General features: G+C 50.2%; 4 protein-coding genes, 1 long non-coding RNA gene and 1 other non-coding gene across 20 annotated transcripts in view; 4 read left to right on the forward strand and 2 right to left on the reverse strand.

The window, feature by feature from the left end:
* Positions 1–25,732: 25,732 nt before the first annotated feature.
* On the forward strand, positions 25,733–101,825 carry LRP8 (LDL receptor related protein 8). Of its 12 annotated transcripts, XM_047873852.1 has the most exons (21): positions 25,733–25,868; positions 26,642–26,761; positions 61,147–61,269; positions 68,944–69,072; positions 72,205–72,606; positions 73,541–73,663; positions 74,462–74,584; positions 76,600–76,638; positions 78,107–78,226; positions 78,315–78,440; positions 81,496–81,670; positions 83,952–84,179; positions 86,980–87,098; positions 87,353–87,492; positions 88,914–89,055; positions 90,547–90,699; positions 91,572–91,796; positions 93,668–93,736; positions 97,652–97,824; positions 98,881–99,057; positions 101,329–101,825. In XM_047873852.1, exons 1-21 carry the CDS (start codon positions 25,760–25,762, stop codon positions 101,365–101,367), a joined length of 3,054 nt encoding a protein of 1,017 aa, XP_047729808.1. In that variant the 5' UTR covers positions 25,733–25,759; the 3' UTR covers positions 101,368–101,825. The 12 variants fall into 12 exon arrangements, with proteins under 12 accessions (XP_047729808.1, XP_047729812.1, XP_047729809.1 ...); XM_047873856.1 differs by lacking the exon at positions 98,881–99,057; XM_047873853.1 differs by lacking the exon at positions 76,600–76,638.
* A 1,441-nt stretch (positions 101,826–103,266) lies between these two features.
* Positions 103,267–109,895, reverse strand: LOC125174090 (uncharacterized). Of its 2 annotated transcripts, none has more exons than XR_007155247.1 (3): positions 109,664–109,895; positions 105,704–105,832; positions 103,267–103,347 (listed from the first exon to the last, which is right to left on the reverse strand). It is a non-coding gene; the product is annotated as an uncharacterized LOC125174090 (long non-coding RNA). The 2 variants fall into 2 exon arrangements; XR_007155248.1 differs by lacking the exon at positions 109,664–109,895 and adding an exon at positions 108,886–109,139.
* On the forward strand, positions 105,011–118,938 carry MAGOH (mago homolog, exon junction complex subunit). 2 transcript variants are annotated; one of them, XM_047873869.1, is made up of 6 exons: positions 105,011–105,015; positions 110,500–110,511; positions 112,288–112,346; positions 112,729–112,839; positions 117,509–117,591; positions 118,704–118,938. In XM_047873869.1, the coding sequence occupies exons 3-6, from the start codon at positions 112,332–112,334 to the stop codon at positions 118,801–118,803; spliced, it is 309 nt and encodes a 102-aa protein (XP_047729825.1). In that variant the 5' UTR covers positions 105,011–105,015; positions 110,500–110,511; positions 112,288–112,331; the 3' UTR covers positions 118,804–118,938. The 2 variants fall into 2 exon arrangements, with proteins under 2 accessions (XP_047729825.1, XP_047729824.1); XM_047873868.1 differs by lacking the exons at positions 105,011–105,015; positions 110,500–110,511 and adding an exon at positions 109,990–110,150.
* TRNAK-CUU (transfer RNA lysine (anticodon CUU)) lies at positions 106,048–106,120 on the forward strand. The gene has a single exon. It is a non-coding gene; the product is annotated as a tRNA-Lys (tRNA).
* Positions 118,939–121,080: 2,142 nt separating the features above from the next.
* Positions 121,081–127,085, forward strand: CZIB (CXXC motif containing zinc binding protein). 2 transcript variants are annotated; one of them, XM_047873866.1, is made up of 8 exons: positions 121,081–121,231; positions 121,420–121,503; positions 122,623–122,679; positions 123,047–123,128; positions 123,336–123,367; positions 125,145–125,222; positions 125,896–125,961; positions 126,825–127,085. In XM_047873866.1, the coding sequence occupies exons 1-8, from the start codon at positions 121,226–121,228 to the stop codon at positions 126,900–126,902; spliced, it is 483 nt and encodes a 160-aa protein (XP_047729822.1). In that variant the 5' UTR covers positions 121,081–121,225; the 3' UTR covers positions 126,903–127,085. The 2 variants fall into 2 exon arrangements, with proteins under 2 accessions (XP_047729822.1, XP_047729823.1); XM_047873867.1 differs by having other exon boundaries at positions 121,190–121,231; positions 122,570–122,679.
* An 8,836-nt stretch (positions 127,086–135,921) lies between these two features.
* Positions 135,922–140,703, reverse strand: part of CPT2 (carnitine palmitoyltransferase 2) — a 17,400-nt gene continuing 12,618 nt past the window's right edge. The window contains exons 4-5 of the mRNA XM_047873865.1: positions 137,533–138,837; positions 135,922–136,558 (exon numbers count right to left, since the gene is read on the reverse strand). Of these exons, the coding sequence (XP_047729821.1) occupies positions 136,227–136,558; positions 137,533–138,837 (1,637 nt within the window). The 3' untranslated portion in view covers positions 135,922–136,226. The remainder of the gene's footprint in view (positions 136,559–137,532; positions 138,838–140,703) is intronic.

Consider the following 140,703-nt stretch of genomic DNA (forward strand, 5'->3'; position numbering starts at 1 on the left):
CTAACTCACAAACCATGAGATCATGACCCGAGCTGAAATCAAGAATCGGACGCTCAACCGACTGAGCCACTCAGGCGCCCCCATATTTTTAAAAAGTGGCAACACCAACTATTAGCAAGGATGGACTTGAAATAACAATCCTAAGATCAAGAGTCTCATGCTCTACCGACTGAGCCAGGCAGGCCCCCTTGAAATTCTTATATATTGTTGGTCAGAAAGCAAAATGGCACAGCAACTTTTGAAAAAAAGTCTGAAAGCTTATCATAAAACTAAATATATATCTACTCTCCAACTCAGCAATTCCATTGACGACAGATGAAAAAATATATTCATAAAAAACATTTCATAAGAATGTTCATAACAGCTCTAGTCACAGTAGTCCCAAACTAGAAATAGCCCCGGTGTCTATTGATAGGAGATTGGCTCAACAAACTGGAATATTCATATAATAGAACAGCACAGCAATAAAAAGGATCAAACTATTGATAGTCACAACAACTTGGATACATTTCAAGAACATTATGTTGAACGAAAGAAGGCTTACATAAATATGTGGATGCCACATAATTCCATTTATGTGACATTTTAGAACAAGCAAAACAGCTCCACAGCAAAAAAATGCGAAGTTGTGGCCTCTTGCACTGTGGGTGTGGAGACGAGGACGCAGCATGAGGGAACCTTCTGGGATGATGGAAATGTTCTGTCTTATTCTGAGTGGTAGTCACACATATATACAATTTCCAAAATATATTGAACTGAACACTTGAAATCTGTGTATTTTATTATATTTATATTATGCCACAAAAAAACCCTAAAAAGAATAGCTGGGAAGATGATAAAAAAGAATCCAGAATTAGACACAAACACATATGAAACTTTAATTTGCGAAAGATGTCATTGCAAATGAGTGGGTAAAAATGGATTATTTAATAAATGATATTGAAATAACTGGAAAAAAGCAGCTTGGAACCACATGTCACTATTTATGCCAACATTAATTTTGGATGGGTCAAAGATTTAAAGGTAAACAAAACTGTGAGAGTGCTGAAGCAAACATGGGTAATTCTTTCGTGATTCTGAGTTTGGGAGTTTCTCTAAATGATTCAAACCCAGAATCCTTGGGAGAAAATATGAGCGTGACCTCTAAAACTGAATATGTCTGATTGGAAAAAATTTTCCACAAATAAAATTAAAATAACCAAGCATTTATGTATACATGAGACCACGGGTCCATTTTTAATCAATAATCCAAAAGGAAAATGGGCACAGGACATGGGCTGATGGCTCAAGAATAAACATACAAGTGTCTTCTAACCATATGAAAAGATGTCCACGCTCAATTACAGCACAAGAGATGCCAATAAAAACCACATCAAGCTACCATTTGCCCCTGTTAGATGACAGAGACCAAAATTTTTCGCGAAGTCCCATGTCGGTAAGAGTGTAGGGCAGCAAGCTTTCTCATGCATTGTTGACCATAGTATAAATGGTTACAGTTCTTGGGAGGACAATCTGGAGATATCTATCAAATATAAAACTGCACATACCCTATGACCCAGCCATTCAACTTCCAGGAATTAATCCAACAGATACACTTCCACATGTCCAGAAAGACAAATGACAGAGATACAAGTGCAGCCTTGTTCGCAGTGGCAAATAATGGCCATCAAGAGGAGGCTGGTTAAATAAACGACCATGTCTGGATATAATGGAATTTCATGAAACTGCCTGAAGTGTACCAAAGTGGATTAATGTGGTGCCTCAGAACGTGGACTCTGCAGTCAGAATGCCCAGGTCCTAATCCCAGCTCTGCTGCTTATTGGCTGTGTGACCTCGGGCCAGTTACCTAACCAGTTACCTAGCCTGTCTGTGCCTCAGTTTTCATATCTCTAAAGTGGGATTAGTAGCAGTAATAATAATGCCACCTACCTCAAAAGGTTATGCTGAGGGTACATGAGTGAAACAAAACAAAACAAAACAGAACAACAACAACAAAAACGGGTCTTAAGGCAGGGCGCCTGGGTGGCGCAGTCGGTTAAGCGTCCGACTTCAGCCAGGTCACGATCTCGCGGTCCGTGAGTTCGAGCCCCGCGTCAGGCTCTGGGCTGATGGCTCGGAGCCTGGAGCCTGTTTCCGATTCTGTGTCTCCCCCTCTCTCTGCCCCTCCCCCGTTCATGCTCTGTCTCTCTCTGTCCCAAAAATAATAAATAAAAAAAATGTTGGGAAAAAAAAAAAAAAAAACGGGTCTTAAGGCATTTAGACCAGTGCCTGGCACATGGTAAGTATGTGTAGGCTGTAGTTATTACAAATATGAATCGATCTCCAAAACATGTTAAGTACAAAAAAACAAGATGCTACCCTTTGGCTCCAATGCATAATACAGAGCAAGCCTGGAGGCCAGGAGACCAGTGAGAAGGTGATTTTATTTTGGAAGAAAAGAAATTCTTAGAGCCCGGGGAGGGAGCAACAGCAACGGAGTCAGAGAGAAAAGCTTGTGCTTCAGTCTTTCATGATACAACCTGGCTTAGCGCACACTGTTGGCTGGGAACTAGGCACGCAGCCACTCCGCCTGACAACCCCAGCGGATGACAGTTATCGTCATCCTAATTTGCCAAATGAGGTTAAAGTAACTTGCCCGAGGTGTGAGGGGTGGGGCCTTTGAACCAGGCCTGTCTGACTCCAAGACCTATACTCTTTCAGCACAAAAGAGTCCTTTTCCCTAATAAATTAAATCCAGGGGAATCTAGGAAGGCTTCACAGAGGAGGTTACATTTGAACCGGGGCCTTGAAGAGTTTATCCCGGGCTCTGTCCTGCACAGTTCCAAGCACTGCCATTCACGAGGTAGTCCCTGTGACTGGCTCCCCCTGCAGTTGCGCCGTGCACGGGCAGCAGCTCTGAGTTCTTCACACAGAAATGGAGAAGGTCCTCCAATTAGATTTTGCTGTATAACAAATCACCTCCCAAATTCAGCAGTTGGTTTCAAATGATAAGCATTTACAATTTACACGTCAGCTGGCGGCTGCTTCTAATCCCAGACGGGCTTATTCCTCCACCTGAGACACCTGCTGAGCCAGGTGTAGAGGACCAAACCATTCCGGTTTGCTGATGTACCTGGAACTGTCCCAGGTACATCGCTGCAAGACCTGCCTGCCGTGAAACACCTCAAACTGAGACCTTCGGTCGTCCTGGATGACCAGAGCTGTCGGGTCCAGGCTGGCCGGGGCCAAGATGGCTGGCGCCTCTTTTCATGGTGTCTTTCAGTCCCCCGCAGGCTAGCCGAGGTTGTTCTCACGGCGGCAGTGACAGGGGTCCCGAATGAGCAGAAGCATGCAAGGCCCCTTAAGGCCCCTTAAAGCTCAGAACTGGCCCATCATCACTTCTACCACCTTCTATTCATCAAAGCAAGTCACAAGGCCAGGCCAGATTAATGGGGTAGAAAAACCACCTCCCCCACTTGATGGGATGAATTGTACAGTCATACTGCAAAGGACAGGGATGGGGGGCAAGGATGAAGAACTGGGGCCAATTTTGTAATCGGTCTGCCACAGAAGGAGAATCCCGACTCAGGTCAGCCCGGACGACCAGTAAATGCTTATTGTTTTAAAGCAACTACTGAATTTGGGAGCTGGCTTTTACACAGCAAAATCTAACTGATACACCTTCTCTATCTCATGGGGTATATTTGGGGAGTGGCAGGAAGTCGAGTGTGACTGCAGTATGGTAGGCTGTCAGAAGATGGGGAGAGAGATGAGAACGGCTGAGTCTGCATGCTTTCCCATCTCCTGGGCTGGCAGGATGAGGACAACAGGAGACAGACCATTATTCCTTTATACAGGTGAGAAAGGTTGGGACCCCGAGAGGGTAGACATCCACCCAAGGCCACACAGCCAGTTTGCCCAGGCAGAGATTGGAACCGGGGCTTTCCTTGCTGGGCCCAGGAAAGCCATGGGAGGAAGAGGGGCCTTGAAGATACTTTTGCAATCTCTTTACTTAAGACCAAAAGGCCATCGCTTATCCATAAAAGAAAGGGGAGGGGTGGCCTGCTGGATATGGGGGGGGGGGGTGTTGAAATCACCGGAACTCCCGTTGGCACCTACACTCCTGCAGAACTGCACTTATTTATTCTTTCAGTTTGAATGATTGTTTTCTTCCAAAATTCCCTGGGGCTCCCTCTATATCATTAGCAGCAAATGGATTTGCAGGTGTTTAATTAGGCTAGAAAATTATAGACAGCCAGAAACTCGACCAGGACTCCCCTGCCTCCTGGGGTGGGGGGGTGGGCAGGCCAGGAAATCAGGCCAGTGCCAGGGAAAGGGCCTCCCTGCTGATGTCCTGGCCAACCAGGCCCCTGTATATCCACTCAACTACCAACTGACCTTCGTGGCTTTGGACTAGTTGCTTCCATTTCTGGGCCTCGAGCTCCTGGTCTGTACGCAGCAGGGTGGACAAGGTGAGAAGGGGTGCGGTGGCATTTAAGACAGCAAGGAGACCGTGTAAACAAACTGGCAGGGGAGGACTGACCATGGCTATGCCAAGGACATTAGGTTATCCTAAATGATTGTGAAGAGCAGGCTCAGGCCTGTGGAGCAGGGAGGAGAGGGGAGGGGCTGGATCCTCTCTTAGAAAGGGCAGATGATCTTCTGGTTTGACCAGCAAGCCTACTGTGTGCCCGATAACCCCTAGTCTGCACTGACTCACTTCAGCTTCTCTGCACTCCTGGGGGGAACGTCTGCTACCCCGGTGGACAGAGAGGAGGGACTGTCCTATACTGCACAGCAGGTGTGAAGCGTGGGCAGTCTGACCCGGGCCTCCTGGCTCTCTCCACCAATCTGCTAAATGTTCGCAGCAGAATTCTCACCCGCAACTGCACAAATCTCCATCTGCCCCTGCAGATTCACTCTCTGCTCCACCTACTGCATCACTGAGGGTCCCTTGCCCTCTGGCTTTTGGTTGGTTCCACGGGTGGGAAACAGCAGCAGCAGCTGGGAGGGTGGGAGGTGAGAGAGGCTGGGGATTTGTTGCCTGGTACCCTTCCTGTTGGACCTGCTTGCTTTCTTCGGCAAAGCTGGCTAATCAAACTGGTTCCCTGCAAAGCCATTGTCCATCCATTGGTCTCTCCACATCACCAGAGCCCAGAATCTAACATTTTCCTTTAATCAGTTCTCTTTTCTGTAAAAATTTGCTTTAAAAGAATTGAATCTGGGTCTTTACAAGAAGATTTTTATTTTAGAACAGGTTTTGGTTTTGGGAAATATTGTGAAAGTAGTTCAGAGATCGACTCACTTCTTAAACGTTAAAGGGAAACTTTTCGTTATTCCTGCAAATGGAAAACCAGCAGGAGTTGCTTCCCGTAGACTTTAATCTTAAAAATGAATAGTGAAAACAATACAGTGTTATTAAATTTTAAAAATTGAAATAAAAACTTAACAGCCCAATAGAAGTACCAATAAATCTGATTGATTTATTAAAATGCGTTCTGTGCCGAATTGGCCGGGCTCTCTGTGAGTGTGTAGACAGAAGAGGAGGCAGGATGTGAAGCCCTTCACGGGACAAGGCCATGGCCAGGCATCAGGTGGTTTTCCACCGTGACCTGCATCAATGGCTTTGCCAAGAGTCCTCGGAGGAGGGGGTCAGCCGTAGCACAGCCAGCATTTATGGAGCACCGGCCTCCAGTGGGGCGTCGCTCTTAGGACTCGCATCGATTGGCTCATCAGAACCTCGAGACAATCTAACAAGGTACTGGGTATTATTATTACCTCACTCTTCAGATGGAGAGATTGCGGCAAGTTAAAGAGCTGGTTCAAGGCCACAGGCAGAAGCCACATTGAGGCAGTCAGGCTCCCAACCTTGCCCTTGCAAATGCTGTGCTCTGTTCCTGACAGCAGAGTAGGCAGGGGCAATTTTAAAGGGGGAAGGTCTCCTCGGTTTTATTTCCACCCCACCAACTTTGTACTCTGAAATTCCTCGATTACATAGAAAAGGTGAAAGCCTAGAAAATGAACACCCTACATCCTTCTCCAAGATTCAACAGTTGTTAACATTCTCTCTCTATGGATTTTTCCATTGTGAATGGAAATCAACAAAACCTTTCACCATATGTCCTTGGCAATAATACCAGGCTTGATGTGCTTGTTTTTTTTCCTAAATACATTAAAAAATAAATACATTGCTGTGAAAATAAGGAGACAGCTGCCCATGCGTCTCCTTTAAAGTCACCCCGTGCACTCCTCCAGGTATGACTGTCACATAGTGGGAAAATCAGGCCTTACAATAGGAGGGATCTCCATGGATCTCCATGGTTATTTTCAACAAGGATGCCACCCGAACCCACCACGGCTGGTGGTGACAGGGCTGGGGTCTGGGAGGGGAAGGCAGGAACATCCTGTCTGAACTGAGTTGGAAGTGTGGGCAGTGTAGACACGGCTTTGCATTGGCTGTTCCCTGGGCCCGGACACTCTTCCTGTGAGCGTGCCAATGCCCTCCCTCCCTTTAACTGGGTGTCTGCTCAGAGGTCTCTGTCAGAGAGGCCAGCTCCTGTGCCCCCACTCTGTTTCACCTGACGCACTTTTCAAAGCATTTCAAACCATGACACTGTTTTCTATACCAGTCTGTCAACTCCATAAGGGCCGGGACATGTGCCTCTTTACTCAGCGCTACACCCCCATGCCTGGCACAGAGCTGCCACTAGCACGTGTTAAATATTGACTGTTGGGGCGCCTGGGTGGCTCAGTCGGTTAAGCGTCCGACTTTGGCTTAGGTCACGATCTCGCAGTCGGTGGGTTCGAGCCCCACGTCGGGCTCTGTGCTGACCGCTCAGAGCCTGGAGCCTGCTTCGGATTCTGTGTCTCCCTCTCGCTCTGCTCCTACCCCAACTCATGCTCTGTTTCTCTCTGTCCCAAAAATAAACAAACATTAAAAAATATATATGTTAAATAAATGACTGTTGGGTGGACAGATGAATGAATGAACCAGTGGCTTGGAGTTCAGATTCAGACTCCAGGCCTGGTGCCAATGACCAGGGGTAATTCAGCCATTGTCTGCAGAACCTCTGTGATGGAGAGCTCCTGAGAGGTGACCACATGTGAAGGTTTCTTTCTAGATTGTTTCCATAGGTATGACTTTTTTAATATCCCTTTAAAAACTGAGACTTATGTTTATTTCAAATAATAATGAAATTCCCTGAGGAAATGGGAGGGAGTTTTTGCCTAGCACAGGATGCCTGCCAGGGACTGAGGGAGGGCAAGGACCCTCTGCTTTCTCCTGACCCCCATTATGCATATTTCTGAGCAATTGTCCCGTTTCCCAGCAGGCTCTGGTCCCGTGGGCTCTTCACTTGCCCCACAGTTTCTCTCCCTCCCCACACTTCCCTACGGGTGAGGCGATGGGAACGTCCTCCTCTTGGCTTGGAGGCCTTGTTGACAAAATCCTGAGCTGGCTGAAGCCGTGGAAAGTGCTCCAGCTGACATGCAGCAGTCTTGGGTTCTCTGCTATTCTGAGTCACTGCATAACCTTGGGCCTTGCCCTCCCTACCTGTAAAATGGGGGCAGTGAGCTTGGTCCGAGCCCAGGAATAAAAAAATATTCTAGGTCAGGTTTCCAAGCCCCAGGGGCTTTCTGCAAATAGCAGCTGAACTACCCCATCCCCAAAGACCTCAGGCACAACCCAGCAGCAAAGAAACACCACGGCCCGGTTTGCCTAAGCACAGACAGAATTATGGCAAAGGAACCAGGCAAGGGGCCCCCACGGCGGCCTGATTCTGAGCTGTCAGTGTGATGCGCAGAACAAATTAAGTTCATAAGTTAAGAGTGAGTTGTGGCGACTTTGCCACAAACCACTCTCCTTTGCCACCTTCGGCGGGCGCTAGCAGGGTTGCCCCTCCACCATGTCCGCTTGACTTCCCCACAGGCCATGCAGAGCCTGGGCACCAGGCTTTCGCTCAGGCTGTGTTCCGGCCTGACATGCTTTCCCTGGGTGGCTCAGCCCCAGTTCCTAATCCAGGAGAATGAGGTCTGGTGGGAGTCAAGGCATTCTTGGGGGTGAGGTACCTGAGCCAGTAGTTCGGGTTCAAGGCCCCGACTTGGGGTCAGAGCTGCCTCCTGGGATCCAATAGGTCAGGAGAATTAATCCCCAGACTCCACCAAGAATGTCTTCTATTGGGACTCTCATACCTGCATGGTAACCACCCATCCTTCAAGGTCAATATCAGGACACTTCTTCCAGGAAGCCCTGCTGGAATGGCCTGGATTCAGCTTCCTGATTCCAAGGCACAGGGGCTTCTCCTGAGGTAGAAAGGTCCTGAGCTGGGCCCCGCAAGATCTTCAATGGCCACCCTGTGTGAAATTCCAGCATCCTCCCTGCCTGAACACATCTAGTCCCCATCCTCCCCATTCCCTACTTTTGTTTTGGAGAGCAGTCCTTATTGCCATATGATGTACTTAATTTTTTTTTAACATTTATTCATTTTTGAGAGACAGAGAGAGAGACAGAGTGTGAGTGGGGGAGGGGAAAAGAGGGAGACATAGAATCTGAAGCAGGCTCCAGGATCTGAGCTATCAGCACAGAGCCCCCTACATGGGGCTTGAACTCACAGACCATGAGATCATGACCTGAGCTGAAGTCAGATGCTTAACTGACTGAGCCACCCAGATGCCCCCTATCTGATGCACTTTAAATTTGCTTATTTGTTAATTTTCTGGCTCTCTCACTAATGCAAGCTATTTCAGGGGAGGGTCCTTGTCTTTTTTGTTTGCTTTCATATCTCCGTGCCTAAGCAGCACCTCTGAGCAGTAGCCTCAGAGATTAGTTAAACAAAGAACGGATCACAGCAAATGCAAAGGCCTGGAGGTGTGAAAGGGTGGAGAAGTAAGAAGGTGCTACTGAATGTAAGATTCCAGGAGTGAGATCCTCAAGAGACCAGGTGGGGAGGAAGACCTAACCTGAGAAGGGTCGTGAATGCCAGACCAACAGTTAGAGGGTAGTGGGAGCCATGGCAGGGTGTTAGATGGGGGAACAACAGGTCCCATCCAGGTTTAGAAAGACCCTTCTGGCTGAGTGAGAGGAAGGACTAGGGAAGAGAAGAGTGGAAGTAAAGAGAAGAGTGAGGAGGCCGGGAAATAAGCCAGGTGAGGGAAGGTGGGCACCTAGCCTGGAGTGGGCAACATGGGGGGAGACACGTGGTAGAATCAGGAGAGTGAAGAGGAGGCCAGGACCAGGCTGGGGCCTGACCGGCTGTCTGGCGAATGGCCTGTCAGACTGCAGTCCTCCTGGCCAGCCCCCAGCCTGGTCTGCCTGGCAAGCCCCAACCCAAAGGGCTGTCCCACCAGGCACAGGGGGCTGGAGGTTCCAGCCTGGACTCCAGGGATCCACAGCACCTTCTGTTAATGGCAAGAAACTGGATCGGCACTGTTGACCTAGTGCCTGCCACGCTGAGAGTGGAAGAGGCAAATTAAACCAGCAGGTGAAGCTGAGCCGACGCAAAGTGCCTGGCTCCTGAAGGCTTTGGGTATGTGGCCCCATGGGAGAAGGAAACTATTCTGATTGAGCACCTACTATGTGCCAGGCATGGATGCTTTAGATGTGTTTGATCCTTACAAACAGCAAAGCAGGTGATATTATTCCCAATTTGTAGATGGGGAAACTGAGACCCAGAGGGGATAAGTAACTGAGGGCTATGCTTTCCACTCCACCATGCTACTTGCTGAAAGGAACCAGGCAGAAGATCCATGGAAAAGGTGTTTATGATCAGCTCAGCGATGGATGGGCTGCCTGGGAGGGGTGAGTGGCCTGTCCCAGATTGTGCAGTTAGAGGCAGAGTGAATGCTCGTCAGTGTCTCTGTAGAGGGGAGGGGAGGGGAGGGGAGGGGAGGGGAGGGGAGGGGAAGAGAGGGCAAGCTATCTCTGGGCTCCCTTCCAGCCAGGTATCTCACGGTGTAGGAAGGCCTGAGCCGAGGGGCAGCCTTGCCCCAGCCCCAGGCTCCCAAAGTACCCCTTCTCAGAAGCAGAGTCCCCTTCCTCAAGCTGGGCCTGAGGCTCTGCAAAGCCAAGAGACTGCCACATTTGCTCTGTCTCTATCACATAGCCCTGGAACCATCAACCCCACAATCCAGGCCCAGAGGGTAAATGGGACTGGCCCAAGTCACATTTATGTCCTTGAAGGATTGGACCAAACACATTATTTACTGGTGTCCAAGAATTTTGGCCACTGTCTAATCAGCTGGGCCCTCCCTGCCCTGGCTACGATGATGCCCCCAGCTTCTGGACACCCACCTGCTAGTCAGATCTTCTCAGGGGACCAGGAAGCTGGAATTCCTATGGCTCCCAGTGCTGTTCCCAGTCCTGCCCTTGCAAACACTGCACACACCAGCACAGGTGTCCAAGCCAGAAGTGGGAGAGGCCATAACGTGGATTGATTTTTTTAATTTTTAATGACATCACTTTTCTTAATGTGACTTGAGAGCCAGGCAGCCTGTCCTTCCCCACTGCTTGGGGCTCTACCTTTTGGGTCTTGGTGGCATCTTTCAGGCGGCCGATCACAACTGGAGGGCCAACGACCAAAGCCCACCAATTCTGCATGTTCTGGACCTGGTGAAGGGGATGCAGACTCAAGATTCCCAGCTCTGCCCCCACCTGTGGGACCTTGAGCAGGCTTTCTTACATCTCTGGGCCTCAATTTCCCAGAGGGTCCGAACATTCCGTGAGCAGGACACAGCCTGTATAGTAGTCTATGTTCCTGTTTGTTTTAATCAAATTCGTTGGCAACACTTAAAATATAAAAGATCAGGGAATTTCGCACAAAAATCTAGATTTTTCACTTTTTTTTGAAAAATCAGATCCAGCCTCTGTGGGTCCCCCCCTCTGCCAGGAAAACAATCCACTGGAGTGAGTCGCATTCTCCAGTCCCTACAGGCCACACCAGTCCTGGAAGCTGGTGGGTTCTCTACGCCTGAGTCAAGTTAGGGACCCCAGGCTCTTGTCTCATGGTTCCCAGAGTTCCTGGCCCAGGCCTGGTCATCGGATGCGTGGTGGGCTGATGAATGAATGAATGAAATGAACACCGAAAAAATGGTAATAATAATAATGCCTATTCCCTGTTCCTAGAGGGGCACAAGGGGGGTCCTGGTGTTTTGTAAATTTTGAGGTTCTGGGAGTCATAGTCACAACAAATACGTATGTAGCACTTATCAGGTCCCCAGCGCAAAGTAAGTTTCTTCTGTGATCTCATTTGTTCCTCATGTGGCCCTATGACGTGGGACCTCTTCTGCCCTGGGGTGGAGGGGTAAAAGGGAACAGTATACCACTTACAGGGCTGGTGGGAGGATTCACTTAATACAGGTAAAGTGCTTGGAAAGAGCCTGGCACACAGCAGGTGCTTCATAAGTGCTAGTCATCAACACACAAGTCAGGGACTCTTACTAACGACGAGCTCGTGTGGTGAAAAATGAACCCACTGAAGCTGGGAGACACTGAAACCCGCCCAAGGTCACAGTGCAAGTGTGAGAGGATTCTCGAGATGGGAAACACGTGACTTCCTGTAGCTGGGGCAACCGCCATGAAGGGGTTTCCGATGAGGGACTGAGTTTAGGAGAGGGTCTCTGGGAAGGGGCAGGGAGACCAGCAGGACAGAGGGCTGGGGCCACAGTTTGGGCTTTGGCACTTTGGGCTTCTTCCATTCCTTCCCCGGGTTTGCAGCTGGTGAGTGGAGGCTGCCACCTTGCAGCCTGTGCCCAACCCCTTTGCCCCACTACCCTATGAACATAGAGCACCATGCATGATCACATGCTGGATCCTAAACCCATACGGGCTATGGACACAGGCCCCGGGGATTCCTGTCCCAGACTGTTCTGACTGCCATTACTTCGCCCCAGGCACTGGCTGGGGGACACAGGCCATAACCACCAGGACAGAGAGTTAACAGGCTGAGAACAGTGCAGGAGAGATGCCACCCATCTCCCTGGAAACCGGAGGCTGGGCTGGCCCAGCTGATGCAGGAAGGAGGCATTTGCCTCCTGTTTTCCATCCTGGGGCCTCCCCCTCCACTCAGTTCCCTGAACCTGGCCTGTAACCCTACAGGGGGCCCCATGGGAGGCAAGATCACATCCTTTGCCTTCTCCTGTCCTGTATCCCGCCCCCTCCAGATCCTCTTAAGTGAAGACACTTTTATGACATTGTTCCAACATGTCCTTTCCAAGCTTGAGCCTCTGTTTGAACTATTCCCTCTGCCTGAAGCCTCCTCCTCTGGAAAGACTTTCTTTTCCCTGTGAGCAGAGTCTGTCCCACCTTCCTCTGGAATCCCATGGCCCTCACAGCCTCTGTCATGCTCCCATCACACGCCATCATGACTGTGTGTCTGTCTCAAAACTCTGGTCTATGTACCTAAGAGTTTTACACAAGCACATAATCCCCTCCTAACACACAGCAACGCCCTCAGAAACATGCAGCCACACAGAAACATACAACAGCTCTCTTCCATAGGGTACACCCAGGCACCTAAACCCCAACTACCAAAGGCACATGCATACATCTGTGACCCCCTAACCAAGGCACCCGTGCACATGCTTGCACTCAAGCAAGCAACAGGGTAACATCTGTGAATGTACATATCCTCCCGCACACCCACGTGTACGTGCTCACAGCACACGTCCAAGCACATGGGGACGCAGCTACCCCCACAGAACCTGCAGAAATAGCCTCTACACTCCCAAACACACACGCCAGTATACAATCATGCAGAAACACGCACCGCCACCCAGCGGTGGGATCACACACGGATGTGCTGATGTGCACACACACTGAAGTCATTCCCCAGGGTGGGCTGGCCGGCTCTGGCCCGAGGCTGGGAGGACATCTCCTCGGAGACAGGCTGGAGGCCACATAGCGGGGCCTGGGAAACCAGGCCGCCACCTCCGGCTGGAGCTCAGGCCTGGAGAGGAAGATAAATGATGTGTGTGTTGGGCTCCTGGGTGGAGGGTCCTGGGAGGGAGGGGTCCTCTTGGGCTGATTCCCGGCTCCCGTTTTCTTCTGGCCGCTGTGCTTTCAGACCACTTCGGGCCCAGCAAGCTGCTGCCCCCAGACCAGGCCCCAGCTGTTGCTTCAGGCACCGCGGCAATCTTGTCTTTAAATAGTAAGAACGAACGCTTAGCAGCATTTGCCGAACACAAGGCCAAACGGGGAGAACTCCACCCCAGGGGCCTCCAAGGCCTCTCCATGGTCCTGGCCCTGACAGCACTGACGTCTCAAGCCTCCTTGACATCTCTGACAGGTGGGATCGTCCTACTCACGTAAAGGTGTGGAAACGGAGGCTTAGAGAGGTGAAGGGACTTGCTCAAAGTGACACCACTGGTGCAGAAATGGGCCACCTTTCCTGAGGGAGCTCCAGGTCTCTGGGCCCCCAGGCCAGTGCTGGGTCCCCCGAGCCCTCACCTGCCATGCAGAGGCAGGGAGACCTCTGGGGGGGGGGGCGTCTTTCTTTGGATCTGGGTAGATTTTGCTAGGGAGCAGTGTGGCCTTTCTGGCTCTGGGAAGCCACCTCCTGGACATGCCAGGATAGGGGCTCTGGGCCTCAACACCTTAGGCGTCAGTGGAACAGCAGCGGCTCCTGCTACCTAGTCTCCCAGCCCCACTTCCGGGTCCTAACAGGCGGTGGCCCAGTTACCAGGTGGAGACAACATCCCTGGCAGGTTCAACCCCTGGCTCTTACAACCCCTGATCTGAAGGAGTCGAGTGTCTCAGGCTGTCCCAGGTGCTGCGAGATGACCGCTGGACCTGGCACGAGGGTTTAAGAGATGACAGCAGAAAAAGTTCAAAGGTAGGAAACCTCAACACCAGGCCGATTGCCTTTAATTCAGCCAAACAGCCAGAGCAGGTCCAAGCACATGGGGACGCTGGAGCATCCAAGCACATGGGGATTCCAGAGGAAGGTGGGACAGACTCTGCTCACAGAAGAAGCCTGGGCACTGGGCTCTCCCCCCAGGAGAGTGGGGACTCCCAGAGTGAGGCTGGACAAATAAATCCTGCCCCTCTCTGGGCCACAGCCTCTCCAGCTGCTGGACACAAGTGGAGACTGTCAGACTATGTTCCCCGTTGGGGAGGCGGCTTGGGTGGAGTGATGCCAGCTATGGGCCCCTGGGATTCCTCTTTGCCCTGCAACAGAAGCACGCGGTGTCACCACGGGCTCGCCAGACTTACTTCTTCCTCCTGGGTGCCCAGGAAGACTGCATTTCTTGCGGTCTTGCCCAAGGTGACAAAAGCCAGCAGCTGGGGTTTTTTGAAAAGGGTGTTGGCAGAGGTGATGTATGCTGCTCCCAGGCCCAGCTAGAAAACTGCTAGCGTGACACTCTTTGCTCTCTCCCTTACCTCCCACATGGCAGTGCAGTGAAGTCACATTATATATAGTGGCACTATAATGTGGAAGGAACCTGATTCCTGAGTTGTCACGTGGAAAAGAGATGCTCAGGAGAGCCACTGACCCACATTGTAGTTGTGTGAGCAAGAAATAAACTTTTATGGTGTTACCCCATTGAGATTTCGGGGTTTATTTGCTACCTTAGTAGAGCCCAGACTAGCATGACTAATATGTTCTTCGATAGATTTCAGATCTGGAGGTTTCACACAGATTTTTATTTATTTATTTATTTATTTATTTATTTATTTTAAGTAGGCTCTATGCCTAACGTGGGGCTCGAACTCACAACCCTGAAATCAAGGGTTGCATGCTCTACCGACTGAGCCATCCGGGTGCCCCCAGATTTTTTTTTAATGTTTATTTATTTTTGAGAGAGAGAGACAGACAGACAGACAGACAGAGCATGAGCAGGAGAGAGGCAGAGAGAGAGGGAGACACAGAATCCAAAACAGGCTCCAGGCTCTGAGCTGCCAGCACAGAGCCTGAAGCAGAGCACAAACCCATGAGTCATGAGATCATGACCTGAGCTGAAGTCAGACACTTAACCAACTGAGCCACCCAGGTGCTCCAGTGCCCCCAGATTTTTCTTGAAGAAAGAATTCTACGACTAAAAAACCACATCCAAGATGTCTTCTCTCAAGGTCTCCCAGCTCTGATGTTTTGGGATTCTATATTCAGACAGCTGTGGAGCAGCGAGAGCCAAAAGTCTTGAGCTTGGTCCTTCACTGTGTGGCCTTGGGCAGGCGACACACTTTTTAGAGCCTCGGTGTCCTCATCTGCGGAGGCAGTGATACTTCGCCAGCAGGGGTGCGGTGAGGATCCAAAAGGAACTGGAAACTGTAGGTGGGGGGATTGGGCTTCAGGGAATGCACTTTGCATCATTATACACATTCCACCCCCCACCCCCACTCCAGGCAAGGACAGGGAGAGACATTTAGGCTTTATTTCTAAGGGGGGGGGGTACCTTGGAGTCCTGAAATTTCATTCATCTACTCACTGAACAAGTCACTGCTCTAGTTGTAAAGGGTACAGCAGTGACACGCCAAAGTCCTTGCATCTGGGTATATATCCCGGTGCTGTGCTGAGTCCTGGCCCACAAGTCTCGTCTCTGCAGCCGACTGCCTCTGCTCCATGAACAGGGATGGCTCATGCCCATTGAGAGTTTACTATGTTCCAGCCCCTTTATGATTCCATTAAGCCTCCATGAGATAGATACGTTCTTCATTCTCATTTTACAGAGTAGGAGACCAGAGTCACAGTGAGACTGAGTCACTGCCCAAGGTTACACAGGTAGAACTTGGCAAGGCTGGGATGGGAACCCAGGGCTCACACGCAAGACCACTGAGCACTTCTGCAGAGCGTGTCACCTCGGCAGAGCGTGTCAGCATGGGTGTGCAGGTGGCCACAAGGGATGCAGGAGGGGAGCCTGGGCTGGAGTGGGCTTCCAAGACCTAGCAGAATAGTAAAATCTCTTTATTGCTTTGTCTCCTTCTGTGTCTCTGACTCTCTCCAGTTTTCTCCTTAACCTCATTTGATACGACTCTTCCTGACTTCATAGTTCTCGGAGCCTCACCGATTCTTTCAGTGCCTTCTCCCCACCCTCAGGATATGGACCAGGTCCCAGGCTCGGCATTCAAGGCCCCCAGAAGGTCTCCTTTGCAGGCTTGCTTCCTGCCCCTGTGCTGCCCTGTGCCCTGTGCTCCCCTTAGATTGACCTGTGTGAACTGCCTTTTCCAAGTCCAGCTGGCTCTTTTCCACCACTGCCCTCTACATGTTGTTGTCTCTGCTGAGACCACTCTTCCCCACTTGTCCCACCCAGCTCCCCACAGTTCCCTGGGTCCCTGGGTTGGGCTATGTTTGCACCCTTGCTGGGCCACACCCCAGACTATGTCACTACCATGGTGTGCTGGACTGACACAGTCTCCCTGTCCACCTGAACCTTGACAGCTCCTCAAGGGCAGGGCCAGGTTGGGTCCCCACCATTGCTCAGCATAGAGCCTGGCACAGAGGGGGTGTCATTGATCCTGGGTGGCCCTGTACTGTGAGTGAAATTTTAGGGACCTCTAGAGGACCATCCCATACTGAGTGACAGGTGGAGAAGAGGGCAGAGTGGGACCTGGGGTAGGATGGGGGGTGAGGACCAAGGCGTAGGGAGGTCAGAGTGGCCAGAGGGGTTCATCCGAGGTCCCAAGGACAGATACCCAGACTAGTTCAGAAGAATGCCCAGGCCAAACCACAGATACCCTATTACAATGCAGCCAGATCATGGCCCTGGCATTAAAATTACATATATTATGTAGTAGTAGATACATACAAAATGGATGTATGACACATGTTTATAAGAAATAAATAGGCTAATTATGTAATTTATTATCCAAGTCAGAACCTTTCTGAGAAAGCGGTTGTGATGAATAATTATGTTGGGACAACAGGTGTAAATCTGGGAATACCGGATGTCTGACCACCCTGGATATGAAGCATAATCATGAAAACCTTTGAACCCAATAAAACCATGAGAGCGTGACTAATACGTGGGCTTCGTCCTTACCCCATTCTCTTGCCTTCCCTACAGAAGAAATTGCTATCTAGAATTTTGTATGAATCGTTTCCGCAATAAAAAAAACCCCAAAACCAAAACACTTGTATTACATACCACATATGTATGAAAACCTAAACAACATAGTTTATTTTTGCTTGTGTTTGAACCTTAAAAGTGTTGGATCGTGTTGCATGGAGTCTTCTGTGACAAGCTTTTCTCACTCAGTGTTATGTTTCTAAGATTCCTTCACATAGTTGGCTGCGGTTAGATCTGATTCATTTCCACTGCTGTGTGGGATTTCATTATATGGAGATAGCACAATTTATCAATTCATTTTCCTGCTTCAAGACACCAGCTTGGTTTTGAAGTTTTTGCTACTGTATGTTTATTTTTGAGATAGAGAGAGAGAGAGAGAGCACTGAGAGAGGGAGGGGCAGAGAGAGAGGGGGGGAGACACAGAATCTGAAGCAGGATCCAGGCTCTGAGCTGTCAGCACAGAGCCTGACGCGGGGCTCGAACCCACAAACCATGAGATCATGACCTGAGCTGAAGTCAAACGCTTAACCCACTGAGCCACCCAGGTGCCCCTATTTTTTTTCTTTTTTTCTTTTTCTTTTTTTTTTTTAATTGAGTTGCTGTCTTCTCTTATTAACTTGTAAGAATTCATTATGGATTCTGAGTAGTAATGCTTTTTTGTTATGTGTGCTTCAATACATCCTCCCAATTTATAACCTGCCTTTTCAACAGTCAGAAAAAAATTAACTTGGAGGAAGCAGAGACTATGCATAGTGATAAACACTTTAACAAAAACAACAACAACAAACATTGTTAACATTAACATCCTCAAAAAAATAAAAGAAAAATACTGCATCCATAAAAAAAATAAAAGACAAGATACTATACAAAAGCAGTGGTCAGAGAACAAATAAGGAGCTCTTGGAAATGTGCTGAGAAAAAGGGAAAAAAAAGCAACTCTGTAGGTCATTGAAGAAATTTTCCAGAATGGAGAACAAAAAGAGGTGGGGGGGGGGGGAAATATATATATATATATATATATATATATATATATATATAAAGAATGTAGAAAAGTGCCTGGCTGGCTCAGTCGGTAAAGCCTACAACTCTTGGTCTCAGGGTTGTGAGTTCAAGCCCCACGTTGGGTGTGGAGATTACTTTAAAAATATAAATAAATAAAAATAAAAATAAAAGAATGTAGAAGACCAGTCCAGAGGGCCAATATTGAAATAATTAAAGAGAGTCAGAAAGAGAAGAAGAAACAACAACAAAAGAGAAAGTGGAGGTGAGGAAATCATTATAGAGGTAGTTCCAGAAAATTTTTTCCAGATTGAAGATGAATTTCCAGAACGAGATGACCTACTGCGTGCCCGGCACAATGAATGGAAATAGATTTTACCCCAAGACACACTGAGGACACAGGAGACTAAAAGCTTCCAGAGAGAAAGAGTAGGGCTCTGATAAAAGATGATGAAACAGAATGACATTGAACTTTTCGACAGAAACTAGAAGACACGGGAGCAAGCCTTCACAACTCAGAAGGAAAATTATTTCCAACTTAGAATTCAATACCTAGTTATGCTATTGAGTAAATGTGAGGCACTTTTAGAAATGCAAGGCCTCCAAAAATATACCTCAAATACCTCCTCCTAGAAAGCTGTGGGTAGGTGTTCCCCCCAATCCAGATGTGAGTATAAAAAGAGGAAGATGTGGGGGGCGCCTGGGTGGTTCAGTCGGTTGAGCGTCCGACTTCAGCTCAGGTCATGATCTCACGGTCTGTGGGTTGGAGCCCCGTGTCAGGCTCTGTGCTGACAGCTCAGAGCCTGGAACCTGCTTCCAATCCTGTGTCTCCCTCTGTCTTTGCCACTTCCCCACTCTCACTTTGTCTCACTCTGTCTCTCAAAAATAAATAAATGTAAAAAAGTTTAAAAAAAAAAAAGAGGAAGATGTGGGACGTGGGAAGCAAGGGATTTGACATAAGAGAAAAGTGCAGAGAAACCTCCAGGTGACCGTGAAGGGAAAGTCCAGGACGAGAGCTGAGCAGCTGGCCCTGCCGTCCACCCGTCCAGATAGAGTCGTCAGAGATCTGCAAGGACTTCCTCCACACGAGTCAGTGAGTCCTTAATATGGGTGATTGTGTTAAGAGGAGATTTACACAAATTGAGGGAGAGTTGGGGATAAATAAGGGATGAATACATAGAAAATTAAGCAAAGAATAAGACAATAAAAATAAAAAGAATCAATTATTAATTCCAGGAAAGACACAAAGTTGTGCAGGAAAAAAATTCATCATGGCACACTGGGAATAGCATTTATTTTGTTGTGATCACATAAAAATCCTCCCAAGATATGCCACCCAAAGCATAGGCAACCAAGGAAAAACAGACAAATTGGGCTATATTAAAAATAAGAGTTGTGTATCAAAGGACACAATCAACAGAGTGAATAAGCTACTCATGGGATGGGAGGAAACCTTTGCAAATCATGTATACAATAAGGGGCTAATATCCAGAATATATAAAGAATTCCTACAATTCAACAACAACAAGACCAAACAACTTGGTTTAAAAAATGGGCCAAGAACTCGAATGGACATTTTTCCTAAGAAAATGTATAAATAGCTAAGAAGCACATGAGATGATCCTCAACATCACTAATCATCAAGGAAATGCAAATCAAAACCACAGTGAGATACTACCTCGTACCCTTACAATGACTACTGTCAAAAAAGTAAGAGCAAAAGAAGAAAATAGCAAGTGTTGGTGAGGATGTTGAGATATTGGAGCCCTTGTGCCATGTTGGTGAAAATATAAAATGGTGCAGTCGCTGTGGAAAACAGTATGGAAGTGCTTCAGAAAATTAAAAACAGAATCATTATATGATCTAGCGACTCCATTCCTGGGTATATACCCAAAATAACTGAAAGCAGGATCTTGAAGAGATATTTGTACACCCAATGTTCATAGCAGAATTATTCACAATAGCCAAGAGATGGAAGCAACCCAAGTGGCAATGGGCTTATTTATTTATCAATGGATAAATACATAAACAAAATGTGAAATACACACACAATGGAATATTGCTCAGCTTTATAAAGGAAGGAAGTTCTATAGTACACTACAACATGGATGAACACTGAAGACACTGTGCCAAGTGAAACAAGCCAATCATAAAAGAGCAAATATGGGGGGGGTGCACCTGGCTGGCTCAGTTGGAAGAGCATGTGACTCTTCATCTTGAGGTTCAAGCCCCACACTGGGTGTAGGATTACTAAAAAAACTCCAGCTCTTCTGAGAGTACATAGCCAGGAGGCAAGAAACCAAGGCGGGGTTGGTCCTGCTCTGCCTGTGGTCTACTATGAAACCGTGAAACGCCTTCATCCTCTCAGTTGCTGGGTGTCTCCATCTGTGTCATGAAGGGGTCCTTGCAGCTAATAGCAATGATGTTCATGGTAACTGTAGATAATCGTTATGGAGGCTTACTCTGTACTCTTAACTCACAGAAACAACAACAATACCAACACTTATACAGGGTGTGCTATGTATCGAAAACTCTTCTGAGCACTTTATGTATACTAACTTCGTTCATCCTCACGAATTCTATGAGATGGCAATTCTATGAGTGTGGCAACCAGTCTCCAAGAGGCTCACAGTGATTTATGTCTTCTGGCTGGTATGCTCCTGTATGGTCCCTTCCCACATGGACGAGAGCTGACCTGGGTAACCAGTAGGATATTGCAGAAATGATGCAGTACGACTTCCACAGTTAGATCATAAAAAGACATTATGACTTTCTCCTTGCTTTCTCTGTCTCTCTTGAATGGGTAACTGTGGGAGAAGCTGGCCGCCATGTTGTAAGAGCACTCAAGCAGTCCTGTGGAGAAATCCATGTGGTGAAAAACTGAGTCATACTGTCAAAGCCAACAAGAACTTGCCAGCCATGTGAGTGAGACAACTCAGACCCTCCAGCCCCAGTTAAACCTTCAGAAGGCCACAGCACCACTAACATTGTGACCCAACTAAGCTGCTTCCAAATTCCCGGCCCATAGACACGGTGAGAAATAATAAATATTTATTGTTGCTTTAAGTTGCTAAGTTTTGGTGTATTTTGTTATGCAGTCATAGATAACTAATACTATTAGGTAACATTGTCATCCCCATTTTATAGATAAAAACACTGAGGCACAGGGAGCTCAAATAACTTGCCCTGGGTCACACAGTTAGCAGGTGATTTAAACCTTGGCAGTTTGGACCTATATAAGTACACGTAATGAATAAGAATACCTTTTTTACAGGAATGAAGATATTCTGTCTAGCCAGAGAGTAAGAGGAAAAAATGCAGAGAAAAGTGGCAAAGAGAAATTAGCAATTGGCTCACAGTACAGCGGGAAAGACTTGGGCTAGACTTCTGTAAACTGAAGGCCATGGACAGTGGGAGAGCTCTGCTGCCCTTACAACTCAGCTGTGATTCTCAGGTTGTTGGTTTGTTACCCTGGCTGGGTGGGTGACATAGCCTTGGGTACCTGGGCGTGGGAATCTGACCCCCCTGAGCAGCCCCACCAGGAGTTATTACCCTGCACTGTCACTGTCTGCCCCCAGACCAGAGATCCTCAAAGGCAGGGACTTAGTCTTGCTCATCTGTGCCTCACCTAGCACAAGTCCAGTCAAGGAAGTCTGGGGAGATATATGCAGAAAGCCTTTAGGCTCTGGCTGTGACCTTTCTGGATGAGGCTGGAAGGCTTCCCAGAGGAGGAGGCATTTGAGCTCAGGCTCAAAGGATGAAATAGAAGTCAGACAGTGCAAGAGTGTTCTAGGCAGAGGGTACAGACTGGCAAAAGCCTGAAGCTCCAGTTCTTGTGGGGCAAAGGTGAGGGAGTGGAGCTGCATCGGGTGAGCTGCTGGGCCCCAGCAGTTCTGGAGGCAGAACATGGAGGCTTGGGCAGGGCAGAGTGACATGCTGACAGCAGGTGGAATGACATTTGTTTCTTTCTCGTGGCAAACTCACTGCGCTTGGGGTTGGGTTTGAGGGTTTTCTTCAGACACCCAAAAGCAGACACGGCCTGTACGCTTCCTTGAGTCATCCCAGGATGGAGAGAGAGGGCAGGTGGGGACAAATCACCCAGGCAGCAAAAACTGTACCCCAGTGTCCATTTGGTGCCTGGTGTCTGTCAGGGGCTGGGCTTTCTCCAACTGCCCCTCCCCAGAATTAGCCAACTTACGTGCCCTGAAAACTTCCCAGTTCTGCCACCTGGGTTCAAATGTTGGCTCTGTCATCTACTAGCTGTGTGACCTCCCCATTCCTTAATGTGCTCATCTGCAAAGTGGGATAAACACACAACTTGCCTCAGGGGGGATATTATAAGGACTAAATGAGTTAAAGCATTTAAAGCACTTCGATGGTGCTTGCCCTCAGCAAGTGTACTGTAAGAATTAGCTGTTATCATTACTTGGTACGGTTTACCTGTTAACCTTCTCGAGTATTTAAGCATCATTTATCAAATGCTAGTTGTGCGGCAGGCCTTGTACTTATCCTCTGAAAATAAGGATGAGTATGACATAGTCCTCCTGGGGGTACAGAAAACTTCAGCAAGGCAGAAACAAATATTGGTCAAATGTGCCCCATGCCAGAGACCCAGAAGTTCAGGAGAGTTGCTTCCTGTCCTCAGGGAGGTCACAGGCTGACTAGGGAGAGAGGGAGGTGGCCCAAGTTGGCTGTGGACTGAGGGGAGCCTAGAAAACCTCTGATGTGGGCTGTTGGGAAACAAGGAGCTGCCCATCTTGGCCACTGGATCTGGGGGAGACCATATGAACAAAGATCTCCCTTGGGAGGGGAAGTCAGTGAATGCCTGGGCTCAATCTTTATTCTTTGAGTGTTGGGAAGTCACTGGGGGTTTTTGAAAAGGGAGTTGTGTTTGAATTATAGTAACATAAATAATGGTTAATATGTGCCAACTGTATACTTCATCCTGTGCATACATAATCTCATCTAATATAATCCTCACAACCCTGTGAGATGAGTTCTGTCATCATTCCCATTTTAGAGGAAGACACTGAGCTACAGAGGTTAAGTGAGTTGCCCACAGTCACATAGCTAGGAAGGGAATGAACAGATTTAAACCCAAGCAGTCTAACCCAGAGCCCATGCTCTTAACCTCTCTAACCTTGCTGCCTCTGAACTGCAATCCACACAATAATCTTAAAACTAGAATCTATCTTGGAAATTCCCCATCTCCCCCATTTCTCAGATGAGAAACTGAGGCTTAACAATGGGGACTGACTTTCTTAAGATCACAGAGTGGAAGAGGAGCCGCTGACTTGGAGAGGTCAGTCTGGGCTACACGAGGACTCCATCCTGGGCTCCATAGTCCCAGGCATCCTGTTGTCACAGCAGGCATCACCGTGCTTGGAATAACACCCAAACTCCTTGCTGTGACCTACAAAGCCCTCATGTGATCAGAGCCTTCCTGACTCCCTCTGACCTCACCTGATGCACCCACCTTCTCCTCATCAGCAGGTTCCAGCCCTGTCATGCTGTTCCTTTTGCCAGGAATGCCCTTCCACCTGGTCTTCATGTTGTTGGGCATTTAGTCCATTTGGGCTGCCATAACAAAATACCATAGACTGGGTGGCTTATAAACAACAGAAATTCAAGTCTCACAGGTCTGGAGGCTGAATGATCAAGATCAAGGCACCGAAAGATCAAGACACCAGCGGATTTGGTATCTGATGAGAGCCCACTCCCTAGTTCACAGATGACTGTTTTCTCAGTGTCCTCACATGGCAGAAGGGCCCAGAGATCCCTCTGAGGCTTCTTTTATAAGGGCACTCATTCTATTCACGTTCTAATTGTCTCCCAAAAGACCCACCTCCAAATACCCTTGCACTGGACACTAAGTTTCAACATATGAATTTTGGAAGGACACACACATTCAATCTAGAGCATCCTTCTTGCCATTCAGGGAAATGTCACCTCCTCAGAGATGCCTTCTCTGTTTACCTGTTATTTCCCATCACTCTCACATCACCGTGTTTTATTTTTTTTCATAGTAGTTATGATGATCTGAAATGATCTTTTTTGTTTTCTTGCCTTTGTGTTTTCCTCTCCCAAGGAAGATGTAAGCTGCAGGAGAACAAAGAGAGACCTCCTCTATTTCTACACTGTATCCCTGGGCCTCAGATAATGCCGGGCACAGAGTAGGTGCTCCATACGTTTTTGTGGAAAGTGTGCATGCATTTCATTGTGTGTTGATGGCCTGTCTCCCCACCAGTCAGGGACTTCACCAGGACTGGTACCATGTCTGATTCACTTTGTCGCCCCTAGGCCCAGGAAAGCGTTGGCACAGAGCAGGGCTGGGATACAGTTGTTAAATGACTGAATGAACAAAGGATAAAAGGGGTAATGGCAAGAGCACTTGCTGGGCTCTCTGGAGTCTGTGCCCCTCTCCTATGAGGTGGCCACAGTCATTGCCAAGGGGCTGCCCCCTGTGGGAAGGAATATGGCTCAGTAATAGGGCTGCTGATGAGACAGTGGCTTCCAGGCCTGGGACTAACAGCTCCTGAAGCTCCCTCTTCTGCCCCTCTGTCATGGAGGAGAAGGGGCAGGGGGAGATGGAAGGGGGGGATTTCTACTGGGCCTAGACATCTGCCAGTCTGTCTCTTTTAGTGGCCAATGCCCTCAAACCTTATTTTCCAAAGAAGGTTGTGTGGGCTCGGCCTCACTTACCAGCAGGCAGCTAAAATCTAGTTCCCAGTCTGTTCTCTGCACCCTGGCATGGGTGAGATGGGACTAGGACCCTCCAGAGACGGGAACTTCTCCTTCATACAGAGGGTGGACAGAGGCCCTGGGTGTGTGTCCCCTATAGGCAGGGATAACACATTCCTTTTGTGGAGCGCCACAGTCCCCTCCCTTGTCCATCATAGCAAAGAATTTGCTGTTGTCCCTGCAGGTCCCCCCGATTGCCCCTTTGCCTGGCGCCATGGAGAATGCTGAAAAGGATGAATGCATAAAGTCCGTGTGCCAGACTGAAGCCACCTGCCTCACATCCTCAGCCACGGTCACATGAGCATGTAATATGCACAGAGGCACATGGGCACATTAACCAGTTCCACACATGCATCATATCTGGGTGGGAGCGGATGAGGCGTGCTTAGGTCCAGTCCAGCTCCCCCAGCTTCTCCTGATCTCACACGTCTTGGTATGGAGACCCTGACCCACCACCACCACCTCTGTCCCATGTGCACACTGCACAGGCCTGTGCACCAGGGAACATCATCTCCCATCCAGCCCAGGTTCACTCTTTCTTACTCACCCCTCAGCCTCCTATCTATCAGTCTGTCACCTCCTCCAGGCAGCCAGTGCTGCTTTCCCTGGCCTGTCTGCTACCTCTGGGGCAGGGGCCTCGCCCGGCTCATTCCAGCGTCTGCGGCTCCCACTCGCCAGCGGGCCCTCAGCAGGGTCACCGCGAGCCAGCCGAGGGAGGAGTGGACCAAGGACAGGAGGGAGGAGGGAGAGGCGGCGGCGGCGGGAGGAGCGTGGGGCGGAGGCGGCCGCGGGAGGGGGCGCGCGCGCCGGCGGCGGCCGCCCAGGGCCGGGGCCGCGCGCCCAGCCTGAGCCCGCCCCGCCGCCGAGCGTCACGGAACCTGCTTGAAATGCAGCCGAGGAGCCGGGGCGGGCGGCAGCGGCGGCGGCGGCGGCGGGGGCAGCGGCAGCCCCGGCGCCGCGGCAAGGACTCGGCGGGCTGAGGCGCGGCGGCGGCAGCCGCACGGGGTGCGCGGGGCGCGGCGGCCGGAGCCCGGGGCCCGCCATGGGCCGCCCCGAGCGGGGCGCGCTCCGGCCGCTGGCGCTGCTGCTGTTGCTGCTGCTGCAGCTCCAGCATCTCGCGGCGGCGGCAGATCCACAGCGCGGCGGCGAAGGTGCGTGAGGCTGGTCCCTGGCCGGGCTCTGAGCCGCCGGAGCCGCCAACAAAGCGCGGCCCGGGGACCGGGATGCGGGTTGCGCGGGGGCCCCGAGCCCGGGCCTGGGTGGGTTAGGCTTTTCGGGACCCAGTTATCCTTCAATTTGCCCTCGACCCCTCCCCCGCGGCTCCCGGTGTTGTTGGCTCTGCCCTCTGGCACCTGCTCCTGGGGGATGGGCCCCGTGGGGGCCAGGCGGGCCGGGAACTTTGCAGGTTAGGGGTGGTCATTGATGATTTTGGGTGGGCTGCGTGAATCTCGCCAGTGGGGTTTATTTGACACGCACGCCTCGCGGTGGCGGTGAGAGCTGAGCCGGGAGACTTCCCCGCTTGACAATGCGTTTCCGGCGACCCCTGCGCGCCGCGGAGAAAGAGGGGCTGCGTGCGAGGGGGATGTGCCCGCAGCGCCCAGTGCTTGCGTCGCGGTGTGTTCGGGGGCTCCCTGTGGGCCATGTCTGCGTAGATCTCTGGCTATGGGCCGTGAGTGCGAGTGAGTGTTCTAAATGGGGGGTATAGTCAAATCGTGTGACACGGACAGTGTGCTTGGCCTCGTCGTGCCACGGAGTAGCCCACCATCCCGTTACCATTCCCCTCCTTCCGGATCGAGGGGGCCCGAGGCCTCCCGAGGTCGTTGGCTCCATCATCGCCCCCTCTCCTGCACCCCAGTAGACCCCTCCCCCCAGCCAGGACTGCGCTATCCGCCACCCTGCTCACGCCCCCATCTCCCCCGCGCAGGGCCGGTCAAAGAGTGCGAAGAAGACCAATTCCGGTGCCGGAATGAGCGCTGCATCCCCTCCGTGTGGAGGTGCGACGAGGACGACGACTGCTCGGACAACAGCGACGAGGACGACTGCCGTGAGTGGCCGGCGGGGGAGGAAGGCACCGGGGCGGGGGCGGGGGCGGGGGGCTCCTTGCTCAACGCACACGTGGCTGCAGCCGCCGCTGGGCCACCTGCGTGGATCTCACTGCCAGGAAGCTGCCCAGGCGCCGCCTTCCTTAGGATTGGGTGGCCCTTGGCGACCCAGCGTGAGCTGGGCGTCCAGCGTGTCCTAATGGGGTCGGGGGCGGAGCCCCAGTCGGTGTGGCCCAGGAGGATGGCGCGCCACGCCCGGGTTGCTGGGCCGGAACGGGACCGTCCCTGTACGCGTCTAGCTTCCTGCGATCGGGTCCTCCTGGACTCCTGCGTCGGCCCCACGGAACGCACCGGTGTTTCAAAGTTCCAGGCGATTCCGGGCTTCGCCAGGCTCCTTTCCTTGCTGGTTTTTTGTGAATGAATGGGCTCCCCGGGGCCCCTGATTGGCTAGGCGAGGACCACCCCATAGGCCCCCGTGGCCGGAGCGGCCAATCGTGGAGCCGGAGGGTGTGCAGTTTTCTGGCGCCCAGGGTGCAGGGGCCCTGCCCCGGCCCCGCCCCGGCCACACCTCCGCGTGCATCTCTTGGGTTGCTAGAGCTGGCAAGGCCCTGGCGCTGGCTCCCGCTTCTTTTCTGCCTAGTCACGGTGGAGAGTTTTTTGTGCCACCCTGGGCTCTACTGCCAGCCCGGCTCGGGCATGAGTCATGGGGCAGACTAGGAAGGAGGGGGCCGGGAGGAACGGTTTGCTTCCTGGAGAGGGCCCGAGGATTTCGAGGCTGCGCGTGAACCCTCCGTGGTGGCCGTGTGCACGTGGCGGGCCTTCTTTGCTGAGTGTGTTTGTACACTTGGGCGCTACAGCTTTGCAAGTTCTTTCCTGGGGTGTTTGTGGGACAGAAGTGAGTTCGCCGGCAGTTACCGTGAAGGAGTGTATTTCCAGGAACAGAAAAACAGGGCTCTTTAGAAACAGACGCAGGTGGTCATTATTCATCGTTACTGAATGCCTGCTCTGTGCCAGCACTGGGGCACTTTGGACAACAGGCCCACTCCTGCAGGCCAGGGAGGCCCATAGGCTCTGCAGGAGGGCAACAGGTGGACAGATCCACAGCACCACACAGTGGCAGGATGGGTAGAGGGACACCTGGACGGACACTGTGTGTTGAGTCCTTGAGGCTTTTGTGTTTGTTTGTTTGTTTGTTTGTTTGTTTGTTTGTTTTCCCGTGGATTTGCCAGTCAGCCTCTGGATTCATTCTTAGACCCAACCCAGAGTTGGTTCTGTGTTTTGGCCCTTCCCGTCCTGTCTCCATCTCCTCACCTGACCACTCGGACTAATCGTTCTTGCCCTGTATTTGAACACCAGTTCTCTTCGTGTAATTGGAAGTAAGGAGACTAACATGTGCTGACCATTCATTAGCTGTGTGCCCGCACCGTGGTAAGTGCTTATCTCGCATAAGCTCCTTTAATCTTCTGAACAGCCCTGTTTTACAGACTAAAGAAACTGAGGCACTGAGAGATTAAGTTGAGCTATTGAGCTGCTAAGTAAGAGCTTGAATTTAATTCTTAGCCCAGTCATAACCCTCACCATTTATTTCCCAGGGCTATTGACCCAATGAAAATGGTAGTGCTGGAGTAAAATATTGCAGTGAGTGTCCTCCCTGGGAGTTGTTCTGTGGTTCCCCTTAGAGCAGGAGTGCCAAGGATGAGGCAAGCAAAGGGAAACTGCGAGTCTGGGTTGGTTTTACCTTATCTCCCTGGCTCTGTACAACAACAGTCTTGTGCGGGTTTTTCTTGTCATCCCCGTTTGTAGAGATAGGGATGCTGTCTCAGAGAAGTTGAGTGATTTGCCCAAGGTCACACAGCTGAGAGTGACAGAACTTGGTCAGGATGTCCACGTGCCTCCTAGCTTAGGAGTACTGCCTGCTGCAGTGGGGAGTGTGGTGCAGAAGGACCCAAAAAGGTGACCCAGGAGCTGGAAAGCCATGCTCTGAATGTTGGGCCTGTTGTGAAAGTCTGGGGAAGATGGAGGAGTGAAGTAACGGGTGGCCGGGTGACCCTAGATGGGACCAGGAGAGCTCTCACAGCCAATCTGGGCTCCTGCTTTTCTTCTGAGGTGGATGGAATGGAGTTGCAGGTGAAGAGTTAGTGAACATAAAAGCAAATGAGGTTGAGGGCTTGGAGTAGGAAGGGTGGGGGCTCTGCTGTTAGTATCAAGTATCAGTCCTTCCTGGCTTAGTTTTTCTGAGCGTGTTTCCTCATATTGCCAAGTGGGGCAGCTGTTCCTGCATCATAGGTTATACGCGTGGAAAGTCTTCAGACGGGGTTGGTTGGCGGAAGGGAATGGATGAGTCTACACCTCCTTAGAAAGGGACTCCAGGAGCCATCAAGAGAAATCTTGAAGAGTGGGGACGGGGGCTTTGGGTGACTGTGTCGGGCTACGTGTTCAAAAATGGTCTTTCGTCATTCCTTGCTTCCTCATGTGGGGAGTTTCCCCCACTGTGGGCCGCCTGCCCAACCTGCATTTCCTTGAAGTACCCTCCCCTCAAGTCTGTTGGCTCCTCCCTGAGCAGTCTCTTTGCCTTATATCTGACCCCCTCTTTGTCACTCCAACCCTTCTATCCCGTGAGAGAGCCTGAGCCACCCTACCTCTGGACCTCTCTGGGCCTGCAAAATGGGTCTTGCCCTCTGTCAGTGAAGTCTGTGTGAGACAGAATGAGTGCAAGCTCCCAACAGGGCCAGGATGCAGCCCGCAACTACCAATACCCTATGGAGGCTGGAGGGAGGAAGCTTTTACATTGAGGAGGCCAAGGAAGACTTCCTGGAGGAGGAGACAGCTAAGCCAGGCCTTGAAAGATGGTAACTAATATCATTCGCTCTCAAGGCTTACCATTTAAAAATAGGTGGTGCGGTCCCCATGTTGTGGAGGAGGAAACAAGAGTTCAGAGAGGTGAAACGACTGCCCCGCCCCGGAAAGTCACACAGCTCCTCAGGGTTAGAGCAAGAACTCAGACCAAGGCCTTCTAAGTCCTGATCTTCATCCACAGTGGGTGGGACTTGGCACTTACCGGAGACACTGGTAGAGCCGGGAGGATGGGGAAGTGAAGCGCTCATGGGGCTTCAGCTCCTAGCTCAGAAGAGCTTCAAAGCGGAGGAAAAGGCTGGAAGCCTGAGGACTATGCTCAAGGAAGCCCAGAGGCGGCCCAGGCAGGCAAAGTGAGGTGGGATCCCCGACTGTGGACCTGGGTCACGTAGGCCAGTTGGCTCCTTGGCCTCAGTTTCCTGTTGCTCTTTAGTGTCTGGGGACAGAGACAGGGGTTCTGGTCTCTGGCCAGCCCTTTGCTCCCAGAGTAACAGCAGCAACAGTGAACACTTACCGCGCCCTTGCATTGGCCCAGGCGTTGTGCCGAGATTCCACACGCGTCACCTCATTATCCTCGGTTCTGTAAAATGGGGCAAGTCTCTGAAGTACCTGCATTAGCCCCATTTTACAAAGGAACAGAGCAGTTAAGTAACTGGCCCATGGGTATTTGATGTTTAAGTGAAATTGCTGAGGTGTGAATGCAGGCGGCCAGCTATGGCACCTGTGCTGCCCCAAGCACCAGCTGATGACCTCAGGCAGGACCTCCCAGATCTCCATTTCCTCCCTTGAGGTGACATCAAGCCTCCCCCCACCCCCTCCCTCATGCCCGCAGCTCTGTGCTCCTCCTTGGGGCCGGGCTGCGTGTACAGGTAGACTGGTTTCGTGCTCAAATTCTTCCACCTTGTTCATGCTTCTTCAGCTTGCCCTTGTACTCCCAGCCCCCATCAGCCCTCCATCCTAGGTTTAATAAAAAATGGCCGCAGTGAGGTCTCCCATGGCTGAGAGTTCATTAGCTGGGCAAGGCCAGGCTGCAGGAGCACTGAGGCTTGCTGGGAAGCAGCCTTGTAAATAATTAAAGCTCGGCCACAGCTCCCAGCTGGGGCTTGCAGCCAGCATCTGGCCTTCAGAGGGCTGCCTGGCCTTGGCCCCGGTCTCACACCCCAGACCCTAGGCCCCGCTTCATCCCCTTTTTGGATGGACTCATCAGAGAGACAGTATTACTCCCCTCTGAACTGCGACCTCCATGTGACCAGGCAACGCCACCATTCACAGCCTTCCTGAGGCTCCCACATACCCACAGGATAAAGTCAGCTTAGACCTCTCTGCATTTGGCTCTCTGTGACTGGCTCCTGTTGCCACTCCCCTCCAGCCTCTTCCTTTGAGCCCGAAACACTTGAGTTGTAGCTTCTCTCTCACTCTGGCCTTCCTGCTGCTTCTCACCTCCAGGCCTTTGTGCTTGTCATTTCCTCTGCCTGGGTCGCTGTTTCTGCTCCCTCACCTGGCTACCTTCTTATTGCCATCTTAGAAGATTCAGTGCGGGTGTCCCCTCCTCCAGGAAGCCCTCCCTGCTACCCTCTATTCCCAAGGCCAAGATACAGGAGTGAAGAGAGTGAGAAGGGACTTAGGGAGCTGTGTTGAAATCGTAACTCAGTGGGGCCCTAAATCAGACACACATAGTTTTCTATCCCAGCTGGGACCTTTGTTTGATAGGCCTTGGGGGAGAAGATAGTCTCTCCTTCCCAAAGATATTCTGAGGATTGTGTGCCAATGAGGCAATGTGCCTGATGAGCAGCAGGTGTTCAATGAATGGTATTAGGTGTGATGGTTCTCGGAGGCAGGAGCTTCGCTGAGTCTCTAGGAACCTGACTGCTGGGGTCTCTGCAGGTCACCCAAGAGCCCCCTGCTTCCCCTGCCTCCATTTGCTTAGCCAGATGTCGGAAGGTTCCTGCACTGGGGATTGCCTCAGCCAGTGGGCTTCCCGGTAATGGTGGATGTGGTGCCAAGGCCATTTAAATGGACCTGGATGTGGCAGAAAGGTACCCAAGGAGGGGTTGAGGGAAGAAATGAGCCAAACAGGCCTGATTGGTCTCAGTGGGTGAGTGGCCTGGGGCCCTGGGAGAGGCAGAGGATGGCTGCCCTCAGGCCCTGTGTTGGTCCCGAAGCTGGTTTCCGTCCTGTCTGGCCTGTATTCCTTTCCTCCTGGCTGTGCCTGCTAAAGGAAGGAAACCCTACAGCCCCCATAGCTCCGCCCAGCAGGCCCCAAGCTTCCCTGTCTTCTAGATCCAGGCTTGTGCCCCCAGGGCCAGCCCCTGTGAGCCTTGGGAGCGTTTGCTGAAGACTCTCCCTCAGGGTCTTTCCACAGGCCCTCCCTGGACAGAGTTGTGCTCTGTGAGCCCCTCTGCTTTCTCAAGACTGCAGCCCCCTCCCGCCCTCCACCCCCCAGGGGCAGTAGGCCTCAGGGTTGGTTGGCTCCATCCTCCCTAGTTGTCATTGGGCAGCTGGCTTGACAGTTTTTCCCACCCTGGGGAAATACCAGCAGCAGGTGAAGCCAGAGAGATGCCCCCTGGGGAGAGGATAGGGAGCAGGAGAGTATAGGACCAGATTGTACCCCCTCAAGCCATATAACCAAATGGAATCCAGCTCTCCTGGCTCCAGGGTTAGTAGTCAGAGCCCTGGGGCAGCTCTGACCCCAGGAAGCCAGACCTGGGGCCCCACTTCTAAGCAGCGCTGGTAACACCTGCCCCCCCCCCCCCTCCGAGCTCTTGCATATCCAGATCACTGAGTCTTTGAAGGCCTGGTGGAGAGGCCACCCCTGGCCAGGTTGCCTTCCCTGACCCCTTGTCCTCCAGCTCTCCTGTTCCTGAGCTCCTACAACATGTCCTTGTTCTTCCCTCAGTCTCAGATCCTCCTCTACATTGTCTGTTCTGCCACCCTCATGCTGGGCACTAGGGATTCTGAAAGAAGGAGTTCCCTAGAGGGAATTACACACAACAGACTTTGGCCACTTAACCCATGCCTGGCACCGCGTCGGGCAATTTGCATTCGTTAGCTTTGCTACTCACAACCCTGTGAGGGCTATTTTCTTATTATTCCCATTTTAAAGATGGTGAAACTGAGGCCCAAAGAGAAGTGACTTGGCAACGTCATGAGGCTGAAGTGGTCTGGAGCCTGGACGCTTCCTCAGACTCTTCCTCTCCCCAGGACTCTTCTGCTCTTGTGGGGGTGAGAGAGCCTGGGGCTCAGAGGATGTAGAGGAAGTGGGTTAGTAGCAGCGATGTCCCAGGCTGCAGGTTTCTAGCCTGGCAGGGACTCTTCTCTGGAGATGCCCATGGAGCATGAACATACGGTGCTCCTTGTGCAGCCTCCCACAGGTGTGACCCTCCACAGTTTCCAAGGCCTCTCTTGGCCATTGCCTGTGAGGTGGAGATTACTGTTCCACCTGTACGGATAGGGAAACTGAGGACCTGGCAAATTGCCACTGATACAGGTGCATTGCTCTATGAGTGGAAAGATGTTTCCTCCAGGAAAGTTCAAGAGCCCAAGTCATCAGGACCATCCATCGAGACATCAGAGTGTGGTCTTCATTTCTCTGAACCTCCCACGCAAGTCCCTGATCCTAGGTCTTTGCACATACTTCCCTGATGACCACCCATCCCTCAACACCTAGCTCATGGCCACCTCCGTGAAGCCTTCCCCAGCTTTTTAACCTCTTCTGTGTCTGGATGCTCATGGCTTTGTGCACCCTTGTCATAGCCCCTCATAGGAAGTCCAGGTTACTAGGGAGTGTCTGAGCAATTTGAGGTGACGCACAGGGTCTGGCACAGGGGAAGTGTTTGGAGGATGGCATGTGAATGAATGAACATGATCGAGGAAACGTCACCTACTTTTGAGGGTGAAAAGCTGATACTGATCAGATGGGGGGCCCTTGAGGACCAGGAAGGGAGCTGGGTCACTTGAAGCCCAGAGAGTGCCGGTGGCTTATTGACAGTCACACAGGGCCTGGCCTGCCTCCTTGCATGTGCGTGTGGGCTTCTTAGTGCCCACCCTGCAGACTTGGGTGCTTTTCTAGCCCTAGGCTTCAGAAACTGAAACCAAAGCCCTGGTGTCCAGAAATCGGCCCTAGATGTCATCAGGGACCCATTCTCAGAACCAGGGTGACCTCACTCCCTGGGCTGGACTTGAATCAAGACAGCCATGCTCCCCCCTCCCCCTGCCACCCCTGCCCTCTCTCTTCCCTGCTGGATCAGGGAACAAGGTGTTCTCAGGATGAGGGCTGGGCACAGGCTTCTGCACAAGAAGCGGCTAGGGGCTCCCACCCTGGGCCTTACCTGCCCCTGAATTGCTCATCTAAAATCATGTTAATTATAATAGGAGTTAATGAGTGTGCTTGCTGCTGAGGACTTTCTCATGCAAGACCTCCCACAGCCAGTACCGTAAAGGATCATCACTGCACTTCACAAAGGAAAGAGCTGAGGCTGCAGGAGATGAGGTCACTTGCTCCGGGCAGCCCGGCTGGTCAGTGGCAGGACTGGGCCACGCCTGTCCGGCTGCAGTCTATCACAAGTGAAAGGAAGCCATATGCGCTCACACATCCCAGTCACAACAGCGAGGGTGGCCCGGGGGGCCTTGCTTCCTTCCCATGCACCCCAGGCATCCCGCTTGCCAGCCCCTACCAGTGGGTATACTGGCTCCCTCCTGAGCGGCTCTGGCCCCCGGGTGCCCTCAAGCATGAGCTGGGCCCCTGAGCGGCAATTTTAATCCCCAGCCATGATTGTCTGGCGCCTCTCATAAGCTGCTGAATGTCACAGACCCCAGGAATAGCCCCTCAGCCCGAGTGGTTCAGGAAGGGGCCCTGACTGTGAGTTCTTCACCTGCTGCACCCGGTGTGACCTCTGTATCCCTGGCAGGGCCCAGCCCAGATGCCCACAAGCTAGCCGCTTTGGGGGTATAGAGCCCAGCACACATCAGGCACCTTAGGATGCCCTGTGGTGACTGGGAGAGTCCCCCAGGAGAGGCAGGGATGTGAGGCTCCCAGTTCCTGTGACCACTCATGCCCTCTACATGTAACCTGCCCCTTGGAACATGGCAGAACAGACAGCCCAAAGCCTCTCTGGGAACTACCAGTCTGGGTCTGTGGGAATGGTCATGTGGCCAACATCCTCCCCTGGTCACTGACCTTGAGGTGCCACAAGGAACTTTATCCCAGACACTCTGGAGACTATTTCTTTCTTTTTTAAAAAACTTTGTTTTTTAACGTTTATTCATTTTTGATTGACAGAGAGAGACCGAGCACAAACAGGGGAGGGGCAGAGAGAGGGAGAGACAGAATCTGAGGCAGGCTCCAGGCTCTGAGCTGTCAGCACACAGCCCAACGTGGGGCTCAAACTCACAAACCGTGAGATCACTATCCGAGCCAAAGTCAGACACTCAACCGACTGAGCCACCCAGGCGCCCCCCAACTCAGTTGATTTTATTTATCTTTCCAATGGAAATTACTTTGATTACATAAAAGTAATTTTCTACTTGTAATTTCAAGAAAAACACAAGCAATACAGAGAAGCGAAAAGAAGAAGGTGACGGTCAGCCTCGGCTATACCGTCACGTGAGCAGCATCTCCTCCTGGAGGATTTTCTCTGCTTGTGAGCGGGTGTGCATGAACACACGTATTTTTTTCTTTTAACAAAAATGAGGCTATGTTAATGCTAATTGTTTTCTCCCCACGTCAAGCATGACTTTCTTTGTCAATAACAGTAGAGTCATATCATTGTTTCCCAGGGCTAGTCAGTCATCCAATGCAGGAATCTTCCATAACTTAACTATACAGTCTCCTATTGATAGACGTGTGTTTAGTTGCTTCTGTTTTTTGTCCTGTTGTCCACAGCCATGGGATACGCATCCTTGTGCTGTATACCTTTGTGCATTCGTCCTTAAGATGAATTCTTAGGAAAGACATTGCCAAGCACATCCATTTCCGTCCTTACCATGGTGCTCTCTCGAGGTGACGCTTTCCCACCTCACTGCCACACCCCTGAATCCCCACAGCCCTTCCCGGCCAGGCAGGCGGCCCGCAGGACCTCCTTGAGCACAGGGCCCCCTGATCTCCGCCCCGTGGGTCAGACAAAGTAGCCAGATCTGGGCCACGCAAAGCAAAGCAAGGAGAAAGGACAACCATGTTCTGGCCTCAAGGACTCCCCACCCCCACCAAAGAAAACAAAAGGGAACAAAACCAGTCTTCATTCTTCTCCAGATATTTGTAGAATCCATTCCCACATCATTGTAATCGTTGTTCTGTATCGGCCTGTAACTTGCTGAGTAACCCTGGGCCAGTGTCTCTCCCTCTCTGAACTTATTTCCCCTTACCCATTGTTCCTTGCTCCACCTGCCTTGCAACCAGCAGTCTGAGCAGACTCCTCCTCCCTGGAGCTGGCTCAGGGCCCGTCCTGGCCTGGGGGTGGGGGACCTATGGCGTTCCAGCTCCTTACTGCCTGGGAAGAGTTAGTAGAAGCATTGCTGGCTTGGTGGGTGGATTCTGGGCAGGCAGACAGAGGGTAGTGGACTTCGTAGGATCTCCTTCGTAGGATCTCCTTCCAGAACTTAGCCCCGAGGCCCAGGTTCCTTTCCCTTCTACCCTTTCTCCTGTGCCCGTGATTGTGCTGGGTATAGTGGCGGAATGGACAAAAACAGACCCACGAGCCCCGTGACTAGCTGGGGTCCCTGGTGTGGGTCTTCTATTCGGAGCTTTAGATCCTCGGTCTGTGAAACAGGATAATAAGCCCACGTCTCAGAGGTGTGCGGGCTGATGTCCTGCTCAGAGCCTGGCCCTGAAATTGAGCATCCCTGTTCCCCTTCCCTAGCCTGTGATCCCTGCCAAGGGAACGGCCAAGCAGAGGGACTGTCAGCAGTTTCCCTCCTCGTCCAGCAAGGACACAAGAGGGGCAGCTCCTGGAATGGTAGCGGGAGAGATGTAGGTCAACTGGCCAGTTGGGAGAACTCAGCTGCCTGGAAGTGTAGCAGCTTCTCGGATTGGGAGGGTCTGGAAGAACCCGGCCACTGTGCTCCCATCTGCTTTGGGGGCCTCAGGGCGACTGCTTCCGGTATGGTCTGAGGGAGCTGGCCAAGCAGAGGGGCCCAGGAGAACTGGTTAACTAGCGAGCCTGGCATGGTTAGTTATCCAGAGAGGGCCTGAGTTCACCGACAAGGCCAGGTTAACATCAGAGAGTTGGCAGCTGATGAGAGGCAGGAAGGCCCCGTCAGGGCCAGGTTAAGCTGCTCGAGTGAATAGCTGGAGGCCAAGGGTGGGCTTTCCTGGTGGCCCGAATCCAGGGACATTCAGGCCAGCGCTTGTCCCTCCCTCCTTTACTTCCTGGACCCCGAACTGCCACCTGCTGCCCCTATCAGCCACAGAGCCCTCTCTCAGCCATGTGCACCAACACACATAAGTGTGCGTGCTCCAGGAGGGGGTGTGCACCGGGCGGGAGGTGACCCTTCTGGATATACGAAGCCTGCGGGGTCAGGGTGACGTTCTTCCTCCCACGCCCGCCAAGACAGCCGAGCCAAGCCAAGGCCAAAGTCCCCCACTGGGTGTTTGTGGCAGAGAATTATTTGTAGCTGGATAGGCGCCAGCAGTCTCTGTTCCCAGCCTGCCCCCTGCCACGCCACAGCAGCCTCTCCCCGCTAAGCCCCAGCCTGCAGCCCTCTGTCTGGCCCCCACCTACCCCCACCCTGAAGGCTGAGGTTGATATAAACTCTGACCCAGATGCCAGGCCCACCTCTGCCCCACCCCAGCTCCTACCTTGCCGAGTGACATTGGCAGGTCCCTGCCTCTCTTGGGGTCTCTGCTCATTAGGAGTAGGGCATCCCTCTCAGACCCAATTCTCTGGGTATCTTTTGCTTTCCCCTAAGAGCCAGGTTGTTCACAGGAGCTGGAGTCTGTCATGGCCAAGCCCACGGTGTGGGGGTCGCAAGGAGCTGCCCCTTTCTGAGGCCCCGGAGTTCCAGAGCAGGGGCTGTGACATCCAACCCCTCCCACAGGGGACGTGGCCTGAACCATAGAAAACATACTACAGCCACTTTGGAGTTTCTGTCTGTTTTCCTGCTGAGTGTGGCTGGACTGATTCTTTAATACCTGTGAGCTAGACAGAACAGACTTCATATCAGCTACATGGGTGATGGTCTCCTCTCCCCTTCCCCTTCCCTGCCTGCCACAGCCGCCTGCTTCTCAAGGGTGTGGGAACAAGCATGCCTCCTGACCCAGTGTCAGCCAGACCTGGGTTTCCCCTGTAGTTCTTCCACATCCTGGTTGGGGGCCCTGGTGCAAGCCCCTTGAACCTGAACCTCAGACTTCTGTACAGTGAGCAGTAAGTAGTCCCTGGCCTTTGCACAGCACCTGAAACCTCACTGGGTCCCACAGAGCCAGGAACTGGGCCGCACCACAGCACAGGGGTCTGCCAGCCTGTGTGGTTACAGTTCCTGTTCTCTTTGCCACCTCCTCTCCCAGACCCTCGGCCTCCCCCTCCCTGGCCTTTGGCCTTGCCCACGCTTGCGGATTCTGCCCTGGGAGCGGAGGGCTCCGTCAGTCAACTGAACCCTGTTGAGAGCCAGTCCCCCCAGGCTCTCAGTGCCACCACACTAGGAACCAGGGAGCCTCTCCTTGTCACTGACTTGCTGAGTGATCTGGGCAGGTCTCTGCCCTTCCCTGGGCCTCAGTCTCCCCATCTGTACTGGGAGAGAGTTAGGGTTGGATCTGGAGTTTGAGTTCCTGTGGGCAGCTTGTGAAATTCAGATTCCCTGGCGTGGCCCAGGCCTAACCAAGACCTCTGCGTGCTGTGCAACTAGGTGGGAGCCACGGATGTGAAGACTCCTCAGGCCCTCCTACCTCTGATGGCTCCTGCGTGCGTGCGTTGTGTCATCCGTGAGAGGCTCCACTGTGACACAGATAAGAGCAGGGCCTTGAGCCAGGCGGCCTGGGGGCGAGTCCGTACTTCACTTCTTCCTAGCTGGGGGACCCTGGGCAAGTTACTTCACCTCTGTGAGCCCTCGTCTCATCTGTAAAATGGAGCCATCGATCCCTACCCCACAGGGTGGTTGGAGGACTGTGTGAGTTAATTTAGGGAGAACACGAAGAGTGGTCAGTGCTCAGTTCAAGACTTGCTAGGTTTATGTTGACCTCCTGCTCTGAGCTCCCGTCTCCTGTCGGTCCTTCAGGAATCCCCTCCTGTGCCGGGTTGCTGCGCTGTCGTATGGAATGGGAGGAGCCAGGGAGCCCCCAAAAAGGCTCCTTTGTGTCCGCTTCTTCCCGGTGGCCCCAGGCCAGAACTTACTGTCCTAATTTAATTAGGAAGAGTCCTTCCAGGGACTTCATTAGGAAATGAGTCCAGAGCCTCAGAGACCTCTGGGAGGGGTGGGGCGCAGGAGGAGGCTGCGTTGTGTCTGACCCTGCCCAGCCCTTGGCCCTGTGCTCCAGATGTGCCCAGGAAGATAAGGGTGCTTGTTCTGTTAGCGGGGAGGGTGCAGACCCAAGACATGGAGCATGGGCAGCCAGGGCCTCCATTCTCTGTCCCCTGCCCACCTCCAGCTGCACCATCTCCGCTCCAGGTATGGGTAAAGGAGGTTGAGAGGTTTCTCTGGTTCTGTTCTGCCCACTGCTGGTACCCGCTGTCCCCAGCCTGGCACAGAGCAGGCCTTGGTGAATGTATGTTCGGTGAATGAATGAGTGAGCTGTGGCTCCTGGGGCTAGACCTGCAGCCTCATTTGGCCCAAGGAGCCTTCCCACCCCATGCCGGTGCAGGGATTCCCTCAGCAGCCCTGGAGGTTGGAGTGGGGCATGTCCAACTTCTGCCTGAATACCTCCGGGGACAGGGAGCACACTAATTGACCAGATAGCTTCTTCTGTTCCTGGATAGCTCTTCCTGTTAGAAAATCTATCTTCCTTTTCAATAAAACAAGCCCTGCCGCCTGTGATCAGCTCTATTTCTGAGGCCTCTGCTCCAAGAGACTGCCTCCCCCCTTCACCCCCCAAGCCTGCTCAGCGTCCCTTCCCAGCTGTGACAGCTGACATGTTATGAGACCTGAGGTAAGGCCCATTCCCCTCTTGGGCCACTGCTTCTTGGTGCCTGGCAGGCTGCACGCTCTTGGGCTCTGTAAGTGCTGGCCACCTCCTGTGACTGTGACCTGCTTCCCAGGGAAGTGGAGAGTGAAGACAGGTGTGCCATGCCTAGATGTAAAGTGCCGTCTCTACAGACATCTTGGTCTCCTAGTTAGCAGGGCAGCAGTTCCCAGACCCCACAGTGACCTGCAGCCCAGCCCATAAACACTCCGGGCTATGGTGGGCCTCTTCTGCCCCTGGAACTGGTTCACAGCGTGGACACCACTCCAGCCTCGGTTAGGAACCTAGGGGTCAGCACCACCCCTGTCCCCTCGCTGCTAAGGGTCGCTAAGTCCTTAGATTCCTCCCCTGCCCTGCCAGTCCAGGGCCTTTCCCCATCCCACTGCGCTATCCCTAGACCAGTACAGCAGTGACAACCTAAATCTGTTCTTCCCCTCCAAACTGTTCTCTGCTCAGCAGCCAAATGCTGTCAAGCATGCAGGGCTTTGTCCCATCCTTGCTCAGCATCCTACAGTGACGTCTACCACCCAGAGGATCAAGTCTGCTTGACTGACATTCAGGGCCCTTTAAGACATGCACTTGGCTTCTCTGCAGCCCCAGACCTCACCATCTACTTGCCCCCCAAATGCCATGACTCTGTGCTCCAGCAGTACCCAGAATGAGGAGCAATATCACAGAGCATCGTACTCTTATATATAGTTCCCTCTGCCTGGAAGGTTCTCTGCTTGTCCAACTGCTCTTTACCTCAAGAGTCACTGATTCCAGGGACATTTTCCCTCCAGCTCCAGGTGGGTCTGGGCCTCCTCTGGGCTGTCCATCCCTGTGTTTCTGTCTGTCCTTGCCACTCTGCACCGGGATGGTCTGATTAAGAGTCTGGTTGACACCAGACCACAGGCCTCAGGGGGATGGGGCAGCGGGACCTGGCCAGAGCCGGAGGAGGAGGAGAGAAGGGAAGAAGAAGGCATGGGGTGCTCTCTGGCTTTGCATATGCCCAGTGCCCCTGCCAGCTGTTTGTACCCCTCACGTTGTATGTGTGGGGCATCGGTGTTTCTGAGAGCCTGAGCTCCAGTGTTCACCAAAGGGGTGTTCTGTGCCAGTACCCTGCCAGGACCCGGGAGGATCTGTAGATGGAAAGCAGGCCCTGTCTTCTGAATGTTGGCTGCCTAACTCAATGTGTGACCTCAAGTAATCAGCTTCACTTCTCTGAACCTCAAGTTACTTTGGCTATGAAAGGGGCAGAGGGCCCAAGACACTTCCCCTTTCTCTCAGGCACATCTGTGCTGTGGCTGGGGTCAGATATGGCCCTGCAGGGCCCTGAGACTGTGGCTAGACCAGATCTTCCTTTCTGGAAGGAACAATTCCACAAACATTTGACCCCTGGGGACTTCATGGGGTAGGAGTGGGCATGGGTTTGCTCTCTTTTTAGGGGAAATACCCATGCCTGCATTTGCCCAGCAGTTGGAAGCTGCCAAGAGCTTACTCCCATCCAGGGTGATGGTTTGCTCACCAGCATCCTGGTTTTACAACTAAAAGCCCCAAGCTACCTGCACCCTGCGAACCCCCTCCAGGTCTGCAGCAGGGCGACCCCATTGCTTGTGGGTTCTGCTGCCAGTTGGGCGGGGCTCACTTGAGATCAAGGAAAAGGCTGAGTGTTCCCATGTTTGGGGAGGACTGGAGGAGAAAGCCCCCTTGGAAGGTCTGGAGGAGCTGGGGCATCATGGATGGGGTGCTGGTGTGAACAGGGCTGGGTGGCATGACCATTGTTCTGTTCCTGACTCTAACATAGCTTTGTGACTGCTCTCTCCGAGCCTGTCTCCCCAGCTCTTCCTCGCTTACTTCACAGTAGTATGGTGAGGATCGTTACCTTGATGACCCTGACTTGCCTTCCTGCTGTCATTTATATTCTTCAAGGCATTTTCCCATTTTTTTTTTTTTATGTCCCATCTGGCCTCGCTACTCCCAAGATGAGCATTCCCACATTAAATAAGAAGAAACTGGGGACACCAAACACTTGCACAAGGCTCTACAGTTTACAAAGCCCTTTCCACGTGTTGCCTCGGGGGCTCCTAGTGTCCCCTGGGAGGTGGGCCTGGCAGGATTTACTGCACCAGTTGTACAGTTGGAGACGCCAAGCCCACAACCCCACAGGATGAAGGGCTGAAAAGAAGTGAGTGGCCATGCTGTGTGGGGGTCACTGGCTGGACGGTCCTCTCCCCTCCCACTCCCACTTTGTCAATGTCTTCATCAATAGGAAAAGATGGAGACAGATGGAAGGGAAAGGAAGACACAGGGAGGAGGGGGAAAGAGGAAGGCCATGGGGTTCGGGGGTAGGGGGAGAGCGCTGGGGAGGCAGGGGGAGGGGGAGGGGTCCAAACAGAGCCGCTGCTTCCTCTTGTGGTTCTCACAGTCTGTCTGCACCAATTCCTGACAGATGGAGGGAAGGGGAGATCTAGTGCCAAGAGGCTGTCACCGCAGGCGGGCAGAGCTGGGGGAGAGGGTGCTTTGTGGCCAGGGTTTGTGTGGGGAGGGGGCAGCAGCTGGTGGTCTGGCTGCTGGCTCCTTGGAACCCGCTCCCCGGGAACCATGGTGGTAGGGGGGCGTGGATGCTGCTGGGCAGGAAAATGGGCAATGGGGTGAGCCTGTCACCTGCCTGGGACTGATCATGCCCTTGCTCCTGCCCAAGCAGAGTCAGCCACTCCTCCCTTCTCCATACCCTGTGCCGCAGGGCCCTCCCCCCAAGGACACCTCTTACCCACCCCTCACTGGGTGTCGGTCGGGCTGGGCGAGTGCTCTGGGGGCTGGGGCTGAGCTGTGGTCAATGTGGACCAGGGCAAGGAGAACATGGGCACCTGGATGCCTTTGGGATTCTGGGGCCATGGGGGGCTCAGAGCAGGTGGGGTCCAGCCTCACATCTGCAGGACCAGAGCTCAGCCCCTTTTTGAGCTGCCCAGGGGTCTCCCAAGGCTTCTTCATGGCAAAAGACCTTTTGGTTTTCCTCTAGGCTCTGACAGGGTGGGCAGGCCCGCTCCGGGGTCGGTTCGGCACCTTCAGCATCCCTTTTTGGAATGTGGGTTTCTCCAGGCAGCATTAGGTCTCATGCTCTCTTTTCTAGCACCGCCCCCCCCCCCGCCCCCGCCAGCCAGCCAATGCCCAACACAGGGCCCAGGACAGAGGCAGGGTCTAGTGAATGCTTGTTAAATGAATGGATGGATCCTCTGCTTGCATACCTCCTGGGATGGAAACCTCCTCACACAGCAATTCTTTCTATTTCCAGAAACAAAGTTCTTTCTGATTCTGTCCTGAGAGGCCTCACGGGTCCCAGTTCTGTTACAGGGGCCATACAGAGCCCCCTTGATGATCCTGCTGCCTTAGAGCAGTCTTGTAGACCAGAGACACCCCCAAGCCCACCTAGCTCCTCATTGGCACCTGACAGAGCTGGGTCTCCACTGCACTAATCTCTGGGTTATCAGTAATCACATCTATCATTTATTGACCTTTACTCAGTGCCAGGTGAGGATCATTGGATCCTCACATCAGCCCCGTAAGATAGGTCGTGTTTTATCCCCCGTCTTACAGAGGAGAGAAATGAGGCAGAAGACAGTGAGCGGCTTCCTCAAGGTCATGTGGCTGATGTGTGAGTCAGGAGGTGAGGGGTGGCTGGGTGGGCCAGGAAGACCTCCCGGAGCAGGGTGTTGTGGCAGAGTTTAGGGGTATGTGGGGCTTGGCAGGGCTGAGGAGGGGTCACACTCTGGAGGCAGATCTGCCCCTGGCCCAGCCTCCATCCCTGCCTTCCTCCCCATACTATTCACAATCAGATCCTTAACACTGAAACTTCAACTGGCCAGTACTTCAGGAGAGACGTGGGTTCCCGAGACCCAGAGCCCATCCCCACCTGGAGACCAGGCTGGAGCCTAAAGATCTTACCATGGCCCTTCCTGGTCAGTGACGTGGGATGCGTGTGGGGTCATGGCCAGCACCCTGGAAGGCAGGGTAGTGGATGGGAGCTGGGCTTCCTGCTGGTCCTTAAAGTTGGTTCTGGTCGAAGTGTCCTCCCCATTAATATTAATAATGGCAATCATTAATGATAAATTATGGCGTGTTCACCTTGTGCCAGACCGCAGCCAGGTGCCCTGGGGGAAAGCCAAGAGTAGACTGTGGTACCAATCCCGAGAGAGGGTGGGTACCTTCCACTGCATTTATCTCTTTCCAGAGCCTGTCACAGGTTGGGCACTCAGGGGGCAGCTTAATAAATCTTCGCGGTTGAGAAACAGGTACGTGGGCCCCTCTGGTGGGACACACTCCTCCCCTTTCTCCATCATTCATAGATTGATTCCACAAACATGGCTGCCGGGCCCTGTGCCGCCCCCCCCCCCCCCCCCCCCCCCCCGCATGGCCTCTGCGGCCTGCACTTGCCCCTCACCTTGGCTCTTTGGATCCTCAGTTGCTCTCCAGGGAGTGTAGTGGGTAGCTATGGTCCCCTCATTCCTGTTGACTATCTGTGTGACCTCGGGCAGATCACTGCCCCTCTCAGATTGCTGCCCAAAGCTGGCCTTGGGTTCTTCATTTGTACAGTGGGGTTATAGCAATCCTTTGCTCAAAGGACTGTGGGAAGATTAGATGAGATGATGAGCACGTTCGCTCTCACGCTCAGGATGGGATGGCGGGAATGAAGATCCCAGAACACCTCTGTTCTCTACGAGTGACCTCATGAATCCCCCGAGACCCCTGGCCCTCTGCTAACAGGGGTGGGGTGAGTCAGCATGTGAGTGGCAAATTTGAGCCCTGGCCGCTCAGACTCTGAGGCCCATGCCACTGCGCCAGGCAGGGACGAAGGACTTAGCCTGAAAGCTCCTTTGGAATTGGAATTGCAGAGGCTCCTGGCTTCCCGTGCTGATCTCCTGCGAGCCTCCAGCCCCCAGCTCCCAAATCCCTCCTAATCCTGGGAAAGAGGCAGCCCCCTTCCGCCCCCATCAGGTCCGTCAGCAGCTCCCAGAACCCTCCCTGGGCCTGTCACCTCCCACATGGGCCCAGATGTGGCAAGCGAGGGCCTGGGCTGCGAGGGTGGGGGATTTCCGACTAGGGTTGAGATCTGTCACAACATTAATGTTAATTAAGCCTCGTTAATTCAGTTCTCTGCTTACGCAGAGCTCCTGACAGCACATTATTCATAAGTGAAGTGGTAAATTTATTGCTGCGTTTTCCCAAACACTCAGCAGCAAAGAATGTGCCCCTGGGAAAGTCAGAGGAAAGGCCTGGGGACGCGCGCTGTATGGCTTCTGCCAGCCTGAACCACCTGGGCCTTGTAGCCCAGAAAAGCCAGGGCTCACTGGGAGAGGATGGACTCTGGGCCAATCAGAGAAGGCTACTGGAGATGTAGCGAGCACCCCGTCCCTGGAGGCATGTAAGCAGGAGGGCAGGGAACATTGCAAGTCCCTCTGGACCTGCCCATCATCTCTACCTCATCCATCTCACACCACAGACTGTGGTGGCTCTGTGTTTTGTTTCCTCCCATAGAGCCTTGAAGTCACACAGTAGGGCCCCTAAAGAGTGAATTCGGATCTGGATGTGAGCTCCAGAACTGCAGTGTAATTTGACAGCAGCCCAGTATCCTCCACAGGGACCAGCTCCCCGTCTGCTGAGGCCAGACAGCCCTGCCAGGAGGCCGTGAAGGGGTGTCTCCCTATCCTGGGTTGTGGGGCACTCTTGGAACCAGGATCAGGCCCACGTCTGGGCAGATGGCTCTTGAGCCCAACCCCCCTTTCTAGGCTAGGTTATCAACCCTCAAGGTAAGGGCATAGCCTCTCCTGAGTTTAGTGGGAGCCTCTCCCACTCCCTGGCCCCACAGTCCCTCCCCCTATGCCCTGCTTCCCTCCTTGGCTTTGCACTGTGCCCTGCCTGGGACATTGGAACAAACCCAGACTCCGCGTACCTAGAATTTTTTTAAATTAATTAGAGCATTAAATGGTAGCCCTGTGGGAGAATCCCACCATCTGGCTGTCACGAGAGAGGCAGGAAAATCTATGCATATTTGTCTGTACTGTGCGAATGTCATACTAAGCCACCTGCGCATGTGTGGGTATGTGGTCCATGTGCTGTGGAACGTGCACCGTGTGGCTTGTGCGTCCGAGTATATTTGGCATGCGGTGCACATCTGAGCATGCAAGTGGGCCGTGTGTGCCTCTGTGTGCATGTGTGTTCGCGTGCAAGAACACACGCTGTGGACGTGCACTGAGGGTCAGTGTGCCTGCCTGAACGCACTGCAGGCCTAGCTTTTGGGGGCATGGGTCAAGCTGAGCTGGGTACAGAGAGGGGGCAGCCTCTCGACCCCTCCTGGCTGAGGTGGTGATCACAGACAGGTACGCTGTGCACAGGTGGGAGGAGGGTAGGTTTGGCAAGTGCACAGCTGGCCTGCAGAGGGCAGGCAGGGAAGGATTCCTGTCTCATCTTTGACAGATGGGGAGACCCAGGCCTGCCCAAGCACAGAGCCAAAGTGTGGAAGGGCCAGGACTGGAGCTCAGGCTCTGGGGCTCCCTGGGCTGTGCTCTTTCTGCTCCACTGGCCAGTGTTTCTTGCCTTTGGCATCTCTTATGCTGTTAGATTTTCATGGTGGCTCGGAGATGTTCTTGAGAGAACACCGCCCCCATTTCTCAGGGTTGCTTGGGTTGGTGGGGAGACAAGGTCAGGACTTGCATTGCAGACCCTGTGTCCTTCTCATTTTGTGGAGGAGGCAGTTAGGCCACTGGGCCGGCCTAGGGTGGTGGTGTCAGGGCAGAACACTGGGCAGATAGATAGCTGTGTGACCTGGGCCCATCCCATCCATCTTTGAGCCTCACAGGGTATTTGTAAGAACTAAATGAGGAAGTGTATGCAAAGGGCTTTGTAAACCCCAAGGTACAGTGGACAGATGAGAGTTTGGCCCAGAAGTGGCCTTCACACTTGTCCCCCGGGTACCCTAAAGAGAAGGCCAGGAGGTGGGGTCCTGGACTTCATGGTAGAGCAGGGGACTCCCAGAGAATGAGGAGGATGTGCCTACAGGACACTCTGGCCTCCCAGCCTCACATGGGCTCGACCTTGGACAGGCTCATGATTCAGCCAGAGATGGGCAGCGGGAACACCTTCCAGCCCCCCTCCCCCATGCAGCTTTCCAAGGAACAGCCCTTCTACATATACATGGAAAAACCAAATTAGGAAGGACCAAGAGGCCCAGGACAAGAGGCCAGGCCTCCTGATGTCCTTTAATAACTGTAACAAGAACTTTTTGAGGGCCTACTATGGAGTGGGGGAGCAACTGAGAAAAGTTGGAAGTTCCACCAGCGAACACTTTCTAATCTCTATTTTCTGGAATATTAGAATATTCTGAAGATCTTCTAAGTGCCAGGCCCCAACTGATAGACATAGCTCACGTCCAACTACCCTGCAAGTCAGAATTCACCATCACACTTTTGCACGAGGAAAACATAGGCTCTGAGAGGTCAAGTTACCTGCCAGCTACTAAGGGGAGAAAGCCAGGATTTGAGCCCTGGTTCCTTAACCTGCTCCTGGTGGGAGGAGGGCCATAGTGGGCAACGGACCAGCATCTGCCAAACATCTGTGCTAGGAGAATATGTCTACATGAAGGAAAGGCAGACGTGAGTGGAAGTCACAGGGCAGGGGGGGATGCTCCCAGAGTAGGCTGTTTCGGAAGTGGCTCTCCTTTCACCTAAGCTGTGCTGGGATCTATCTTGTTCGAGTTACCATGCTGGCTCAGAATCTCAGGGTGAGGGGTTCTGAGAAGTGGCGAACGTGACCAAGGTCTGGGCCAGGGCACCACTGGGGCGTGAGGATCTGCTGGGCACCTGCCCCGCTCCCTCTTTGCCCTTGTCTCCTGTAGCCCCGTCTACCTCCTTCTGCCCAGATCTGGCTCAGAGGCCTCACAGCTGCCCTGCTGGACCACTGACTGGAGGCACTGAGCTGTGGCCCATGACTATTAACTCTGCCCATGCTGCCTGCCCCTCAGGCAGGAGGCTGGCCTCAGATATGTAGGTGGTCTCAGGGCCCTGAGCCCCAGCTCTGCAGGACCAGCACCCTGAGACATGGCCAACTCTGAGGGTCTTACCAAACTGCAGGGCTTGCCGGCAGCTGGCAGGACACCTGGTACAGTAGGCCCCCTGCTTAATTCTTTTGGCTTCCAGCAGCAGAGATCTAAGACTTTCCAGTTAGAATGGGGGGGTCATCAGAAGGTTGGCCCTCCCTTGGTCCCCCCCAGAACACAAGACCAAGGCAGTGTGCTGGACAAGGAGAGGCCCTGAGGGCCTTTGCACTGAGCTGTCCCTGGAGGGTGCCTGGGGACCCCCTCTGCCCTGAGCTCTTTGCCAAGCGGTCCAGTGGCAACGCGTGGGCCTGCCTTTCCTCCCCGACTCAGGCACGGCCGTCTCCCAGGAAACGGGGAATTTTCCCTCATTCCCATCATTAGGGTGCCAGGGCAAACAAACAGCCTAATCCAGATGAGCCCTGGGCCACAATCACATTCTCTTTTGGGGTTTTCTCTTTATTTCTAGCAATCTTGAGAAGACCGAAGTCATTGGTATTCCATGCAGGTTAATAGAACTGCTCCCTCCTCAGTATTATGCCTTAATTTCCTTTATCGCATAGCAAGCTGGAATTAATCGCCCCTCTCCTTCCTTTTTTCCCACCGAAACCTATTACCAGCCTGTCTGGTGGTTAAAGTCATTTTGTGGCAGTTCTTGGCTCCTTTCCACTTCCCTAGGAATCTTTCTGACCAGAGCCAAAGAACAAGGAGGGGTGAAAAACCCATTTGTACAAGGTGGGGATCTCCTGTTGAGAACTTATTTCCCTCTCTGTTCAAGAGGAAGGAACGTGTCCAGCCTCCAGCGGGCACCGCTGACTGAGTCCCCTGTTGCTGAGAGCATTCAAGAGGGCAGAATGGCCATATGTCAGCACTGGGAACAGAGGATTCCTGCACTGGTGGGGGGAAGGGGCAGGCTTTTGCCACTCCTGGAGCCTGGATTAGAACCTTCTAGGGTTCTGTTCTTTGTGAGTTTAAGATTTCTCTCTGTGATTTCAAAGTTGGACAGATTTTGTGCATCCACAGCTCTAACATTGGGCCATTTGGTTTTAAGTACTTTTAAACTGTGTGTTTTCAGATTCTAAGGTCATCTCCTTGAATTGAAGTTTCTATGCAGTGATTCTAAGGCTATTTTATGATTCTGTGAGCCTCTTAAACTGCATTCTGCTCCATGTCTGGGTCTTGTGCAAGAGTGTAATTGCTTTGCTGGGGCTGCCTTGGGAGGTTAGTGTAGGCCCCCTCTGATCTCAGTTTCCCCAATTATGAAAGGTAAGGGTTGGACCAGATGGCCTCCAGGACTTGACTTCCAGGTATGTTCTGCCTATAGTCCTTGTTGGCTCCTCTGAGCCTACCTACCCACCCCCATCTCCCACTGCCCCCTCTGTACTGGCCACCTCCCGGCACCTCAGGGGACCCAGAATGTTCTCCCCTTGTCTAATTGTCCTGAGCCCTCTCCCCTTCCAGCAGGAAAGCAACTGAGCTCTCCTCCAAACTGTCAGCAAGGAAAAGTGGTGTGGAGGTGATGGTAAGAAAACAATCATTAACAAGAGCTCCAGTGCCTTTGTGGGCTGTACTGTTCACCATAAGTTCAACATCTATAGTCTCCCATGATTTGTGCCTCCTAAGGGGGCTAGTTATTGATTGTTAGCCCCATTTTATAGGTGAGGGAACAAAGGCTCTGGAAGGTTAAGTAACTCACCTGTAGTCACACCGGCAGTTCCAGGACACCGAGTTGCTTGCTGTTAGTGTAGCTGCAGGCCGGCTGCCGGCTGGAGTTGAAGCAGATGTAAGCGGCCAAGGTGGTCAGTGTGATGAGGGAGCTCAGGGACCCAGGAGTCATCTGTCCCAGGAACCTGCTGCCGGGCAGGGTTGTGGCTTGCACTTTCCTACTTCCTGCTGGCCCCAACCCCAGGGATGTTGAAGGGCTTCAGAGAGTGGACCCCATTTCCTTCCAGATGCACCAAAAAGCCAAAAAAGAAACCGCCTTCTCCATCTGCTTTTAGAACCTACCTTTTACTTCTGGATGAAACAAGATTTCTCAGGGTGGGCTTCCCCAGCCCCCACTGCTGCCAGCCAAAATCACCTCTTCTTTGAGGTCCAGCTCTGGGCTTCCAGTTATCCCCTCTGCCCCACCAGCAACCCCACTTGCAGGAGAGGAGGTGCTGGTGAGAGCTGAGACTCCCAAGTTCAATGTCCTTGTTTTCAGCTGGGGCACTGAGACTCAGCAAGGGGAGATGGCTGTCTGAGGCTGCACAGCACCCTCACCACCCTCAATTTCTTTGTAGAGCATTAGGGATAAGATGACTGGGTTCTGATCCTTCTCAAGCCCTGTGACCTTGGGACAATCCATTGCCTCTCAAGGGTTTTACTTCCTCATCTCTCAAAGAGAGTGATGCCACCCTCCCCTACTGCCCACCCTCTAGAGCTGCTGTGAAGAGCCAGGCGCAGGAGCTGGGGGGTGGGAGGCAGGGATCTTGAACCTGCCGTCAACACCACATCCATTCAGGATCCCAGTTCTGCAGATTTCCTTTGGGCTCTGCTGAGTTTCCAGCCAGACGTCTCCTTGTCTCCTGAATAGCCCGCAGTTCCCCCTCTCAGAGCTCCTCTGTGGCCCCTACTTTCAAGGTCCTTCCCCTCCCCACATGGAGCACCTAGCCAGAACCTCGTACATCCCCTGCTGTCCTCGTCACGCAGCAGCACTCCTGCCACCTCTCCTGGAATCAGGTGCTGATTACACTAGGCTTGTAACACTCAGCCCTGCCCACATGCCTAGAGAGCCGTTCATCTGTCCCTTCCCCTCTTGACCTGGCGGGGTACCCAAGGCAGGCCCATGAATGACACACATGGAAAACCTGACTTCTTTCTTCTCCCATGTCTAGATGGGGAAACTGAGGCACAGGAAGTGTAAGGGATTTTTCCAAGGTCACTGCAGAGGTCCAGGGAAGCCTGGAGAGGTGTGCCCAGGACTCCAAGGCCCAGACCACTCAGAGGCTCCTCCCCACACCCCCAACCCAGGGCTGGGTTTGTGGGGCTCCCGCAGAGAAGCCCTGTGAAGGGTCTTCCTGTAGCTAAGGGCCCAGCTACCATGAGACATGAAGGGTCTGCATCTCCCTGAGACTGACTTCATGGTGGTACCTGAGCCATGTGTCATCGGCCGACCGAGCCGTTGGAATAACATACTGAGCTTACTTTGCTCCAGTCTGGTGGAGGGGAGGCCTCCCCAGAGCCCCAACCGGGAAATGAATGCTGTCCAGCAGGACTGCAGATCTTCAACTCGTCACTGACTGCCAAGGTGGGTGCAGCCTGGAAGGGCGTGCTCCGGGCACTGCCCAGATCTAGCCTGCCAAAAATATGGCAGCCAGATAAGCAGCCTGTGGGAATGGAGTTTGTGAATGCTTTCCCTTGGCACCCCAGGCTGGGCCTCCCCTCCTTTCTGCCTTATTGGAGGTGGAGGGCATTGTCAGACCCCATCAACCACAGATGCTTGAGCTAGTGTTGAGGAGTGGGGAGAGTTTGACGGGTGGAGACGGAAGAAGGACCTCCTGCCTGGTGGAGCTGCACGAGTAAAGGTAGCCAGAGGGAAGCCCACGGTTTTGCCCATGACCTTTGAGTGCATGTGGAAGCCCATGGGAGCCAGGGATGGGCCAGAGCAGCTAGCAGTGTAGCTTGAGGTGTCCGTGAGGACCCTACTGAGACACTTGGTCATCTCCTGGGGCAGATGGGAACCTGGCAGGACAAGGAAAGAAAGATGGCTTTCAGATTACAGAGAGGCCTTCAGCAGGACAATGGCTACTGGCTCTGGTTTTATTGCCCCCCACCTGGAGCCATAGGAGTGGCTTAGGGGGCCTGGGGACAGAGCCACAGTTCCCTCTATCTATCAGCCTTGTTCTGGGCCTTGTGGTGGATAACACCATACCTCTGAAGGAAAGCACGTAGATATCTTCTTATCCAATCCAGCCATGTCATGGAGGAAGAGAGAAGGCACTGAGTAGGCAAGGTCACATAATACAGCCAGGACCCCCCAGGCCAGAGACGGGAGATGTGCTGCCCATTTGTCACCAGGATGGCCCAGTGGGGGACCTCCTGGGCAGTGCTTCTCCTAGCAGCCTAATTGGCAAAAGCATTTGCATTTCCACTTAGCCAGGGCTGCTTCCCAGGGTGTTCAGCCACTGCCTGCTAGGCAGAGGGTGCTGCATCAACACTGCTGCAGGGGCAGGGCCCTGACTGCCTGAGGGGTGGGTGGAGGGACTGCCCCCCTCCCAGACAGGCAGGGGTCTCCACTCCATCATTCACTCCCTGACCACCAGCAAGCCCAACGCAGGCTGTTGCCTGAGGCAGTGCCTGCCCATTGTGTGTTCTCCGACCCCTCTGGCCTGGCTTCCTTGCCCCTGGCTGCAGAGTTCTGCCCTGGGGAGCCCTAGGTTTCCTACTTAAAATCAAAGTGGGTAGAGGTAGCGGAGCCCAGAGCAGTCTGTCAGGTGCTACCCAGCTTGTTGGGGGCCGAGCCTGGCTGGAGTGGGATCTAGAGCCTTTTCTTCAGCCGCAGAGGAAGAGGCAGAAGAACTGCTTCTCTTTCTAGCAGGGCGCTGGTGCCAGGAGAACAGGGCCCAGAAGGTGGGTGCCCTTGCAGGCTCCAAAGTCTGCCCAAGGGAGGCAGAGCTGTGCATCCCCAGCTCAGGTGGCCTGGCTGGGGTTAGACAGGAAAGTCCTCTGGTCAGAGGAGGCTGAGTCCCCACTGGCGCCAGCTCTCTGCTTCCCATCTGACTGGAGGGACAGTATGCCGCTGGGAGCCAGGCAGGACTCTGGCTGGTGGTCATAGAGGCTTTCCCAGCCACACCTCCTGCCCTCTGGAGGCTTCTGTTCTGAGGGTGCCATGAGTTTCCCTCCAGCTGTTTCCTTGGGCCCTAAAATCCCAGTGCCAGGTGGGTGGCCCAAATCCAGGGTGGGACCAGCCAGGGCTTGGGGCCTGAGCTGAGAGCCACCTTATCATCTAAGCAGCACCTCTCTTATAATGTTTGGTCCTTTTGCAGGCACCAGCCAAGGACCCCTGCAGATCCCCTTCCCCTCTCCCCCACCCCCATCTTCGGCCACCCCCTACAGCTGTCACTGGCTCAATACCTCCTGTGTCCACAAATCACTGTGACAGTTAGACCCCTTTGTCGTCTGTCCCTCGGAGACGCTCATCTTCCCCGTGGCGACAGGGAGTCCCACATACCCCAACTAGGGCTTGGACCTCCCTTGGTGACGGTGGGGCCGGGGTGGCCGGCAGCTTCTGAGAGCAGCTCTGATGTGCTGGGGCCCAGAGGAGGGACTCGGCTGTGGGAAGTCCCAGGTGATCCTTTTGGAGGGGCAGCAACACCTATGTCATAAAGTCACTGGCCCAGAATTTCAGCTGGAGGGTGTCCTTAAAGATTTGTTCACAAAGGAAACTGACATGCAGAGTGGGAAGAGGTCACATGGCCCATCAGAGGAGTGGGGCCATAGATATTCTCTGAGCACCCACTTGGCTCCAGACCCCATGTGGGGCGATCACTGAGATGAAGGAAATGATGGGGAAGCACTGGTGTGCATCCAGGTGAACACCTGGGCTAAGGATGTTGAGGCCAGAGCCCTGGACTGGGGAAGAAGGGGCTAGGGTTCCAGTCTGGCCAGGAAGTCTTGCTCTAGCCCCTCTCCCGATCTGGAGCTCCCTCTCCATCCTCACCTAGTGGATGGCATGCCCCTCCAAGGACCCCCCAGCTGAGGGTAGTATGGAGACCCTGTGTCTCCATTTTAAAACAAGGTAGTGTGGGCCAGCTCATGAGCAACGTCTGTGTCCTTGGCCACAGTCGACCGGGGGATACTCCACCGGTCCTGTGTTCCCCTCAGCCATCCCTCAGCTGCCCTTCCTGCTGGGGAATCACCTCCTCCAAGAAGACCTCTCTGTGGCTGCCTCTCATCCAGTCTCGCCTCCAACCTCCCAACCTTCTACACCTCATTTCCATACCTTGTATTTTGGTTTTGTCTTATGATCTGGACCAGTTAAGAAATGTGCAGCCTCTTCGTGTAGTGAGTCGGAAGAGGAGGAGAGAACCTGGAAAATCTTAAGGGAAACTGCCCAATTTAAAAGCAAAGATGCCCTCACCAGAGAGCGGTCCTCTGAGGCTCACTGTTCCATTCTTTCATTTTTTCCTTCAAACCCTTCACATGCCCGCCCCTCCCGCCCCCCCCCCCCCCCAGCACCTGCTGCTGCTTCATTTCCTCTTTCTCCCCAGGTGGGATGAGAGGGTTGGGGGGAGAACCGCACTCAGATGTCACCTGCTGATGGATGGTGGTGGCCCCAGGCCCTGGAGCCTGCTGGGCAGCACAAAGCTGGGAGCCAAGCCCCGCCCACCACGCTTCGTGGGTGTTGGGACACTGTGGGAACCATTTGCCTTTCCAGCATCGCCTAGAGCCTTGAGTCTGATTGTCAGCGTGTGGACGCTTGGATTGAGAGACACAGTGCCTTGCAAGGATGGAATTGGAGGCCATCCACAGCTTATGGACCTGCGTGACTCATGCTATAACTGTCCTGGAGTCCCGTCACGGGGCTGAGCATGAGCAGATCACAATGTGCTTAGAACCTTGGCTCCTTAGAGAGTTACAATCTTAAATCCATGGAAGCTGTTCTAAATGTTAGATTAGACTCATGGGATCTTTATTTTTTTTAAGATTTTAGTTTTAAGTAATCTCTGCACCCAACATGGGGCTCGAACTTAAGACCCCGTGATCAAGAATCATGCTGTACAGACTGAGACAGCCAGGCACCTAGACCCATGGAGTCTTTAAACAGAGGGTTCTTAGGAGCATCACACATCCGGGGAGGGGTTGGGGTTTGAACCCAGTGCTGCTGGGGATGGGCTGTGAGCCCAGGGGATGATGGGGAAACAGCCGATGGGGTCTCCCCTCACCCTCTTTCCAGTAAGTACTGCACCTCTATTTTTGTCTGTTTTATATGTTGGGGTTTCACTTGGTAAAAGGGTTCCTGTGCCTCAAAATAAAGTTTTCCAGGCCCTGTGCTGTGCTGCAGCTCCGTGCCAGGACTCGCCACAGCCCGAGAGGGTGGCTCTGGCCAGCGGGTGACTGGGCAGGCAGACGGGGGCCTCCCGGGAGGGGGTGCAGGTTGCTCTGGGCCACCGTCTCCTCCCCCTCTCACTCCTGCTGTGTTGTTGCTGCAGCCGGAGAACACTCCGGGTCTGTCGTCCCGTTGACTGGGGTGACAGTTTAATAGTAGCTTCCTGGGCTGTCATTTAAATCTGCCTGCCAGGTTAGTAGGCCAGGGGCGGGCTGGCACGCCCCCTGCCCCCACCCCGGATCTTCATTCTGCTGGCAGCGGTTGTCTTGGCAATGTGGGGCCTGGCGAGCTCTGCAGTAGTGTAACTGTGGGGGGAGCAGCCCTTTCATCTCCCCGACCCGGGTACAAGGGGCCCAGCTGCCTTAGGGCTGGGCTGCAGGGCCGGAGCCAAGCTATCCGGTGTTGGTCCAGGCCTGGGAGAGGAAATGGGGACAGATCAGTCCCGCTGTGCCGTGGGAGGGGAAGGGACTGACCCAAGTGCCTCAGCAATCGTGTTGAGCTGGAATCCACCTTGCCTATGGGTCTCTGCTCTGCCCTCAGAGAATATTCCCTGGGGCCCACAGCCTGTCTGCAGAAACCTGAGGGCCAGTATCCCTGACATCTCTCTCATCAACCTGTCCCATGTGGCCTGGTCCCAATCCCCCCTTTCCTGCTCTTCTCTGCACAGGTAGGTCCCCACTCTGAAGACTGGGGTCTTCCCGTAGCTTTGGCCAAGTGTCTGTGAATACCTTCTCCTTTTTTTCATGGCTTGGTGGAGCTGGCCCAGAGACAGAAGCCTGGGTACCAGCCTCTGCTGTGTGACCATAGGCCAGTCCTTCCCCTCCCGGGCCTCATCTTCTTATCTGCAGGATGAGGGGCTGGCACTGCAGCAGTATGCCCTCGGGTGTCGTTTATTGGCCCATTTGTTTCTTGGAAAATTAATAGACAATGGCACCTGCAAAGGATGTCCCTTGGCTAACCAGGTTTGGGAAGTGTGGGAGGAAACAAAGTCATTCTGATATCTGCAGGCCTTCTCAGGACCTTCAGTAAGCCAGTGGGCGTCCTGCATCTCCAAGGGGGAAAATAGCAAGTCTTCTCACAAACATCTGGGTGAATGGCTGCCCCTGCTCTCCCGCCCCTTTGCCTCTCTCTTCCTCTGCCAGAGGCCAGTCATCCATCTCGCACAGTCTCACCAAATCCTGAAGGAAGCCCAGGCAGTTTGGAGCCACGGGTTTTGTGGGCTGCGAAGCAGTAGGCCCCTGTGCTCAGCAGAGGCTGGGTGAGCTCAGAGAAAGTAAAGCCCCTGTGCTGGGCCTCTGAGGGGCAGCTTGGTGCTGGCATAGTAGAGCTCCCAGGTCCCTTGCCACTTGCCTCCTCTCCTGCCCCAGATTGCCATTCTGCTGGCTCCCCCACACCCCAGGCCGTTATCCCACCTCCTGGAATGCCCTTTGTCGCTCTCCTCGCTCCCGCGGTTTGGGTGGTTTGGCCGACTCCTCTTCCTTGAACATGGTCCCCTCCTTCGGGAAGTCTTTAATGCCTGGGCTGGGTCAGGTACCCCCCCCCCCCCCCCGGCTTCCTGGCCACAGAGTCAGAATACATCAGGGCTCAAGTGCAGCCTTCCCACAAACATGTGCTGTGACCTTGAGTAGCCACCTCTCTCTGGGCCTTGGTTTTCTGCCTTACAGAATGGGAGAGTTGTAGAGGGAGGGACCTTGGAGACCCTGGGCTCTGCCTGGACAGAGCACTGATTGCCAAGAGGAATCCACACCAAGCCGCTCCACCTGGCAGCCCTGACCGATCTTTGTTTTGAAGCCCCCTGTCTGCACTGGGGCTGCTGGATGAGCGTGGGTGGGGAACAGCAGTGGGAAGGATCTTATTGTCTCAGGGAAGGAGGCCTCCGGGGGTGGGGAAGCTGGGAGGCGCTGCGTGATCATAATAATTGCACAAGATCATAGACTCTGGGTGTTGAGCAGGACTTAAGATTCAGTCAGCACCACACCTCCATTTCCAAATGAGGAGGCAGGCCCCATGTGACTGATGGACCCGATGTCACACACACGCAGCAGCTGGGGCTGCTGACTTCCCACGCCTCAAACTTGCACCTTTACGCTTTTCAGTTATAATGCTCTGATAACATCCTCAGCCCATTTGCTTCCCACAGCCTTGTGTGTTTGGCGAAGCAAGGATATTAGCTACGAATGTGGGTGAAGAAAGTGAGGCTCAGAGAAGTTGTGTAACTTGCAAAAGGTGACACAGCCCAAGTAGCAGAGTAGAGTTTGTCTGACCATGGACTGTCTGATGCTTTCCTCTGCCTGTGTTCTTCTTATAAGTAGCAACGCCTCCCTCCTTTGTCCTGGATTTCCCATTCTCCCCAACTCTGCCCTGGGGTCAGCTCCTCCCCGCCACCCTCTGGAATCCCAAATCCTTTGTGGCGGCCCATCTGTTGCCATGGCACCAGATTATGATGTCGCAGACCCTGGATGACTATGTACAGCTCCTGGGTTGTGCAGTACAGGGGCTCACAGAGGTGGGCATTGTCCAAGGGGCAGACTGGCATGGAAGGAAATAAATCCCTGGAAACAGGGAGCCACAGCCTCAAGCCCAGCTGGGGAATCACCCTGGGAGTTGGAGCCAAGGCTAGGAATGGGGGTCTGGCATGGCTTGCTCTGACGGGCATGCCTTGGCAGGGCTGATGTAGCCTCTTGACGAAGGACTGTCAGGCTCATTACACTGAATGACCCAACACTGGGATGCTTGCTGGGATCCCCTGGGAGAGCCTTTTTTGCCTTTTGTTCTTGTAGCAGTGCTTCATGGGAAAGCCACCCTCCCCACCCCTCACTTGCCCAGAGAGGGAAGGAACTTGCCCAAGGTCACCCAGAGAGGAGGGGGCCATGCCAGCATTCAGTCTCAGCTCTTGTTCCAAATCTTTCCATGTGGTTACAGATGTGGCCCACTAGGGCATTTAGTCTGGTCCCCAACCTGAAAGTGGTCATGCTGCCTCAGTTTCCCCAGGGGGGTCCATTAGCAGAGACAGATTGTCGCAGGCCCACAGTTATTCTGGCATACACTTTTGGGCACATTCCAAGGGAATACTTCATCTGTGTGCCTGATCTGCCTCATTGCCTTGTCCTGTGGCCCCGGGGACCCGAGAGCTATTTATTTCACTGATCACACTGCATTTGCTCTTCTGGGGTCCTCTGAGCCTGAGGGCCTTAGAAAGAGCCTGTGGAAAGAGCTCAAGCTTTGGCTCATGGAATTAAAATCCCACTTCTGCCACCTACCACCCTCACCTCTTTGAGCCTCAGGTTCCTCTTCTGTAAAATGGGATTAACAGCACTACCAGGATAGATGCAAAGAATCACTGGGATGTTGGGTGAAAGGTGCCGGGCCAGAGCACCAGGGTGAAAAATGTCCAAACCAGTCAGGACAGTGAACAAATCTGTTCTCCAGGACATGCCAGGAGTCATCCATTCCTGAGGCTGCCACTTCCTTCCTGAGCCTGTTTGGTCTCAAGGCCGCCCTTCAGGACTATGATGGTGTTTTGGCTGCCCTGGTCTCCTTGCCAGGTGCCTTCAGGGCTTGGCACACCGTGGGAGGCCAAGCTCGCTCCCAGGCTCCCAGCAAGGAGGGAGGAAAGGGTCTTTGGATAGTGTCTGGCTGGTCCAGGCCAGCGACAGAGCCCCTGTATCACCTTCTCCATCAAGCTGACCTTGCTCTTTTGGGTTCTGCCCGTTCTTCACCCGCACTGAGTTTCTGGGGGGCAGGTTGGGCTGATTTCTCTTCTGTGTGCTCAGTGCAGAGCCTGGCGCAGAGGCAGGCTCACTGAATGCCAAGCCAAAGCTGCCATGGGATTTTTCCCACCTAGTTTGAGGCTTTTCTTCCAAATCTGATGCTGCTGAGTGTTTTGTTTGGGGAGCCATGGTAAGGTAGAGGGGTATCTGACTGAAGTGAAATTGTGGCCCTGCTCCCACTCAGATGTGACCTTGGGCATGTACTTAACACTTCTGTGTCAAGATTTCCTCAGCACAGAGACTGGCACACAGAATGCACTTGGAGAAGGTTTGAACAGGATGAGGGAGACATTGGTATATACATTTCTTCTCTTCTGTGGACGCTGAGCTTCTTGTGGAAGGGATGTTCTGGTGTTCATGTTACAAAATACCCCACGTGCTGTGGTTTGTAATTGTACTTATTTCAGGCCGTGGCGTTGGTATCTATTACCCACAATAGCTCCTCGGTGCGGGGCTCAGGGAGGGCTGCTTGGGGATCCAGACTGGGAGGCAGGAGAGGTGGTTCTTTCTTTTTTCTTTTTTTCTTTTTTTTTTTTTTAATTTTTTTATTTTTTTAATGTTTATTATTTATTTTTGAGAGAGAGAGAGAGAGAGAGAGAGAGAGCAGGCAAGGGGCAGAGAGAGAGGGAGACACAGAATCGGAAGCAGGCTCCAGGCTCCGAGCTGTCAGCACAGAGCCCGACACGGGGCTCGAACCCACGAGCTGTGAGATCATGACCTGAGCCAAAGTCAGATGCTCAACCGACTGAGCCACCCAGGAGCCCCATCTTTTTTCGTTTTTTAAATTTTTAAAAATGTTTATTTATTTGAGGGGGGAGAGAGAGAGCGCACACACACGCACAAGCAGGGGAGGGGCAGAGAGAGAGAGAGAGCGAAAGAATCTGAAGCAGGCTCCAGGCTCTGAGCTGTCAGTGCAGAATCCAATGTGGGGCTTGAACTCATGAACCATGAGATCGTGACCTGAGCCAAACTTGGACACTTATCCGACTGAGCCACCCAGGTGCCCCAGGAGAGGTGGTTCTGATCCCTGCCTTGTTATGTTTCCCTGGGCCAGCCCCTTTCCCTCTCTGGGCCTCAGACCCCACTCCTCCGCCCAATCTGTAGGTAGACTGATTCCTCTAGTTTCTGCTAGCCCTGCACAGACAGAGGTATTCTTCTAAAGAAAGGGTGAAAAAAAAAATTCATCTCAGAATGCAGATGTACTGCAAGGATTCCACTGAAAGGCAGAAATACAGTGGATTCAAGAGACCCAGGGTCTGTCCCCAAATCCCTGCCAGGCTGTTCAGGCCAGGCGAAGCAGTTGCATGGCCCCAGAGGCAGCCAGAGGGCCCGTGGGAGGATTTACATAATTCAACGCTGGTCACTGGGAAGAAGCGTCCCTGGGAGCAGGTGAGTCCCGGCCCTGGAGGTGTGGGAGCCATGTTCCCATACAGTTCATTGTCCACACTGAGATCAACCCTGAGTTGGGTCCTGTGCTGAATATGACAGCATCCCTACCCTGGAGGAACATCAGGCCAGTAGAGGGACAGGGAGGAAGGCAAACCATGTTCCTGCCTTCTTATCCCAGTTTTGTTACCAGCTGTGAGATCTCAGCCTGCTACATAAGTTCCCTGCGAGGGCACGGAACACCTGTTTCCTTAGCTTGTTCGAACTAAGGCTGAAACCATAAAAACAGCAGTAGTTGCTGCTTACTGCACCTTCTGTGCCAGGGTCTCTTTCCATATGCTTCACACATTGTAGCTTGTCACTCCTCCTCAGAGCCTTTTTGTTTTCTTCTTCCCATTAAGAAAAAAACAGAGGCTCAGAGGTTAAGTAACACCCCTAAGGTCGTACAGATAGAGAGAGGCAGAGCTGGGATTCAGACCCCCATGTGGAGCCTCCCTTCCAGAGTGTCTAAGTGCCTCTTACTCTTAGGAGACTGATTTGGGTCTCTTACCCAGTAGATGCTCTTTTCATCACTCCAAACAGAACATACCTCATTAATCTTGTCTCAGAGTAATCATTTGCTTTTAGGATTCATTAGCAACAGCTCCCTGGTGCTTCCAGAGGGGCCTGGTTGGGGGGAGCAGGACAGGCCAGTAAAGGGACTGAGAAATGGCTAAAGGGGTGACTGTAACTGCCATCGGTGATGGGGGAAAACTTCCTGGAGGTGGTGGCAGTGGAACTGGACTTTGGGGGAAGAGGAATATGACAGGGGAACAGGCAGTCCCTTGGTGGATGGGTCCTGTCACCCTTGTTGGACCTGAACTCCTGAACTTGCAGGCAGGGCCAGGCGTCACCTGCCTCCACCTGGTGCTCAGCAGACGCCTGGGGAATGACTAAGCGTTTCTCTCCTGTCCTCTCTTGGTAGGCGAGGCACTCCGTGGCCTGGTGGGGTGGTGGGAGGTCATGGGGTCCTGTTTTCAGACAGAGCACATCCTGGGCACCCCAGTGCCACTTGACTGTATCCTGAAAAAACCTGTGCCCACCAGGCCCCTCACGCTCTTTTCCTTGCCCCGCAGCCAAGAAGACCTGTGCGGATAGCGACTTCACCTGTGGCAATGGCCACTGCATCCCGGAGAGGTGGAAGTGTGATGGCGAGGAGGAGTGTCCCGACGGCTCCGATGAGGCAGAGACCACGTGCAGTGAGTCCTGGCCCTAGGGCTGAGGGAGGGGGCTGCATGTGGGGAGGGTTGGGGGTGGGGAGGGGGGGCGGGGCTCGGCTTCCTCATCAGAGCTTCCTTGCTGGGAGGTTGGGAGGTTCAAGTGAGGCAATCTGTCAGACACAACTCCACACCGACCTTCTGCCACACCCTTGGGGGGCCCCTGGCAAAGAGCCAGGTGTATCCAGTGCTAGTTTCTGGTAACTTCCTCACAGGCCTCTTGCAGGTTGAGCCCTGCTCCTGGAGCATCAGGAGCTAGAAACAGCCCTTCTGCCCAGAAGCACCCAGAGCATATCCTCTGGGGCTCTCTGCCACACACACCCACACACACACACACACACACACACACACACACACACACACAATTTTTCTGGAGGGCTCTGATCATAATTCTAGCAGTACTGGTAACAGCAGGAGCCTATTACATGTTTACTGTGTGCTAGGCGCTTAGTGTGCATTAATTCATCTTCTCCTCGCAGCAGCCTTTGCAAAAGAGGACACTGAGGCTCAGAGAGGTTGAGAGACTTGTGCAAGACTACCCAGCCAGGACTTTGAGGCCCCTTTTCTTTCTTCTGCCCTGAGCTGGCTGAACCCAGGAGCCCTGGCCTCCATGGCAGGCTGGGTGGCAGCAGGGGCAACCAGGGGTGAGGCAGAGGGCCAGAGCCGAGCGCCAGGCCCGCCTCCCACACTCAGGGCTTTGTCTCTCCGTGATTTCTTCTCCAGGCCCTAATCCTCAAAGCAAACTCACACCCGGCAGGTCATTCCGTGACATTTGTTAAATTAAAAAGGAGATGAGAAGGGGGCGGGGAAGGACCCAGGGGTCCCGAGGCAGAGCCTCAGCAGAGTAAAACTGAGACAAAAGGTTGGGAGGGGGGAGCACGTGGAGGGCTGGTGAACACCCAAGTCACACTCCTCAGGGGTCACCTCTGCCCCAGATGCAGAGGTGGGGACAGTGGAGGCCTGCGTCCTGTCCCTGTCTAGGGCTGTGGCTGGTGATAACTGAGTTTCCTCGTCTCTTAGCAACAGAGCTAGCGGTCTCCTCGTGAGAGAGAGAGAGAGAAAGGGAGAGAGAAAGGGAGAGCAAGAGCAACCCTGGCCCAAGATAGGAGGCTCCCTCGTTCCCTTGCGCGGCTGCCTCTGCCTACCCTGGCCAGGCCATCCGCCCTATCCTTTTCGTACTCCCCACGCGGCCAACCTGTCCTGGAGCTTGTCCTGAGCTTCCTCCTGAGCTGCAGAAGGAACAAAGCCTAGCCACGCCCACTGTGACTCTCATCTTCAGCGCAGTCTCGGATCCCCGTTTAGAGAGAAGGAAACTGAGGCCAGGATGGGTTTGGCCACTTGCCGGAGGCTGCCTGGCTAACAAGGGGCAGAGTTGCATATGGCTGGGAGTGTGTGTGTGGGGAAGGGGCTGTGGCCACAGGGGGCTTTGCAGGGGGACTGTAGTCAGCCAGTCGGGCCATCCCAACCCACTCCAGCAGTCACCATGGACGAAGGAGGCAGCAGGGGGATGGGGGGAGCTTCATCACCATTATTATTGGGGTCTGTCCTGCTGCCTGAGAGCTAGGCTCCCCCTTCTCCCTGTGTCTCTGCCTCCTTGTATGAGTGTCCATTTTCATCTTCCCTTACCCTATCTCTGGAGCCCTCTCCACCCTGCTCTCTTGGACCACCTCCCCCCTCTGCCTGCCTCTCTCCTCATCCTCCCTCTCACCCTCCCTCTCCTCCCTGCCCTGCCCCACGTTTCCCTCTGGCTTTCTCCCTCTAGCAGTTGTTGCCTTCCTATCTATCCCTTGGCAGGGGCTCTCCAGCCTCCCCCCTCCTGCCTCCCAGGTCTACTTTGTGCCCATAGTTGAATAACTAGAGGCCCAGAGAAGTTGGGGGCTTTGCTTCCAGGACGCACAGGTTGCTTGTGGCTGGTCGGCCTTCTGTGATAGAAGACGAGTGGGCTCGTCCGGCTCTCAGGCTTGACGGAGTGCCCGTGGGAGCAGGACTCAAGGCTGCACCCTGGGAGTTGGGAGGCCCAGCTCTCCTCTGGACTCTCCCAGTGAATTTGCTGTGAGATCCTGCACACTTTCCCATCCCTCTTCGGGCCTCAATTTCTAACGTCTCATAATTCCAAAGACCGTGATCTAAGATTCCTGGACTCCTAGCACCTTCCTTGTCCCAGCCGGGGCACAAGGCCCAGGATCCCACTTCTTGTGCCAAGTTACATTGGTCAGGGGCAGGCAAGGCCTGTGGGTAAGGAGGGCTGCCTGGAGGAGGTGGGCCAGAGTGGGACTTCAAGGGACAGGCAGAATTGGGGGCAGCAGGACCTGGTAGCAGGCTTGCTCACCGCCTCCCCACCAAATGGGGAACTTGGTAGCTGACCCACTGCTCATTTAACTGGTGTTGCCATAGCAACCTCCACAGCCTACCAGGTTTGCCTCTATAGCCTACCAGGTTCCTAAGGACTATGCCAGCTCAAAGAAGGATTCCAGGCAATAGTAAAGTATAGTGGGTTTGGTTGTGTGATATATTTGGGTCCAGGTCCTGTGAGACCTCAGGCAGGTTGTCCAGTCTCCCTACGGCTCAGTTTACTCATCTGTAAAATGGAGTGATGGCACCTGCCTTATGGGGTTACACGGATGAAATGAAAAAAATGTGGCAAAGTATCAGTGCTGGAGTAAACGGCAATGCTACTTTTATTACTGCATCTTGATCCCAGTCTCTCTCTCCCACATACACCAGTTTCACATTTTAGAATAAGTAGGAGGTTTGCATAGAGAGGGAAAGGCATTTGGGAGCAGGTCCCCATGTTCTTGTGTTCCCCCACTATGTCATCTGCCCTTAGCTGGCTGGGATTTCTCCTGGCTCTCCTTCCTTCTGGTTCTGGGTTTTGTGTCTATCAGATACGGCCAAGAGTCACAGTAGGAAAGCCTGGGACATTTGCCTAATGAAAGTAGCATTTTAGCTCTAATTATAGCTCACTTGATTGGAGACAGCTTCTCACCCACCTCCAGGCACATGATGGGAGGGGTACAGGGTAGGGGTGGGGAGGTTGGTCCAAGGTGAGTGAGTTGCAACTTTGGGTACTGATTACTGAAAATGGGATTTTGTTCATCGTCTTAGAACCTTTCCACTGGAAGGGGGACCTTACTGATGAACCAAGTATACTTTCCTACCATAGATCAGTAAGTGGAGGCCTGGAGGTTTTTGGAGATCACCTAGCAAGTTAGAGGCTGACCAGCTAGAAGGACTTCACCTGAGCCCATGGGAAGGACCATGGGTGTGACCTCTCCTGCATGACGGGATGGCCCCATGCTTTGCTTCCTGCCAGCAGCAGGACACTGGTAGCCCCCACCCCCTTAGTCCCTGGCCCTCCTAAAGCTGCCCATCCCCATCTGGAGGTCGTCTGCCCCTAAGCCTCACATGAACTGACACCACAGACGTCTCACTCACTAAGCGGCCATCAAACACCTTCCTTCTTTTATTTCGACAGACATTTCTCTTTTTATTAATTTGTGAAGTCATAAATTAAAATGGATTGGATTTCTGGGGCAGGATTCTCTGGGAATTGATAATGCCTACAGCCACTCCAGCATGCAATTTCACGCCCTTGCCGGCTTTGGAGGATTCCTGGTATCTGAGAGATGGGGGGGTTCTTCCTCCTGCCTCTCAGAACCTCTGGGACGCTTGACAGCAAGCCAAGGTATTCCTCGGGGCATCTTTCTCAGAGAGAGGCGTTTGGGTAGAGCACGTCATCGTGGTGAGCCATGTGGACTCTGATGATGTGCACCCCCAGGAACGAGACCGGGGCCCTCCCAGCACCATGCGTTTGCCTTTCATTAAACAGGGGCAACTGGTTTCTGAGTTTGTTCCAGGCTCTGAGTGTAGAGATTCCCATGTTTCCTCATTTAAACCATCTACCAACTCTAGGGGATTATGTTACCCTATTTTCAGGTCGAACCTTGGTACAGAGAGGTTAAGTGACTTGCTGACCTGCTTCATGTTAATAGATGGTTTTGGACCTAGGTGTGCACGACTCCAAAACACATTCATGCTCCTTGTCCTGCACTGTGCTGCCTGGGGCGGGGTGGGGGGGAACTCTGGCTTCAGTTATCCCGAAAGTGGACAATAGGTGGCCATGTTGCGGTCCCCACCTGAGGAAAGGCCCAGGGAGCCTCCTTCCTCTGGTGATCCCTCTCCAGCCGAGAGGTGCTGGTGGGGACCAATGGGGCCTGCTTTTCTCACGGGCAGTGGTTAAGTGCAGTAAGTTAAGCAGTGTGTCTGGAGGTAAGAGACCTGGCTTCAAAGTCCATCTCTGCCTCTCTCCACAAGACTCTGAGCCAACGACGTACCCTCTCCGGGCTCTGCTCTCCTCATCTGTAAAATGGAGGTGGTAAGAACACTCGCCTCATAAGGGGATATTGTGCGCCAGCCCGGACCAGCCTCCCGGGGCTAGGCAGTGAGGAGGCCTGACCCAGGAGCCTGGAAAGCGAGGTTCGCCTGCTAGCTTCGGGGAAGAGCTGCATTACAACAGAGACGGTGAGGTTCAAGGAGAGAGAGGTGGTTGGAATACCTGATATTCAGTAGCCTAGGCAGGTCCCTCCCCTCGCTGGGTCTCTGACTGCTGTCACTATAGTGGGTGTTCCTCGATGTGACCTCTTGGGTCCTAGCATTCCAGGACGGTGTCTTGGCTCTTTGAGGGTACGAGGGCTGGTGTCAGGCACTGCTGAATCTTCCGGAGCCTATAATTAGAGCTGTCTATTTAAGGACACAGCAAATGTCTTATTAATTATAAAGAAAGGAAGCAGACGGATTGTTTAATCATTGTCCTTGCTGAAAGGTTATGCAATTAACTATATAAATATTCATTAAAAGTTCAAACGGCTGCCTGCTGCACTGGGGTATGCAGAACCAGGCCCCGAGAGGTAGGGAGGACGGTCAAGGGCCATTTCAGTCACCTGGGCTTTTGGGTGTAGAGTTTGGGGCCGGTTCAGTCTACCTCTCCATCCACGGGGGCGTGCAGGCTTTGATGGAAAGGGCAGGCTTCAGTCAGAAGCCTCTCTGCCTCTGCCTCTCACCTGCTGTGCATCTTTGTGCCAGTTCTTTGGTCTCTCTGAGCCCGTTTCCTCATCTGCAGAATGGAGTGCTTACCTGAAGGCCTGCTGCCCTGCTCTACCCCAGGGGTGCTGCTATGAAGATCTTTGTGAATGGCGCCCTTGGAGCTGGCACCTCTATCCTGCAGGGTCTGCTCATCTGGGAGGGTGAGGGTGAAATGAGAAAATGAAGTAGCCTGGCACACCGTGGGTGCTCAGTAAATACGGCTTCCTTCCAGCTCCCCGTGAAGTTCTGTTTCCTGAGGCCTGGCTCAGGGGTAAACGGTCACCTCGTGCCTCTGTCTCATTGCTCTCTCGGGAGCTTGCACGCATACAGAATGCTTCTATCGCTTTTATAGGAGTGAATTTAAAACGGATAACATATCCTATATCTTTTAGACTTGCAGAATGTTAACCCAGTGTTTCTCAAATGGGGTGCGTGGGAATCACCAGGGGTTGAAGAGCGTTACTGAAACGCAGATTCCTGGGCTCTGCCCTCAAAGTCTGGATTCAGCCTAAGTTGAGCCAGGCCCAGGAACCTGCTTTTCCCACAGCCCCACACCCCACCCTACAGTCAGGAATCTGGGAAACACTGGTCGGCTTCAGCTCCCTCTTGTGCGTACTGGGGTCCTACAGTGCAGGGGTGATAGAGGTGCTCTGGAAGCGCCCCACCTCCCAGCTGCCAGACCTCCTTCACCACCCTACACCCTGCCCCAAGGCAGCCTTTGCAGAATGTCTTTTTTTTTTTTTTTTAATGTTTATTTATTTCTGAGAGAGACAGAGACAGAGACAGAGAAGGAGTGGCGGAGGGGCAGAGAGAGAGGGAGACACAGAATCCAAAGCAGGCTCCAGGCTCTGAGCTGTCAGAGCCCGACACGGGAACGCATGGACCGTGAGATCATGACTTGAGCCGAAGTTGGGCGCTTAACTGACTGAGCCAGCCAGGCGCCCCGCAAGGCAGTCTTTGTAGAAGATCTGAGTGTCAGCGCTCTCTAGGGCTCTATGCAACAGTTATTTGGGAAGTGGAATTTCCATAAAATGAATCCTGTGAATCCTATGTTCCCAGCAGGGTGCCTCGTATTTCATGACATCTATTCCTATGGATAACTCTGGGGTCCAAGGTACTCCTGTCCCTTGGTATAGTAGTGTCTGGGGGCCCTTCCTCAAACAGCTGCCCCCTCTCCCATCTTATCTGCCCTTTCTCCATCTCTGTGCCATTTCCTCCCTGCTAGGGAAGCAGAGAAAGGGGGCCTGGTCGGGGATGAGAGAGCGAAGTTGAAGGGGGAGGCAAGAGTGACCTCTGCCTGCAGGTGCAGTGGACTGTGCCAAGTGCCCGGCATCGGACACAGCTGACTTTGAGTCCCCGCTCAGTTCTTACCAGCTGTGTGACTAGCACCCAGGGCTTACCACCATGTCTGATACACAGCAGTACCCAATAGATACTCGCTGAGTGAAGAGACAAGTGCTCCTCTGTTCATTTGGAGGAGAGTGCGTAATCATAAGTGAGCACTGGGCCGAGCGTGCTTCTAAGTGCCTTACAGACATTAACTTGGGAGTCATAACAATCCTATGGGCCAGGGAATAGTATCGTCCCCAATCTATCGGCACTGAGGTGAGGACTGTTGACCAAGGTCACATAGCCAGTGAGTGACTGAATCCATGCCCAGCAAGCCAGGTTCCGGAGCCCATGCACTCGACCTCCGAGCTGGAGGCCTCGACATAATCCTCGCCCTGCTGGGTTTTTGTGAAGATGAAATGAGTGCCTAGCTTGGTGCCTGGCACATCCTAGAGACGACTGAGTTTACACCCTGGAAGGTAGTAGGGAGCCAGCCACGGAGGTCCGAAATGCATCTACCACAGCTGGGTCTGTCACGTGGCTCATCCTGGGACGCTCAGGATGAGCGCCGTCCCCAGCCCTGATCAGGGTTCTCATTCTTTCTTCCAAATTGAGAATCAACCCTGGGGCTTCAGGCCCCTGATTGAGTCAGCCTCTGATTGCGGCTGCAGTAATTATAGCTGTGTGGTCCCGCTGGGCCCTGCCGCACAGCACTGCTCGCAACAGCGGGCTCGGCACCACTGCTGGGGGAGCAGCCAGGAGGGGGTGGGCTGCACCGAGGGAGCTCTTGGGGCTTTGGTGAGCCCTCCAAATCCACAGGTTCAGATCGCCGAGTCACTGATCTGGAAGCCAAACCGAGGCTAAATTGGAGTATATTTCACCCCAGGGCACACAGAGGGGAGATGACAGAGAAGCGTGCAGCTTTGCGTTGCTGGAGCTGAAAGGGGAGGTTTGGAGGGAGGGAGGTGGGGCTGGTGAGGCAGTCAGGGAGGCTTGAGTGCCAGGGGCCAGGGGCCTGCGAAAGGGCGTTAGACAGGGAGTGGTGGGATCGGATGTAGGATTCGGAGGGTCTCAGGGGCAGACAGTGGCTGCTTCTCAGATGAAGAAACCGGGACCTTGGGCCGGAGGGCCCTGATGGATTCCCAGGGGCTCAGGCCAGGTGGCCGGAGTCGGGCAGTAGGACTGGTTGGCGCCATGCCCTGTGTCCCCCTTTCCTAAGCCATGCCCTTGTGTCTGTCTCCACAGCCAAACAGGTGTGTCCCGCAGAGAAGCTGAGCTGTGGACCTGCCAGCCACAAGTGCGTGCCCGCCTCGTGGCGCTGCGACGGGGAGAAGGACTGTGAGAGCGGAGCGGACGAGGCTGGCTGTGCCACCTGTGAGTTGGGTTAGGTCGCGGGGTCTACAAGGGGGTCAGGCAGCACTGGGGAGCAGCAGCCACTTCTGGGAGGGGCCTTCTCTCCGGGGCTCGGTGGGTGGAGAGCAAAGGGTAACGATCAGGACACTAGTAATGGCCAGGCGCTCTGGAGAGACATTTCCTGCTTTCATCCTCACAACCACCTCACGAGCAGCCATGATCATTCCCATTTTACGGGTGAGGAAACTGAGGCTCAGACAAGTGAGGAAAAAGCACCCGAGGCTGAGTGATGGAACTGAGATTCAAATCCAGCTCTCGATAGCCAAGCCCAGGAGTACTTCTACCATATCTGACATCTGCTCATCCATTCCATCCGTCTCCACCAACCTCCGAGCGAGGGCAGGGGGCCAGAGCCGGGACGTGGCAAGTAATGGTGGCCGCCTGGGCCAGGGCACTGGTGGTGCCGGGGGGAGGGGCAGACTCCTGAAGTGTGAAGGACGTCTGATGCTGAAATCTCAGACTGGTGAGCTTGAATGTCACAGGGCAGGGAAGACATCCCCAGCAGCCTCGGCAGGGACAGATGGAAGTGGTCATTGGGGTAGTTCCACATCACTGAGCTTCAAACACAGGATTATCTCCTTCCCAGGGAGCAGGCCAGCAGGTCCTGGGCCAGTGGGGCTATGCTTGTTCCCATTCGATGGACACCTCCTGTGTGCCAGGCCTGGAGCCAGGCTCTGAAAGGATGATGAGGTGAATCCTACACGCTCCTCCCTCCGGGAGCTCATGATTAATAGGGGAGACAGACTGGCTGTCGATAACGAGGCTGCAAGGCTGGGCTGAGATAGGGGTGGTTTGCAGTATTATGGGGGCTTTTGCCAGGCACTTACCCACCACTGCCTCCTACCCCACTTCCTCCACCAGCCTCTATATTTACATCCTCTCCATCCTCCCTAGCCCAGAGGAAATGCCAGCTCTCTGGAGCCTTTTGAGTCACAGCATTCTAGATTCCAAGTCTGGAGTTCTGAGGTGTCTGAAGCAGGAAGCATCTGGGTATGGGGGGGAGATCCTGGCTGGGGCCAGCAGTTTCAAAGCCCTGGTGATGGCATTGGCCTGTTTCTTCAGCTGTGATGATTTTGCGGAGCTTCGCTGGCCAATGAAAATCCACTTCCCTCTTTACCCACCCATAATCAGATGTTTCCCCAGCTCTAAGGGCCATCAGCCCCTATTGCACAGGGTGGGAGTATCTCTAACTAGGGCACATCTTGGGAGGGAGATGGGGAGGTGAGGGGAGGGGTTAGAAGGTCTCACTGAGTGTCTCTGCTATAGCTCCCAACCACCTGGGCAGAGGAAGAATTCTTCTCTCCTCCCTCAGAGCTGCTTCCATTTGTGAGTGCTGGGAGTGGGGTCTCTGGATGCAGATCTGAGAATATGGCTCTCGATATTGCCGTCAGCTTTGAACCTCAGAGAGAACTCAGTATAAAGAAGCACATCTTCCCAGAACGCTAAACTTAGTGAGTCCTTCCCCCCAGACATGTGCAAGCTGGGTCTGGCAGGAAAGAAGGGAGCTAATCTAGGCATCTGAGTAATCTTGAGGGGCAGACACCACAAGGTAATGTGTGCTTTTCCCACCAGTGCCCCAACATCCCAAAAGCCCAGAAGGGGGGAAAAAAGCAACTGTCAGAAACTTGATAGAGCCGTCAGCAACACATGAGGAGCTGCCTACATTGTGAAACTGAAGACATCATTCTATTTTATGTCCAGTAACAATGAAAAATGACGTTTTTCTATCAGAAAAATTAAAACAGACTCTTGGCGCCCCCATGTGGAGAGATCTGGTGCTGCTGCCACCGCCACATTACCCAAGGCCATAGCCACTGCATTCATGTCCCACCTGGGTACCCACGCTTTTTCATGGCCTCTGTGTAAGGAATGAAGTAGGCAAAGGTGAAGAGGTCGCTGCTCGGAAAACAGCTTACACTCCAGGAAAAGAGGAGAAAACCAGAAAGCTGAGAGGGGTCAGAGTAGGAGAGAAGAGCCCCAAACCTGAGTTCTGGTTCTGTGCGACCCTGGGCAAGTTGCTCCTCTCTGGGCCTCAGTTTCCCCATCGGTAAACAAGTGGTTGGGCTGGTGGTCTCCAAGGCCCTCCCAGGTTCTGAACCGAGCAGTTCACCAGAGAGAGGAAGCCCAGGGCCCCAGGCAGGGCCAGTGACCTATGCCCTTAACTACTGCACATCCCTTAGTTACCCCTCACACCTGGGCTGGTCCAGCATCCATCCGCTCCACACCGTGCACTGCCCGGAGCTCTGTGCCAGGCCCTCAGGACGAAGCTGGGTCAGTCTCAGAACCTGTCCATGCGGTTGTCACAAGGGAGACAGAGAAGGTCATCAGGCCCAGACACTTGAGCATGCTGTGAAGGGCACCCGAAAGGAAAGCAGAGGTGGAGGGAGGCTTCCCAAGTAGGAGAGCCAAAGTGTGTTGTGAAAGAGGTGGAATTGGGGCCCCTGAACGATGAGAACTCCTCATTGTGAAATTGAGACGGTGGTGGGCAAGAGGTGAGCACCCAGCAGATGGAACAGCTTGGGCAAAGACCTGGAGGTGAGCAGGTGGGCAGATAGTCTAGTATGGCTGAAGCCACGGTGTGTGCAGGAGTGAGGTGTTGGGGTAGAGCAGTGGTTCCGTGCCAGTGACCTTGGATGCCAGGCCAGGGGACTTAACTGGGATAGTGCGGGCCAGGGAGGGGGGTGGGGGGGAAGGGGCCTGGAGCTGTGCTGTTAGGAGACAGCTCCAGACCTCGTTACCTGGGAAAGGTCAGTGTCACGTTAGGTATTTCCTAGGAATATCACAAGGCCCTTCAAGACAGGCAGTGCCCTGCCTCGGAAGCGCTCCTAGCCCCACCGCCGTGCTGGAGGCGGGACGGGAATTCTCGCTCCCAGTGAGGCTACGGAGGCTCAAGGGAGGGCAACCGTGGGCAAGCGTGTTGCCCAAGACCCCCCTGCATGGCCCCGGATTGGAAGCCCCCTGTGCAGTCCCTGACGGCACATCCACCGTCGGGCCCCGCAGAGCGCATGCGGCCAGTGGGCGAGGGTCAGGGCCCCTGCAGCGGGGCCGGAGGGGCCGGGGCGCCGGGCCGACCCGGCTCTCTGTCCCGCGCAGTGTGCGCCCCGCACGAGTTCCAGTGCAGCAACCGCTCTTGCCTGGCCGCCGTGTTCGTGTGTGACGGCGACGACGACTGCGGCGACGGCAGCGACGAGCGCGGCTGCGCCGACCCGGCCTGCGGGCCCCGCGAGTTCCGCTGCGGGGGCGGTGGCGGCGGCGGCGGCGGTGGCGGCGCCTGCATCCCCGAGCGCTGGGTCTGCGACCGTCAGTTCGACTGCGAGGACCGCTCGGACGAGGCGGCCGAGCTGTGCGGCCGTGCGGGCCCCGGGGCCACCGCCGCGCCCGCCTCCTGCGCCGCGGCCGCCCAGTTCGCCTGCCGCAGCGGCGAGTGCGTGCACCTGGGCTGGCGCTGCGACGGCGACCGCGACTGCAAGGACAAGTCGGACGAGGCCGACTGCCGTAAGCCCCCGCTCCCCGTCCTGCGCGGCCCCTGAGCGGCCCTGCCGCCCCCTTCCGGCCGGCCAGAGGTGCGGGCTTCCGGGGCGCCTGCCCCGCCCGCCCGGGTTACCTGGGTTACGGTGGGGCGTGGGCTTGGGGAAGGTGGAGTCTTGTTTGAGGTCCCCAAGGCTCTAAAGCTGCGCGGCTCAGGTCTAACCCCACAGGTCAAGGGTCTTCTCTGGTCTTGCCCTCCCTGTCATGCCTCCCACCCCTGCCCTTCCCTGCCCGCTGGCTCCAATGCCCGAGACCTCGAAACACTCAGGAGCTCCCCCAACCCTCCTTACCTGCTGGGCTTGCTTATCCTTCAAGGCCTCAATCCTCCCAGCTGGGCTGGGTCTCTCCCCCTGGGCTACCCTGAACCACCCTATCCTACAGCGTGGCCGACTCTGTGATGTTCTCTGTGCATTCCTCAGCCCCCCCCACCACCACTCCCCCCCACCCCCGGCACCCTTGAGCTCCTAGAGGATGGAGAGCCTCTCAGTAGCCTCTGGGTTCCCCACATAGTGCCCCGCATGCAGTGGGCACTCAGGAAGGGTTTGCTGAAGGGATGAAGTCATTAACCAATGAACTCCAACACTCAAAAAAAGGCCACGTGTTGGCTGTAGGTGGGTGGCCCTGGGGAGAGGCAGTGGATGGGAAAACAGGAGACCTGAGTTTTAGACTGGCTCTGCCAGCCAGAGTGCTGTGTGATCCTGGGTGAGGCCTTCCCCCTCTCTGAGCTTCAGTCTCCCCATCTGTATACTGGAAGTGCCTTGGCCAGGTGTCCTGTCAGGACTCCCAAGCTCAGCCACCGGTTCTGTTCTTGCCAGGGGTGGATGGGTGCTGGGGCTGGGGGAGGAGAGCTTTTCCAACACCATGTTGGCCCTGACGCTCCTTCCTTGCCCTCTCCTGGCAGCACTGGGGACCTGCCGTGGGGATGAGTTCCAGTGTGGGGATGGGACTTGTGTCCCTACAATCAAGCGCTGCAACCAGGAACAGGACTGTCTGGATGGGAGTGACGAAGCTGGCTGCTTGCAGGGTGCGTGGAGTTGGGGGCAAAGGGGAACATCCTCCTCGAAGAAGAGGCCTGAGCATTCCCAGGCTCCAGAGAGAGCAGAGTTTGGAGAGATCTCCCCTCGGTCCCTGAGCTGTGTCTTCCCTCGGAGCATCCCTTGCCCCCTAAATTACCCAGATTTACTCCCTGGAGGCCTACTGGCCCCAGAACCAGATTTTGGCAGATTTTGGACTTGGCAAAACGCTGAAAGAGGCCTAGGGGGATGTGAAAAGACACTGCAGGAAGTCCAGCCCCCACCATTTGTCCACACCCGAGCCTCCAAGTGGCTTCCTTCCCAGAGTGAGAAGAAGCTCAGTCCCCTGCTGGGAGCCTCCTTAATTCTCAGATGACTCTCTGGGACCCTGACCCTGGGTCATCTGGGGAAATGGATAAAGGGTTGGGCAGTGAGGCAGCCTCCCCGATGCAGGGTCTCTAGGGCACAGGTCTCCTTCAGATGGTCAGTCTAGCCCCCAGGATCTCCACAGGGCTCCCATTTTTCCCTCTCAGGGCCCCAGTACTGCCAGATCAGGTGCAGACACCGCCACCTTCTGGCCCTGCCCAGCTAGATGATGCTTGGGCGTCCTGATTATCCCTGGGGTCCTGTACTTCTATGAACAGAGCTCCCACCAGCCCTGTATTTAACTGTCTGTCCTGGGCCCTGTAGAGACCAGGAGGACTGGGGCTGGAGCTCTGCTCACCTCCCAGGGACCTGGCCCAGCCCAGCCCAGCCCTCCCTGCCCAAGGTCTCACAGGTCCTGTCCACTCTCTTGTCCGGCCCGACAGAGTCAACATGTGAGGGTCCCCGCAGATTTCAGTGTAAGAGTGGCGAGTGCGTGGACGGCGGGAAAGTGTGTGATGCTCAAAGGGACTGCCGGGACTGGTCGGATGAGCCTCTGAAAGAGTGTGGTACAGTACCTGTCTACTTCTGGATGCTGGACTAACCCCCCACCCCCACCCCCTCCTGGCATCCCGGTGGAGGCCCGTGCCTGCCATACTGCACACGTTCTGTTCTCACCCTCTCTCTGGACTCGTGGGCTGTCCTGTGGCCTCAGACGGGGCTCTTTGCCTTTGGGGCCTCGTTCTGCATCTCTACAAATCGAACTGCCTATTCTTTCCAATCCGGATGCTCAATTACGCTTCCTCTCACAAACTCGGACTCTCCTCCTCACTCCTTCCGCGTTCAGACCTCTGAGTATGTGCTCACTCTGAAACTTTCTTCCTCAGTAATTCTGCCCTCCTGACTTAGCCAGGGCCCTGGCCTCTGAGGCCTCCTAGCCAGCCCCCTGCAGAGGGAGAGGTAGGGGACAGCAGGCAGGTGGCCAACTGAAGTGGATCCCAGGGCCACCTGGCTCAGGCCAGGCCTGGGGTGAGGATAAGGCAGACCAATCAGCAGAAGGTGGCACCAACCTGACCCCGAGGAGGAGCTCAGACAATCTGGGAGACAAGACTTAACAGGCTGGGCATAAGTGAGGGGCAGAATGAGGCAACGGTCCTAATAACTACAGCTGTCAGGGTGTGTTCCAGGCTAAAAAGAACAGGAGGGTCTGGGCTGTAGGTGAAGTGAACATCCCACTGAACATGCTGGAAACCCAGTGTGGGCTCCAGGAGGGTTTATTGCCAAGGTCAGGGGTTTGAACAGAGAGTTCCTGGGGGGACAGAGCCTAGATCGGACCCTCCCTTCCTGGCAGACTCATTTCTACCCAGCATCTCCCATCCTGGGCACTCAGGGGGGTTTCATTCTCTAGAACTCCCCAGGAGTGGCATATTTCCACCCCTTTTTGAGATTTAAAACTTGATTTTGAATGGAAGAGTGGTTGGGTGAAGGTCACTCAGGCTCCACCTAAGCTTGCAGGACAGATTCTCCTCTCGGGCCCTCCTGCCCCCACCCCTCCGCCAAGGGCCCTGCCAGGTAAAGTTCCAGAAAAAGAAGCCTAGGGAAAAGAGGATAGAGAAGTGGGAGCAACGGAGCCTAACCCCCCACCCCGCCCAGATTGGGAGTTCACCAGGGACACTAACCTACTAAATCTCTTCTTTCTGGTCTTTTGCATGACATACCTGAGAGAAGTGTGTACGCATGTATTTGTGTCTCTGTGCTGGTGAGAGGCCAGTATCTGTGTCCGTGGCTCCTCCTCTGAGTGAGGCAAGGGAACCGCATCTCGTGTCTCTGCGTGTCCCCGCATCTGTGTGAATGTGTCTGTGGAGTCCATGGGCCTGTCGGTGCCTTTGCACGTGAGCTGGTGCGTGTGAGCATGCAGGTAGGCGCACGTGCTGGGGAAGGTGACACTGCCCCTTCCTTCCCTGCTGGGCCTCAGATGCCACTCAGGCCTCTGGACCACCACCCCTCCTCCCCTGCAGGCCCCCAGCAGAATCAATCGCCTCCAGGCTAGATAGAATTGGGAAGGCCCAGACATGCCCTTCAGCCTCCACCTCGGCTCTGGCTTTTCCAGAGCAGGGGCCAGAGTCCGGACCCACGACCCGTTCTCTTGCCCCCAGGCACCTCGGCCCTGGAGGACTCTGTGCTTTCCTCTTTCATAGAAGCCTGAGCCACTTTGAGCTTTCCCTTTTCTGGGCCATCCGACAACATGCCAGTCTGGCAAGTGCTCTGTAAATACAGCTGTTGAGTTGCTGCTACCTGGAGCTTCCTAGAGAGGGAGAGGGGGGCAGCAAGTGGGGGCATGGATGAGGCAGTGGGTGAGTGGTGAGCAGATGGATGGACAGCACTGGGGGGATAATACGGTATGGGAGAGGGCAGGGAAGGTTTGGAGTGACAGAAGATTCCCGGGGGTGGATCCCCACACAGACCACCCCAAAGCTGCCATGGTACCGCCCACCCCACTGGGCTGGGCCTTCCCAGGGCTGGGCCTGGCTGAGTCACCCCAAGATCCTCCAGTCATGGGGTTGCTGTCATCTTGTTCTTTCAGTTCCACCAACGTCCCCGGGAAACAGGAGGAGGCCCAGGGGTAAAGGGGTCCCTATTCCCTAAGCATGGCTCAGGCTGGAGCAGGGGCACCCACAGCTGTGCATGGCCTGGGGTGGGCAGCTCAGACCAGCCATGTGCATGGCCATGGCGGGCTCAGCTCTGCTTGGCTTGGCTGGAGCGGCAGTGCACGAGCCTGGTGGGTAGAAGGGTGGCATGGCACCTTCCCTTGGCTTGCAGAATTCACCTTCTGGGATTCCAAAGCTCAGAAGATGCTATGAGAACATGGTGAGCCTTGGTCCTGGCCTCCTTGACGTCCCCTAGGATTCTGCCAGAGGGGATGAGGGGGTGGAGGACGAGGAGACCAGGTAACCTCCTGGCATCCCTTCACCCTTTGTAGCAGTTGGTATTCCTGGGACCAGGCCTGTGGCTAAGTGTAGGAAGAGGGACGGGTGCTGAGAGGAGAGCAGGTGGAAATAATCTATTGTATTTCATGGTGGGAGAGAACTGACCAAGCAGCAGCTCTATGTAGAAAAAGCCTGGGGTCTTAGATAACCACAAGCTCAGTAGGGGCAGCCTTTGTTGTTCAGACTCCCTCTGGACGGCAGACTACAGGGCCCTGTCCAGGGAGGGACATGGACAGAGGGAATGTGTCCAGAGGAAGGCGCTTGAATGGCAGGGCACCAGAAATTAGCACTTAAAATTTTTTTTTAATCTTTATTGAGAGAGAGACACACACACAAAGTGAGAGTGGGGAGGAACAGAGAGACAGGGAGACACAGAATCCAAAGCAGGCTCCAGGCTCTGAGCTGTCAGCACAGAGCCCAACATGGGGCTTGAACTCACAAACCGTGAGTTCATGACCTGAGCTTAAGTCAGACACTTAACCGACTGAGCCACCAGGCACCCCCACAAATTAGCACTTTAAAGGAGATTCTGAAGGAGCCGTCAGACTCTGGCCAATCCCACCCAGTAAAGCTGGAGTGGAAGCAGAAGCTTCAGGAAGGCCAGTCCAGTGAGGAGGAGCTTTATAATGGCCTGTTCCAGGTGGAACCAGCTACCTGGGAGGAAAGTGGGCTCCATGAGGCTGGAGATATTTAAGCAAGGGCATTTCAGAAGGGGTTCTTGGGGTATCTTGAGAGTTGGATGTGGTCCATGTACGATGAGGTCACAAGGAAGAAGAAACGTGTTTGTGAAAGGAAAGAACTCAGGCAGCCAAACTGCCTCTGGTAGACAGAGCTCTGGTCTGGGAGGCAAAGGACCTGCGTTCTGCTTCCACTTTGTCCCTGTCTTTGTGTCTGGCCTTGACCAAGGACCTGCCCCCTCTCTGAGCCTCCTCTTCCCTAGTCACCCGGTTCATGAGACTGAGGCTCAGTGAGGTTGGAGAGCATCCTGGTTCTGTGGGAGTCCCGCTGCCCTGAGTCTCTGCTTCAGCTCTAGGCCCTACCCCTCTCCTGCCCCCGCCCTAGCCTGGGCTCCTGGACCCTCAGGAGCCTGTGTCCCTTCCCCAGGGCTGAACGAGTGTCTGCACAACAATGGCGGCTGCTCCCACATCTGCACTGACCTTAAGATTGGCTTTGAATGCACGTGCCCAGCAGGCTACCAGCTCCTGGACCAGAAGACCTGTGGCGGTGAGACCCTCCTGTCACCCACCCCCCTCCCCCTCACCGAGCGGAGGCAGATCCTCCTGCCAGTTCTGACCTGGGCTCCTCCCCACAGACATCGACGAGTGTAAGGATCCAGACGCCTGCAGCCAGATCTGTGTCAATTACAAAGGCTACTTTAAGTGCGAGTGCCACCCGGGTTACGAGATGGACACGCTGACCAAGAACTGCAAGGCCGTCGGTATGGGCACCCTAAGGTGGGGGACAAGGGGGCAGCTCTGCGAGGATACAGAAAGCAGCGTGCTTGCACATATGTGAGGAGCAGATGGGTACACATGTGCATATACACACACAGAAAGCAGGTGACACACAGTGCTCAGACTGTAAGTATACGTCATCCACACAACGCATTCCACACTAACACCCACACAGACCCCGCACAGAGCCACCCAGTGTAGCCCACAGAGACTGCACATGCACCACTCACGACGTATAGACCCAAGCTGGACCATGCAGACTACACACACAACACGGGTAGTCCACACAAAGAGCATGACCTGGGCAGAGCCACCCGTGGGTCAGCTCAGCCAGCTGAATCCATCCTATTCCATTCTTTATAGTGAACACCTAACATTCTTGTAGGCATCGGGGATTTGGCAGGAAGCAAAACAGACACAGATCCCTGTCTGCCCTCATGGGACTTACATCCTAGTGAGTGAGACAGACAAGAAATCTGATAAGTAAATACAGTGCATGACAGATGGGGCTACCAGTGAAAGAGAAATATGAAGTGGGGAAGGGGGGAGGGAGGCCCAGGAGGGCAGTGGGTTACAGTTTCAGGTGTAGTGGTCAGGGACGCCCTCTGCTTCATGAGGAGGTGACATTTGAGTCAAGACCTGGAGCAGGTGAAGGAAGGAGCCATGCATGTATCTGCAGGAACTGCATTTCAGGCCGAAGGAACAGAAAGTGCAAAGGCCCTAATTCAGGAGCACGCCTGGTGTGTTCAGATAACAGCATGGAAGCCAGTGCAGGTAGAGCAGAGAGCATAGGGGATAAATTTGGAGAGGTGACTCGGGGCACATCACAAAGGCCTTCTAGACCGTTGTAAGGGCTGACTCTTGATTTCAGTCCAAGTCTGGGGGAAGCTTTTGAGGGGTTTGAGTCGAGGAGGGACACGGTGTGCCTTACACTTTCACAGGCTTCCTCTGGCTGCTGTGCTAGGAGGACACTGTAGGGGGCAAGGGAAGAAGCAGGGAAACCATGTAAGTGGGTTTTGCCATAGCCCAGAAGAGAGGTGAGCGTGGCTTGGACCAGGATGTTGCAGTGCAAATAACGAGAAGCAGACAGACTGGACATACTTTGAAGGTCCGGGTTTCTTTGGAACGACAGGACTTACCAATCGAATGTGGGACGTGAGAGAAAAAAAGAGTCAAAGATGACGCTGAGGTTTTTGGCCAAACAACTGGGAAAACAGGACTGCTATTTACAGAGCTGGGAAAGACGGTGAGAGAAGCAGGTTTGGGGGAATATTAGACGGATTTCAGCATGTTAAGGGTAAGAAAACTGCTTAGACATCTAAGCAGAGGTTGTGAGGAGACAGTTGGACACAGGAGTCTGGAGTTCAGATGCACTAATACGATGCACGGTGTAGAGACTGTAACAGCACAGCAGCCACGGTAATGGACCTGTAGCCAGCAAACCCAAAAACATACCACCCCAACTGCACAGTATGCAACACGCACATCACATCACACGTAACGTGCGGCCTGTTCTCACCCCACGTGGGATGCACGTAACCCACACCCTGAAATGTGTACGTGCAGTGGCAATGCCACCCAACTGCCGCGTAATCACGGACCCCCGCAAATAAACATCTCAAGTGCAGTCACACAAAACTCAGATCATCAGCACACTCGATTCCTGTCATGGACGCAGCTCTCAGTAAAAATCGCCTCAAGATACCCCGTAAGCCCGCTCCTGCCTTCCGCAGCATAGTGCCCCTGCTCTCGTTTTGGGATGAGGAAAATCGCACAGTCAATGGCAGGGCCTTGAGGTTGGCTTTCCTTGTTTCTCCTTCCTGTACCTGGAGTCCTGTTTTTCTGCGCTCTCTTTCAGTACCGCACCCTCCCTCTCACTCCCACCCTGCTCCATCCACACATGGGTCACAGGCCCAGGCCCCACGTGGCTCCGTGCCAGTCCTGCCCTGCCCCCAGGGAACACATCAGCTTGGCACAGATGCACAGTGACAGGGACCAGGTGGCCTGCAGAAGTGTCAGCTGAAACACAGGGAGAAGGCCCAGGCAACTCCAGGGACACGTGTTGCCGCTCAGACAGTGCTGGTACCTGAGAGTGGCCGGATACATCTAAAAACAGGCTGGAGAAGTGGCAGCCAGAGTTAGGTGCTAGTCCTAACAGGCCTGTGGCACAGCGGTCCTCACACTGAGTAGCCAGTAATGTCTGGGTTACTAGCGAGCTTCCTAAAATATAATCCTAAATCTAAAAATGGGTTTTGTGTGTGCACGGGCTGTCATGTGTTGTCTCCGTTGCACGTATATGATCTGTGCCATAACACGCATCCCACCCCTGCTACTGGCTCAGAATAAAGTACAAACTCTATACCCAGCTCACGGGACTCTTCGAAATCTGGCCCCGGCAACCGCTGAAGCACAATCTCTTGCCACGTCCCCACACACACTGTGCCTAAACTGAAGATTCACGATGACCTCCCCGAGTCTCACCTCTTCCAACTCTCCCCCTAGTTCTGACGTCTGTCCTCACACTGTAGCCTCAGTCTTCTTTCTAGAACACTTAATGCTCATGTTGCCCCTTGAACTATTGCAGTGGGGCCCTTCACAGGGGAGTTGGGGAGCGGCGCGTGCTAGGTAGAGGGGACCACTTTAGCAAAGGCCCGAGGTGGCCAAACTCTGCCATGGCTCGGTAATGACGGCTGGTCTGGTGGCTGGAATCGAGGTGTGTTAGGGGGTGATTGATGAGGCTGGAAGGGTTGCTCGGGGTCGCACCACAGGAGGCCTTCAGTGTGAGCCTAACGAAGTGGGCAGTCATAGAAGATTTGGGGGGAGTTTGTGTCTAATAAAGAGAAGGAAAATCCTTCTGTTATACATGGTACTTTGTACCTATGCTCTTCATACCTATATTTTATCTGCTCCTCTGAGCTGTGAGGTAGGAATTGCACCCCTTGCCCCATTTTATAGGAAAAGTAGGCCTCCCCCAAGCCATCGAGTGGCAGTTCCCTGCCTTTTGCACTGACCGTTTCTCTCAACCTTCCTGCACGGCAGCCGGCAGAAGCCCGTCCCTGATCTTCACTAACCGGCATGAAGTGCGGAGGATCGATCTGGTGAAGCGGGACTACTCACGCCTCATCCCCATGCTCAAGAATGTCGTGGCGCTGGATGTGGAAGTTGCCACCAATCGCATCTACTGGTGTGACCTCTCCTACCGCAAGATCTACAGGTGAGCAGTGCCAGGCCTGGGCAGGAGTGGGGGCCTGAGAGAGGGAGAGGAATGGTAGCCTCTGTGCCCCGCCCACCCCCACCTTGAGTATCCCTCGGGACGGACTGGGACTTGGGAAAGGACATGCGATCACCATGGATACGGAGCTGCCAGACCTTCTTCTTCTCCTGGGCTGGCCTGGGCTGGCCTGGGCTGGCCTGGGCTGAGAGCTCTGTTGGGAGAGCAGCTCAGAGCCCCAGGCACCTGGGCCTGACTGACCTCTGGTGGCCTGGTGGGGCAGAGCAAGACACAGGAAGTGTTCCACTGGGGCAGAAGGGAAGACTTTCTGACTTTGGTGAGGACTTTTTTTTATTTTAATGTTTATTTATTTTTGAGAGAGAGAGACAGAGTGCAAGCAGGGAAGTGCAAAGAGGGGGGGCGGACACAGAATTTGAAGCAGGGTCCAGGCTCTGAGCTGTCAGCACAGAGCTCGACATGGGGCTCGAGCTCACAGACTGCAAGATCATGACCTGAGCTGAAGTAGGACCCTTAACTGACTGAGCCACCCAGGCGCCCCTGGTGAGGACTTTTAAAAGCAACTCGTGTATCTGTGTGTTGGATTCTGGGGATGACTGAGGTTGACTCAGTCAAAGATGACTTCAACCTGGTCCTGCCTGGAGGATCATACCCATAACATTGTGACGTCTATTGTGGTGATCTTTAGAGAAAAGTACAGAGGGGGGCCTCTTACCCAATAGGGGGCATCAGGGAACCCTTCCTGGCTGGCACTACCCCCAGTCTGATGCCATAGTCAGTGGACTTTGGCTCTCTAGAAGTCCTCACACAACATGAGGAGGTCCTCTCATAGGTCTTTCTCAAATACCACAAGCCTGCCTCCCTGCATGCCTGGGCTCCCCTTTAGACGTCATGTCCTTTGTTTGTCCTGAGATCCACATGGCAGAACTGCTGATGACCAGGCACGGGGTAGACTGTTAAAAGAACGATTGGATGGATGGATGGATGGATGGAGGCAGATCTATCAATTCCTACTCACGGACCATTTGGTGCCTACCACACCCCCAACATACAGACACATACTCAGCTCACACACACAGAAGCAGCTAGAGCCTTGCCTGCCCAACAGTTATGCCTGGAAGAGGCAGGATTTGATGACAGACTACCTATTCTGGGGGTTTCCAGTTTCTGGCTTGGAAGGTTTTGTGGGCAGTGATGCCCTTCTCTGAGATCTTAGCAGTAGAGGAGGATGGGGTCGGGGGGGGGGGGTTGCCCATTCAGGCTGGCTGAGGGGAGGGGAATGGGGTGGGCAGTTTTGGACATGAGTTCCAGGTGTCCATGGGACATCTGAGAGGAGCCAGCTGGCTTTATAGTCTGGAGCTTAAGAGAGTTGTCACAATGAGAGAGCCAGAGTTCTGGGTGGCAGTGGGCACTATGGAACTAATTAACTAGAGAGAGGACATGGGGGAGAAGAGAGCCCTGGGAAGAACAGCATTTGGGAGACAGAGAGTTCTGTTAGTGTTGCCTCTTGAGTGTCTACTGTGTTCTCAGCCCCTGTTCTCCATTCTCACTGGCACAGCCTTTCTGCACACTCTTCATGTCTCACCCGGATGCTGTAATGGCCTCCTAGCCAGTCTCCCTGCCTTCACTCCCTCCCTTTCCAGTGCATCAGTGCCACAGTGATCTAACATGCCTCTCTGGCCATGTCCTCTGACCTTTTCAATTACTCCCTCCAGAATAAAATCCTCACTGCTTAGCACGGCCTGCAGAGCCTGTCAGGTTGTGGCCCCTGCCTACATGTACTTCCAGTCTGTATCCCACATACTCAGCTCTACCCCCACCGAATACCTCACTATTCCAGAACACATACCTTTGGGCACTTGAACATGCTATTCCTTCTGCTTTCTGTTCCTTGCGCTCCTAGCGAACTAGTCTTTCAGGACTCAACTACAGAGCCTTCTGCAGCCCTCCAGGATAATGGAGTCTCCATTTCTCTGCTGCTCTAGTCTCTGATGCTTTCCGTAGTCACATTGCACTGTAATTACCTGTCTGTAAATTCCCGTCCCCCACTAACCTGAGCTCCTCCAGCCCAGAGGCTGTGGCTGACTCAAGCCTGTATGCTTGCCTTGGTGGCCCAGGAAATGTGTTGAATAGGAAGTAGCCAAGTTCCTCTCAAATCCACTGCCATGGCCTAGAGGGAATTGAGAGAGGGAGAGGGCACCCAGGCAGCTCCAGATGGACCCGTGGCTGGAACACCTGCCCCACGGCCAGCTCTGGTTGCTCCTAGCGCCTACATGGACAAGGCCAGCGACCTGGCAGAGCAGGAGGTCCTCATTGACAAGCAGCTGCACTCTCCAGAGGGCCTGGCGGTGGACTGGGTCCACAAGCACATCTACTGGACTGACTCGGGCAACAAGACCATCTCAGTGGCCACAATTGATGGAAGCCGCCGATGTACTCTCTTCAGCCGTGACCTCAGTGAACCCCGGGCCATCGCGGTCGACCCCCTGAGAGGGTGAGTGTCCCCACCCAGACTTCCCATTCCCCCACCAGTGGCACTGAGTCCTGGTGTGTCTGTCACAAGAGCTTTCTTGAAGACTTTGGACGGCCCTGAGCCGCTCAGACAGCCCAAGGGAAGAAAGCCCATGTGGGTCCCTCAGACTATTAACCCCTGACCAGGGGTTCCTTGGGCATCGGTCCCAGGTTTCTCCTGAACTCCACTGCTTGCCCATCATATCATAGAATCAGAGCATGTCAGAGCAGAATCAGGCTCCAGAGATTGCCTAGTAGAAGCTCCTGGGGCAGGAAGTCTTTCCTCAGGCTGCTGCATGCCACAGGTGGGCATCTGGTGGCTGCTCCCTTGCTCCCAGGAACAGGGTTTCCCACTGGGGCTGTTTCATTTCAAGACAGCTCTGCCCACTGGAGTGTTTCGGATCTTTTCTCACATTCCCAAATCTGCCTAACTTTGACTTTCTGCATTGGCCTCTGGAGTTACATCAAACATGTCTACTCCCTGCCCTGCATGACAGCCAGCAAGACAGGAGGACCAAGATCACTGGGTCTGCTCTGCTCCAGGCTGCCCACCCCTGTGCCCAGAGTGCCCTGGGTCCCTCACCACCCAGACTGCCCTGATCTGGCCACACCTCCCTTTTGGGGGTAGAGATTCTGAGCAGAGCAGGCCCCCTCCCTCCCTTCCTCAGTGGGGATGTCCTGAGAAGGCATGATTTTCGGCAGCTGTGTCATATTAAGTTTACAAGGATCACTAGCTTCTTCCAATTACTGGTTCCTTAATTGTTAAACAGGGATAAGAAAATCCTCTTCTTCCAGTGAGGACAGCTGGGGGCCAGGGTGGCCACTTGAGAGAATGTGTGAGGCCCCGGGCAGTGACTTGACAGCCGCCATTTAATGAACACGCATAGGTGGACCCCACACAGGACCAGGCACCCTACAGATGCTCAGCTGTCTCATGTAGCCCCCACTTCAGCCCTGCTCCCTCTATGCTTCCCCCCGACATAGTTATGCCCAGCTCATCTCTGGCCCATTATGGATCTGTCAGGGTCCCAGCAGGAAACCCACCGCATACTCAAATTAAGATCATTTGAGGAGGGCTTAACAAGGGAATTATTTTACAGAGGCATGGATGAGATCTAATGCACTGTCCCTAACAGTGCACTGAGGGGCAGGAGCAGGGAGGAGTACTTGGTCCAGGGAGGAAAGAGGGTCACCTTCAGAGCAGTAGCCAGCTGGAGGCAACTTTGTAGAGAGGAGTCCAGAGCAAATATCCTGATCTCAGTGTCTCCCTCCCTGTGCTCAAATATTTTGCCGAATGCACCTGGAAGCCAGGAGGCTAGGGAGCCAGGCCCGCTGATGTGGTTCGCACATGGGTCAGTTTTTTGGTGTACAGAGCAGAACGGGGATGAGTGAAGAGCGAATCCAAAGTGGCTGACAGAAAATATCCAGAGCAACCACTCGGCCCCCCGAGCCCAGAGTCGGCCTTGTCAACACCTGGTTTCAGCAAAGGCAGTTTTGGGGAGAATTAAGCACACAGGCTCTTGAGTTCCACTTGAGTTTGTATTTAAATGTGAAGGCTGACTCCACTGCTCATGAGCAGTGTGATCCGAGGTAAGTCAGCCCCTTCTGAGCCACAATTTACTCATCTATAAAATGGAACTAATAATGAAAACATTACTTTATTCAGCAAATATTAAATAAGAGCTTGTTCTGTATCACGCATGAGCCACCTGCCGGGTACACAATGAGGCACAAGACAGACGAGCCTGCCCTCGGTGGAGCTTATAGACTAGTGGGGAAAATAGACAGTGAAATACACCAAACTACTCAAGTGTGTACATAAATAAACTGATTGGGTAAGTGCTAGGAAGGAAAGATCCTGTGCTTTGAGAGATAATAACAGGGTAAGCCTACTCACAGAGGAAGGTTTTGTACTGAAGAGATGTGTAACTGAGAAGTAACCAGGGGAAGAGCGGAGGAGGCCCGAGGCTCTGTGATGGCCTGTCTGACAAAGAAACTTAGTTCCTGCCCTGGAGGAACTAAGGAGCCCCGTGGGGAGGTGTGGGGTTTGGAAAGGTGGGGATGATGGCAGAAGAGACAATCAAAGAGGTAGGCAGGGGCCTGATGATGCAGAGCTCTGTCAGCTGTGGTAAGGATTTGGGGTTTTATTTTAAGGGCAATAGGAGAAGCCGCCGTAAAGTTTAAAAACAGGAGAGTGACAACTTGTTTCCATTTTTGAAGGCTCATTTGCCTGCTCTGTGGGGACTGGATTAGAGGGGCAGTGATGACTGCATTTGTAAGTATGTGAGGTGAAACCACTCAGCTCAGTGCCTGCCACACAAGTAGGTACTCCATAAACGGCACAGAGTAGGTACTCAATAAATGTTCAAGAAAGAAGAGAGAGAAACCCTGGACAGAGTTCTAGCTGTGTGACCCTGGGTAAGCTGTCCACTTTCTCCTCTGCACACCGGGGAAGTAAGAGAGGGTTGACAAGGGCCTTTTTTGCTTTGGCCTCTTGGACTCTGGTTAGAGCTGCCAGAAGTGGGAGAAAGGGGCTCACAGGGGTGCCACGGAGGCCGGATGAGCTCTCTGTGAACACAGGCTTCCCCAGGCTCCCAGATGAGGGGAAGCTAACGCATCTGCTACCTGTTAGATTTGATGATGGTTCCAGTGGGTTTCAGAGCCCTTCCCAGTTCCCATCACGTGCAATCTTCAACATTCAGTGGGTCATTGAGTGCCGTGACATAGACAGCCCTAACCCTGTCCCCTGACAACAAGCACAATTGAGTTCTTCTTTCTTTTAGGTTCATGTATTGGTCTGACTGGGGGTACCAGGCCAAGATCGAGAAGTCTGGGCTCAATGGTGTAGACCGGCAAACGCTGGTGTCAGACAACATTGAATGGCCCAATGGAATCACCCTGGGTGAGCCCTGCCTTCCCTGGATTGGGGGCCTGTCCTACTACCTGATCCTGACCACCGTCTGGAGCTCCATGGGTTTTGTTTCTGTACCCGCTAATAGTGCCAGTGCCTGTATTTCCTGACCGTTGCCCCAGGCTGGCCTCAGTCTGAGGCCAGGCCCAGAAATATGGGTAGGGAAGAGGGCACAGAGGAGCAGAGATCCTGGTTGGGGTCCCAAACTCAAGATCCCATCCTCTGTCCCCTTTCTCCTCCCCAAGATTTGCTGAACCAGCGCTTATACTGGGTAGACTCCAAGCTGCACCAACTCTCCAGCATTGACCTCAGCGGAGGCAACAGAAAGATGCTGATTTCCTCCCCTGACTTCCTGAGCCACCCTTTTGGGATAGCTGTGTTTGAGGTGAGCCCCGTGACAGGAGATGTGGCCCTATCAGGAAACTGAAGCCTAGAAAAGCCTTATTCAAACCGATCAGCTCTCTGAGACTTATCTAAATGGAGACAAAGGGATAGGGAAGCCAAATGTGTACACAATGTGTGAGCTCCCTGCAGACAAAGGCCTCTCAGGCTCTTGTCCTGTGTTCCCTTCCCAAGACCTCTTTCAGAGCCCTTCTCATGGGTAAGTTGCTAGACCATGTGTGTTTCCTCTCTGTACCCTCAGCACCTGGCACTGTAACCCCCATTTACAGAAGTACCCAATAAAGGGAGAGAGGGAAGAAGGAATATACATTTCCATAACACCTACTGTTAGAAATAGCCTGAGAGGTGCTGTTCAGTTCAGCACACTTTCACTGACCTTTGCTGGGCCCTGGGGTCACAAAAGTGAGTCGGACACCATTTCAGCCCTCGCAAAGCTCCCTAGAGGGTGAAGAGTCAAGACCCTCCTGAATCTGTGTTCTGACCCTAACAACCTTTCTCCTCGGGGAACGAGGAAGCCAGAACCAACCAAGGTCTCACACACCTATTTCTTCCCCTAAACTAATTCTGCCACCAAGGGGAGGGAAAGCAAGGGGACACTGGTCTATGGTGGGCATTGGCAATATCTGCTTGGAGTGACCTCACTCAGCACTGCTCTGAAATTGTGGGCAAAGCCCCACCTTCAAGTCCAGCCCCTGCTTCGAAAGACAGGTGTGTTCAGACATGTATGTGCTTGTGTATATATGTGGCATGTACACGTATGGTGTATGTGCATACGTATACGTGAATGCATCCACTTAAAATTGTGCCTTTCTCTATGTGCTCATGCTTGTGAATATGTAAATATGTATACCAATACTTAGTTAAGTGTTTATGTAGGTACAAGCGTGCCTTTGTGTGTGTAGATGAACATAGGGGTATGTGTCCAGATCTGTGCATGAGGCTGCATGGTTATACCTATAAATATGGATTTGCCTACAGATGCACCTGTAGTCTTATATGAACTAAGCACTGGATGTGTATGTGTGTATAACCAGAAGCCGTAGGACAGCCTTGCAGGGAATAAGTCCTCAGCAGCTCATACATCCCCTCCAATCTTGGTCCCAGGCCCCAGTAATGGTAACAGCTATAAAGACCCAACTTTCGGTTTCTTCTGGACTCCAGGAAGCAGACCTAGCTCAGCATTAATGAGCAGTCTCCAGGCCAAGGCCCAGAATCAACAAATAGCCCTCTGTGACAGAAGGGAACCAGAGTATATGCCACAGACTAGAGGCTGAGTGTCCCCCTGCGAATCTGTGGGCAGGAGAGCTCAGGGGAGATGGCAGGGCAGTTCTTGTGACTGTGGTTTGGGGCCAGGCCCTCAGACTTACGCTCTAGCCTCCCATCCTCTGCATCTGTACCCTACAGGACAAGGTGTTCTGGACAGACCTGGAGAATGAGGCCATTTTCAGTGCAAATCGGCTCAATGGCCTGGAAATCTCCATCCTAGCTGAGAACCTCAATAACCCACATGACATTGTCATCTTCCATGAGCTGAAGCAGCCAAGAGGTGAGCCTTCCCTGGTCCCAGGTCCCCTGCCCTTGTCCTCTCCCTCCCCTAGGTAGGCTGCATTCACGTTCGTGTAATGTAATGTCTCAGCACACCCAGAAGGTATAGCAACAGTCCCTCTCATTGGTAGAGTGCTTCGCTGTCACATATTTTCTCTCATTTCCTTCAGCTCTTGGTGAAATAAGGCCGGGCATAAAAAATATATAAAGCCCTATTTTTGCCTACAAAGAACAGGTATTACTTTTCCCATTTAACAACGGAGGAAACTGGCTCAGAGAGGCAAAATAATTTTAGCGCGTGGCACAACTGAAACCCAAACTCAGGTCTATCTGATTTCAAGAGCTCCTTCTGCCATGAAGGGAAACATTGCTTCTCATTTATTATGTGTACCCATTTTGCAGTAGTGTGAGCTAATGTATCCTAGGGCGATAGCAGTCCAGCTTGTTGGTTGGGAATAGAAGCCAGGAATCCTGCTACTAGGTTGTCCTGTCCTCTATCACTAGGATATAGTACTAAGTCTAACTGTAACTGAGGTGTGGGTGCCAGGTGACAGTGGGAAGGCACAGTGGGGAAAGGAGATAAGCTTGGTGCCTGATTCTAGACCTAGAAATTTAAGTAAGAAATAGACATGGGACGCCTGGGTGGTTCAGTCGGGTTAAGCATCCGATTTTGGCTTCAGACCATGCATGATCTCACGGTTTGTGAGGTCAAGCCCTGAATCGGGCTCTGTGCTGACAGCTCAGAGCCTGGAGCCTGCTTCAGATTCTGTGCCCCTCTCTCTCTCTCTCTCTCTCTCTCTCTCTCTCTGTCTGTCTCTCTCTGCCCCTCCCCCGCTTGTACACACACTCTCCCTCAAAAATAAATAAATAAAACATTTAAAAAGAAAAAAAGAAATAGACGTGGCATGTGGCAGAGGGGGGAAACAGGCTTTGGAAGTTGACAGACTTCAGTTTATTTATTTAAAAAAAATTTTTTTTAATGTTTATTCATTTTTGAGAGAGAGACAGAGGGCATGAGTGGGTGAGGGACAGAGAGAGAGAGAGAGAGAGGGAGACACAGAATCCGAAGCAGGCTCCAGGCTCTGAGCTGTCAGCACAGCCCTACACGGGGCTCAAACCCACAAACCGTGAGATCAGGACCTAAGCCAAAGTCGGACGCTCAACCGACTGAGGCACCCAGGCACCCTGATAGACCTCAGTTTAAATCCTATCTCTAAAATCCCTAGAGTTATAACTTAGACGATTTTTTTCTCTTTGAAACTTGGTGTCTTTCATCTGTCAGTCTGGGGCATACACCCACCTCTCTGAGTTGTCGTCAGGATTGAATGATAGTGTGGGGGTAAAACACCAGACACACTGCTGGAAGGTGCCCAGTAAAAGGAGAGAAAGCTTTTTGATCAAGCCGAGTGGGAAGGGGCTCATCCTCAGGAGAAGGGAGGAACTGGCATGCCTTACCTTTGCTCCAACTCTGTCTCTGTCTCTGTGCCATTAGCTGCAGATGCCTGTGAGCTGAGTGCCCAGCCCAATGGAGGCTGTGAGTACCTGTGCCTTCCTGCTCCTCAGATCTCCAGCCCCTCTCCCAAGTACACGTGTGCCTGTCCTGACACAATGTGGCTGGGCCCAGACATGAAGAGGTGCTACCGAGGTAAGCAGACCTACCAGGAGGGCTGGCCCCTGGCAATGCGAGACCCCCTCCTGCTAACACCCTCCATGGGCTTCTGGGATGACATATGCTCCTGGTTTTCCTCTGTCTTTTCTGGCTACTTATTGTCTCTTCTTTACCTTCCTTGTATGCTGGTTTTCCCCAGGGTCCGTCTGAGGCTTTCTCCTCTTACTTCCAAGAAAAATGCACGTATACATACGACATTTTAAATTCAGTTTCAGGGGGTTTCTGGAACTCCTTAAAGACCTGAAATTAAGAACCCTTGACCCCTATGGCTTCAGTTACTGTTTATATGCAGGTGACTCTGAGCTTGCCTCTTCCTCACCTAGAACTTAACACAAGAAGAAGCCCTTTTGTGATACAATTGAGACTAATAGTCATGACTTTGGCCATACAAGTTTATATTCAACGTTCAGTCTTGATACAGGGCCAAGGCCTTTTGTTTGAACATAAATCTGCTGCATCATTTGGGATTTCCATGTTCCACTTTCTTTAAAGTGGAGTGAGAATTTCGACCTAGCAGGGTAATAATATGTATGTAAAATCCTTGTAGATTTGTGTGATTTCCCCTACTCCCAATCTTTTACAGTGGTCTTCCCACACCTAATTCTATAGTCTTGCTTTAATGACTTGTCTTCATCAAATCAGTGTGCAGTGTAAACCCAAAGTGCTTGGGATTCAGCTAAAGAAAAGGTCATAGTCCATTCAGGAGGTTTAGGGAAGGCTTCCCAGAAGTGGCATTTGAGCTGAGCCATGAGGATGAGTTCATAAGTATAATTCGTAGAGGCAAAAAGTTAGACATAAGGCAACAAAAACTCTCTGTCCAAGTGACCTCCACGGTGTTTCCCCTCCAGCACCTCAATCTACCTCAACTACGATGTTAGCTCCTACCACAACGAGGACACTAGCAGACACCGCAAGAGCCCCTGGGACCACCGTCCACAGCCTCACCTCCCAGAACCACAGCACAGAGACACCAAGCCTGGCAGCTGTGGTCCCCAGCTCAGTTAGTGTCCCCAGGGCTCCAAGCATCAGCCCGTCTACCCCAAGCCCTGCGACCAGCAACCACTCCCAGCACTGTAAGTAAATGAGTTCTGTGTTCTTTCATGATGGGGGGATATGTGGGAAGACGAGATCATATCAGAACAGAATATTGGACCTCGCTGAGGAAGCAGGTGGAGGTGCCCACCTACCATTTAAAAGTCTTAGGTGCCACTAACTTGTAGAGGGTCTTGCAAGAAGCCACTTCCTATCTCTGAGCCTCAGTTTCCTCACCTACAAAGTGGGAAGAATAATTACCCTTACCCTACGTGCTTCACAAGACCACTAGGACAGACAAAGAAGGCGGTGTAAACAGAAGTGCTCACGTACACAGTCTCTTCTGTCACTGGGTGTGTGTTTCATGTGTTACTGACGTGTATGAGGGGGTGTCCCCCACATTTGGAAACCTCAGAAGCTCTGGTCTCGGTTCGTAGCCCTCTCGGCAGGTGCCCCAGATAGTAATATCCATAACTGTGGTCTGCTTGTGCCTCTTTCCAAACCCTGGCATGAAAATAAGTAAGTTTAGCACTTATTAAATCATTGGGAGCAGTAATTGTCACTGCTAGAAACGTTCTGTCTCATTGGCCAGCAAATACCTTTTTAATTGAGTCACCTGCCAGGGGGAGTTCATTTAAGATAAACCATCTTTTAAATTCTCATCCCACACGTGGCCCGGAAGCCAGGCGGCTCGGCAGCACCTTTCTCATCGGACCCATTTTGCCGGCAGAAGCTGGGTTTCCAGAGCAGAGCACTCATCTTGAAGTTTGGAGAGGCACGTGGCACCTGGGTGAATTCCAGTTCCTGTCACCTGGGGCACAGCCTCCGAGCAGAGAGTCTCCCCACTGGCTTCACGCCGCTCTGGGCTTTGCTGTGGCCGTCGGGCGCTTGCTCATGTGCAGCAAGCGGGTGGCGGCCCTTCCAAGCAATGCTACCCCCTCTTTTCTCCCCGTAACACTTAGGTTGCCTTAGAGTAACTTGGAGAAACGGGCGCGCCGTGAGGGTGGCATCCGGGCCATTGCCGGGACAATCGTCTGCCCTCTTGGAGCGAGTGTAGCTGGTGAAGGCCCTCTTCACACCTCAGAGGGCCGTCAGTGGATCCGAGAAAACATGAAGACAGTTTTAAGAGTGGAAAAGATGGCACAGCATACTTTAAAAATACAGTACATTTTCTGAGCCCTTTTCAGTTTAGAACGTGCTTTTATATACCTTATTTAGGCCTCGAAACACCCCCCACCCAACCCCCCACCCACTTTGAACCAGGCAAGGCTGTGCCAGGCATTGTGCTAAGTAAGGATTCTACATGAATTCTCTCACTTAATCTTCGCAGGATCCAGAGGAGGTAGGTAACTTGCCCACACAAGTAGGTAACCTGCCCAAACCCAGGAGTCTGTGCTGTTGATTCCACTATGTTATGTCGCATCCCAATTTAATTCCTTATTGAAAATAAGCTGGCAATGCAGATGGACAAACAGACCACCGAAACAACAGAGACCAAGGAACAGATACCGGCTGGCAAAGGCAGTTGCCCCAGTCGGTCAGCAACATGGAGACCTAAGTGCTCACTCTGCCAGGCACACCCCCCAGCTTCCTACACTGTGATACTGTGGAAAGGGTAAGAGACTTGGGGCACAAGTCCTGGGTTTGGGTCCCAGCTCTGCTGGACAGTCACTCTCTCTTGAGTCCCTAGAACCCCAGTAAGACTCTGTTTCCCCATGTGTGAAAGGGAGATAACCTCTGTCCTGCTCACCTCAAGGGAGTTTTGATAGGATCTGGAAAGACGACACTGTTCGGCATTAGCCAGGATCATCACTTTGGAATGAGGGCAGGAAGCAGTTGGGCAATTCTTACAGCATGAGGCCAGCAAGGACTTGGGTGACAGAGCATCGTTCTGCACATTTGTGTTTTGCAGATGGGAATGAAGGTGGCAAGATGGGCTCAACAGTCACGGCTGCTGTCATTGGGATCATCGTGCCCATGGGTGAGTGTGGCCCCGAGTTACTGTGGAAAAGAGAGAACCGGTGCTCTGGGTCTGGGGAAAAGCACTAGAAAGGCCAAGCACTTAGCACACGGACCTGTCTCATTGACTTTTTCTGTCCCAGCAGCCTTCCCACCCACTTCCCAGTCCTATAATTTGGTTTCTTAGCTTGGCACACAAGGCCCCTCAGGACCTGACCCCAGGCAGCCCCCAGTGCACCCCTGCTCCCCACTATTCACACTCTGCATGCCAGCCATGTGAAGGCAGACTGTAGGCTCCATGGGGACAGGGCTGGAGCTTCTCTTGCTCGCCACTCTCCCCAGCTGCTCGCAGTGGCTGGCACGTGGTAGGAAATAAAGTATCTGTTGAATGAATGAGGAGAGCTGCTTGCCATTCCTTTAGTAGATCATGCTATTTTGCTTTCTTTATGTTTGGTTTTCAACAAACATTTATCAAGCAGCTGCGAGGTACCAGCCTCTGTGAGGTGGAAGGAAGGTGATTAAAAATGACTAAAACATGGTTCTTGTTCTCCAAAAGTTTAGTCTTGTCGGAGAGATACACATAACAGATAATTTTGATTATGTCAGGGGAAGTCCTAAAACAAAGCCATATGTGGTCCAGTGGAAGTGCTGAAGAAGTGCTTAACTTGGAATCGGTAGGGAAGGTTTCCTAGTGGAAATGATAATGCGAGCTGAGTCAGCCAAATGAAGAAGAATCCAGAGCAACCTGAGCAGTGATAACAGCATGAAGTAAAACCAGCACCGGGAAATAGCATGGGGAGGGGAGAGAGTGGGTTTGGAGCTAGAAGTTCGATATGGCCACAGTATAACATTTAAACCTCACGGAGAACCACGGAGGCCGATTTATTCTCTCGCCTCCCGCTGTTCACATAGCATCCTGAATATGCCGTGTCTTATATCAGTCTCATCTCTTGGCGGGATCTTTGAATTGCAACTGTCCATTCGCAAGTTGATCTCCCTGGCTTGCCCACAAGCACCTCAGGGACAGGGGCTTTGCCCATTTATCCTGGGAGTCCTCAGTATGGTAGTGAGCTAGTAAGTGAATGTTTTAAAAACTTCTGCTCCGGGCAAGGGACTGTGCCAAGTGCCAAGGACCCAGGGAAGAAAAAGATAAAAAAGACTTTAAGAGCTTTCGGTCTTTAGTCAGACTTAGTCATAAAAAGTGATACAAGAGAGGTGTTAACACGTATCACAATGTGCTGTAATAGAAGCGCGATGCCCGGCAGAGGAGAGGGGATGGTACTTCTGGAGAAGATGCCATTTGAATTGGCCTTGAAAGTCTTCAACACTAAAGATGATGGAGAGACTACTTCAGGCCGATTTGGAGTAGAGTGAGTGGAAAATACTCTGAAGGTTGCTTCGTGAAAGAGAAATCGAGCCCTTTCCTGACATATTCTGTTCTATAGAAGGGCTTGTATATGCGCCTTCCCTGATACAATACACTCTGATATGATTAATGTTTTTAATTTCTGCTCATCGGAGAGGTTAAAGATGAATATTCTTTCCCTGATATTTCCCTATGAGGTAGAGTATCTTTTCATAAGCTTAATGGCCATTTATATTTCATCCTTAATGAATTGCTTATTCACAGTCTTGTTTTTCTGTTGGTTCTGGTTCTTATTCTTACTTATTTGTAGAAATATTTATACATGATGGGGCACCTGGGTGGCGCAGTCGGTTAAGCGTCCGACTTCAGCCAGGTCACGATCTCGCGGTCCGTGGGTTCGAGCCCCGCGTCGGGCTCTGGGCTGATGGCTCAGAGCCTGGAGCCTGCTTCCGATCCTGTGTCTCCCTCTCTCTCTGCCCCTCCCCTGTTCATGCTCTCTCTCTCTCTCTGTCCCAAAAATAAATAAAAGTTGAAAAAAAAAATTAAAAAAAAAGAAATATTTATACATGATGAATATTAAACCTTTGTAATATATGTGACAAATATTTTCTCCCGTACTGCCTGTTGATTTATAAATGTGTTCGTGGTATCTTTTGCCATGCATAAACTTAAAAATTTTAAGTATCAGATCTGTTCATCGTTTGTGTTATGCCTTCCGGGTTTTGTGTTTTACATAGGAAGGTCTGCCTCACTATAAGTTATTAAAATATCTCCCTATACATTCTTCTGCTAAACATGGTTTTATATTTAGATAGCAATCCATTTGGAATTTATTATAGAGTATGGTGTGAGGTAGAGACTGAACTATTTTTTTTTCTATAGGCCTGTTTAGTTTTCCCAAGACCCTCATTGAATAATTCATCCTTCTGACTTGAACTGTCATCTTTATATTAAACTACATGGCTCTCTAGACTTTGATCTGCTGCTAGCCTCTTTATTCTCGGTTCCTACGTACCAGAAGAGCAATTCCGTGCTGTGCTTTAGCTTCTAATAGGGCATCATTATTCTTGCAATATTTTCTTAGCTGTTTTTTCCAACTTCTCTTCTAGATGAACTTTAGAATCATCTTTATAAAAACTATGGTGGAATCGTATGCTTTGGATATATAAATTGATATGGGGAGAATTCATGTTTTTACAATATTGAAGCTTCCCATCCAGGAACTTAACACATCTCCCTATTTATTTGAGTCTTTTGTGTCCTTTTATAAAATTTTGTAGATCATATAGGAGTTGCACATTTCCTGCTAGGTTATTCCAGGTATTTTATGGTTTTTGTTGGGCTGCTGTGAATGTGTTCTGTTCTTCTTCCATTCCATTTTCGAATTGGTTATTGCTAATTAATAAGAAAGCTATTGACTTTTTGTTAATTTTTTAAAAAGCTTTATTCATTTTGAGAGAGAGAGAGAGAGCATGAGCGAGGGAGAGGTAGAGAGAGAGAGAAAATCTCAAGCCCAGGATTTGATCCCATGAGACATGAGACCATGACCTGAGCCAAAACAAGGAGCTGGATGTTTAACTGACTGAGTCACCCCAGCACCCCTTATATGAACTGTTGATGAGCTAAAGTTATTTATAATAGTTTTTCATATGCTTTTCTAAGATTTTCTAAGCATACAAAACTGATAAGTTTGGTATTCCCCCTTTCCCCTGTGTGTACCCTTCAATTCTTTATCTGTTCTTACTGCATAGATAGGTCTCTGGAATAATAAATACTAGCAATGGTAACAGGTATCCTTGCCTTGTTCCTATCTTTAATGGGTCTTGATTATTACAGTCTAACTGAAGTAAAACCCCCCTCTCTAGCGTCCTGGATGCTGCCATCAGCCTCCACTTGAATGCTCATGGTGATTGTCTACTCTCTTATGAAGCTGCTTGCGCCCGTTTTGCCCAGCTCTGTTTGAGAACTTCCTCCTTTACTCATTAATATATTCATCGATTCCAACTCAGAGCTTGTGTTTTCCCGCTGTGTCCCCCTCTAGAGATGCTTCTCTTCTTGCAGAGTCCCAGCTTTGGGAAGAAACACCCCACCCCCACCATTCACCCTCCATTGGAGGAGAGAATGGTTTTCTCAGAGAAATCCAAGGAAGCAGCAGTATTAGGACAATGGTGTGGTGAAGAAATTCACTCATTCACTCAGTACATGTTGCTGAGCAAGGCACCAGGCATAGAGAGATAAAGAAGACACAGTCCCTGCCCACAAAGAGCGCAATCTAGTTGGGGGTACAGATATATAAAGTATAGTACCGTAGGCTCGGAACACACATGAGAGAGCAACTGACTCTTCCTTGAGAAGTTGAGAAGACTTCACATTTGAGCTGGATCTCAAGGGATGAGTAGTTAATAAAGGAAGAGATAGGAGAAGGGCTTCCAAGCAGCAGAAGAAGAACACAGCACAACAGCCTGAGCAACAAGGGGCAGGAAAGTTAGAGAGGTGGCGAGAAGTGTACTGACGTCTGAGCAGTGGGCTAGAGCCTGCTGGAAGTTCAGTGTAATGTGTCCCTTCCTCCAGCGGTAATAGCCCTGCTGTGCATGAGTGGCTACCTGATCTGGAGAAACTGGAAGCGGAAGAACACCAAAAGCATGAATTTTGACAACCCAGTGTACAGGAAAACAACAGAAGAAGAAGAAGAAGATGAGCTCCACATAGGGAGGACTGCTCAGATCGGCCATGTCTATCCTGCAGTAAGTATCCCTTGCTGGAAGAATTCCTTCCTTCCTTACATCCTTCCCTCTCTTCCCCCCTTCCTCACCCCTCCTGCCTCCCCTTCCTTCCCTTCCTTCCCTTCCCTCCCTCCTTCCTCCCTTCCTTCCTTCCTTCCTTCCTTCCTTCCTTCCTTCCAACTTTATCAAGAACCTACCATGTGCCAGGCACTCCTCTAGGCCCTGGGGACACAGAAATACTGGGACAGGTGTTTGGGGTAGAAGTGTATAAGGGCCACCTTGTAGCTAGAGGCTCTTCCTTACGGTAAAGAAGCCAAATGTCTTTCTTTCTGCTGAGTACATTTTCAGAACCTTTGGCCTGGAAGGGTAACTGTGGCCGTGCAATTCAAACGTATTTGTTTCAACAAACACTGTATGCTGGCCGTGAGCCAAGCACCACACTGGATGTGACGTGTTCACAAGTAAGAAAGGAACGTACTCTCTTCCAAGTTGCTGGTGGGGGGTGAGAGAGAGTCACTTATTATTGTACGGCTGTGTGTGTCATGCCACGGTGGAGCTCAGGAGTCTCTCTTCCAGGAAGCTTTCCCTGGTTTCTTTGTTCTCCCACAGCCTCTGTCCATCACAGCACCTGTCACACTGTAGTCAACTTGTCTTTTTGCACATTGGTCTCCCCACTAGACCGGGAACTCCTTGAGGGCCGGATTGTCTGATTAATCTGTTTCCCTGGTGCCTAGCACAGAATTAGGTGGCTCCCAGTACATATTTGCTGAACAAATGCTATGGAAACACCAACAGGGGAGCTGTTCATTCGGTTTGGGAGATCAGGCAGGGGAATGCCTCACAGAGGCTGTGACAGATGAACTGTGTCCTTGAAAGGTTAATAGCTATTATCCAGCGAGAGGAGGAGAAAAATGGCATTCCAGAAAGAAGCATGTGCAAAGGCTGAGGGGTACAATAGGGCATGGCTTGTTGGGGGAGCAAGGACCGCAAAGTGTCTGGAGCAGATGTCATGGTTGTATAGCAGAGTCAGGGGGCTGAGTGTGACCTCATAGGTCATCCAGTCCATCCCCCTGTCAGGCGATCAGCAGCTTTGATCACCCACTGTGGGCAGAGCCCTGTCTTGGGGAGACCAGAGAACTGGAAGACCCAGCCCCTGCCCTCAAGGAGCTTTTTGTCTTGCCGGGGGAACCAAGGTCACAGCTGCACCAACTCCCGAAGAACCCTCTTTCCGAGCTGCCTGTCGTCAAGTGCAAGGTAGGGCAGTGCCACTTTGAGTCTGAGGGGCTGGTGAGTGAGGGCGTGAGCTTAGGCAGGTGCAGCCAATCCCAGGCGGCTTTCCGGTCCTGGAAGGCTGCAAATTGTAAGCTGGGTGTCGGGGCAGAGGAAAGATGAGCTCATTGCTGACCAAGGAAAGGGTGTGTGGAAGAAATAATCAAGTATGGGGCAGGGCAGTGTGCATTGTACATTGTTCATGAAGGGAGACATGGGAAATGAAGTTGAGCAAGTGAGGAGGGTCAGCAGATGGCCTTGAGCCTTCCCCTTGGCCAATCATACAAACAGGTGTTTGACCAAGTTTATAGACTTGGGCGGGGGTGGGGGACACAGTGGACGAAGTGTTGAGCTTAGCCTGAGGAGGTGGCTCCCAGTGTCACTGCTCTGTAGCCTTGTGGTCTCAGTCACTTCTCTCTGCTCACTTCTATTTGTAAAATTGGAATGATAACCCCCATTCTGTCTGCCTCCTAAATTCATAGTGTTCGGGTGAGACAGCTCACGTGAGAGAGCTTTGTGAGTTAGAAAGCACTCTACACTCGTAAAGTAGATGTGTAGAACAAATAACCACTCTGGAGGAGCCATTCCTGATGCCTCGAGGGCCTGAGGAATAAGCTCTTGCCAGTTGCAGAGAAATAGGAGATATTTAGTGAGACCTCCTGTGTGTCAGACACTACTCTGTGTTTTACATACACTTCCTTGTATTGTCTTCACAGTAACTTTATAAAGTTGATATGACTAGCTGCATTTTGCAGATGGGGAAACTGAGAGTCAGAGAATCTGAATAACTGGCCTAGGGTCACAACTAAGAAGCAGAAGGACCAGGATAAAAACTCCAGTCTGTATGTACACAAAAGTCTGTGCTCTTTCCACTTACATCATGGGCCGATGGCCTGGAATCTTGTTCAGTATCCTCAACATCCCGTTCTCCCCCCTGTCCTTGTCTTACTCCACCATCACTTCTGGGACCTACCTTTGGCCTAGAGATCTGTCTTGGAGAGAGTGGGAGGATAACAGGACCAGAAGAGAGCCTCAAGTGTCAGTGCTAGTAGAGCAAGGCCATGGTATTCTTGCAAAGCCCAAAGATGATCTGAAAGGCAGGGGGGTCACTTTTGATTGTAGGCTGTCCAGAGATGGGAAATGCTAGTCTGGTTCTATTTTATTCTGCTGGTCAGGTTGGTCTAGAATACTCTAGACCTCATGTGTGTTACTGTATTAAGCACTCTATAGACGTTACCTCATCTGCTTTCTCAACGACTCTATGTGGTAGGTCCTGTTATTCCCATCTGACAGATGAGAAAACCAAGGCTCTGAGGGGTGAAGTGGTTAGCCCAAATTCACTTAGCTATGAGAAAGATAGCAAAACACTGGGGTCTGCCCAAGGAGTGTATCCAGGAAATGGAAGAGTGGCAAGCAGGATTACATCAGGCCCAGTTGGGGAAAGCTTGATGTGTAACCCAGAGGAGAAAACACTCAGAAGGAAAGGAAGAGAACTCAAACACTATCCGCATATTTCAAGGGTTGTCTGTATAGAACCCTCTGGGTCTAAGAGAATCAGGGAACATTAGAATATTTAAAGAAACAGATTTCATGTCAGTATAGGAAAAAAGTTAAGTCCACTGTCCACTGTTCCAATGGAATAGACCACCTCAGGGGCTAATGGGTTCAGCCCAGTACAGTCAGCCATTTGTGGCAGGGTAAGTCTAGCTAGACTAGTCTAGCTAAGTCTAGTCTATCTAATGACTAGAAAGTAAGGTTGAGGGAAAGAGGGATTGAATGTAACCAACTTGTATCACATTCTGATTCTGTATAATCAGGAGGGGTGCGACAGATTGCCTTCCTAATTGTGACTCACAAGCTAGAGACAAGTGGCTAATGGCCTGGGATTAAACATTTGCCAAAGCTAAGCCACTGAAGTTGAACAAATCTAAAATCCTATAAGGAAGGACCGAGGAAGTTGAGATCTCTGCAGGGATCCTTTACAAAGAGGCAAAAGCTACAACTCTGGATTCACACAGATCTGAGTTCAAATTTTAGTTCACCCATGTGCTATGTGATCCAGGACAAATGTTGTTAAAGCTCATCGAGTCTCAGTTTCCTCATCTATAAAATAAATATGACAAGCCTGTCTCTTGGGGTAGTATGAAGATTATGTGAGCTAATGCCTATAAAGTAATAGAATGTCTGGTGCTTTGTGGGCACTCAATAAATAGCTCCTGTGGGTCTAATGGTGATTTCTTTGCTCTGTCTCCCCAGCGAGTGGCATTAAGCCTTGAAGATGATGGACTGCCCTGAGGATGGGACCACTCCCTTCGTGCCTCATGGAATTCGGTCCCATGCACTACACTCTCTGGATGGTGTATGCCTGGATGAAAGGGTTTTCTGTATATGGGTCTGTGTGAGTGAGTGTGTGTATGTGTAATTTTTTTTTTAATTTATGTTGCAGAAAGGTAACCACAAAGTTATGATGAACTGCAAACATCCAAAGGATGTGAGAGTTTTTATATGTATAATGTTTTATACACTTTTTAACTGGTTGCACTACCCATGAGGAGTTCATGGAATGGCTACTGCTGAGTGACTAACATGATGTACATAACCAAATGGGGCTGACGGTCCAGTAGCTTACTCATTTTAAAACTATATTTACAGAGGGTATTTGGTTTGGGGGGAATTTTTTAGGTTTTGGAGTTTGGGGTTTGATTTTTTTTTTTTTTTTTTGGCATATAAAATGATTATGCTTTGTGGCTATCCATCAACATAAGTAAAAAAAAAAAAGAAGAAGAAGAAAAAAATACTTCAACTCCCTCCCCCATTTAGATTATTTATTAACATATTTCAAAAAGAAGATTAGTTCTATAAATAATTTAGAGACACGAGAGTATTTATTTTTGGTATGATTGGCCCACCATACAGACTCTGTGTGCATTTACGTTTATATGTGTATGTGTGTGAGAGAGAGAAATCTGTAGAGAAGAGGCGCACCTGTGGCTGTTGTTCAAGTACATAAAGATAAGTATATTGTAAAACAGTCCACAGAGGGGTATCTGTGGTTTTCAGAGAAGCCTTTGGAAATTTGGCTCAAAAAACAGATGCCATGGTTTGGGCAAACATGTGGTGGGAGAAGCACATCTTTTCCACCTCTGGCAATTTCTAGGACCCCAGTCAGTCATGAAAGGCCTTGCAGTTCACCTGTGGCTGCCGTGACTCCCACTTGGGCTTTCTCTTCTGTGACTGAGGCCAGTGCACAGGCTTTGGACGGCACCAGGAGGTCTCATGAGCTCACATGAGAACACGCCTGAACCTCGGCTACTCCTTGTTGTAAAGCTCAGCGTTTCAAGTAACTGCATTTTCCTTCAGGATGCTTGGGTTGACTTCATTGTGTTTCCTCTGAAGCACTCCTAGGATGCCATCCTTACTTGTAGAGAGCTAAGTGAAGACATTTCTAGAACAGCCCAAGTTTACTGTAGAGACTGGCTCAGGCACCGAGATATGCTCAACCTCTGAGATATGCTGTGAGCAAGGATAAGGACAGTGGAATAGGTTTTGTTACATCTCTATTTTTCCCTTCCTTTACTCTCTACCATTTCCTTTAGGTGGGGAATACAACATAGGTTTGCTACCATCATGTGTTCATATCGATGAAAGTGGCCAGACTTGAAGTCCTCCTGAGGGAGACATGGCATACACAACATTATAGTATATTGGATGTATATGTTCAAACAGGGATTTGGTTTACTGCTTTGTAAATAAAAGGAAAAACTCTGGGTATATGTATAGATTTTTGTTTTCATCATGGACACTTTTCTTTGTTTTTCCTGGGCCTTGGGAGAGGCGGGAGAAATGCTCTTTTCTCTTTGCGGGGTCTACCATTGAAAACATAATCCTATAGTCCCAGAGGAATTCTGTCCCCACTGGCTCTCTTATCCAAGGTCTGATCTTTTCTTAACTCTGCTGTTCTGCCACGTCATTCCCACCAGACAGCCAGGGACAAGACACGTAAGCAAATTCTGACACCACCCACCCTCAGCTGCCCCCAACTCAGTGAAGTTTGGATGTCTTACCAGCGTGATACCCTTCAAATTTCCAGGCAGGCACTCTGGAGTTCTAGAACCCTGTTCCTAGGACCTTTCTCCACGTCACTCACGGTCTCCTAACTTCTGACAAAAACAGCTGTGTTCTGGAGCGTCGGCACCATGCTCTGCATAAACAAGCAATTTCCTCATGATAAGCATGTGTTGATAGTCCTGAAATATTCATTGAGAGGCACTGGACCTAGAATGACCAATACCAAATAGGATTTTAAAAACAGGTGGCCAACTCCTATGGAGCTTAATTAGTCACTACTACTCTTTCAAGAATGAAAAGTAAAATTATTTTTGACTGAATAAAAATGACAAGAAATATTGAGACTTACACGAAACAAGCAACTTGTTCAATAGCCTGCCTCCAAAGAAACAATTTCCTGGGGAAATGATGCGTAGTTTCAGTCAGAGCCTGGTCTTCACACACACACACACACAAAATGAGAAAAGTCAGGATGGTTCAGCCTGAGACTTCAAAATGATGGCGAAACACAACTTTCTCAGAGACATCCATGTTTCCTGAATATGTTACAAGTGCAGTTTGAAAGAGACGCCCGTGGGAGCAACCTACAGAAGACAAGTTGCAGAATCCTCACGTGTCGGATGGTAGTCAATAAGATGAAGTCTGAGGAGGTCACGTCCGTCCTCCCTCTCTAGTCTTGGAGGCTTCTGAGCCTCATTTTGAGGTGTAGTTGCGTTTCTGTTGCCTTTTGCCCCAGTGCTACCATGTATCTACAGCCAATACCCAGATCATAGAGTCATTGGATTTTAGAGCTGGAAGGAAGCCTAGAGATAATGCCAGGCGGGTAGAAGATTTATCAGACAATTTCTTCTCTGTTTAAAAGAAACTGGTCCCAGGCCTTTTCCTTCTCCAAGAGACCACTTTGAACTGCCTGAATATTATACCAAACCTGCTACCTATCTTATGGCCTATCTTTCCAGAGGAATTATGAAGACACTGGCAGAAAGAGCCTTCCAGAAACAGAAAACTAAAATTTTATTTATTTACTCTTGATAGTATGATTATTTATAAAATAGGTTGACGTGACCTTTAACCTCAAGATGAGATGGGAATTCAGTTTATGGCAATAAGTACTATCGGTCCTTCCAGTTTTCTCTGTGATTGCAGTATATTCATTCACTGAAACCATTTGCTAGGTACCAACTAAGTGCCAGGCACTGCAGATGTACAGGTCAAGCAGATGTTTTCTGTCCTTACGGAGGAGTTCACGGTAACAATAGAGTAAGTCATGCGGAAAGAAAAAGAATAGATTCTTTCCAGAGTATTATTAAGGCACAAAGGAGAGAGAGGTCACTTCTACACAAGGAGATGAGGAATGAGGTCAAGAAGGGCATTGTAGAAGTGACCTTGCGCTAAGTCTTGAAAACTAAACAGGGGTGTCCAGGCTGCTTCGGGCAGAGGAGACACAAGGGCATGAAACAGCATGGGGACTTTACAGAGCTGCATGTAATTCATCATAAAGAGCAAAAGGTTCAAGGGGGACTTAGCAAGAAATGAGGCTAGATGGAAAGACAGGTTCAACGTAAGCACTTTATAGAATACTTATGTTTAATTCTGATTCAATTATGCAAACATTTCTAAGACATTTATTGTGTACGAGGCACCAAGTGCACCATGGAGAATTCATCAGGATGCATCGCCAGCACTTTGCCGACAGGACAGTCTTTAGCCTCAAGCTTTCCAGTGGCCAAAGGGAAATAGTGACTGCATTTCATACGTTTGAGTTGACTTTCTTTGAATATAAGGGCAATGGAATTGTCACAGAAGCATTCCATGTTGTCAAGAGCCTCTGAGATTTTTCTCAACAGTGAGAAAATGAAATTTTGGAGATGTGTAGTCTGCGGAGGGAACCCCGAGCACTGTCTAGTCAGGCGCTGGTGGGAGTCGGGAGAGAGCACAGGAATGTGAGCCTCACTCCTCTCCCTAACTCCAGCCACACACTCTTTATTTCACAGAATTTAAATGAGTTAGCAATTAAACATTCAGAGTAAATAACTTCCTTTCCCATCAATGCATGAAGATAGAGTATCGGAGTCTTCTCACGCTGTATTTTTTAGGGTATTGGGGATTTTCAGGACACAGAGAACTTAGAGGTGGAGGAATTACAGCTTCAAATTTTCAGTTAATATAAGAAATCAGGAAGTTCTGTTCATTCAGGCTATGCACCATGTGCATAGTCAAGAATCAGCAGAAACCCTCTGCATTTGCAAACACTTTGTGCTATAAAAAGTAATTTTAAAAAAGCCACCTGTATATGTATATATATATATTTAAAGACATGAAGGTTTTGATACTTTTTTACAAAAACTACAAGAGAAAACATACCTGTACAAACCATGTGTTTTAAAATAGCATTTTGTTCTATACAGCCGTTGTTAATTTGGGGGTGAAGTACTGGTTTGCAGACTGCATCACATTGTACCCAAATGAATTTTCCTCGTTTGTCTTCCCCCCCCCCCACTCCCCCCCCTCGAATGACCATATTTGATGTAACAGGCATGTTAGAATGTTGGGTCACACTAACCGTTTCTGCTCTTTTTGTCTTGTCATTCCGAGTCCCATTAGCTTCTGTGCCCAGTGCCCTTTGCAGTCTGGTTTCTGTTCCAGAAGCAAAGGGTGGTGTGCTACATCTCACTGGCTGTACTGACATCATCTTGGTGAACGAAAAACCAAATGTGAACATTTGTAAAATGGGTGCACTGTTTCTAGAGAGAGATTAAATTCATTTTTTAAAATCTGAAAGTATTGTTTCATGGTGATGCTTTAATGGGGGGGGGGGGGTTGAACTATCATTGATTGAGTCCCTAATGTGTACCCGGTATTCTACACAAATTATTTTAGACTTCAACAATCTTGTGAGATCGGGCTGCCTGTCTGGCTCAGTTGGTAGAGCATGAGACTCTTAATCTCAGGGTCGTGAGTTCAAGCCCCATGTTGGGCATGGTGCCTACTTTAAAAAATAAAAATAAAAAATACATTTAAAAATGATTTTAAGTCCTGTGAGATAAATACTATCAATATTATCATCCCAGTTTTATAGATGAGGAAATAGGTGAAGGAACTGCCTGAAGTCACACCGTTACATTTAGTATCCCCAAAGTACATGTAGCACATGTAGCCCTTCTGGACACATGGCGTTCTCTGCCTAGATTTTCCTTCTCTGCCTCTTCATCTGGCTAACTCCTGTTTGTCCTTGATACTCCTTTTAGGACCATTCCTCCACAAACCTTTCTCCATTCTCTTAGACCCAACTCCTAGGGTTAGGTTTCCACAACAAATTTGCCTATTTGCATACCAATACTTCTGCCCCACCTCTGCTTCCAGGCCACTGAGGTTGCTTTTACCAAGGTCACCCAGGACCTCCTTGATTATAAATCTTCTAAATACTCTCAGTCTTTATCTCCCTTGACCTGGAAGCATTATATAACACTGCTGACACTCCTTGGATCACTCTTATTTTGGCTCACATGACAGCATATTCCTGGTTTTTCCCTGGCCACATCTTCTCCTTTACCTACCCTTTCCGTTATGGTATTCTGTCTCAAATCCATCCGCTTTTATTATCTCCATTGCCACTACCTGAGTGAGTACTCAGGTACTCACCTGAGTACAGGTCACCATTATCTTGGGTTATCATGATCGTAGATTAACAACTACTTATCTGAAGTTCATTTTTCTAATTCTTTCCATTTTCCAATCTACAATATTGTAGCCAGAGTGATTTTTTTCTAGAATGGAATAGGTTGTGTCACCACCACCCTTTCTTTCTACTTCCCTGCTTAAAGCTCTTCGTCGGTTTCCCTTGCATTAAAATCCAATACCTTTGGGTTGTAGCTCACACTCCTTAATATGGCTTGTAAGCCATTTGTCTTCTGCCCCGTCTCCAACCTCATTACTATATTCACAACCTCATTCTGTATTCTAACCACACAGTTCTGGGCCCTCTGTGTGCAACATTTCCTTCAGGAAGGCAGCCCTTAAGCCCCTAGACTGGATTAGGAGCCATCCTATGTGCTTCCATAGTATTCTGTGTTTCCCCTGTTTGTAACCTTTATCTCTACATAATAATCACTCGTATGCTCCTTAATTGCCTCGTCTGCAAGTTCTATAAAGGTCTGTCTTGCTCACTGTTGTATTCCCAGCACATAGCACAGTAAATGCTCAGTGAATCATGCTGAATTCAGGCACATCAAATACACAGACCCTATTCTTTGAGCTACACCATGTTGTCTCATGCCCCCAAACCTGGATCACTTTACAGCCTGACTGGAGTCCAGTGTCCTTTAAATTTTCTCAAAACTTTTGTTATTTACCACATCTGCACATGCCTGGATTCAGGAGTTACACTATAATTTTTATAATTTCACTCTTGGAAAATAACCTCATGGTGATTACCTGATGTTTCTATATACTTAATTTCAATTACCACCTCAAGATTGTTGTGAGGATGCAAAGAACAAGCACTTATTAATGGGTTCACATTTATTAGGTGCTTAATACCTGGTGATTCCCTTCTCTTTAAAAAAATTTTTTTTTAAATATTTGTTTATTTTTGAGAGAAAGAAAGAGCATGAGCAGCAGAGGGGAGAGAGAGGAGACACAGAATCAGAAGCAGGCCCCAGGCTCTTAGCTGTCAGCATAGAGCCAGATTTGGGGCTTGAACTCACTGCGAGATCATTACCTGAGCCGAAGTCGGTTGCTTAACCGACTGAGCCATCCAGGTGCTCCCCGCCTTTTTAAAAAAATTTTTATTAAAAAAAATTTTTTTTTTTTTTTTATCTTTAAATTTTTTTTCAACGTTTTTTATTTATTTTTGGGACAGAGAGAGAGCACGAACGGGGGAGGGGCAGAGAGAGAGGGAGACACAGAATCGGAAACAGGCTCCAGGCTCTGAGCCATCAGCCCAGAGCCTGACACGGGGCTCGAACCCACAGACCGTGAGATCGTGACCTGGCTGAAGTCGGACGCTTAACCGACTGCGCCACCCAGGCGCCCCCAAAAAAAAAATTTTTTTAATGTTTGTTTATTTTTGAGAGAGAGAGAGAGAGAGAGAGACAGAGTGTGAGCAGGGGAAGGCCAGAGAGAGGGAGACACAGAATCGGAAGCAGGCTCCAGGCTCTGAGCTGTCAGCACAGAGCCCGTTGCGGGGCTTGAATTCACCGACTGTGAGACCATGACCTGAGCTGAAGTCAGACACCGACTGAGCCACCCAGGCGCCCCTTAAAAATTTTTTTAAAGATGTTTATTTTTGAGAGAGAGAGAGTGTGAGCAGGGGAGGGGCAGAGAGAGAGGGAGACACAGAATTTGAAGCAGGCTCCAGGCTCTGAGCTGTCAAAACGGAGCCTGTCTTTCTCTTTTTTATACAATTCCCTTGTTACCACCCATATCCAGTGTTTTTGAAGAAAATGCCTTATGGTTTTATAGCAATTTACAGTTTGCAAAGTATTTTTCCAGTTTCCAGAATATTGTTTCCTATCCTTAAAACAGTCCTGCCAGATGTAAAACATTATTTTGCTTATTTAAAAAATAAACTTGAGGTCCAAAAAGTTAATCGGTTCGCCTTCAGTCACAGTGAATCACAGTCATTAACACAAGCCTCCAGTGATTTTTCCCCATCCCACGCACTCTATACTCGGCTGCCGATTATTTTTTTCAGGAAGAAAGGGAGTAATGGTAAGACTGGGAATGAGAATCAGAGACCCCTACCTGAATACAGAATAGTATACAGTTTTAGTAGCCAGGTCCCAAGAATGATGCCATCTCAGCACTGTCTCTAGAACTGATTTCATTACCTTCTCTGGCTGGAACTTAGATGAGCCTAAGCAGGCTTCTAATAATTAGGATTTTGATTGTCCTTTGCCTACTCACAGAGAAAAATTTTTCCACAGCCAGAAAACTTTCACTGAGGTCAACCACTTTGACCTGAAGAGACAAGGGCCTTTTGGGCATTTGTCCTCAGACATGGCTTATCTGGGGTGCTTTGCAAAAAAAAAAAACCACAAAAACCAATGTCTACTGTGAGAGAGCTTGATTAATTGGTTTGGGGTGGGGCTCAGGCATCAGTATTTTTTAGATGCTCCCAAATGACTCCATTGCACGGCCAGGGTTGAGAATCACTGCTGGGTAAAAAATGTATAGAAAACAAGAGTAGGAGATCAAATATTCAAATTAAAGTTCTACTCACAGCACCTTCTCTAGAGGCCAGTGAGGTAGAGAGGGAAAGGTAGAAATAAAAAGAAATAAAAGTATTAAGAGATAAAATGGGAGGTAAGTTAGTTCCAGGGAAATGGCAATCTCCACCCTGGATTCTGGAAAAGCGTCTCTGGGAACGGTTTTCTTGAACTGGTCCGTGAACAGTAAAGTTCAGTTGGAGCCAACTTTTGACACATGTACCATTGTGTGAATTCTAGGGAGTCAGGTCGTTTAACCACGTTTTACTACGGAGACCTAGATCCAGAGATGGTGAATAGATTGTTCGACTCACACAAGTCGAGGCTGGAAGGGCGCAGCCCGGAAGGGCGCAGCACTCGGGATGTTCAGCCCGAAATCGAAACAACGCCCCCCCCCCCCCCACCTTCCACAGAAACCCAGAGGCACTGGAGCTGCTACTGGCCCGAGGTGTTAAGAAAACCCTGGAAAGCGAGCCTCAGCCTCGTTCCCGCCTCTGGTCGAGGAGGCGGGGCAGGTGGAAGAAGCCTTGTTTCCGCTGGGGAACAGGCCAGACTTGCCCCCACTTCCGGGATTGGGGGGCGACCGAGCCGCTGCGCTAAGGCGGACCGCGTTGCCTTTACGTCACTTCCGCGCGCCCTGGTAAACGTCAGTGCTAGGCGCAAACAGTGGCGGTGAGGTTTGCGGGTAAAGTTTGGTTGCTTTCTCGTGAGCCATGGAGAGTGACTTTTATCTGCGTTACTACGTGGGTCACAAGGGCAAGTTCGGCCACGAGTTCCTGGAGTTTGAGTTCCGACCAGACGGTAAGAGCGGCCTCTGGCCCCCGGGAGCGAGGACTGGGCCTGGGGTCGGGCGAATGGGGAGGCCGGGGTTCCGGAACGTGCGAGGAGCTAGAAGAGGAAGGGACTGTTGCCTGCGGCTCGGATCTGAAAGGATCACTCCTGTGTCCGCTCCGCTGGTTCTTTCCATATGCAGGGACTTCTGTTTGGTGACATTTTTGCCCAGAATGCTTCATTCAGCAAACATTGATTGAGTGCCTACTTTGCCAGGCTCTGTTTCACATTCTGGGAGATAGGAGTGAATGACTGACAAGCTTCCTCTCGTGGAACTTGTATTCTGGTGCTGGGAGAGATATCATAAAAGAGACTCCAGATAGTGACAGTGGTCAGAACATAAAATGATGGAATAATTGCTGGTGGGCTGCTTCTAAGCGGGATGGCCACTGGCGTGCTCTCTGAAAAGGTAATATTTAAACCGAACTCTGATTGACAGGAAGGAGCCAGCCTTGTGAAGCTCAGGAAGAATGAGCAGTTCTGGACAGAGGGAGTAACAAGTGTTAAGGCTGCAGGGCATGAATGAGCTAGGCATGTTTCAGGTGGCTAGCATGGCTGAAGAGTAGAGAGCTCTGGAAAGAAGAGCAGGAGACAGTGTCAGATAAGTAGCCCGGGGCACACCATGTAGGTCTTTATAGGCCGTGGTAAAGAGTTTGGATTTTATTCTAAATGCAGCAGGAAGCATTTGGAAAGATTTAAGGAGAGAAGAGATGTGATCTTTTCCTGAAAAAGCATTCTAATTATGGGCAGGAGTGGAAACGGGTACTTATTAGGAGACAGTTACGTGTTCCAGACAAAAGGATGTTGGTTGGGACTAGGGTGCTAGTAAAAGTGGACAGAAGGATTTAGGATACTATTGGAGGCAGAACCAATAGGACGTGGCTGTTTGATAGGATTTGGGAGAAGGGCCACCGTGGTGAAGGAAAAGGAATCAAAAATGAAAGAAAACTCCCACTAAAGGGGGGCACAAAGATGAATCAGACAAACCCCAGTTGTAAACAAACAATGACAAGACAGTGTTTTGGGTGCTGTGGTAGAAACAGATCGGACTCTGGAACAGAAAGAAGGCACCTAACCTAGCCTGAGAGTCAGAGGAAGCTTCCGGCATACAATGACTCGATGAAAGGGGGAGTGTTAGTCTTGAGTACTGTGTAGGAGTTGGTTAGGCAGATGAGTCAAGGCATTTGGACAGCATTAACATCATAGAGGCTGAAAACCAAAAAGAGCATGGGATGTTCCAAGCGGAAACCAAGCAGTGTGATTAACTCCAGCTATGTAAGAGAGGGCTGTTGCAGGAGTGAGCCTGAAAGGCAGGCAGGGGCTCAGTTTAGCAGTTTGCCATGTTGAAGAATTTGGATTTTATCAAGAAGGCAGTGAGAAACTATTGTCAGTACCAGAGTAGCCTATTTAGATTGGTCTGTTACTTCATCACTTTGTCTACTGTATGGAGAATGAACTGAACCAAAAGAGAGACAAGGCAGTGAGGCATCAATTAATTTGGCTCTTTTTACATGTGTGCCTTCTATTCTATAGGTAAAAACAAAACAAAACAAAACAAAACCTTCATACCCACCATATACCCCGATTAGTCTTTTGGATGCACATATACACAAAGGGCCTTATATGCCAAATATGGTCAATAATAAAATCACAACTTTTCCATCATGGGAGTAGATCAGAATGTTGCATGGTCACATCAATATACGTAAACAGCATTTTACAGTTTTCAGGCTGCTTTCAACTCATTTGAGCCTCAGGAGGCCCTGTGTGCAAGGAAATTACCAATTATTATCCCTGTTTTCAGCTGAGGACATTAACTTGCAGAGATAGGATTTGCTTGTGTTCTTTTACCACACTTGAGCCGCCTTTTGCAAGAATTATAATTCAGTGTCAGCAGTATTTTTGGCTTTGAGGCTATCTAATAGCCTAAAGTGAAGAACTGAAAAGACTGCTATTGTTGGAACCCCAAAAATATAAATAGTAAATCTGTTAGACACTGAAGGGAAAGGTGGTATACATTTTAAGCAACAGGTGATAGTCTGGGTGAGCTAACGATGCTTTATTCATATGTTTTTATTATACATTGAATGTTTTTTACTCCTCACAGGGAAATTGAGATATGCCAACAACAGCAATTACAAAAATGACGTCATGATCAGAAAAGAGGTAATGAGCCTTCTGAGAGCCTTTCATTCACTGCGGTTTAGCCTTTTGTCTTATTTTTGTTCTTTCTGGGAGTAGTATTGAAAAAGAATAGAGAAGCGTAGACATATCTGTAGACACCTAAAGTTTTTCTCACATCTTCTTTTAGTTTATATTTTCTTTCACAGTGCTGAATCAATTACTGGTAATCATTTAAAGTCTTGCAAGTGTTGGTTTAAACTCTGAATCTGCTACTTATTAACATCATTGAACACATGTTAGATGCCAGGCATGGCACTTGGTATTTTACACACAATTTTGTTTAACTTATTGTAAGCCTAATCTTTCATCACTATCTGAGTCAGAACACTTGCAACTTAAATTCCATTTTTCAATTTGCTTTCAGGCTTATGTACATAAAAGTGTAATGGAGGAACTGAAGAGAATAATTGATGACAGTGAAATTACCAAAGAGGATGATGCTTTGTGGCCTCCTCCTGACCGAGTAGGCCGGCAGGTGAGTGTTTTAGCAACTATCCTGTATTGCAGAAATCTTACAAATAAGGTGCTGTGCATATGACATTGAAGCTGTGTTGTGTGTGTGTGTGTGTGTGTGTGTGTGTGTGTGTGTGTGTGTGTGTTACGGAGCCCAACACAAAGCAGATTACCAGCACTTTGTCTAAGGAAGCAGTAATCCCACAGGGAGGATACAGAGATAGCAAGTGGTGTTTCTGACCACCTAGAGCCCAGCCCTGGATTTCTCCATGTAACTCTCCCCACAGCCCTTCTCAGAGTTTTCACTGCCCACCTCACTTACTGAGTAACGACTATGGACAAAGCAGTGTGAAGATACAAAGATAAATAGAACATGGCTATTTCAGCAAACTAAGTATGTGTGGTTAAATTCATGGCTTATACATTTATTCTGAAGACTGTTACGGTAATTAAAATAAAAGCCAGTGTCATATTTGACTGTGTTAATAGGAAAGCTATTTCTCTCTGCCTCAGCTGCTCCCTTCCTAATCCAGACGTCTAATTGATTTCCTTGTTTCTTGTCCTGTATAGCCCATTTTTCCATCCTGAAGCTAGACTAATCTTTAAAATGTAAATGTATGTATTCCACTAATTTTAAATTCTCCACTGCCTTCATTCCATTTAAAATCAAATCCACGGGGGGCACCCGGGTGGCTCAGTCGGTTGAGCGTCCGACTTCGGCTCAGGTTATGGTCTCACGGTTTGTGAGTTCAAGCCCTGCGTGGGGCTCTGTGCTGGCAGCTCAGGGCCTGGAGCCTGCTTAAGATTCTGTGTCTCCCTCTCTCTGCCCCTCCCTTGCTCATCTTGCTCACCTCCCTTGCTCACCTTGCTCTGTCTCTCTTTCTCTCCCCAAAATAAATAAATATTAAAAAAAAAATTTTTTTTTTTTTTTTAAATAAATAAAATCCAGGGGTACCTGGGTGGTTCAGTTGGTTGAGCTCCGACTTCGGCTCAGGTGGTGATCTCACAGTTGGTGAGTTTGAACCCTGCATCAGGCTCACTGCTGTTAGCGCAGAACCCAATTCAGATCCTCTGTCCCCCTCTCCCTACCCCCTGCTTACGCTCTCTCTCAAAAATGAATAAACATTTATTAAGTAAATAAATAATAAAATCCAAACTCCTGCCTTGTCTTCGACCATTCACACAATCTCTTACTGTGTTCAGACCTTACTGACCTAATTTCTGTTCCTCAAGACACAACTAGGTTGTTCTTAATTTAGGACATTTGCATTTGCTACATGCTATCTGGAATGTTCTATCCAAGACTGTCTTTATTATTGCAGGCTTCAAACATCACTTCCTCAGTGATGTCTTGCCTATCCATCCAATCTAAAATGTCCCTCCCCATTTTTTTAAAATAAGATCTGTTTATTTTCCTCCTAGCATTTATTACTGTCTGAAATTGTCTTGTTTGCTGTCATGTATCCCTTTTCCTCCCCCACTACAACAGACACGCATATACCCACACAAGCCCCTTGAGTACAAGGATTTTGCATATTTTTTTGTCACTGCTGTATCTCTGGTGACTAAAGTAGTGCTAGTGTGTAGTAAAAGCTCAGTAATAATTACATTTATTAAATTAATATAAAAACCCAGATAAGTTCATTCGTAAATCACCTCAAAATGATGGGCAGCTCTTGAGGAAGAGTGAAAAAAAATCCTCAGTACTTTCTAACGTTAATTTCTAAAGTTGATTTTTAATTTATGTCCATAGGATCTCAGTAGAATCATATGTACATATTTTGCTTTACCATTTATAACATTTTCAGCTCTATTAACTCATTGAACAATCACAGTAGTCCTGTGAAGAGGACATGGCATGCTCTTAGGCACTAGCAACAACCTGTCAGATAGGGTAATTATGATGAAATTCCATTTGTCATCCCAGCAAAAGCTATAAAGAACTTGGGAGTAAAAAAATTTTGTTAAAAATTTCTTTTTTTAAACCTGCTGGCTCAGTCAGTTAAGCACCTAACTCTTGATGTCAGCTTAGGTCATGATCTCACAGTTTGTGGGATAGAGCCCACGTCTGCCTTCACGATGACAGCAAAGAGCCTGCTTGGGGTTCTCTCTGTCCCCCTCTGTCTCTGCCCCGCCCTCCTGCTCGCATGCTCTCATGCTTTCTCTAAAAAAGAACTTGGGGGGCATCTGGGTGGCTCAGTCGGTTAAGCGTCTGACTTTGGCTCATGTCATGATCTCAACGTTCATGGGTTCGAACCCCACGTTGGGCACTGTGCTGACAGCTCGGAGCCTGGAGCCTGCTTTGGATTCTGTGTCTCCCTCTCTCTCTGCCCCTCCCCCACTCACGCTCTCTCTTTCTCTCACAAATAAACATTAAAAAAAACAAGAACTTAGTAAATTTAACAAGATGTATAAAACTTACGGGAAAGGGCTTTATGAAGGACAAAAATATGTATCATTTTTATGGACGGAAAGATTCAATATTGTATCAATTTAATTAAAATTTATAAATTCAAAAAATCATAATAATTTATAAATTCATTGCAATTCAAATCAAAATCAAACAGGATTTTTCCTAAGACCTAAGACAGCATTAAATTCATGGAAGATCAGGGGTGCCTGGCTCAGTTGGTTGAGCGTCTGACTTCGGCTCAGGTCATGATCTCATGGCTCATGGGTTCGAGGCCCCCCATCAGGCTCTGCGCTGACAGCTTGGAGCCTGTTTCCAATTCTGTGTCTCCCTCTCTGCCTCTCCCCCTCTCACACTCTGTTTTTCTCTCTCAAAAATAAATAAACATTAAAAAAAAAATTCATGGAAGATCAAAGGGACAAGAGTAACCAAGATAATTTTAAAGATTTCTTGAAAGGGTATAGTCATTTGTACTGTGGTATTGCCTCAGAATTGGCCAGTAAACCATTGGAACGAATAGAGCCCAGAAACAAACCCATGAAGATTATGGGAACTCAGAACAGTGTACAACAGAGGTGAGCTTTCAAATTAATAGAAGTAGGATGGATTGTTTAACAGTTATACCGGTACAATTTGCAGTATGTTTACAGAATATTTTTAAGTTAGACCATTTATAGAAACAAAGCAAGACTGTAAAACATAAAAGAAAACTTAATCTTCTTATTTCTGAGTAGAGAAGGAATATTTTAAATTCTTCAAGGGAAAAGATTGATAAATTTGACTTCTTTAGTTAAAACTTCTGTTTTAATACATCATGGTAAAGTTGAAAGGCTACAGACTGAAGGAGGATGTTTGCAAAACATCTGGTAAAGGGTTTTTATATCCAGGATATTATCAAGAACTACAAATTAATAATAAAAAGATAAGAATGTGAGTTATGAGTAGACAGTTTACAGAACTGGAAAAACAAGTGGCCAATAAATACATGAAAATATCTATAATTTCATTTTGAGAAATGAAAATTAGGAAAACAATGAGATGCCATTTCAGACTCATTGGAATGGCAAAAGGAGGGGGGCATCAAGTTTTAAAAAGGATATGAGAAAGGGGCACCTAGGTGGCTGAATTGGTTAAGCGTCTGACTCTTGATTTTGGCTCAGGTCATAATCTCACAGTTCCTGAGTTTAAGCCCTACATTGGGCTCTGCACTGACAGTGCCAGGCCTGCTTGGGATTCTTTCTGTCTCTATCTCTCCCTCTCTGCATGTGATCTCTCTTCAAAATAAATAAAGTAATTAAAAAAAGGATATGAGAAATAAAAAGATCTTACATGGTAGTGGGAATAACATCAGTACAGGCATTTTAGGAAATAATTTGATAGTATCTGGCAAAACTGAAAAACCTTATACCTTGCTTCTAGGAATTTTCCTAGAGACATTTTCACATATAGGAGATGCATGGAAGAATATTCTTGCCACGTTGGTTATAGTAAAATAAATTGGGAACTTAAGTCTGCTTCAATAGGGCTATGATTGGAATATTCTAAAGCATTTAAAACTAATGAACTAGGTCACATACAAAAACAGTGTTGATGAAAAAAGCAAAAAGATGCATATAGTATGATCATTTACGTAAAAATGTAAAAACATACCACCAAATCAAAAAACATGAGTGGAAAGAATACGCCTCAACTTCTGGGATGCAGGAAGGAGAATGGAATGGGGAGGTGGACCTAAACTTTGTAGGTGTAATGTTTTATTTCTTTAAAAAAAAAAAATCTGACACAAGTTTGACATACTATTAACATTTTCACATCTGGGTGTTAAGAACATCAGTCTCATAGTTTTCTATTATTTTCTGTTTGAAGTCTTTTCATAATTGAAAACTATAAATCAAAAGAAATAGAAAAAATTTAAGAAAAAAGAAGTAGGACTCACTAGATTGTAAATTCCACAAGGGCAGAGACCTTTGTTTGGTTTTGCTGATCTGTCCCAAGCACCAAGAACAATAGCTAGCACACAGTGAGCATTCCCCCATAGATAGTTTTTAAAGATTTACAGTGCTCACTATTTAGAAATTGGGACCCAAGAGCATACAAGGATGAAACCAGTATTTAATTTCTTTGTTTCTAGTACCCAGCACAGTTTAGTGATCGGAGTGAACTGGTCTTGTTTACGTGGCCATCTGTCATCGAGTTTGTATGACTTGACAGATGATGCATCTTCTGCGGGGTTGATGAAAAATCCAACTTGGCTTGACCTAGTTTTTTTAAATGTTTCTAGGAGCTTGAAATTGTCATTGGAGATGAACACATTTCTTTCACAACATCAAAAATTGGTTCTCTTATCGATGTCAATCAATCCAAGTAAGTGTGCATGATCCTTATATCCAGATGTGTCTGTTTTAAAGCAAATTGATAAGAAGCCTTAACCAAATTGGGACCATCATGGTAAGATCTTGTACAAATGCAATACAGAAGGGGTCAGCCTTGTTCTCATAGAGACTCCAAATTATTTTCAGAGGCTTGCTCCTGTTGCTTTTGATGTTTTATTCAGTCATTGGTACATACAGCTTCTCAGTGACACGAACGGAGTAATGTCATAGGAGCAGCCAAAGTAGGTAGGAATCTGGCCAGAACAGAAAATGAAATATTCCAAAAAGGAGCTTGAGATAAACTGTACAGTCAGTGGATCGATCCGAACACCTTCCTCAGTGTTGGCCATTCAGACTAGCACATCTTACAGTCTATGGTGAAACTTGCAACTGTTTAGAATACAAATTTAAAAATCATGTTGTCAGTAGGGCAAATTATAGAGTTAAGACATGAGTTTGTATGCTACAAAGAGCCCTTAGAATTTGGCAACCTCTGTGGCTCCTGTGTTTTGAGGATTTAGAATTATATATGCCTCACTTTTAGTACATGTCACGCATAACTGTCTTCCCTTGGACAGTCCTCTTGTTCTTAGCTAGTTGTTTCATAGTAATCTTCAGCCTTTTGGTCCTGCTTAGTACTACTACTTTTTTAAAAAGTTTTCCTAATTCTGAAAGTAATACATGCTCACTGTAGAAAATACAGGAAAAATAAGGGGGAAATCCACCCATAAACTTACCAATTAAACAACCATTATATCTCGAAGTATTTCTTGTCTATTTTCTGTGCATTAAAAACTATATTTTAAAAAGTACAAAAAATATACTTGAGATTAACAATCTATTTTAATCATGATTTTTTTCATTTAATATAAATATTTCCCTATTAAAAACGTTAACATTTTAAATGACCTCATAATAGTCTATTTTAATATATAACACATAGCCTTTTCCTTCAATAACACTTGGTTATTTTTAAAGATTTAATTTTGTATACATCTTTATGAAGAATATCTTGGTACATAAATAATATGGGTTTTTTAATGCATGGGGTGTTTTGGCCAGTTTTTTCAGCTTTTTAAACATATTTTTCCTCTTGCATTATAGGGATCCAGAAGGCCTACGAGTATTTTATTATCTTGTCCAGGACCTAAAGTGTTTGGTCTTCAGTCTTATTGGATTACACTTCAAGATTAAGCCAATCTAGATTGAATATTGGTGTGGACACATGGGGGGTTGGGAGTACCTGTTTTTAATTACCATTATCAGGAAATTTTTGTGTATATCAGGGCAATATTTTTTTTATAAACTATAAACGTCTTTAATAAATACATTAACAAAATGCAATTTTTTATTATTTCATAAAGACCTGAGCATGTAAACTTTTCTGTTATTTTTTTAAAATACTAACATCGTATGTGAAGTGTGGCCAAAAATCTAATCAACTCTAGATACAACTAACAATTTATAGGAATAAGAGAATAGAGAGAAAAGTTATCAAATACAATAGAAATCCAATCACCAATATCCAGAGGAAATTCCAGGGCAGAGGATCTGGTTTCTTCAATAAACAAATTGCAAACATAAAATAGAGATGGGGTGAGAACCAGATTTAAGGAGATTAAAGGTGATTTAAGAGACACATAATTTGGGGCACCTGGGTGGCTCAGTTGGTTAAGCATCCAACTTCAGCTCAGGTCATGATCTCACGGCTTGTGAGTTCAAGCTCTGCGACCGGCTGTGTGCTGACAGCTCAGAGCCTGGAGCCTGTTGCAGATTCTGTCTCCCTCTCTCTCTGCCCCTCCCCCGCTCACGCTCTCTCAAAAATAAACACACATTAGAAAAAAAACCACATAATTAGTACACTATTTGACCCTATTTGGGTCATGATTCAAAAAACAAAATTGACATCATTGAGGAAATTTGAACACTGGATATTTTATATTAATGAAGTATTGCTAAATTTTTTAGGTGTGAAGTGGTATTTTTTTCCTCCAGATTTATTGAGATATAATTGAGGTTGGGGTTTTTTAAGTCATCTTTTATAGATACATCTGCAGGTATTTCAGTATGGAGTAAAACATTTTGGTTTAATACATTACAAGGGATAAAATGCCTGGTCGCAGAAAAGTTTTCCAATAATCCATTTTAAAATCAGAAATACCGGGGCGCCCGGATGGCTCAGTCGGTTAAGCGGTCTACTTCGGCTCAGGTCATGATCTCACGGTCCGTGAGTTAGAGCCCCGCGTCGGGCTCTGTGCTGACCGCTCAGAGCCTGGAGCCTGTTTCAGATTCTGTGTCTCCCTCTCTCTCTGACCCTCCCCTGTTCATGCTCTGTCTCTCTCTGTCTCAAAAATAAATAAACGTTAAAAAAAATTAAAAATAAATAAAATCAGAAATACCAACACCCATTAACAACTGATACCTAACTGATATGGATACTGTGGGAATTTGTTCAGCAGGTGTATTTGTAGGAACGTTTTCTTGATGTTAAATCGCACTGCTTCCTTAGCCAAGGAAGCTTCCTTGCTGGTTGAACAGATTGTGGGCGCTGAAAGGAGCTGGGCTTGACAAATCTCATTTGAGGGGAAGTGATTAGGATAAGCTCAGGTCCCTTAAGACAGGCCAGCTTGGGACAGGTCCCAAGTCTTCTGACTCCTAGGCCAGTGTCTCCCCCTGAACCCTCCTCCAACACACACAGTGCCTCCTTCAAAGATTACGGGCCAGCAACTTAGGTGCAGATCTGGGACCAGAGATATCAGGGCTCCTAACTCCAGTGTATACCCCCACTATAGAAGGGTTCCCCAGGGCAATGAATCAAGTTGGTGGTAAAGTAGCCAAGCACAGTCACTCCAAATTTTAAATAGCCATGAGAACCCCAAAGGCTCTAAGTCTCAAATGGGCTGTTCCTTGGGACACTCACAGCTTTTGTATGGTCTCAGATGTGCCCTGGGTAAGAGGACAGTTAAGGCAAGGTTCAGTTAATGTACACGGAGCCCAGAGAAGAGCCCTTGAAAGGGAGTGGCCCCTCTTGGAGACTGCAGTGAGAGACGTGTACACGGGGCAACCTTCTGAAGGCAGGTCTCCGGGGAAAAGAGGAAAGAGCAGTTTAGAGATGAAAGGCTCCATCCCCCAAAATCTGCGAAGCTGGCTGTGGGCAGGGGGAACTGACGTGATCTAAAAAGCCTCAAAAGGCAAGCAGGAACCAAGTGGTTGCTGGGTGAGAGAAGACCAGACTAGTTAGGAGCCGGGAAAGAACTGAGGAGCAGGAAAAAGCCCTGGCCGAAATTTCGGGTAGGGACTATCTTGTTTGCTACGGTATCCCTCAAACTAGCATAGTGCTGGCACGAGATTGGCGTTCAGCAAATTGCTGACTGCTGGAGGAAGGATTCGGCGGGTCTGAGTTCAGGCTAATTGCGGACTCACGACACCTACACAGGTCCACCTAATCGAAGAAAAAGCCCGGCATGCCCCGGAAGCCGCGACGCGTGAAGACCCCGCCCTCCGCTCCGCCCCACGCACGCCGGAGGTCTGCACCCGGGTGCGCTGGCGGCGCCCACCGTTTACGACGGGCCGGAAAGTAGCGGCCGCAGCCAGTGCCGGGCCTCGTCGGGCCGAGCCGGGCCAGTATGGGGGTAAGGCGAGGGCGGACTGCCGCCGGGACAGAGACGGGAAGGTGGCGGGAGCTTGTGCCAGGAGGGAATGAGAGAAGTGGGCCCGCGCTGAGAAGGAGCGGGGAGGCTCGTACCGGGAGGGGAGGGACTGGGGCTAGATAGGGCGGCGCAGGCGCCGTTGTTGCAATTGCGGTGGCCCTCCCTCACAGAAAATTGCGCTGCAGCTCAAAGCCACGCTGGAGAATGTCACCAACCTCCGGCCCTTGGGCGAGGACTTCCGGTGGTACCTGAAGGTACAGCTTGATGGGAGGGGCCTTGGCGGGAGAAGGGAGGAGCATCGTGGAGGCTGTAGGCGCGGTGAGGTTCCGGGCCCCGGAGCTACTCCGGAAGGGGGCGGGGCGCCACAGGCCCATCCCCAGGATAGTTTTCCAGTCCCGAAGTGCCGGTCCAACGGGAGCTTTGTGTCCAGCAAGATCGGAAATATGTAGCCGTTAAATGTTATTTTCCTGGACAGAATTTTGTTCGCTTTTTAAAATGTATTGGTTAATTCTTAATTGGTAGTCTTTTGGAGTTCCTTTTGTAATTTTCTCTCCGTGAAATATTTCATGTTGTGTAAACACCGAAAGACTACCTGAAGAGGGCTTGGGATTATTTAGTAAGGAGGAGAATGTCGCTGTTTTATTCGTTGATTAGGCTTTATCGTGAAAGCGTTTTAATTTCGTGCGTGGCTTCCCCCTTCCTTCTCTACCCTATACTGGTGAATCTGGTACTCTGGTAACTGGGTCTACAGAGGCCCCCCTCTTACCTGAGCAGTTTGAGGTCCTTCACTCTTCCAGATCTCAGAACTTCTGCTTTATTTCCCTCGTTGTCTAAATCCCAGCATCCTTCAGAACCTGGCAAAAGCTGTCTCTTTCAGGAAGCTTTGTTGGCACCCTTATTACCAAATCCTTTGAAGCCCGAGTACCAGAGCTTATTTGAGGAATTGATGCCCTTCTGCTTGAAAAAGCACACAGTCTAGTTAAGGAGACAGAGAAATAGAGTAACGACAGAGTGATGAGTACTTTTACTAGGAACCTACAAGGCCTGTGAGAACACAGGGAAAGCTCCAGACCTAACGAGGGGATGGGGGTGAGGGCTGTTGAAGCCATTTCTGTACTATATATTAGCCTTGAATTTCCAGCTAGACTGGGTGCTTCTAGGAGGGGTGCATGCCAGCACGAAAAACACTTGACCTGTTCTTTGCCCGGAGAGAAATTCAGTTACATCCTTGGTGGGGCCGGTTGTAAGGATGAGGTGAGACTGTGGACAAGAGGGTAGGTTGAACATGCCCACCTCTCACTGTTCTTACCCTTCCTTTAGTGTCTGCCCAGCTGAACCAACTATTTTACTGATCTTCTTTTTCCTCCCCCAAGATGAAATGTGGCAACTGTGGTGAGATTTCAGAGAAGTGGCAATATATTCGGCTGATGGTAACTACTCCCCCTACCACCATACCCAAACACAAACACACATATGCCCCTGGGCAGGGATTTAGGGAGAGAACCTGTGGCCCTAATCTCACAGGTCTTTGCACTCTACTTTCTGTAGTTTGGGAGGGCAGGCACTAGTGTGATCAACACTGGGAAGACCAGGCTTCTTTGGGATGTGAGGCAGAGCTCAAAACCGAAAAGAGTCTTTTTCTCAGTCTCAAAAAGCCTCCCCAGGATTCTTGTTGTAGCAGGTGGCTCTCCCTCTCTCGATCTTGGTCTCTTTAGCTAATAAGTGGTAGGACTGGGTCTCTTTGAGACCTTTACAACTAATTGATGTTTGACTAGAGGTTCTTTTTACCCTTGCCAGGACAGTGTGGCACTGAAGGGAGGTCGTGGCAGCGCCTCCATGGTCCAGAAGTGCAAGCTGTGTGCAAGGGAAAACTCCATCGGTAGGTCAGGTTGTGAATCCTGAGCTCCCCCAACCAGGCCCATATCTTCCTGGTACCAGACCAAAGGCAAGCTCCTGTTACTGTGGGAGGACCCAGGCCTGAGGTGCCCAAGCGATTGCAGCAGACTCTTTTTCCCAGAGCCACATCTGGGCACCTGGACAGGGCCAGGGTATGGACCCGTCAACTTTGTCTTCTCTTATGTTTCAGAGATTTTGAGCAGCACCATCAAATCTTACAATGTAAGTTTCCTGCTGTGGTGGCAGGTGTGGTGGGATTAAATCTAAGCTGGAAGCTAAGAGGCCTGGGTTCTAGAGTTCTGTCTGTACCAGAGTGACTTGCCATGGGACATTCATTCATATACTTGTTCACTCATTCACTCAGTCTGTCATGGTATTAGTCGTCTATTCACGATATACTGGCTGAGTGCTTGGTAGGAAAGAGATTCATGAACAGGCTATTACAGTGTTTTCTTTATAAGCACTGGGCTGTGGATCTCAGTGTACATCTGACGCAACCTGGCCACTCAGTTTCCATCATTGAGAGTACTTTGTCTACCCTGGGGGACTAGTGAGCCTTCTCTGAAACCATGGGTGGGACAGTCCTTTGGTGCATCCCATCCTTGATATTGACGTTATAACTAGTTATGCATTACTGTGTTAACAAAGTAGTCTAAAGGGGAGGGAGGGAGTGTGTGCTTTGGGTCTCTGTTTAAAAGGTAGCTACTTGTGTTCATCTATCCCTTATTTAGTATTTAAAAAAAAATTTTTTAATGTTTATTTTTGAGAGACCATGCGTGGGGGAGGGGTAGAGAGAGGGAGGAAGACACATAATCTGAAGCAGGCTCCAAGACTCCCAAGCTGTCAGCACAGAGCCCAAGGTGGGGCTCAAACTCATGAACCATGAGATCATGACCTGAGCCAAAGTCAGATGCTTGACAGGCTGAGCTACCCAGGTGCCCCTCCCTTGTTTAATATTTTTGAAACATGTCTGATTTTTGCCAAATTCTCAGCTTTTTCCTGAAGTTTAAGGGAGAAGTCATGAGGATTTGCTTCCAAGTAATTGATAATATAGTGGAAGAGACAGATTAACAAACAAAAACAAACCAGAGCCAACAGAGTGTCTCATCAGTGCTAGGCACATGGTTAATGTATAGATTTTATAGTGAATGACACAATGTGATTGAATGTGTGGGTGTGGTGCCTGGCATCTCTGAGCCCGTGGGTGAGGTAGGCATGAGTTTCCTCACTAACCCACCCCTCTCAGGGTGCCACCTTCATGTGAAAATTCCATTTCAAAGGCTTTTTTTTTTTTTTTTATAGTTTATTTATTTTGAAAGAGAGAACATGAACAGGGGAGGGGCAGAGAGAGGGAGAAGGAGAGAGAATCCCAAGCAGGCTCTGCACTGTCAGTGCAGAGCCCAATGAGGGGCTTGAACTCACAAACCGAGATCATGACCTGAGCTGAAATCAAAAGTCAGACACTTAACTGTGTCACCCGGGCACCCCTCCCAAGCCTCCTGTGTCACAGCATGGCAGATGGTTACCAAAAGGCTGCAGTTAAGTGTACTGGGCCATTTGGAAGATCTGGAGACTTTATAGCTTAACATTCTTGTTCACATTTTTTGAGAATTTTATCATTTATTGAGCATAGTCAGGGACTATAGCTGGGCACTTTACACATAGTTCAGATTCTCACAACAAACCTGCAGTGGTTTCTTCAGCCCAGTCTGACCATCTTAGATGGGAAGAGAGGCAGAAGGCAGAGCTCTGTCTGAGCTCATATCCAGGCAGGCTGACTCTAGAACCCACAGTGTTTCTTCTACAGCATCTGTGTACAAGAAGGTCTCACGGGGAACAGGTGACCAGTGCAGACTTCTTCCGGAAGGGAATGGGTTGCTCCTGAGTCCCATTCTGGGCTCACAAGGGCAGTTGGGCCCACTTGGCAGGAAGAGGCAGGGGCAGTGGGATCATCCTAAGGGCCCAGTTGGGCCTGCCCCCTCAACACATTCCTTTCTAGGCTGAAGACAATGAGAAGTTCAAGACAATTGTAGAGTTTGAGTGTCGGGGCCTTGAACCAGTTGATTTCCAGCCTCAGGTGCGTGTATCTTCCCAGGGAACCTGTATCTTTGGGGAGGGCATATAGAAAGCGACAACAGAACTCTGCTTCATGCAGAGACCATGGACTAGGACTTCCTTCTCAGAATAATAATTGTTATTTATTAAGTGCCTACCATATGATGGGCACGTTCTGGTCACTTTTACGTGTTACTTCGTTTAATCCTCACAGTGACCTTGTGAAGTTATTCACCCTATCTTTCAGACAAGGAAAGAATTTCAGATTTTGCAACTTGCCCAGGGTGACAGAGTTCATAAACACTGGTTCTGTTATTTGAACCCAGGTCTGTCAGACTCCAGAGCCAGTGCTTATCCCACTTTGTGCAGCATTTTGACCTCACAACAAATCTGTGAGGCAGGGAGATGAGACAGTCTTGTCATCCCCATTTCATAAACAATATGACTCAGGTCCAGATAGGGAGTGACATGCCTAGGATCTCAGAAAACTGGGTAATGGAAAGGTTTACCCCACACCTCCTGCCTCTGGTCCAAGGCTCTAGTTTGGAGGAACTACTATACTCCTGGGGCAGCTGCCAGGCCCTGGAAGTGCAGTAGTTACTCTAGAGCAGGTGCCCCCACTGCATCTCTGTCCTCACATGCCAGACTGGTGCCTCCTTTCCCCAGACTAACAGCTGCCGTCCTGTCACCTACAGGCTGGGTTTGCTGCCGAGGGCGTGGAATCGGGGACGGTCTTCAGTGATATTAATCTTCAGGAGAAGGTACAGGACTTGGGGGGTCTTGCAGGGTGCTGGAGGGTACCTGGTGGGAATTACCCTTCTAGTGAACAAAGATCATCAATACAAAGCTGACTCCACGTTTTTTTTTGCTGATGATTTTGGTGTTTAAAATGGCCCCAAGTGTAGTACTAAAGTGCTGTCTAGTGTTCCACAAGCAAGAAGTCTGGGGTGAAAATGCATGGAGAAACTGCATGTTAGATCAGCTTTATTTAGGCAGGAGTAATAGTGCTGTCAGCTAGGAGTTCAATATTAATGAATCAACTATATATATTAAATAAGGTGTTTTTTGTTGTTTTTTTTTTTTAACAAAAACCTACCCAAAACAAGGTTATATATTGATTGAAGAAAATGTGATCAGATGCTTCTGAGAACCTAACCTTATATTTTCCCTGGGAATAGTGGTTCACTGTTTGCTAATTCAGTGTTTGTAGTGATTATGTAGATTGTAACTACCATGAATAACAAGAATCAACTGTATTACTAGCCACATTACTGTCTTACATAGGCCTTGTGGTCAGGCTTCAAAAGAACAGAAACTTCAGTTTGCATAGCACCTAATAACAACAGTAACTGAAATTTACTGAGCTCTTATATGCGCCCAGTACTATGCTGAATACTTTTACATGTGTTACCTCATTTGATTCTTTCAAGATGGAGGTCTGCTACTGTCCCCCCGCCCCCCCCCCCCTCCTTTTTAATAGAACTGAGACTCAGAGAAGTTAAGTGACTTGCCCAAAACGGAGTCTGGCTCTGTTCTGGGTCATACATGTTTGAAGTCCCAGTTCGTGACCACTGTGCACACTGTCCCATCTCGTGAGGCTAATAACGGCCATTTTCCCCCACAGGACTGGACTGACTATGACGAAAAAGCTCAGGAATCTGTGGGAATCTACGAGGTCACCCACCAGTTTGTGAAGTGCTGAACCCTCTTCCTGCACACTTGCCTCAAAGAACTGAGAAGGGACAATGTGCTCCAAGCAGCAGAGCCCACTGAGGCTAATCCCCTCATCCCCTGTCTGCTGGAAGCTGTCTGAGCCCTCACAGCCTGCATGCTGGGCTCTGCCACAGCTTCCCAAGCATCACCAATAAAGCCGCTGTTTGTGCTACACTGGTGCATGAGGACAGAGTCAGGTAACAGCCACTCCCTCCACAAATGACAGTTCATGTTGGGAGTCTCTGTTTCCTGGCACATTCCCACAGTACAGGATCCATTCTGTACTTCTCAGGGCTCTCCAGCTCTTGGGGAGGGGGCACGTCAACCCGGAGGACCTACATCCTGAACCAAAACAGTGCACTGACCACCTTGCTCTCAGGTAAACCCAGGCATCTCTAGCTGGTGTCACTTCATGTTCCAGGGCTGGTAGGGACTTTGGAGTCAACAGTCCAGTCCTGGCATGAATCTGCTCTGTAAAATTCCTGCCAGACAGTCATCAGGTCTGTGCCCACTTGGTGTGATGGGGCAATCCTCTCCCATCAGGGGAGTCAGTATGAAAGTTCTTCTTTCTGCTGAGTCCGCCTCTGTGCTCCCTGCAGCTCCTGCTGGTCCTGGGTTGTCCCTGTGTGGTCATGCAGCCCTGTGGAGGTCTGAAGATCCCCCTGCAGAGTAGAAAGAGGAGTTCAGTGCACAGTAAGGTCAGGAGGACATGCTCGTGCCTTCACCCTGGTAAATCCACCATCTGGAAAACCTGCTGTGAGACCTTATTGCTCTAGTGTTCTGCTGGAACCAGGAATTCTTTGCAATAAAAATTACTGCAATTTCTGAGAGACCCATAGGGGAAGAGCCTGCCCACTTCCAGACCAGTTGTGGGGGGCACTACCTCAGATTTCAGGCAAAGCTGGCTGTATCCAAGGGTGGTGAAGAGATTCCTACCTTGTCCATTCTCTAGTCTGGCACATACATCATGTTTCCTCCAGGTTCTGTGTTCCTGGCCCCTGGACCTCTTTTTTTTGTACCTGATAAAGCAGGGCTTCTTTGGCCCTCCCTCAGCAGGTCTATGAAGTGTGTCACCCACAGGGTCCAAGTCCACTGCCTGGCATGAAAGCAAATAAGTGGAAGAAGCCTGAGTAAGCAGCCTTTCTAGGTTTTGGCCTCTGTAATATCCAGTGTGTGTTTGCTCATAAAAACAAACACTAAAAGGATCTCAAGATTTTCTTTATATTTTAGATTATTTTCTCATTTCTCAGGGAGGTAGAAGAAACCAAATGATCACTAACAGATTAAAGGAAAAATAGATTATGCCAACAGATGCAGAAAAAATATTCAGTAAAATTTAACACCGATTCAACAGAAACAACAAGCCATAGACACTCTTAGCAGACCACAAGTAGAAAGGAACTACCCTCATCTCACAAAGGAGATCTACAGAAAACCTAGAGCAAAGGAAGTGTGTGAAGTATTCCATGCAAGGTCATGGTAAGATGAGGATCCCCTTGATCACTGCTACTCTTCCTTGTGCTCGAGGTCCCACAGCAAAAAGAAAATAAGGGTAAGTCTCGAAAAGGAAGAAACAACTCATTTTCACAGGTTGGATTTTCTAAGTGGAAAATCACAAAAGCATGAACAGGTACTGGAATTAATGATCAATACCCAAAAACCAAATGCATTTCAGTACGATGGCAATATGCAAAATCTAATTCAAGAAAAAAGTGCCATTTATAATAGTAACAACAAAAAATACCTCCAAAAGTAAGTAGGAACTAAATCTACCAAAAATGTTCATGACCTTATTGGACGAAATTATTAAACTTTGCTGAAAGGTGCTAAAGCCTAAATAGAGACCTATGCTATTGTTGATTGATAGGAAAACTTGAAATTATAAAGATCCTGCTCAACAAATGTATCTATAAAGTTCTTGTTGTAATCTCAACTTTTTTAACAGAATGTAAATTCTGAAATCCATGATATGACGCAGGTGGGATACTCCCTCTACCAGATACCATGATGTAGTTATAAAGCAATGGCAGTTAGCCTCCATGATACAGTATTTGTATATTGTGATATACAAATAGACCAGTGGAACAGTAGACAGACCCCTGCATGTATGAAAACTGCATGGTTTAAGACAGGTGGTATTGCCAGTTTGGAAATTATTAACTTGCCAATAAGTGGTGCTGGGGCAATTGTTTACATTTGCCCATTAAATGAAACTGGGACGTTATTTCACTGGCATATAAGTCTATTCCAAGGTTAGTTCTCTTGGGTGCTTTGATACAGCATTATGCTGGGCAGAAGAAGAATCCTGGGCTCAGTGTCTTCCTTACTGTAAACGCTGGGGAAGTACATTTCCTCTCAGGACCCCATTTTCTCCATCTAAAAGAAAAGGGCACTTTGACCTCTGACATTCTGTTGCTCAATAAGATTAGTCAAAATGGTGGCAGCATGTCTGAGGCCTGCCCCTCATCACCACCAGGAAAGTTAGTTCCTGGCCTCACACTCCAGGACTGTGGTCTCCTGTCCAGGTAGTGGAAGTTAAAGCAGCCAGATGTGGGGACAAGTGGAAGATGAGACCATTTGAGGCCTAAGTTCCCTACCATCTTAATTTGGACATTCTGCGAAGGTCCTCAGTATGCTCTTACATGATCCCTGAACAGCTGTTTAAAAGGTACCATCTTTATCCAGTAGCATTTTTTTAAACTAGGCATGTGTGTGTAAACACTTGGCTTTTTGTGAATAGCAATGAGGTGAAGGTTGGGTAACATTAGGCTGCATCCTCGGGTACAACAGTCATTTCTGTTGTTTCCCAGAAAGGGCAAAGTCACCCAGAATCTCTGCCTGGCTAGGCAGCCTGAGTGATCATCTCACAGTGCTGTCCCCATTCCTGTGTGAGCCAAGTTCCCTTGGACTGAGCCCTTTCCCTCATTAGCCATTAGAGCTCCAGAGAAGGCTGCATACCTGGCTGGCCTCCAGAAAGCTCAGGACCCACAACACTGGACATCTTCACTCTCCTGACACTTAACCATGCATCTGAATTTTCATTCGGCCATCTTCCCTGAGGGTTTCTGCTGCAGCAAGCTCTAGAGGGAGAAAGATGAATCAGACCCACGCTGTCTTGTTCGAGAGCCAAGTAACTAAGCCACTAATTAAAATAGTCACTGCCAAACATACATACCCATTGGATCACTGGGATTACTTGAAAAGGGCAAATTTCCTGGCCCCACGTCATTCCCACTGAATTAGAATCTCTGGGCTAAAACCTGAGATGAATCTGATGTTTCTAGACCACCAGAATCACTAGAAGAGATTTCACAGCAGGATGTGCTCTGGGCCGCTGCAGGGACTAAATGAGATAATGAAGGCAACGTGTTCAGCGCAGTGTCGGGGGCACCACACACAGGAAGAAATGGAGGCAGTTCCAATTTTGTTAGAAATGCAGACAGTCTAGGACACCTGGGTGGCTCAGTCGGTTAAGTGGACTCTTGATTTCAGCTCAGGTCATGATCTCACAGTTTGTGAGACTAAGCCCCTTGTTGGGCTTTGTGCTGACAGCACAGAGCCTGCTTGGGGTTCTCTCTGCCCCTCCCCTGCTCTCACATGCACGCATGCTCTTTCAATAAGTAAATAAACGATAAAGAAATGCAGACAGTCTGGGCTGTTCTCTAATGACTAAGTACCCACATGGAGCTGCTCCCTAAACTGGGAAACAGCAGTAGATAGCCAACCTTGCCCTAGTTCCCCAAGTACTGTACTGCTGCTACAGCTCCCTCTTCTGAGCCTATCGCTTCCTGCTTAGAAAGAATTGGTTTGGACTGGAAAGACACAATCTAACAAGACAAGACAAACACCCGCTGTTGCTTATAAAAGCCAATTACTTAGATTTATAGCAGACATGGGCTGAGTTACAGGTGAGAAAAGACCTGGCTTTGGGTTAATCATAATAAGCTCACCCTATGACAACTGCAAATTCACTGTGAATTAAAAGTGATCACAGGCTAGATCAAAAGAAATAATGGCAAGAAATAGGATGAGAGCAGGCCCTCTCTCAGCCCCTGATTGGTTAGTCCATGCTGTGGTAAACTGTCTCATTTGGTGCTCTGCTCTTTAATGCAATTACAAACAAAACTCAGTAGGCCTGGAGATCATTCCTGTGAGGTATAGTGTGAGAACAGGAGAGGTTTCTCTAGGAGAAAACATTAGGAAGGGGGTTGGGGGGAAGGGGCAGAGGTGATCAGCCTCTACAGAGCTGAAGGACTGACATATGGAAAAGTGCAAAGACAAATTATACCCCATAGGGGCAAACTAGCACCAAGTGTAGAGTTTCAGGGGGATTTCAGTTCAATATAAAGGAGACTCTCCTAATGTCTATCCAGAATTGGAATGTGATACATTTTACTTCATGAGCTCCCAATCCCTGGAGGCTTTCAAGAAAAGACTATGAGGATTCAGGCCTCTAACTTAACACAAGACCAGATTTATCGCATCAGAATTTCTATTTTGATGCATCCAGGCAGGAATTACTGGGCTAGACAATACTAGGAATTTTACAACCTTAAGAATCACTACTACAGACAAATATATGGAGTTGAACTGTCAACTGTCAAGGCTAGTCGGTGAGAAAACCAAAAACTTGTTTCTCTTCTGAAATATCCTAATGACAAAGTTTTAACAATAACTGAAGAGGAAAATGAATTTGCAACCAATGTAATTCAATGAGCTAGCTCTCCTGAAAAACCTGGGCTCTCGCTGGGTTGTTGCCACTCTTCTGATTTGCTTGGAGTTAGTATGGAGAGGCTGCTTCAGTACCTTCGGCATACTGACTGTAAGCACTGTTGTCCACTCTCTCTTGCCCAGCTCAGAACCTCTACCTACAGTGACCATCTTGCTGTTCCACGGACTACAAAGGCTCAAATGCCACGCACTGTGTTGAACATGGGGATGATGATACAGCCCTCAAGACGCTTGCTGGGACAGATGAACAGACAATCACAGCACGGGGCTTCAGGCGGATATTCTGTCAGTCAGTTCCCAAATATTTAACCAGCCCTGGGCCCCTCCAGTTGCCCACAGCCTCGCAATGGAGACAATTGCAGAAACTGTAAAGTGCTGTGGGAAAGGTTAAATTGTCAGGACGTTTTGGGCATACTCAGGAGCACTAATTCAGTCTCAGGATAGGGTGAGGGGAGGTTTCCTACAGGAAGTGAAATCTCGCTGAAATTTCAAAGACGAGCAGAAGATGGCCAAAAGGGCGGGGAGGGGGTTATGTTCCAAGCAGAGGCAATGGCAAATAGCATGGCATCCCTGAGGCTGTGCAAGCTGTTAAGATAGGTGAGGCTGAAAATATCAGTTGGGTCAGCCCCCTCAGGGACTCAACTGTCACATTAAGGGATATGGACTTCTTTGCAAGGTAGTGAAAAACCATTTTAGAATTTTAAGCAGGGATATTTCAAGCAGGCTTGAAACAGGGAAAAAAATCACTGGCTACAGTGAGGAGGAAGAATGGACTGGAGTGAATGAGTGAAGTCTAGAGTCAGGAGGGCCAGTCAGGAGTGAGGAAATAGATTCCACCTCTTGAAAGGAGAAGCTGCAAGGTTACCCTGCAAAGGTGTGGGTGCTAGGAGAGAACAGACATCTCCAGCAATAACCCACTATGTGTCAGGCCCTTTACTGGCTAAAACAGAAGTCAAAGCTAGGAGCAGCAGGAGAATGGAGAAAGGGACGACCCGCCACACCCTAACCTCCCTCACTTTCTCCACCCGCCACTGTCTCGTGTCCCCCTCCTCAAATTCTAGCCATTCTTTGTCATCGTGTTACATGAGGATAACTGGAGAGGTGTCGCTAGATTCGGAAAGCATGTTTGATGTGGTCTAACTTATAAGCTAGTAGGAACGACAATGCGATACCATTTCACACTCACTGCAATGACCACATGCAAAATAGACAGATGGATGATAAGTGGTGGTGAGGATGTGGAGACACTGGAACCTTCATACTCTGCTGGTGGAAATGTAAAATGTGTCCAGTGGAAGACACCCTAGCAGTTCCCTAAATGACCAAACAGAGCTATTACATGACTCAGCAATTCCACTCCTACATCTATACCCAAGAGAAATGAAAACATGTCCACACAAAAACTTACACACAAATGTTCACAGAATTATTCTTAACAGCCGAAAAGTAGAACAACCCAAATAGCCATCAACTGGTGAATGAATAAAATGTGGTATATCCATATGCTGAAATAGTATTCAGCAATACAAAGAAAATAAGCACTGATACATACTAGAACATGGGTAAACCGTGAAAACATTATGCTAAGTGAAAGAAGCCAATCACAAAAGGCCATACATACATCGTATAATTCCATTTATACGAAATGTCCAGAATACAAAAATTTAGAGAGACAAAGAGTATATTAGTGTTTGTCTAGGGTTGTGGGTGAGGAGGGAGGAGTGAGGGAAAAGGAGAGTGATAACAGGTACAGCATTTATTGGGGGGACGAAAATATTCTAAAATTCATTGTAGTGATGGTTGTGCAACTGTGGATATGCTAAAATGGCTGAATGATACATTTTAAATAAGTGGAATATATAATGTGTGAAGTATGTCTCAATAAAGCTATAAAAAAAACATAAACTACATGATATCCACAAAACTCCCTCAGGAGGTCCAGGGGGAATCTCAAAGAAAAGCAAATAATCTCCAGAGAGGCTGGTATGGCTGTGAATCTGGAGATGAGCCACACTCATTCCAGAGTCATGAACAGAAAAAGCCACCTGGACAAAACTTGTTGACTTCCCAAAGCCTACTCCTCACACAGGAAATTCCACATGGGAGCGGCTTTAGGGTCAGGAAGAGCAGGGATTAATTTAACAAAGTTCATCATTCTCCTGAGTTTGGAGGTCAATTAGTTTCAGATGTTGAATGAAAGAATTCAAGCATGAACCCAAGACCAGAAAGAAGGGTGGGGTAAGTTGTAAATAGGAATGCCGAACACTGTACTACCCAAGGGTCCATTCACCCTGAACATATGCATGAAACAGGCATCTCAGCCCTGCAAGTTCCAATCAAAGCTTCGGTCTTAAGAGCTTATGCTGTGGGGAACTCGCTATGCAAGTGACTGGAACCAACTCGCCTTGATAAGGAATGGAACAGCAGAGACCTCACAGCAGCAAGAGAACACAGATTTAGCTTCAACTATATGCCAGATGCTTTACCTCTATCATTACATCCAGTCCTCATTACATCCCCGTGCTATAGGAACTGTCCTCATTCTACGAAGAGAAACTCACACAGCAGACAGGCAGAATAACTCGCCTTCGGTCACATAATGAGGACACAGTAGAACCAGGATACCAGGAGTTCAGGTGTTTGGGGGGGGGGGGGGGGGCGGTGTCACTATTTGTTTATGACAAATAGTACACATCCAGGATCCTCTCCAGTTAGAAGTTGAGACGAGACCCTCGTTCTTGGTTAGTCGGAGAAATAGAGTCGTCTAACTCACCCACCCTGCAAATGGCCCCACAGATAGCATAGGTTTTAAACTTGCTTTTGAACTTGCCTGTCATCCTGTCAAACATTTCCGCTGTCCGTACAGATGCATGAACCCACCGGCGTAGTTCCGCGGTCGAAAGCAAACAGTGGCCGCCACCACGCAGAGGAAGCGCCAGAGCAGAGGGCGGGCAGGGCGGGGCCTCGGCAAGTGCTTCCGGGTTGGCACGGGCACGGAGAGGCTCTAATTCAGGTTTTCTTGATAGTTCCCAGGTGAGAGCAACATCATGTTCACGTGCGCTGGCAGCCTTCAGATGGCCCTCTCTAATCAAACCACGGAATACAGGGGACCTGGTACCTGTTGGGTCATCACTAAATGATTACTGAGTAAAGGGTGGAATCGACTAAGAAGGGGTGCAGGCATGTTTATGTGAACTGTAAGAAGAATTAAGTGAGATGATGCTTTGGAAGTGCTGGGTGACTGGCCAGTCCCGGAATTCAAATCCCAGCTGTCCAGTGAGTCACTGGGGGATCCACTGGGAATGCAGCTGAAATTAAACACAAACAAAAACCCTTCTTTTTCAAAACACAAGATAGAACAGAACACCCTTCATATTACAGTGGTGTTATAACAATAGATTAACATAAAATTCTGTGTTCACTCAAAACCAGAGATTTCAAGTGCAAAATGTACTGAGTGATCATGTGTACATTAGGCCACAGATAGCACGCTAGATTCAACTGGTTAAAATAAATACACCACCAATAATAAATCTTGATTTGGCTGGAATAGTCAAATAGCACTCCCCAAATCCATTGGAATATCCTTCACTGCTGCAGGACTATCAGAATGAAGCACCAGCAGAACACTTACTAGAAAAATGAAGAGGACTTTTTTTTTTTTAACGTTTATTTATTTTTGAGACAGAGACAGAGCATGAACGGGGGAGGGGCAGAGAGAGAGGGAGACACAGAACTGGAAGCAGGCTCCAGGCTCTGAGCCATCAGCTCAGAGCCGGACACGGGGCTCGAACTCACGGACCTCGAGATCGTGACCTGAGCTGAAGTCGGATGCGCAACCGACTGAACCACCCAGGCGCCCCTGAAGAGGACTTTTAAAGAGAAGACGTCTTTAAATCTTCCGGTGGCGCCTGGGTGGCTCAGTCGGTTGAGCTTCCAACTTTGGCTCAGGTCACGATCTCACAGTTCATGGGTTCGAGCCCTGCATCAGGCTCTGTGCTGACAGAGTCTGGAACCTGCTTCAGATTCTGTGTCTCCCTCTCTCTCTGCCCCTTCCCTGCTCGCACTCTGTCTCTCAACAATAAATAAATGTTTAAAAAAAAAAAATCAAAGAGAAGATGTCCCCAGGAGAGAGAGACAAGTTCATAGGGAGGATGAAACAGTGCTTCCCACCTCACCTGAAGAGCCAGGAGCCATGGGAACTTACTGTTACCTGAACTTAATGTTCTTTGTGGGGATTAGGAAATTAGGTTAAACAACAACTGAAAGATACCATCTCCAAGCAACAATTAAATTTTATTTCTGCTTCAACAATAAATACACCTGAGAGTTATTTTTCCAAATCCCACCTTCTGATCAAATGTCCTTAAAATTGAAATCTCACATTACCCTTAACTGTGATCTAGTCCCACTTGGAAATTATATGTTTAGCTTTAAAACCATGACCTTAAAGCTCAAGTCTTACAGCACTGGCTGCTTAGGCACCTCATGATTAGTTTCGTTCTTATACTAGCACCTACTGGCTATTAGGCTCCAATTTTCATGTCCATGAAGTGATGGAAGTTTTTCACCCACTCAGAAGCTAAGTTTTGATGCATTTGCCTTCGATGGCATCAAATATGTCTTCTAAGGCCTTCTCTACACACTGGAGAAACTCCCGGGCATTGCGGCCTGGGTAGGAGGAGACGTTGCAGCCTATCCAGTTGTCATGAACAGCATACCCAATGCCAAAGCCATCAGGGACCACAGGGGCAAAGCCACCAATGTTCACTGCTGGGCTGTTCAGAGTGCTCGTGGACAGGATGTTGTGGTTTATCTGCCCATATGCAGGGTCCAGGTATAGCTCAGGCAGAGCAATCCCCTTGGCTGCTGTCAGGTAACGCAGAGCAAATAAGTGTCGGTCAAAGCCCTGGCCTGTCAAAGACAAAATAGGAAACCAGAGTCTCAGAATCCCGGAATTAAGAGACCTTAGTAAAACCTCCCACCCATAGTAGGAGTCCCCTTCACGGCATCTTTGAGAGTGGAAGAAGGGTCTATCTGCCTCCACATGTGTACCTCCAACTCACTAACCTCTGCAGCAGGGCCTAAAATTAAAGTATGATTTTTAAAATTCTGAAACTGAGTTAGTTTAGTCAAGCAGTCAAGAAAAGTGCATGAAGAGAGCTATGAATTCAGAAACCAAAATAAAACCCAAAGTCCAAGTCAAGTGTAAAAGACAAGATTGAGTCACTGGAATAAAATATAAAGGGTATTTGACCAGAGTTCTAATCTCAGCTTTACTGCTAATTTGTTGTGCAATGCTGAGCCAGTGGCCTCAGTTTCCTACCCCTAAAATGGAGAAGGATGAGACCAGAATGTCTTGGGAGATCCCTTTTACTTCCAGGACTTTTGGCTGCATGAAAAGGACAGGACTATATGGTCCTCCAAATTCTTTCCAGGTCTCCGATTTTACCACAAAGAGGCAAAGGAAGGAGGACACTTAGATTTGGGAAGACCTTTGGAGAAGGCCTATTGATAGGGAGCCAACACACAAGTGAGGTGAAGCAAGAGAGGCCGCAGACTCAGAAATCCTGAACTGTCAGAAGTTAGATGGCCAATAAATAATAATAAATAATAGAAAGACAATCAGCTGAAAGTGACCCTAAGTGAGGATGAAGTTAGATGCATTTCTCCATCCCTGCTTAGGAGGAAAAGAACATTCTGATCCCTAGTGCTAGTCTGACTGTTTAGACTGCTAGGGTAGAAAATAATAATCATCTGGGAGTTGGCAGATGGATTAAACTGGGAAAGCGGTGGAAATCAGACTTGGAGTAGAAGAATATTACTGAGGCTTACCCCAGAGCTGAGGGCAACACGACCCAAGGGCATGCTCCCCAACCCCATCTCACCCATTGCTGCTTCTTTGGTCAGCTGGCCGTGGTATGTGGAGCACTTGGTCATCATCTGCTGAAGCTCTCCAGCACTGTGCTTGGAGGGCTCCCTGACGAAGGCCTGGGAACACCTCTTGGTGAAGATGGAGGCCGGGCGGATGGTCTCAGTGCGGCCGTGCTTGAATGCTGCAGTGCTACAGGACTCGTAGGTGGCCACCGTCTGCCCATACTGCCGCAAGAAGGCCATCTGGAAGGCCAGCTGAGCCACCGAGTCAGGGCTCAGCTTCTGCTTCTTCAAGAACTCTTTGCCTCCTCTCTGAAACTGGATGAGGTCGACAGTGAGGGTTTTCACAGTGGCATCGAACTTTTCCTTAGCGGTGCTGATGCCAGTCTTTAAGGCATCGTTCAGCTTGAAGTTAAGCTTCTGCACGGCGACAGAAGAGTCCGTGCGGGCTGGCTGGCTCTGTGGGGTGACAGCAGGGGCCTGAGTGCTGTCTTTGAACACTTCGTTAAGAAACCTGAGCACCGCCACCCCATCGCCCCAAGCATGCTCAAAGTGGATAGCAGCAGTGCCGTCCTTGGCTATAATGAGGTTAAAGGACTTATCAAACCAGCGGTTTGCGCCGTCACCATGCAGCATGTTGTGAGACAAGTGGACGAGGTCCTTAATGGGGAAGTCATCTAGGCAGAGACAGAACACAGCAGAGTCCACTTTCCTCAGGGCCTCCTCATTGCCACCACTCGCCAGCTTCTGCCTGAGCTCTGCCCAGACGTCTCGGTTCTCGGTGGTCAGATACGCCAGGGGAAACTCGGGGGCAGGGCTACTGTCTGAGAGAATGTACTTCAGATGAGCCTGGATTTCAGAGGCACCCACAATGTTTCCGTCTTGATCTAGGACATCAAAAACATAGAAATGTCCTTTTCTTAGGACCAGGAGGTGCCTAGCCTTCTCATTAGTAAAGAGTTCATCCCGAATGGGTTTGGGTAAACGGGTTGAATTGAAAAGCCGAAAATATTGGGACATATCCAGGGGATAAGCATTGACCAAGTAGGCCCCATACCAGGACAGAGAAGAAGGCACAAAGCGTATGAGTCTCTTGAAGGTATCAGTGTCACTTTTCGCAGGGTTCAAGTGGAAAACCTCTGGCTCCAAAAGACCAGCCCGAAGTGTCTTCAGAAACCGGATGGCAGAAACAGTCATGTTGGTTGCCCTGGTGAGCTGGTCATTATACTCAGACTTTGGGTCAGGGTTGAATGCCATAAATGGATTAAAATTCAAGACAATGGAGTCTCGAGCAGACAGGTACATATCAAACCAGGGGCCTAAAAAATAAAAGTAAAAAAGAACAACATAAAAAGTTAATGTAGTCCCTAAAGATAAAATTTGAGAGAGAAAAACAAGCATATGCAGAGAAAAATGACATCAGCCTCCAGAGGGTGAAATTCCCTAATTATTTTTCCGATCTGCAATAATTCACGACCTGTACACCATCTTTTGCATGTGGCCTCTATCACTTACTATGTTTCTGAGTTTCAGCCATGTTGTAGCGTGTATTAGTTCTTCATTCTTTTTATTGCTGAGTAATGTTCCATTATACCACATTTTGTTTGTCCATTCATTGGTTGACTGACCTTTGATTGCTTCCACTTTTTGGTTATTATGAGCAATGCTGGTGTGTACAAGTTTTTGTGTGGATGGATATTCTCAATTCTCCTAGGGCAACAGCTAGGAATGAAATTGTGAGGTCACGTAGTTGAGTCTGTGTTTAATCTTTTGAGGAACTGCCAGGTTGTCTTCCAAAGTGGCTGCACCATTTTCACCATGCATGAGGGTTCCAATTTCTCCATGTCCTGGGCAACATTAATTATTGTCTGTCATTTTGGCTACAGCCATTCTGGTGGGTATATCATTGTGGTTTTGATTTGCATTTCCCTAGGTTTATTGCTTTTTCTTTCTCATTCTATTTCCTTTCTTGACTCTCAAAGAAATACAGTAACATCTCACCTGTATTCACGCTCAAACAGAACAGGTGTTAGTTCCCACCCATTTCCTTGGATTTCTCTTGTTTTATCACCTTTCAGGGACAACATTCACACTTGGCTGTCAACCTAACGTGGGGGAAAGTATTCACCATCAGTCTGGGTACGCTGTACATTTGTGTACTCCCTCTTTTAAGAAATGCTCAAAAAGCAATTAGAAATAATAGCCAGTGTGTGTGGATCATCCAAACTAGCCTTCTATATTCCTGTGGATATTTCACCTGTAAAAATTCCAGAAGCAATATTTTATCAGAAAATGTGTCTATCACGGGCGCCTGGGTGGCTCAGTCGGTTAAGCGTCCATCTCTCGGCTCAGGTCATGATCTCACGGTGAGTTTGAGCCCTATGTTGCACTCTGCATTGACAATAAGGAACCTTCTTGGGATTCTCTCTCTCTCAAAATAAATAAATAAATAAATAAATAAATAAACAAACAAACAAACAAACATTAAAAAAAAAAAAGCCTGGGGCGCCTGGGTGGCGCAGTCGGTTAAGCGTCCGACTTCAGCCAGGTCACGATCTCGCGGTCCGTGAGTTCGAGCCCCGCGTCAGGCTCTGGGCTGATGGCTCGGAGCCTGGAGCCTGTTTCCGATTCTGTGTCTCCCTCTCTCTCTGCCCCTCCCCCGTTCATGCTCTGTCTCTCTCTGTCCCAAAAATAAATAAACGTTGAAAAAAAAAAAAATTTAAAAAAGAGAGGGGTGGGTCATCTCTTGTTGGAGGGGGAGGTTGGGAGTTCGGCTAGAACCCGCTCCACCCCTTTAAAAAAAAAAAAAAAAAAAGCCAACCTTAAGCCAGTGGCAGAGAAAGCCAAGAGATAACATGATTTACACAGCAGAACCCCCAGAATGCGTGGTATTTGGCAGACTTAAGTTTTCTTCTCTGGAGAAAGTAAAACTAGGGACAGAAGTCATAGGTGAGATCTCAAGCCTTCTTCCCTTACTCTACTCCTACAACAGTAGCAACCGGGGAACATACCATTTGGCAGTTTAATGGAAAAGCCTTTCTTGGGAGTCTAACCCAGAGACATTAGTACAAGGGCACCCCAAGGAAATGGTTTAGCCGGTCACATTACAGTGAAGTTCTGACGGACCAGCCCCACCCTCATCCACAGAGCTTTTCAATATCTCACTCAAATCTAAGACAACAGAG

The sequence above is a fragment of the Prionailurus viverrinus genome, chromosome C1 (genome assembly GCF_022837055.1).
Source record: "Prionailurus viverrinus isolate Anna chromosome C1, UM_Priviv_1.0, whole genome shotgun sequence".
NCBI lineage: Eukaryota > Metazoa > Chordata > Mammalia > Carnivora > Felidae > Prionailurus > Prionailurus viverrinus.

What these genes read in the sequence shown, in the direction of transcription:
- LRP8 (XM_047873852.1), top strand. Translation starts at nt 25,760, where the DNA reads ATGGGCCGCCCCGAGCGGGGCGCGCTCCGGCCGCTGGCGCTGCTGCTG. An exon ending in GCGGTCGACCCCCTGAGAGG is followed by an intron (nt 84,180 to 86,979) that starts GTGAGTGTCCCC and finishes TCTTTCTTTTAG; the next exon opens with GTTCATGTATTGGTCTGACT. An exon ending in CAGCAACCACTCCCAGCACT is followed by an intron (nt 91,797 to 93,667) that starts GTAAGTAAATGA and finishes TGTGTTTTGCAG; the next exon opens with ATGGGAATGAAGGTGGCAAG.
- MAGOH (XM_047873868.1), top strand. Translation starts at nt 110,063, where the DNA reads ATGGAGAGTGACTTTTATCTGCGTTACTACGTGGGTCACAAGGGCAAG. An exon ending in GTTTGAGTTCCGACCAGACG is followed by an intron (nt 110,151 to 112,287) that starts GTAAGAGCGGCC and finishes TACTCCTCACAG; the next exon opens with GGAAATTGAGATATGCCAAC. An exon ending in CTGACCGAGTAGGCCGGCAG is followed by an intron (nt 112,840 to 117,508) that starts GTGAGTGTTTTA and finishes AAATGTTTCTAG; the next exon opens with GAGCTTGAAATTGTCATTGG.
- CZIB (XM_047873866.1), top strand. An exon ending in GCACCATCAAATCTTACAAT is followed by an intron (nt 123,368 to 125,144) that starts GTAAGTTTCCTG and finishes ATTCCTTTCTAG; the next exon opens with GCTGAAGACAATGAGAAGTT. An exon ending in ATATTAATCTTCAGGAGAAG is followed by an intron (nt 125,962 to 126,824) that starts GTACAGGACTTG and finishes TTTCCCCCACAG; the next exon opens with GACTGGACTGACTATGACGA.